This window comes from Oncorhynchus gorbuscha, linkage group LG17, assembly GCF_021184085.1.
Source record: "Oncorhynchus gorbuscha isolate QuinsamMale2020 ecotype Even-year linkage group LG17, OgorEven_v1.0, whole genome shotgun sequence".
NCBI lineage: Eukaryota > Metazoa > Chordata > Actinopteri > Salmoniformes > Salmonidae > Oncorhynchus > Oncorhynchus gorbuscha.
The window spans coordinates 41,482,349-41,626,527 of record NC_060189.1 but is presented as its reverse complement, the minus strand read 5'-3'; the positions used below and the strand labels follow the sequence as shown (position 1 = coordinate 41,626,527).

Here is a 144,179-nt window from a genome sequence, read left to right as displayed (position 1 = left end):
GCACACCGGTTTGCATCAAGAACTGCAATGCTGCTGGGTCTTTCACACTCAACAGATTCCAGTGTGTATCAAGAATGGTCCACCACCCAAAGGACATCCAGCCAACTTGACACAACTGTGGGAAGCATTGGAGTCAACATGGGCCAGCATCCCTGTGGAATGCTTGACATCTTGTAGAGTCCATGCCCTGATGAAAATTAGGAAGGTGTTCCTAATTAGAGGTTACACCAGACTCATCTTGGGAGTTGATAGGCTTGAAGTCATAAACAGAGCAATGCTTGACACACAACAAAGAGCTGCTGGCAAAACGCACGAAAGTACTGTTTGAATGAATGTTTACGCGCCTGCTTCTGCCTACCACCGCTCAGTTACTTGTATGCTCAGTCAGATTATATGCAACGCAGTACACGCTAGATAATATCATCAACCATGTGTAGTTAACTAGTGATTATGATTGATTGTTTTTTATAAGATATGTTTAATGCTAGCTAGCAACTTACCTTGGCATTTGCGTAACAGGCAGTCTCCTTGTGGAGTGCAACGAGAGAGAGGCAGGTCATTATTGCGTTGGACTAGTTAACTTTAAGGTTGCAAGATTGGGTCCCCCAAGCTGACAATGTGAAAATCTGTCGTTCTGCCCCTGAACAAGGCAGTTAACCCACCGTTCCTAGGCAGTCATTGAAAATAAGAATGTGTTCTTAATTGACTTGCCTAGTTAAATAAAAGGTATAAAGTATTATTATTATATATATATATATATATATATATATATATATATATATATATATATATATATATATATATATATATATATATATATATATATTTTAAATCAGCGGCCAAAAATACCGATTTCTAATTGTAATGAAAACTTGAAATCGGCCCTAATTAATCGGCCATTCCGATTAATCGGTCGACCTCTATTCCTAATGTTTGATATTCTCAGTATTAGTTCAGCTACAACTCTCACGCCACTTTCTGTAACCGACGCAGATAACATCCTGGGGTTTGATTATAGATTGTCTGTTTATTATCCATGCATTAGCCTAATGCTTAGTGCAACATTTTTAAAAAGCTTTAAAAAAAGCTTGGTCATCCAAGACAACAAATCAATAGAGCATTCTCTCCTCCTGTTACCCATCTTCTCTGCTATCCTCTCCCTGATGGTTTTGGACCGTGGGGCAAACTAGATCCTTCGCTCATGGTCATCTGGCTTATCATCATCATCATCATCTTCTTCATCACTGTGTTCCTTCAGGTCCTAGTGGTCTGGGGTCCGGGGCTCTCCCAGCCTCTGCCCAGGGAGATGTAGTCCTTCTGGGCTCTGGCCTTCTGACGCTGCCTCCTGGCTGCCTGGATCCTCCTCGCGTCCGGGATCACCACTACACACAACAACACAAGGCATATCATTCAGAACACTGCTTATCTGTGTTGACCAGGGGTGGACCTGGACCTGAGATTACAAGAAATCCTGCTATGTCCTCCGACGAACAATCAAACAGGCAAAGCGTCAATACAGGGCTAAGATTGAATCATACTACACCAACGCTCGTCTTATGTGGCAGGGCTTGCAAACATTTACAGACTACAAAGGGAAGCACAGTCGCGAGCTGCCCAGTGACACGAGCCTACCAGACGAGCTAAATCACTTCTATGCTCGCGTCGTGGCAAGCAACACTGTGTTCTCATTTGGTAAAATAACAGATAAATTGCAGATGACACAACAGTGGTAGGCCTGATCAGCGACAACAACGAGACAGCCTATAGGGAGGAGGTCAGAGACCTGGCCGTGTGGTGCCAGGACAACAACCTCTCCCTCAACGTAACCAAGACTAAGGAGATGATTGTGGACTACAGGAAAAGTAGGACCGAGCACGCCCCCATTCTCATTGACGGGGCTGTAGTGGAGCAGGTTGAGAGCTTCAAGTTCATTGGTGTCCACATCAACAACAAACTAGAATGGTCCAAACACCCAAAGACAGTGGTGAAGAGGGCACGACAAAGCCTATTCCCCCTCAGGAAACAAAAGATTTGGCATGGGTCCTGAGATCCTCAAAAGGTTCTACAGCTACAACATCAAGAGCATCCTGTGACTGGTTGCATCAGGTCTCTGTCTCGTCGTTGTCGGTGATCAGGCCTACCACTGTTGTGTCGTCTGCAAACTTAGTGATGGTGTTGGAGTCGTGCCTGGCCATGCAGTCGTGGGTGAACAGGGAGTGCAGGAGGGGACTGAGCACGTACCCCTGGGGAGCTCCAGTGTTGAGGATCAGCGTGGCAGATGTGTTGCTACCTACCCTCACTACCTGGGGGCGGCCCATCAGGAAGTCCAGGATCCAGTTGCAGAGGGAGGTGTTAGTCCCAGGTTCCTTAGCTTAGTGATGAGATTTGAGGGTACTATGGTGTTGAACGCTGAATAGCATTCTCACATAGGTGTTCCTTTTGTCCAGGTGGGAAAGGGAAGTGTGGAGTGCAATAGAGATGGCATCATCTGTGGATATTTTTGGGCGGTATGCAAATTGGAATGAGTCTAGGGTTTCTGGGATAATGGTGTTGATGTGAGCCATTACTAGCCTTTCAAAGCACTTCATGGCTTGGGACCGCCTGGGATGGATACATTCTGGGGAAAATATTCATTTGAAATTAAATTCATTCTACCCAACCATTATAATGGCATGTCCCTCTACCTACCTAGGTCTTCCTTAACTGCCCGAAGTACAGGTGCAAAGTTGCCGTTAGACAGGTTGTGAAGTTTATTTGAAATGTTTAACCCAGGATAAACAAAATCATTTTTTGTCCAATTTAACAGGAAGTCATTCAAATTGTTTTTGTCACTCAAGCGCCGTAGAGGCATAGCTTCTGATTTATTCAAATGTCCTATGGGGCCAGAGAAATAGCCACATCTCTTAATTAAGTCAGTAAGAATGGGAATAGAGGTTTCTGGATTAGAAATCAATAGCATAATAGTATCCGCATATAGAGATATAATGTGGGTTTGTTTTCCAATCTTGACACATGTAAGACCTTCCTGGCTATGTACAGTGCATTTGGAAAGTATTCAGACCCCTTACAATTTCGCAAATGTCGTTACATTACAGCCTTATTCTAAAATGGATTAAATAATTGTTTCCCCTCATCAATCTACACACAATACCCCATAATGACAAAGCAAAAACAGGTTTAACATTTTTTGCACATTTATAAAAGATTTTAAAAAACAGAAACAACTTATTTACGTAAGAATTTAGACTCTTTGCTATGAGACTCGAAATTGAGCTCAGGTGGATCCTGTTTCCATTGATCATCCTTGAGATGTTTCTACAACTTGATTGGAGTCCACCTGTGATAAATTCAATTGATTGGAAATGATTTTTCAAAAAAAAGGTACACATCGGTCTATATAAGGTCCCCACAGTGGACAGTGCGAGTCACATCAAAAACCAACCCATGAGGTCGAAGGAATTGTCCGTAGACCTCCAAGACAGGATTGTGTCAAGGCACAGATCTGGGGAAGGGTACCAAAACATTTCTGCAGCATAAAAGGTTCCCAAGAACACAGTGGCCATTCTTAAATGGAAGAAGTTTGGAACCACCAAGGCCCTTTTCATAGCTGGCCGCCCGGCCAAACTGAGCAATGAGGGGAGAAGGGCCTTGGTCAGTGAGGTGACCAAGAACGCGATGGGAACTAACAGAGCTTCAGAGTTCCTCTGTGGAGATTGAAGGACAACCATCTCTGCAGCACTCCACCAATCAGGCCTTTATGGTAGAGTTGCCAGACAGAAACCCCTCCTCAGTAAAAGGCACATGACAGCCCGCTTGAAACCAAGATTGAACTCTTTGGCCTGAATGCCAAGCATCACATCTGGAGGAAACGTGGCACCATCCCTACGGTAAAGCATGGTGGTGGCAGCATCATACAATGGGGCTGTTTTTCAGCGGCAGGGACTGGGAGACTAGTCAGGTTGAAGGGAAAGATAAACAGAGCAAAGTACAGAGAGGCCCGTGAGTGAACCTGATCCAACATCTCTGGAGAGACTTGAAAATAGCTGTGCATCGACGCTTCCCATCCAACCTGATGAAGTTTGAGGAAATCTGCAGAGAACAATGGGAGAAACTACCCAAATACAGGTGTACTGAGCGTGTAGCGTCATACTCAAGAAGACTCAAGGCTGTAATTGCTGCCAAAGGGTCTGAATATGTATGTAAATGTGATATTTAAAAACACATAAAAATGACTTCCAAAAATATCTAAACCTTTTTTTGCTTTGTCTTTATGGGGTATTGTCTGTAGATTGAGAGGGGAGGGACAATTTAATCAATTTTAGAATAAAGCTGTAATGTAACAAAACGTGGAAAAAGTCAAAGGGTCTGAATACTTTCCGGGTGCACTATGTGGCTAAGGAGAGGAGTGAATATCAAAATGTATTCTTGATTCCTCATATCCTCCCTAGCCTTCTAAAAAATAATTTTAGGATTAGTTCTGAGGTCCCTCTTATCTTCTCTTCCAATGTGTTTTGAGGAGGCAAGGAAATACAATTGATTCACCACTCCTTGTTAATGTTCTTTCTTCTACCTGCACTATGGAACTGGGCAGGTGAAAGCAACATCCTGGAAGATGTTTTACATATTGCTGCGATCTGTCCTGTGTTTTCAGATAAATACAAAGTAAGGCACAAGGAGGGAAGTCACGTAACAGTACAGTGGGCTTCTTAAGTTAGTGACGTTAGACATGTCTTGGGCCTGTACTTAACCTTTTTAGTCTTTGGGTGACAGTCTATGGTGCTTACATAAAAAAAAAAAAAGTAAAAGCCTACCTTTGTCGTCAGAGAAGCTGAGCACGTTAATTTGATTTCGTCCATCCTTGTTCTCTTTGCTGTGAGGCGATCTCGTAACCGCGATCGATCAATTCTGTGATCTTCCACTACGTCTTCAGCACCACTCGAGTCTGACTTGAAGGGCTTTATGCTATCAGCGGTAAGTTGTGTTTCACCTACAGCATCACCCTCTCCGTTCTTCTGTTCAGCTTCATCGCTCGATTCTCCTTTCTTTTGCCTAAATGTCTTCGTGGTTTTTTGTTGAACATATTTTCTGTATCAGGGTATCGCGATGTAAATAAATCACAATACGGTAAGTCGTAAATAACTTTCAGATGTACATATGTCGCAATCTTCTCGCAATGCATTCGGGGTCTTGTAGTTTGTCAGTGTCGAGGACTCGGTTGTGCTTGGGGTGCATTCACAATCCCAATTTTACCAATATTTGACATGATAGCTTAATGAAAAAAAAAACAATGGGAGTCTGGAAAAACACTGATATTAACTATGTTTTCTTAAAATGGTTTCCTATTCCTTCTTTTTAGCTGATCTAACAAGAGGAATAGAGTACCACAGTATGAGTCATACTAACCAGATGCCTAGTGATCCAACAGGGAAATGGTTCCAATAGTTTTCCCACCATTCATTTTTCCTATATGGGATTTTAGAAACACTTAACATAAGGGCTGTGTTTCATGTAGGCTTACCCTGGCGTGACGTTTTGATAACTGTGTAAATCTCGCTTGGTCAAGGTGACTTTTAGCAATATATTCCCCCCGTATTTACCCCCCAGAAATGAAATTCTAATTAGATTAAAGAACTGCACATGCCATGATGATCTGAAAGAGACTGCTGAATCGAAGCAAAGGTAAGAACCTCTGGATTAACTATCTAATGTTAATAAATTGGCTACATTTCATTAAATGTACAATTCTGTGAACTATCATGGGGAAGTTTTAAATTGACACTACCTGTTAGCAGAGGTGTCAGTTAGAGATGACATGAAGGAGCTTACAGGGATTTGCAGTTTTGCAATGTCTATGTTGATGCTTATTAGCATTTTCGAATAGGAGTAACATTAGATAGTTAATCCAGCGATTATTACCTTTGCCTCGATTCAGCAGTCTCTTTCAGATCATCATGGCATGTGCAGTTCTTTATGATAGCCACATTAGCATCTAATTAGCATTTCATTTCTGGGGGGTAAATACAGGCAAATATATTGATAAAAGTCACATTGTCTTAGAGAAATTTACATGGTTATCAAAACGTCACGCCAGGATAAGCCTACACGAAATACAGCCCTTATTTTAAGTGTTTCTAAAATCCCCTATGGGAAAAATGAATGGTGGGAAAAGGATTGGAACCATTTCCTTGTTTGACCGCTAGGTTTGACGGGTAATTGTGACAGCTCCGCTGTGGTGCTCTAAATCCGTCATTGGAAATGTTCTGTCCTCATTTGGGGTTCCGATCCTCTGTTACCCATGCACTGAAATTCAAAATGGATCAAATAACAGCAACTTCGAGGAGTGAGCCTTGTGGGTGTGTGTGTGGCTGGCTTGGGAGGTCGGTATGCCCGTAGGCATATACATTCTGGATCAGTTTACCCTCTCGCAGTACCCGTCTTAACCGCACAATAGCTGACCGCTGAAACTGACCTTAGATCAGCGTTTAGGGCAAATCCATGCGCGCGCCCCCGACGCTGTCTCTCCACCTCCCAGTCCAGGTCAAACAGAGCCGTTCTCGCGCACCGTCCACCCACACCCGCCTGTCAGCCATGTTGTTCGTGTGACCCAGCTGTCAGCAACAGGTCCAGTTGACTAAACTAGACATTCTTCTTGGAATTACCTCATTTTGCCAATACGCGACGACTGCATAACGCCAGGGAGACTTTCATTGCGGACAGAAAAGTGGAGAAAGTAGTTGTTGTTTTTTGCCGGATGATTGTGAGAGGTAAGCGACGTAACGCGTTAGTCACCCGAAACTGCCAAGCTGCTTTCCTAGCGAATCCATGTTATTGCTTGAACATTGAGCTACTGCTTGGCGTACAATACAATATTGATTGAATGTAGTTAACTACTTAACTAACCACGTTATTACGCTTAGCGAATTTGATATACGTTACATATTTCAGTGTATCAACCACTAGAAGTGTACCGTCACACGAACTTGTTTGAAGTTAGAAGGAAAACGACCTAACCTAAAGTAATGTTAGTTATCGTAGCTAGCTATCTACGTTAGCTCCCTCCGATTTCTCAAACAGAACTTGTTGAACAGGTTACAAATGTGTCGCTCTTGCTTTAGACAAGTAAATGAGATTGCAATAGTACTCACTGTACAATGTAGCACTCTGCGAAGTGGGTCAGATTCTATTGCTACTCCTATTCACGAATTAAACTATCCTCCACTTGAACTCAGGGACTCCACATCAATGTCAATAATTATTATACCAGGTCATTCCAAACAGAATCATTTTTGTTTTCTGGCAGCAAAGCTTGGTGTTGTGATTCTACACTTACCTAAAATCCCGTGCCCGAGGCAGGCTCCTGTTAAAGCTTTCATTAATAGTGGACGTGGTATTAGAATTGTTAGCCTGTACTGTCCTGCCTGTATTCATTTGGGTTGTGCTGAATGGTCCGGACTCACCTGATGTCAGTATACAGATGATGAAGGTTGATTATTTAACACTCAGACTGCAGCCAAACTACTTTCCATAACTTTAGGGCCATCTAACAGGGATCAGCAACAGAACTATAGTGAGTGTCAGGGATAAACAGAGCTGTGTCAGGGCACGGGCTGGTTGGCTGTGGTCCAAGGATCCTTGTGTAAAGTGCCGATTTGCATCCCGGGCTGGGGGACAGTGGTGGTCGCCCTATTGTCATCTCTCTCTCCACTGTCACAATTGATGTGGGATGTGTGCTCCGGCACAAAATGGCTGCCATGGCATGCATCATACCTGATGGGTACTATGCCTACACATAACCCCACAGTGCTCTCCATCATGTGTACAGTTAATAACAGAAAGTACAGTTATTTTAACAGTAACATTCTGTCTTAGGGTATACCATTGGAGAGGCGTGCAAGATATTTGCTGTTTGGTAATGCTTTTCCCAAGCCTGAGTATATCCGTAGTTCGTGGAAGGAATGTGTTTTTTACATCGTCGACCAGTGCCCAGGAAACAATTAAATCCACTTGTTAGATGTTACCACCCTCCTCCAAATCAAAACCAAACATGGATGTCAATGTTGCGCGCATGCGCTTCGTTCTACTTCCTGTGCGGCAGCATGATACCAGGATTGGAAGGCTGATAAGCTAGACAAACCGGAGTGAAACCCTGACAGGTGTGTACGCTAAGCGAGACACCGCATGGAGTACATGGTTTGTTTTAATTTGGAAGGGGGTGGTAGCCTCTAACAACTGAATATCATTATTTATTGGACACTGCTTGGCGACGCAAACAACAAGTTTTCAGTCAGAACCGTCTACCGATTACGTATTTACCTTTTGTCGCGGGAAAAGTGTTGCCAAACAGTCACGGGCCAGCAAATAACTCACAAGGTGGGTGAATGTTATACAGCTAGACCAGAGTTCTACTTTGGTCAAGGAAATAGGCTAGCCTACACATTGGTGGTGTATTGGTTGGTTTCCTGGTGAAAAGCACTGTTTCGGTCATCATTGGTGTTGGAAGTGACCCTCGGTGTCATGGCCGCTAGCCTACCTTTGTGCACAGATATAGCAAACAAATCTGGAAAAAAAAAAAAAACCTTCTGATGACCAGGTGGCGAATCGCATCTCTGCATGTCTGGCAGACATATCAGTGTGGATGACGGATCACCACCTCAAGCTGAACTTCGGCAAGACGGAGCTGCTCTTCCTCCCGGGGAAGGACTGCCCGTTCCATGATCTCGCCATCACGGTTGACAACTCCATTGTGTCCTCCTCCCAGAGCGCTAAGAACCTTGGCGTGATCCTGGACAACACCCTGTCGTTCTCAACTAACATCAAGGCGGTGGCCCGTTCCTGTAGGTTCATGCTCTACAACATCCGCAGAGTACGACCCTGCCTCACACAGGAAGCGGCGCAGGTCCTAATCCAGGCACTTGTCATCTCCCGTCTGGATTACTGCAACTCGCTGTTGGCTGGGCTCCCTGCCTGTGCCATTAAACCCCTACAACTCATCCAGAACGCCGCAGCCCGTCTAGTGTTCAACCTTCCCAAGTTCTCTCACGTCACCCCGCTCCTCCGCTCTCTCCACTGGCTTCCAGTTGAAGCTCGCATCCGCTACAAGACCATGGTGCTTGCCTACGGAGCTGTGAGGGGAACGGCACCTCAGTACCTCCAGGCTCTGATCAGGCCCTACACCCAAATAAGGGCACTGCGTTCATCCACCTCTGGCCTGCTCGCCTCCCTACCACTGAGGAAGTACAGTTCCTGCTCAGCCCAGTCAAAACTGTTAGCTGCTCTGGCTCCCCAATGGTGGAACAAACTCCCTCACGACGCCAGGACAGCGGAGTCAATCACCACCTTCCGGAGACACCTGAAACCCCACCTCTTTAAGGAATACCTAGGATAGGATAAAGTAATCCTTCTCACCCCCCTTAAAATATTTAGATGCACTATTGTAAAGTGGCTGTTCCACTGGATGTCATAAGGTGAATGCACCAATTTGTAAGTCGCTCTGGATAAGAGCGTCTGCTAAATGACTTAAATGTAATGTAAATGTAAATCCATCTGCCTTTTAACACACAGCACAGCAGTTCACAGAAACAACTGTTCTGCCAAAAATGTCACTTTCCTGTTCATGCAGCAACAATGCACATTCCACCAAATAGTTTTATAGTATTTAAAAGAAAAATGGTGTCTCTTGTTAAAGATCGAGCTTTGATGTCCGTTCGAGTACTCTACAACTCAGGCCCGTCCCTACTAGCAATCAGATTTCCAGCTGTGATCAGGAATATTTTTTTGTTAGTTGTTCCACATCCGCTAATCCAGATTAGCCTTAATCCAGATAGTCAATTCAGTTTAGAAGAGTTCAATTGAGCTAATCTTTTCTAGATCTTCCCTCTCTGAGCAGAGGACTTGATCTCCATCCTCTCTCTGTGGCTCGCTGGGGGGGGCGCGGGTCCAATTAGATCAATTCTATGTGGATCCACACAGCTAATGAAATCTTTACAATGTCTGGAGAGGTGTTCAACATGTTTCACGCTATAACGGGAATCTGAGCTGGCCTGTGTAGAATTGGAGCGTGTTGATGGAACCCACCCAAAGGCTCCAGGATGAAGCAATGTAGGTAGAGCTAGGGCGAGACGTGCTTCGAAAGAAAAAAGTAAACATTAATCTAAGCCAGTCGGAGATGTCGCAATATGGACACTGCAGGGCTTAGAGAGTTGAAAGTGAATTTGTCCATCTGTGTTCATTAGAGCTAGTGATATAATTAACTTCCATCACCACGGTGTCTGTTAGGTGAAAGAGCGCAGTAGTTGAAGTGGTGAACCATTCATTTCAAGTACAGGCCATGTTGCAGTGATTCTTTCCAAAGCCCCTATTGTCATTTAAACTCATTATATCACCATGGTGAGATCAGCTTTAGGCCACGTCACTGCTAGACCTGTCCCTCTATATTTACCTTACATCAACTCTGTTCTCCTCTTTCCTTCTCTCAGCCTTCATCCTTTCTCTCCATCTCCCTCTCAGAACTGTCAGTCTGAATTCCTGAGCTGTGACAGGATAACTTGTGTGTGTGTCTGTTGGGGATGGGCATGAGTACTTGAACTGATGCCAAAGCTCATTTTTTTGTTGGTGGAATGTGCTTTGTTGCTGCTGGAACGAGCAAGTTAAATTTTGTCTTGACGACAATGTTATTTTGCATTGACTCTCGTGTTCCATTTGTACAAGTGCATTCCCCGGGCACAACAAAAAAACAAACCAAGCCAAGAATCACACTCTTCTCCCTAAATCCCCTTTCCTTTCTGTGTCTCATTCACTCAAGTGCATTTTGACCGCTCCCTCCACACACGAGTGCGCACACATCCTCCCGTTAGGCCTACAGAATTAAATGCCTAAAAATGTATATAACTGATGGGGTACACAAGCTACATTCCTTGCCAAATGGTGACAGTTTTATCACAAATTCAAAATGGACTGTTTGATTGAAGTAGGAAAATATGTGTTCCAAAAAAACGAGCAGCCATTTTAGAATATTTTCGTCCTGTCTATTTTTCACTTAAGCTACTTTGAGCTGCTAGTGCCATCTAAAGTTGGTTAGCCTAAGCCAGGTATTCCCACCCAGGGGTGTATGCCAATAATACAGATTTTCAAGCAGTCCATTTATATTTTCCGTGGGGCTATACATTTGGGTGCTAAAATTAAACCATCTTGTGTTCAGCGAAATAACAACACAATGTCAAATACAGCCTAGTAGCCTAGTCAAATAATTAACATCCAATCACATTAACTGTTATTCTCTCGCAGCAATTCCACTAACGGTCCGTATGTGGCCAAACGTAGCTGCTGCTCATTTCATTTGCTCAAAAGTAGCTTTAAAAAATGAAGCCCTGCGTCCATAGAGAGACATACCAGCTCTACTGGTAGTACAAGAAGTACTACACCTGCCGACGACAAGTTGTTCTGTTTTCACGAGCACATCCAATGCTGATGCAGTTTCCCTTACCCGGGAAAGCACCGAACAACAGATGGGGACGTTGGACCATCGAAGAGGCGCAAATATGATGAGAACTACATTGATTTGGGGTTCTCTTATATTGGGAGTAGTGCCTTCCTTCAGCCACAGTGTGTTATATGTGGAAAAGTACTCTCTCACAACTCTTGAGAGAGAGTTGCGCAGACATTTAGAAACAAAACATGGCAATTTGAAAAATAATGGCAGGAGATGTTTTGAAACAATTACTGCTTCGTATACAAGCCAGTGAATTCTATGTGTTACAGCTGGATGAGTCAGCCGTGGGCCTGGCACAGCTCCTGGTATATGTAAGTAATGTTTATGGGGGGTCAATTAAGGAAGACATCCTCTGCTGGAAACCAGGACAACAGGAAAGGATATCTTTTAAGTACTGGACAGCTTTGTGACATCAAATGGACTTTGGTGGGCAAGATGTGTTGTTATCTGTACTGATGGCGCAAAAGCCATGACGGAGACATAGTGGAGTGGTAACGCGATTCCACTTGGGTATACTGCAGCATCCACAGAGGCTCTTGTTGCGAAGGGAGTGCCTGATAGCTTGAAAAGATGTTTTGGACACTACAGTGAAAATGGTTAACATTGTTAAAGCAAGGCCCCTGAACTCTTGTGTATTTTCTGCACTATGCAATGATATGGGCAGCGACCATGTAATGCTTTTACAACATACAGAAAGAAGTGTGCTGGTTATCAAGGGGCAAAGCATTGACACATTTTTTAAAAATTGAGAGACAAGCTGAAAGTTTTCTTAACTGACCATAATTTTCACTTGTCTGACCACTTGCCTGATGACTAGTTTCTCACGCGACTGGCCTATCTGGGTGATGTTTTTTCTCGCCTGAATGATCTGAATCTAGGATCACAGGGACTCTCCGCAATTATATTCAATGTGGGGTACAAAATTGAGGCTATGATTAAGAAGTTGGAGCTCTTCTCTCTCTGCATTATCAAGGACAACACACAGGTCTTTCCATGGTTGTATTTATTTTTTGTGTGCAAATAAACTCAAGCTTATGGACAATGTCAAATGTGATATAGCGAAGCACCTGAGTGAGTTTGGTGCACAATTACTTTCCCGAAAAACAGATGTCACAAACAATTGGATTCGTTATCCCTTTCATGCCCTGCCTCCAGTCCACTTACCAATATCTGAACAAGAGAGCCTCGTCAAAATTGTAACAAGCGGTTCTATGAAATTGAATTTAATCAGAAGCCACTGCCAGATTTCTGGATTTGGCTGCGCTCAGTGTATCCTGCATTGGCATATCGCGCTGGTAAGACACTGATGCCCTTTGCAAACACGTACCAACTTGAGAGTGGATTCTCGGCCCTCACTAGCATGAAAACTAAATACAGGCACAGACTCTGTGTGGAAAATGATTTAAGACTGAGACTCTCCAATACAAACCAACATTGCAGAATTATGTGTATCCTTTCAAGCACACCCTTCTCATTAACCTATGTGAGTTATACCCATTTTTTGTTGATCAATTAATGTTTTATATGTAAGATGATTAAATAAAGAGCAAAGTTATTGATTATTACATTATTTGTGCTCCGGTCCTATAAGAGCTGGACAACTCACATTTATTAAACATAAGAATAACTGCATTGTATAGTGTGTGTGTGTGTGTGTGTGTGTGTGTGGCAGGCTTACAATGATGACGAAAAACAAAATTTGAGAGTACACTGACCCTGGTGCTGGAGGGGGTATGCAGCTGGAGGTTGAATATTTGAAGGGGTACTACGGGACTATAAAACATTTGGGAACCACTGGCCTAGGCTATTACCCCCCTCTAAATATAGACGGGTTCCACGCTGAAAATAAACAAAAACATTTGTGTGATATTTTCATCAGAAAAGCATATATACGTACTCACCAAACATGTTGTGTCCAAGGACAGGCAGAATAAACTCAATAAAATGTCTGTATATCGAAAGAATGATTTTGGTTTGTCACCTTGAAAAAAGTTATTAAATCATCCCTTATTGATGTCACTTGTTAAATCCGCTTCAATCAGTGTAGATGAAGGGGAAGAGACAGGTTAAAGAATGATTTCTAATCCTTGACAATTGAGACATGGATTGTGTATTTGTGCCTTTCAGAGGGTGAATGGGCAAGACGAAATATTGAAGTTCCTTTTGGGAACAGGGTATGGTATTAGGCACACTGGTTTGTGTCAAGAACCGCAATAGACACCCAGCCAACTTGATACAACTGTGGTAAACATTGGAGTCAACATGGGCCAGCATCCCTTTCGAACGCTTTTGACACATTGTAGAGTCCCTGCCCCAATGCATTGAGGCTGTTCTGAGGGTAAAAGGGGGGAGAGGGGTGCAACTCAATGTTAGGAAGGTGTTAATGTATTGTACACTCAATGTTGATAAATGCTGAAATTATTTTCCAGCGTGGGCCTTGTTCAGTTTTTTATTTATTTATTAGACTACTCCAAATAAAATGATGTGTGTACTCATCAGTCAAATGCCCATCCCTAGTGGAGGTGTCTGTCTGTGTGAGCTCTGTTTCAGGGAGAGACTCTTAATGCTCAGATGGGAAATCGACCAGTGATGGGTATATGCAGTGACTCTGCATTGTTCCTACTCTCTCTCCTTCCTGTTAACTCTCTGGATCTCAGCCCTGATTGGGTGCCAGGTAAAAAAAAATAAACACTTGTGTCTGACAGAGAGGGGGAGAATAATGACAGGGTTAACTCGTGTGGTGATGATGCCATCTCTACTGGCCCAGAGTTCCCACACTGTCCACACACTGTACCTGTATTTTATCTTTCATTCCCAACGAGGATGTAGTCAGTGTAGAATCATCTGATCTGATGCTTTCTTTATTTTTAACATGGTGTTGTCTGATCTGTCGAGACTCCAGTCTCTACCGTTGTGCTGCTCAGTGTTCACCTTTTTTCAGCTTGACCCGCTCCTGATTTTACCACACGATGCAAAACACATGCAAATAACATCAAGGCAGGGGGCTTGTGTGTGTTTGTACAGACAGAGCAGACTGCTGTATGTGTCAGCAGGCTCCACAGGGATCCCTGGGTGTTTGTTCACTGAAACCAATTTGCATCCTGTATTTCTGTGCAAGGACACCTCTCTCACTGATGCAGACATAGGCAGAAACAACCCCTAACCGCTTCCACCTTAAATCCTAAGTTATTTGGGAGGCCGAAGGAGGGGGACCATGGGTTCAGAAGGAAAGTGATATGAGGAGGGACTAGGGGGACCGAAGAGGGATAAATACCCACAGGAAGATGGGAATAGATGGAGCAGATGGTTAGCACGCTCCCCATTGTGAGGCCATCTTGCTTGACCACATTCTCCTGTACTACCCCCCCCCCCTCCTATCGTCTTCCTCCATCCCTCCCTCTGTCTCTTTGCCCTACACTAATACCACACTTGTGTGCCAGCAGTACACCCATCCAACCCCTTCACATCTGTGTTTGAAATTCACTGCTCGACAGAGGGACCTTACAATTATCTGTATGTGTGGGGTACAGAGATGAGGAAGTCATTCAAAAGTCAAGTTAAACACTATTGCCATGCAGTCCATGCAACTTTAATATTTTTTATTCCTGAACTTATTTAGGCTTGACATAACAAAGAGGTTGAGTACTTATTGACTCAAGACATTTTAGCTTCCAATTTAAAAATAACTTTAACCTTTCCAAAAACATAATTCCACTTTGACATTATGAGATATTGTATGTAGGCCAGTGGCAATCTCAATTTAATCCATTTTAAATTCAGGCTGTAACACAAATATTTTTGTAAGAAGTCAGTGAGTGTGAATACTTTCTGAAGGCACTGTAGAAGGTTCTAGGGCTAATGGTTGATATGGGGACTGGACAGGTCAACTCTAAGGCCTGGACCGCCAGCATCCTGAAGGGCTTCTGTAGAGTACATTTATTTTTTACTGTTTTATGGCTGAGTCATGTAACCGCCACAGAGGGCTGCCACAGGAAGAACTTCAGAGCTGCCAGGGACTTCCTGTCAGCTGACTGGCTGGACAGGAAATGCTGGTATCCGTGTGTGACTGGAAAGGAACAGGAAGGGTATAGTCATTGGAATTCTCCCTTTTCCTTGTATGGCCTCATTGACATGACCTTCCATTTCTCCATACTTTTCTGCTACTTTTCCTTGTGAGCTCTCCTCGGTGTTGCAGTATTGACCACTGTCTGCGGGTTGTGAAGGTGCTTGTGGTGTTTGTACACACCTTCCTTCATACACCTCTCTACCTGCCCTTTACCTGTGGGGACAGACAGACAGACAGACATGCATGCAAGTTACGGGTGTTTTCATTCAGGGGGACAATAAGGGTTTCTTCTAAGAAATAGAAATAGAACACACATATCATGGTTGATCATGGTAGACTGTATACATACTGATCTCCTTCTGACCAGTGTAATCACTATTATGGCTCTTTTGTTGTTTATGTTGTATTTATGTGTTGGCCGCAGTTTTTCTCTTTTACGGGTGTCATGCTTGTGATGTAGCCTTGGTGGGATGTGTGTGTCCACTTGCAAGCAGGATAAAAAGGCAATTGATGGAAGTTTAGGGAACAACGAGAGGAAGCTATGTAGCAGAGTTGGGACGTGGCCCTGGTGTCTCTGTGTTTGACTCCCTGACTGATGAACAGGAGAAACCCTGTTGAAACCTGCTGACCAATGAGAAACGGGGCAGCTGCTACACACTCTCTCTCTCTCTGAGTTGGTGTGAGCAGCGCTCTGCCCTCCCTCCATTATTAATGAGCGGAAGTTTCGCTTGTTTTGTGTGTGTGCAGACACTAATGTGTGTGTTTTGCAGATGACTGCGAGCTAGCCGGCTGAGTAGAAGAACGGGAGTCCCCCCCGCCCCCTCTGCCACCTGCAGCCATGAATGGTAAGACCACGTCTTTATTACTCTGTGTGTGCTGTGACGTTCTCCTGCTCTCTCAAGGGCACATTTAGCTGGGGTTTTTTCCTGTCTTTTTCTGCTGAGCCTCTTTTCTTGTCCTCCGGTGCAGCAGCAGTGTGAAGTGTATCGCTCACAGGGCTGTTCGCTGCAGCAAGACTCTTGTCTGTCTCTGTCCAGCTCCTATATCTGCTGTACCTGATGCTGTAGCAGTGTTGTATCTAACTCTACACCCCTGTTCATAGATCCTATCAAACACTACGCCCGAGTGGCGCAGCGGTCTAAGACACTGCATCTCAGTGCTAGAGGCATCACTACAGATACCCGAATCCAGGCTGTATCACAACCGGCGCATAATTGGCCCAGCGTCGTCCGGGTTTGGCCGGTGTAGGCCGTCATTGTAAATAAGAATTTGTTCTTAACTGACTTGTCTAGTTAAATAAACAGAAATGTATCCTGTCGAAGCCCCTGTTCATAGATCCTGTCTGACTCGACGCCCTGTTCAATCCTGTTCAGTGTAACTTAAATTCATTTCAAATGAACATTTTATTCATGTTTTGTTCTGTTCTGTGCTCTGATTGAAACAGGGAAAAACGGCACCGAGATGACGGATCTAGTTTTAAGTCAGTCGCAATCACAGCAGTGTTTCCCTTCACATTTGGTTTCCAGCAGCGATGGCAGAGTTTTACATTTACATTTTTAGGTGGCAGCCACGATATAGCAGCAGCAGTGCGCCGCTGCTAAATGCATATAGGGGAAACGCTGCACAAACATATTCTACCTACTTGGTCAAAATCAATAGACTGAAACAAAATTGGCCTGAACTGTACTGTAAGACCATGGCCCAATTACAGTGAGCCTACTGTGTTCCATGGTGCAGGGCTGGAATTGATTGTGTCAGGGACAGTCCCCGAGCCTGCCAATGTAGACCGAGATAAGAGTGAACTGGTTCATCTTTATTTATTTATTACCGTATAATCAGTGGTTTTAAACACAGACACTAGAAGTGATGTTAGTAGTATTGATGTGGACAATAAAACAATAAAGAAGCGATAACTCAAACAGGATACGAGATGTGCTTGTTTTAATGTTTGGAATTTCTGTTTATTACTACGGCTCCCCCTTAGGCCTATCAGTGCGTATTTTACAAATGCCGCATCTCTATGGCAAGACTCAGCCCTCAGCTAACTTTCATCAAACTCAGGCTTGTAGTGTTTGAGATGTAACGTACGAACGAACGGAAGGAGACCGATTCATAGTCCCCCTCCGTTTTCATTGTGGGGGACTGTAACAATGTTTGTCCTCCACCTTTTTAAAAGAAGAAACAAACGAAAGATAAAGGGGACTGAGTGGTTCTGTCTTGTATGACTGCTGGGTTTCACTAACCATGAATAAAAAAAGGCAACAGTAAATATAGTACCCCACGAATGATGCAGCGTCCCCCTTGGGCCAATAAGTGTAATTTTGTAAATGAAGGATCTCTATTGCAAGACACATCATTCACCCAAGTTTCGTCCAAAATTGGGCAAGAGCTGTCAGATATATCGCGTGTGCCTAAAGGACGGAGACAGATCCACAGTCCCTTCCCTGATGTCATCGTGGGGGACAATTGAATGTCTAAATTCCATCCCTGTTCTGTCTATTCATACAGTTGCTCTTTGGTCATATTAAGAGGCTTTGCCTGGTGTGTGTTTATTGCGTGTCTTTTAGCTTGAGGTTGTCTCGTGAAACCTCAGCTGTTTCCTGTGTTGGGAGTTGTTGCTCAACCTTTGTGTGTGTGTTGCTAGCATACACCTCTGTTTGCCTTGTACCTATAGATTCGTAGGCCTTTTCCCACAGAGGGCTGAGTTTGGTATCTGAAAATTATTTATCTCTCCTCTCTTTCTCCAGGCGGCCGCAATGTGTGGGCTATCTCTCCAGAGGAGAGGGACAAACATGATAAACAGTTTGACACCCTCTCTCCCGCGACGGGCTTCGTCTCAGGTACCAAGACGATGCTTGCATGCACACCAATATTTTAATCTCTCCCTACTGTAATGTCGCTCTCTCACTCTTCCTCTTGTTTGCACTCCAGGGGAGCAGGCCAGGAAGTTCTTCCTGCAGTCGGGTCTTCCCTCCTCAGTGCTGGCAGAGATATGGTGAGCTTCCTCCTCTGTGCTGGGAGAAATCTTGTAGGCAGCTGCTCTCCAGTCATCCACACTTGATTGTCCTGAGGACGTTATGACCCTCTCTCTACCCCCAGGGCCCTGGCTGACATGAATAAGGATGGGAAGATGGACAGGTTGGAGTTCTCCATCGCTATGAAGCTCATTAAGCTCAAACTTCAGGGCACACCCCTTCCCTCATCTCTACCAATCATCATGAAGCAGCCGCCAGTGCCCGCCCCATCCTCAACAGGCGCCATGTCCTCCTCACGCTATGGTACGTTAACACTTCTATTCTATTTTTATTTTGATGTTTTATCTTATCGTTCTAATAATGTGTGTTTCCTCTGTCTCTCCAGGAATGGGCTCCATGCCAAACCTGTCGCTGATGCCTGGAGCCATCGCCATGCTCACCCCCATCCCCATGACACCCAACTTCACAACCATGACCCCTAACCTCTCAACCATGACCCCTAACCTCTCAACCATGGCCCCTGTGACTGGCCTCACTCCTATGGTCCCAATGGCAACAGGCATGGTCCCCCTGGTTGCCACGTCAACAATGCCCCTGCTGCCGTCCCTGGGCAGCCCCGCTCTCCCCAATGGCACTATGGGTATCCTACAGCAACTTCCACCAGGACACATGGGTAAGAGGAGGACAGGCTCTCTCTTTCTCTATCTTTCTCTCTCTTTCCTTCAACCCCCAACCTCTCTCTCTCTCAATCTGTATGGAAGTGAATAGAGAGTAGAAACTGCTGTGTCACCATTCTCAATAACTGAGTGGATATCATGGTGTATTTGCAATGTAACTAAGTGGGAAATCTCAGTTGAAATTGATAAGGACTTTTATAATGCGTGTGTGTGTGTGTCAAGGCCTGCCTCTCTCTGTGTCCTACACCTCCTCTCCTCTGGGTTTCTCTCCTGGGATGAACAAAGCTACGTCACTGCTGGACCTAGGCTCAAGCAGGTAACACACACACTTTATAGGATCTGACCTACATCTCTACCAATTTAGATGCCAATGGACTGTTTCTACATAGGCTAACTCTATAATATGCTCTCTCTCGCCATCCATCTTTCTCGCTCTCTCTATCCAACTGCGTCTCTCCACTCCAGTTCCAACTCTTCATCCACCACCTCCCTGGCAGGTAGTTCTCCTAAGACGGCGCCCTCTGACTGGGCCGTGCCTCAGGCCTCGCGCCTGAAATACAGACAGCAGTTCAACAGCCTCGACAAACACATGACGGGATACCTCACAGGTGGGTGCTGCTGGGAAATATAGGCAAACAGATGGGCAGCCGTCCGACAGGAGGGTGGCTATGGGTAATGTAGTTTACCTAAGGAACCTCAATGGAATTAAGTAATTGACTTTACTGTGTTATCCATGTCAGTTTTCAAAATGCATGTACTGTGGATAATGCAGCTATATGAGAGATGGGGGTAATGTTCATGTGGTAGTTAGGAAGGGAAGACACGCGAGGCGATTAAGATGCACCTCGTGATGGGTGGAAAGCCTGGCATACCTGTGTGTGTGTCATACTTGAACCGAAGCATTTGTGGAATGCGGGGTGTGGTTGTCGGAATTTGTGTCCACTGGGTTGACGACTTTGCCTTTAACATTCCTAACTTATGCCCTTGTTGCCTTGTTGTGGAAGACTGCTGCTCTACTGGCCGTTTGTGTGTGTTTGTGTGTGTGTGTGTGTGTGTGTGTGTGTGTGTGTGTGTGTGTGTGTGTGTGTGTGTGTGTGTGTGTGTGTGTGTGTGTGTGTGTGTGTGTGTGTGTGTGAGATTGTTCTACACCTTCTCCTTTCCTCTCAGCTACCTCTTGACAGACCTGTTCTGGGGAAACTGCCATTGTATCCTAAGACTCACTGTCGGAAACCAGTGTAGGATCACTTGGCAACTGTTTCTGAATCTTTTTAAATCATTCTTATAATTTGGAGGTTGTCCACAAAGGCTGCAAGTTATAAAACTTGACGTAATCGATTGAGATTGCTTTATTCTGTGTGTGTATTTCAGGTCAGCAGGTGAGGAATGCCATGGCAACCACTCTGCTCACTCAGACACAGCTGGCCACCATCTGGTGAGTACACATTCATCAACTTACAGTTGTACCTGTATAAGAACGTTTGACCTTTGCAGTAACATGCTTCAAAGGAGGAACCTAAGAATGTGTGTGCGCTAATCTCTCGTATCTCTCTCTCTGTCAGGACCCTGGCCGATGTGGATAAGGATGGGAAGCTAAGAGGAGAGGAGTTTATTCTGGCCATGCATCTAGTGGACATGGCCAAGACCGCTCAACCCTTACCTCTCACACTACCCATAGAACTAATACCACCATCACAGAGGTAAACACCCCCCCCCCTAACCCTTACCTCTCACACTACCCATAGAACTAAACACCATCAGAGACACACACACACACCACACACACTACCCATAGAACTAATACCACCATCAGAGACACACACACACACACACACACACACACACACACACACACACACACACACACACACACACACACACACCCTTACCTCTCACACTACCCATAGAACTAATACCACCATCACAGAGGTACACATACACACAAACAAACCCTACCTAACCCTTCCCCTCTCTCTTTCTGGAAGGGGTGCTGTGAATGGGACCAGTTTATCTCTCTATGCTGGCATCACTGAAGAACTGGAGGCTGAGCCACCACAGAAACCCAAAAGCAACTGTATGTACACACACGCACGCCCACTCACTCTTCTCCTGTATGACTACAACACATACATTATGCATCTGTACACATCTAATGACTATTGACTTATGACACTCGTCTCCCTATCCTCTCTCTCCCCACCCATCCCTCCCTCCCTCCTTCAGTATCGTTTGAGGATAAATTCAAGGCCAACCTGGAGCGAGGGAACGCGGAGCTGGAGAAAAGACGACAGGCTCTGCAGGACACACAGAGGAGAGAGGAGGAGAGACGCCAGCAGAAGGAGAGAGAGGAGCGAGAGAGGAGAGAGCGGGAGGCCAGAGAGCAGGAGGAGAGGAGAAGGAAGGAGGAGGAGAGGAGGCTAGAGCGACAGAGGGAGCTGGAGAGACAGAAAGAGGAGGAGAGGCTGAAGGAGATGGAGAGAAAAGAGGTGAAGAGGCATGTTCTATATTGTGCCAGGGCTCTGCGTGTGTGTGTGTCCACGTGTGTGTGTTTGACTGCGTGTGGGTTCCCCAGGCGGCGCAGCGTGAGTTGGAGCGCCAGAGGAAAGAGGAGTGGGAGAGGAGGAGGAGAGGAGAGCTGCTGAGCCAGAAGAGTCAGGAGCAGGAGGACATCGGCAGACTAAAAACCAGGAAGAGGAACCTGGAGATGGAGCTGGAGGCTGTGGTAAGGCTACACTAGGGCTGTTAAGGTGACCGTATTACTGCCACACCGGCAGTCACGAGTCATGACCGCAGTCACGGTAACTAGGCTTCTCCAAGCTCTGAAGCTGCTGATGGTCATTAGTAACTTACCAAACGTGGTAACTGCTTGGTACTCAGCACTCTATTGTCCCTCTAATAACAGAGTTTTAATGGCCTCTTAAAAAGAGGATCCCATCAGAATTCTATAGGCTAGGCCTATTGTATTTATTTCTCAACTCTCCTAATATTAAGCACATTGCTTATATTTACAACAGGAGTATAACCTACATGGCTGGCAAGAAAATGAACCACAGGAAAAGCGTCCTCCATTCATTATTTAAATGCTTAGGTGACATGTATTTTTCCCCCCTGTTCCGAGACAGATAATGGTCCATTATAAATCTAAACTAATTACACACTTTTAAATTATTTCAAATATGTGAAGACAAGATTAAATCAAGAACAGTCTGATGGGTGACAATATTAACCTATCACTTGTGAATGATGCCCAGCTTGTGTGCAGTAATGCAAGAAACAGCGCATGCTTTTTTTTGTGCAACTCTCAAGTCATAGTCTCACACCTCTTGTAGCTTAGCCCATAGGCCTATATGTTTAGATAAGGTTTGTATCACAACTAAAGTGGCCAAATAACTTCTTGAAATTAAGCACATTAATCTGCTTTACAACCGGTGTAGAACCTAACTGGCATAAGTAGGCTGCATGTGAGTTTCAAGTTTAGGAAAGATCACTTTCACCATAAAAATGCACCTTTATAATAAAGCATTTCATGCGAAATCGCATTTGCGGTCACTTTTGAGAATGGTCTTTTCCCGCTAATTGATTGCGTTTTGGAACATTCGTGCTTTTAGCCTACTGCCGTGTGCGCATGGCTGCGCTTATAATGTGACGAAATAGCCTAATAGTTTAGTAACATTTTAAGCTAAACATTCTGATCTGTTGCGTCAGGCTCATTGCTTTCGAAAGGTTTTTTTTCGGTGTGAGTGGTTGTGTTAATTTTGGATCTATCGCATCCCACAACTGTCCCAGACTGTTTGGAATATTTATTTCTCGCACAGAAGGACAAGTTGATCAATAGAATTGGTAAACTTTTGTACTATAGGGGATAGTAGATTGACATAGGCTAGTGCTTTTGCTGTTTGTTAGGGCTACTCATCTTGTTGGCTGATGAAAAGTAAATGTGGATAGTTCTTCTAGCATCTTCAATATGTACCTCAGAATTCAATAAGAAGGACGTGCGCAACTGCGTCCCCGACGTGTCGGTCTTCACCTGTAGCTTACTTTGGAGCTGAGATGGATGCCTGTGAGAAGAACCCGATCACGTGACCAGCATTGGCCAATACGTATTTAGATATCTGAGAGAGCCATGTGAGTGAGAGGTGTTTCGGAACATGCAGCCTGTGATCCGAAGAATTTCATTATTATATTCAGCTCAATATTGGCCTCAAAAGGCATGGATTTTTCAAAAGGGCATTACGGCCATACTAGGGGGATGTCGCCTGGAAATTCAAGGCATTATCAAGTGCTTGTCAAATTGTGAATGAGAGACTGATGAACTTTTTTCAAATCATCATTAGAGTCCCATCATGCAGCCTTAGAATTTATAAACAAATCTAAACATATCGCCCAACTTTTGTTTAGTCCTGTCTAAAATAAATCATGGATTTATTCTGATGGTGTAGGCTATATAAAATGGATTTTCGACTTTTTCAAATGGAGATATTCCAAAGGTCTGCATCAGTGGCTTGTATTCTATGTGTGGAAGCCAGGAGATGCTAAATGTGTTTTGTTAATTAACGGTCAATTATCGTGAGACCGGCAGTTAGTTATTTCCTTGACAATCGACAGCTGACAAGTTCATGACCTCCACAGCCCTAGGCTACACGTGCGCACACGCACGGCTATAGTCAGTCACACTCACTCTTTTCAATCTTTCCCATTTTCACTCACTTAAATTAAAATGAGCTTCATTGGCATACTCAATCACTCTGTTTCTCCATTGGTGTCATAGTTCCTAATCTACCAGAATCCCAACGGTACCTGACCACATCTCTCTCCTAGGGTAACAAACACAGGCAGATCTCTGAGCGGCTGCACGATGCTCAGAGCAAGAGGACGATACAGCGGAGCGAGCTAGAGCTGACCAACCAGAGACGAGACACAAGCAGACTGGACATCAACTCCCTGCAGAGACAACTAGAGGTGTCTGTCTCTGTATTAACTGTATTCTCAGTTACTGTTTTCCTCATTCCTTCATTCGTGTTTTTGGTGTGTCGTTGTCCCCCCCCCCTGATGATGCGTTTGTTCCTGTGCTTAAGGAGTACCAGAGGAAGCTGTCCCAGCTGACTCCAGAACAGCAGAGGCTCAGTGACAAACTGAGGAACATGGCCCTCAACAACCTACCAGGTATGGGCTGGGGTTAGGTTAGGTTAGGTTGAGACTGGGGCTAATTTAGGCTGTGGTGGAGTGCTAGACTAGTGTTTATGGATTGTTTATACAGTAGGACTAGGTTATATGGCTAGACTCGACAAATTTTCCCGTTCAGTCAAACATAACAATCTCACATGACTGAATAGGAACCTATGTTGGAAAACCATAGTGAATTCTACTGAACATTTTCCTCCTGTCATTCTCAACTCTTCTTCTCCAGTCTCCACCATGTCCACGCTGAAGCGCAGCGCCAGTGAGAAGGACGGAGTGTGTCGCAAACTGAAGCAGCAGCTGGATGCTCTGGAGAACGAGACGGCTGCTAAACTGGCCGACATGGACCAGTACCAGAACGACATACAGGTAGGGACATTTAACATTTTAGGTCAGCTGGATGTCTAACACCCACGTCTCGGTGAATATTAACACTCCACTCGCTCAAATGTTATGGCAATATGTTGAAGTATTTATTTCAGCTTTATTTAACCAGGTAGGCAAGTTGAGAACAAGTTCTCATTTACAACTGCGACCTGGCCAAGATAATGCAAAGCAGTTTGACACATACAACAACACAGAGTTACACATGGAATAAACAAATATACAGTCAATAATACAGTAGAAAAATCTATAAACAGCATGTGCAAATGAGGTAGGATAAGAGAGGTAAGGCAATAAATAGGCCATGGTGACAAAGTAATTACAATATATACAATAAGTATAACTTTCGACCTGAAGTGGATATATGATATTAACGTGATTTGATTTGAGACTGGGCTGGAATGATTCAGTATTTGTGTGGCTAATATGATTGATAACCAGTCTGCTCTGCTGCTTCTCTCTGTGTCTAAACTACCACTACAACACTGGCCTTTTTCTCCTCCTTTTCTTCCTCTCTTTCCCTCCCTCCATCCTTTCCTGTCCCCCTTCCCTCTATCTCCTTCTCAACTCTCTCTCTGCCCCCTACATATTCCCTCCTCCCTCTCTCCTGGCCTGTCTTGCTGCAGTATGGGGATGCTGATGACTGCCTGCTTCATGGTCTCCTCTCTCTGGTCAACTGCCTTAGTAACCTCTTCTACCTCCTTAAGGTGCTCTCTCACTCTTTCTTTCTTCTCTCTCTCTCTCTCTCTGTATTTGAGTCTAGACTCTAAACCACTATTCCCTGAGTTATCTAACCCCTCTCACCCCTGTGCTTGCTGTGCCACCTTGTGAGTCTGTAGTTTGTGCTTCATGTCAAATCCTATGCCGTTTACCTCTCCCTCGTCACAGGTCATTGTCGGTCAAAGATCATGTTGTGCCTTTGTTATTCTGAATATGTCCCAACCCGTTTAGTATGTGAAATGTGCCCTCTTATTGATGTTGTGCATATGGTAATATCAGGATCTGAGAGAGAGCCAGCGGAAGCAGCAGTCGGCTCTGGATAAACTACGGAGCATCAAAGAGGACAAACGGAGAGAACTGGAGAGACAGAGGGCGCAGGAGGAGGAGAGGAAGAGGAGGGAGGAGGAGGAGGCCCAAAGGTGACCTGGTCTCTCCTCTACGTACAAATATACACGAACACACACAGTGTATTCAGACCCCTTCACTTTTTCCACATTTTGTTACGTTATAGCCTTATTCTAAAATGTATTCAATAAAACATTGTCCTCATCAATCTACAGACAATTCCTCATAATGACAAAGCGAAAACAGGTTTTTAGACACTTGCAGATAAAAAGTATTCAGACCCTTTGCTTTGAGACTCAATCTGTTTCCATTGATCATTCAATGAGATGTTTCTACAACTTGATGATTTGGAAAGGCACACACCTGTCTATATAATGTCCCACAGTTGACAGTGCATGTCAGAGCAAAAACCAAGCCATGAGTTTGAAGGGATTGTTCGTAGAGCTCAGAGACAGGATTGTGTCGAGGCACAGATCTGGGGAAGGGTACCAAAAAATGTCTGCTGCATTGAAGGCATCCAAAAACAGTGGCCTCCATCGTTCTTAAATGGAAGAAGTTTGGAACCACCAAGACTCTTCCTAGAGCTGGACGCCCGACAAAACTGAACAATCGTGGGAGAAGGGCCTTGGTCTGGGAGGTGGCCCAAGGGCCTTGGTCTGGGAGGTGGCCCAAGGGCCTTGGTCTGGGAGGTGGCCCAAGGGCCTTGGTCTGGGAGGTGGCCCAAGGGCCTTGGTCTGGGAGGTGGCCCAAGGGCCTTGGTCTGGGAGGTGGCCCAAGGGCCTTGGTCTGGGAGGTGGCCCAAGGGCCTTGGCCTGGGAGGTGGCCCAAGGGCCCGATGTTCACTCTGAGAGTGCTCCAGAGTTCCTCTGTGGAAATGGTTTTCCTTCTGGATGTTTAGCCCGTCTCTGCAGCACTCCACCATTTACGCCTTTTTGGTAGAGTGGCCAGACGGAAGCCACTCCTCAGTAAAAGGCACATGACAGCCAAATTGGAGTTTGTCAAAAGGCACCTAAAGACTCTCAGACCATGAGAAACAAGATTCTCTGGTCTGATGAAACCAAGATTGAACTCTTTGGCTGAATACCAAGTGTCACGTCTGGAGGAAACCTGGCACCATCCCTCCTGGGGATGTTTTTCCCTGGGACTGGGACTAGTCAGGATTGAGGGACAGGTGAACGGAGCAAAGTACAGAGTGATCCTTGATGTAAACCTGCTCCAGAGAGCTCAGGACCTCAAACTGAGGCGAAGGTTCAGCTTCCAACAGGACAACGACCCTAAGCACACAGCCAAGACAATGCAGGAGTGGTTTTAGGACAAGTCTCTGAATGTCCTTGAGTGGCCCAGCCAGAGCCTGGACTTGAACTTGATTTGAACATCTCTGGAGAGACCTGAAAACAGCTGTGCAGTGATGCTCCCCATCCAACTCTGCAGATCCTCTTAAGCTCTGTCAGGAAGAATGGGAGAAACTCGTGAAAATACAGATGTGCCAAGCTTGTAGCGTCATACCCAAGAAGACTCGAGGCTGTACTGAGTAAAGGGTCTTAATACTTATGTAAATGTGATATTTCAATTTAATTTGAAATGCATACATTTGCAATCATTTTTGAATAAGGCTGTAATGTAACAAAATGTGGAAGTCTTTCCAAATGCACTGTATACACGCTCAAGCATGATTTGTTTTGACGTTGACCGCTTTCTCCCTCCCTCCCCTGTCTACCCAGGCGCATTAAGCTGGAGAAGGAGCGTCAGTGGCAGAAGAAGCTGCAGAGAGAGGAGGAGGAGAGACAGATGAGGTTGCAGGAAGAGAGGGAGGCCAAACTGAGAGAGGAGGAGGAGAAGGAGGTGCAGGCCCGCCTCTTAGCTGCTAAAGAACAGGCAGAACGGGAACGCAGAGCAGAGGAGAGGAGAGAGCAGGAGAGGAGGATGCAGGAGGAGAGGAGAAGACTGGAGGAAGAGGAGAGGAATATGAGGGAGGAGGAGAGAAGGAAACAGGAGGAGGAGAGGAGAGAGGAAGAGAGGAGGCGGCAGGAGGAGAGGAGGAAGCAAGAAGAGGAGGATTGGCGCAGGAGAGAGGAAGAGAGGAAGAGGTTAGAGGAGGAGATGGAGAGAGAGAAGGAGGAAGAGGAGAAGAGGCGGCAGCGGGCTGCGGACGCAGCAATCCGAGACGCAGAGGAGAGGAAGAGAGTGGAGGAGGAGAGGAGATGGCAGGAAGAGGTGGACAGGAAGAGGCGCGAGGAGGACAGGAAGAGAGTGGAGGAGGAGAGGAAGGAGGAAGAGAGGAGGCGGCAGGAGGAGGAGGAGGAGGAGGAGAGGAAGCTGAAGGAAGAAGCGAAGAGGAAGCTGGAGGAGGAGAAGAGGAAAAGACAGGAGGAGGCATTGCGGCCGAGTGCAGGGAAGACAAACATCCATGACAAACTGTCAGCCCTTCTCAGAGGACTAGAGGAGAGGAAAGGTAACGAGGGACAACTAGACATTCGACTGTTTCATTCCCCTGCATTCATTCATTACCTTTATTAAACCTATATTACGATATCGAAAACAAAAAGGCACATGATTCCTCTGGACAAATGTAGCTTGCAATATAGGTGTAATGAAAGATTAATATATTTTCAAATGTAAACTGAGGTGCTGTTATGTGAATGGCTGTTCCAGGTGGTCTGCAGCCCCAGGCCATGGAGCACAGGAAGTCTGCGGCGCTCACTTCCTTCCGGGCGCTCTACCCTTTCACAGCTCGCAACCAGGACGAACTCAGCTTCGAGGCCGATGAGCTCATCGAGGTTAGAACCATAGAGATGACTAATTCTAAATGTAATTCTACACTCTGTCATAATTTCTGAGTACAGGTTTGTGCTTCTTTGTTGTTTGACCTTTGTGTGCCCTTTCATGTGTGTCTAGGTGGATGAGAGTACGGAGCGGGAGCAGGGTTGGCTGTATGGCTGTCGGCAGGGGAAGATGGGCTGGTTCCCAGAGAGCTACGTGGAGAGACAGGCCAAACCAGAGACACCTGCTGTTATTAATACAACTCCAGCTGCCACTACCACTGCTGTTGCTACTACTGCAGTTTATGCTACTGTTGCTAAACAGGCCCCCAGACCACAACTCTCCACTCCCAAACACACAGGGTAGGGTGGCTACCACACACACACGCACAATTACTACCCATAGGTCCTTTGCCTAGGACTGTGTTACCTTTCCTCAACCCTGATGAGACATTTTATATGGTGATTCATGTAAATACTGTACTACTGACACAAAAGTTCATGACATTTGACCCTTGATGTTTTCTAGGAAACCCGGGGGAGACGCTACCATGCCAACGGGACAGAACTCCGCCTTCACTCCTACACACGCCCCTCACCACGCCCCCTTGGATCAGATACAGGTATAGGAGAGGGGTGGAATGAGCCAATTGGAAGCAAGGGATGAGTTGGTGGCCAATATCGTGATTGGTGATGGATGGCTCCACCTTCTCAGGAGCACAGCACACTGGCACACCTGTTTCAATTAGTCAAAGACTTTATGATTAGTTGACCAATTGAATGAGGTGTGCCAGCTTAGGGTTAAAACTAAAATGTAAAGCGTCTGCCCCGGGGGGGGCCGAAGAAAGGGTTGGGTAACCCTGGTCTGGACTCTAAAGACGGTCTGTCTTAAATCTCTTAACACTGAAGGGATAGGGGCAAGGGGTTGTTATTGCTCCAGGTATTCCACAGTACTGTGCTGCCATAGCCGCCCTCACCGTCGCCTGTACACAATATAACCAGGACGTTGGAGTGGAGGAGCAGGAAGTGTTGGGTGATATTTACACTGTAACACCCCACACAGATCACGTTGCTACGTAGTTAGCTAGAGGACTCATTTTTGTATCTGTTCCACAGGCAGAGCCATTGAGGCCATCTCTGTTTTGAAATGGTCCTGAACCATATCTTGTGTGTCATTCATTTGTTGTGGCCACTAAAGGGCAGGGATATAGTGTAAAGAGATTCCTATTGGTTGGGAGCGCTCAGCCAATGATCAGAGCATTGTCTTCAAATTTGGTTGCCTTGCAGACAAGCAAGCAAATTTAAAGACAATGCTCTGATCATTGGCTGATCGCTCCCAACCAATAGGAATCCCCACCCAGTTGACTACTTTAAAATGGTGAAGCCCTCACTGGCAATATCCCTGCAAAAAATAAACGGTTATATCCGTGATGAGTCCTCTAACTCCGTGTTTACGAACTCGAGTACTCCCAACAGTACACATTTTTATTATAGCCCCAGACAAACGTACCTGATTCAACTTGTCAACTAATCATCAAGGAGGTGTGTTTGTCCCGGGCTAAAAGACATACAGAGCTCCATGTATGCGTGTGTAAATATATGATGCAGGTACTTGAGGACCAGAGTTGGGGAAACACTGCTCTGACTTAACGCTGTGTTGCTACCAGACCGATTATTCCTTATGCCTACTCTGATATACACACAGATTCAGACTGCACTGGTTAAATGGAAGGGACTGGTGTAAGGAATATGACAGAATCTCCCTCCAGCCTGCTTACACCAGTCTAAAACCAGTCAGGAACTTTTAAATTCACAAGGAGTGAAAAAGGAGAGCTAGGGTCTAGCGCACCTAATAATTAGCTGGTTGATGAGCTGAATCGGGTTAGTTACGACTGGGGTTGGATTGAAAACCTGCAGGAGGGTAGCTCTCCAGGAGCAGGGTTGGGAGAGCCCTGAACTACAATCTCCCAATTTGACTTTGACCCCTGTCCTTCGGATCTCTCTCCCCCTCAATCTCTTCCGTCCCTCTGTCCACCCTCTTCCTTCGCTGTCTTTAACTCCCTCCACCCCTTGTTCTTTCCTTCTGTAGGTGGCGGGTAGCCTGCAGGCCCAGGCTCTGTGTTCGTGGACAGCTAAGACAGAGAGCCATCTGAACTTCAGTAAGGACGATGTGATCTGGGTGCTGGAGCAGCAGGACAGCTGGTGGCTGGGGGAGCTCAACGGGGCGCAAGGCTGGTTCCCCAAAACATATGTCACACTCCTGGGAGAGAATGAAGACACCACCAAGTAAATACACGCCACACAGTTTTTCTTTGTTTTTTTCCCTCACACACACAGTTTTGGCAAACAGGCCCTTTTGTTATCAGTGAAGGAATTCAGTCATGTGTGTGTGTTTACTTATGTTATAACCGTTTTCATAATGTATATTTGTCTTGTTCCAGCTCGATAAATTCCCCTCCGGATGGCTCTGAAGCCACAGATGCTGCTCAACAGGAAGGTAGTTTGACGTTTGTGTCTCTGAGAGCTCATGTTTTGTGTCATCCAATCAGAATGTCTCTGAGGTTATGTTTTGTGTCGTACAATCAGAGTACGTGGCGCTGTACACCTATGAGAGCCCAGAGCCTGGCGACCTGACATTTAGGGAGGGTGATGTCATCCTGGTGACCCAGAGAGAGGGAGAGTGGTGGAGCGGAGGCATCGGAGACCGCACCGGGGTGTTCCCTTCTAACTACGTCAAACCCAAAGACACAGACGTAAGACGCATGCAAACACACGCACAGTGTACTGCAACTTGTACCCGGCTTGCTCTTAAGACCTAAGTACGGTAACTTGTTGTTTCAGACATCCAGCAACTCTGGAAAGTCAGGTCAGCCTGGGAAGAAACCAGGTAAGGACATCACACTACATTATTCCCATGCTGGGAAAGTACAGCCTGGCTGCTCCTTTTTCCCTCTCAACGTTCCTCTAAATCTGATGGAACTCCCTACTTGTGCGCGTGCAGAGATAGCCCAGGTGAGCACAACGTACACGGCCACGGGGACAGAGCAGCTCAGCCTGGCGCCAGGACAGCTTATCCTCATCCTCAGCAAGAACCCCACCGGCTGGTGGCTCGGAGAACTGCAGGTTGGCTGACTGACTGGTTTAGACTAGAATGAAATCGGGCAATATGATTTTGATCGATACAATTTGCTTTGAATTGTTGATTGATTCATCTCTAAGGCGCGGGGAAAGAAGCGTCAGAAGGGTTGGTTTCCTGCCTCGCACGTCAAAATGCTGGGATCCAACAGCGGCAAGTCCACGCCAGCACCTCTACCAGGTAAAACACGCACCTATCTCAGGACACACACGTCTTTAGTAGGTAATGGGTGAAGAAGACCGTCCATCCTTTATTTGGAACTTCTATGCCCTCTCACACCTTGCTCTCCTCTCTCTCCCTCTCCTCCAGTGTGTCAGGTCATTGCCATGTACGACTACAAGGCAGCCAACGAGGACGAAATGAGCTTCTCCAAGGGTCAACTGATCAGTGTGTTCGACAAGAACGACCCCGATTGGTGGAAAGGGGAGGTCAACGGGGTCACCGGTCTGTTCCCAACTAATTACGTCAAGATGACCACTGCCGACACCGACCCCAGCCAGCAATGTGAGTACATCACTTTTTTGATGTGCGTTTCCAAAGTTTCTCAATTTGAAGTGTTCACATGACAGGGTGGGCAGATATATGCCTACCAGTACACATGACAGGTAAGATGGTATGTAAGATGTTAGTAGAGCCAGTTAGCATGGTGAGTCAGACTAGTCTAAAGTTTACCCCCCCCCAAACTACACAACTGATTCAAATAATCAAAGCTTGATAATGAGTTGGTTATTTGAATCAGCTGGGTATCGCCAGGGCAAAAACCAAAACGTGCACCAACTTTGGGAAACCCTGGGTAAGAATTTAGCAACAGTGTTATTTATACTCTTGGGCGAAATCTTTCCCTGTTGATTCCTTTCTACCATTTCTTCTAATTGTCACCTGTTCATCAATCCATCCATTCTTCTCACTCATGTTTTCCTTTCCCTTCTCTCCCTCTTTCCCTCCCTTCCTCTTTTCTCTCGCCTCTTCATCTCTTTCTCTCTGTAGGGTTGTAGTGTCTCCTTCTCCTCCTCTCCGTCTGAGACCCACTATCATGCTCTCGACTGTTGGAGGCCCCGCCCCTTTACTAACCTCTGACCTCTAACCTCTGACCTTCTGCCTGTGTCTGTTTTGGAGTGGGTTGACGTTATCCTTGAGCACAAATCTAGGGTCAGACTAGCCAGCCCATAATGCTAACTTGTTAAAGGGATAGTGCAAAATATGGAAATTAAGCCTTTTTCTTACTTACCCAGAGTCAGATGAACTCGTGGAAACCTTTTTTAATTCTGCATGCAGTTTAAAGGTGCAATCATCCATGACTTAATCTGTCATTGGGTAAGTAGACAAATGCTGCAATTGCCATAATCTTGCTCTGTCACTTTAACCACGAGGGGAATGAAATAACATCTGTGCCAGTGGTTAGGGTTTAACTTCTACCTACTCTACCACTGATACAGGGTCTGATAGGTTGTCATCCCTTAGTGCAGCGTTGCCCAAACTCTGTTCTGGTGACCCAAGGGGTGCACGTTTTTGTCCTAGTACTACACAGCTGACTCAAACAATCAAAGTTTGATGATGAGATGATCATTTGAATCAGTGCTAGGGCAAAACCCCTAATGACCACTCCTTGGGCTACCCAGGACTGAGTTTGGGCAACGCTGCCCTAATGATCAGAGTTAGCATTAACGTTAGGTAACCTGATCCTAGATCTGTGGTTCGGGGAAGCTACCTGGAGCATCTGTCCCTTTCCTTCCTGCTTTTTCAAGTCAACTCCCTCCAACTGGCTTTTTTTAACCTGGGACTGAACCAAGAGCTGAGATTTGACCCGTCTGTCTGTATCCCTGCTGTCCTTAATGCATCCAATGACTTTTCTGACCTGATGTAGGACCCCTGGCTGAATCTAAAGAAAAACGTATGCAAGTTGAAACAAACATGCACATTCCTAAACGGTTTTCTATATTAGGACAATGTTTTGGTGTTTGGTGACCCTGAAGTGTAATGACTCTAATGTTGATCTAGTGGGTCTCTCTCTGTGGCTGTCCCCCTTCACCTGCCCCCTCCTTTCCTCCCATTTTCTCTTAGAAGGAGCGACAGATACTTTTATTAGCCCCATTTTTATTTTATTTATCATTTAAGGAAGTTCAGCTCGCAAAGAACCCACTGATTCCTTACTGATTCAATAATGATGAGTCGTTTGCGTTGGCCACACTGTATTTGTTAGAGGATTTGTGACAATCAAAAAGGAGTCCCCTCTGATTCAACTGGAACGCTTCATCATTGACTGAATTCTAACAATTAATTTGCTTGGGCCACTGTGTGTGTTTTTCGAAAGCCGTACCTGATTGTGATGATTCATAGCTCTTTGAATCAACTCTTTGAGCTTTGCAGTGTTCAAGAGCAGAACAAACAACTAGTTAGAATCGCACCTTAATTCCTCTGGCGTTGACTATATTATTCTGATTACTGATGCTGTTTCTCTGCTGTGCCTATTTCCGTTTTAGTGCATGATCAAGCTAGAGTGAAGTAGCTAGCTGCTGTAACACTGAAAAGGAAACGAATCTATGCAAACTAATGGATGTTGTTGGACAACCAAGCACTGTCCAGGGGTTGGATTGCTCTTTCTCTGCATCCTACTACAGCTCCTCCTACTCTCTTCTGCTAAAGGGCTTGTTCCACGTGAGACGATTTTTTGAAAATGTACCTCTGTCTTTGCTTCTATCTGAGTCTTGCCCAACCGGTAGTGTGGAGCCGGCTGCGTAGAGTCCAGTTGGACACCAATGACAAAGGAATAAGGGCGCCGTCTGCCGCCCGGTTTGGGCTTATCTGAATCCATGGTGAAATTAAAGGCTGCTTTTGAAATGTGTGTCGTCATCCCTGGGTGTGAATGTTAGGACAGCACTAACGGTATGTCCGTTTGTCTGTGGAAGAGATCAGTGTGTGTTTACAGTCAACACAACACCATTGCTATCTGAAATAAACACCCACAGTTTCAGAACTGGAACACAGTATCTAGATATTCTGATCTCTGGTTACCGTTTTATTTACCAGGTGTCTTCCCAAGGCAGGGTGACCGTTATCTTGGTCATCTGGAAGTACACACAGTCCTTCTCCTATTTTGGTACAACAGATTTAGCTGCTTGTCTTGCTATGGGCTTAGTGTCTGTGGATGAGAGGGCAGGAGGGATAGAGAGGACAAGGTAAGGGAGAGAGGAGAACACCAGTTAGAGGGTTGGCTAAAGCGAGAGCATCTCATAGCTGGGCAGAGAGAGACAGCAGAGAGAGCATGAGTTTACACAGTGAAGACAAGCTGCAGTTTCTAAGGCTCTGGGGTAAAACAGAAGAGGGGAGGGATACTGGGAAAGAGAAGGAGACCACCTGTATGGGACTCCACGGCTGTCAGAATGGGCACTCTGCACAAGGTAAGAGTGCCCTTGCTTTTGGTGAATGTGTGTGGTTGGTTCTGAGACAGACTATCGATTGATGGGTTTAGGGGAGTGTGTGTGTTTTCAGAGTGACTGTGCGTTACTGTTCTGAGTATATACAGACGTAGGATCCTAATTTGACCATTATTGTCTCAGCAAAATAATCCTGCAGCTACAGGAAAATTCGTAGCAACAAAAAAGTGATCAAATTAAGATCCTGCATCTGTATGATTCCCTCCTCTCACTTGCTCTCTCGCTCTCTCTCTCGCTCTCTCTCTCTCAGGGTGTGCTGACCTGAACAGTCTAGACTCTATGAGTCCCCAGGAGAGGAAGAGACAGGGCTACATCCACGAGCTCCTCCAGACAGAGGAGAGATATGTGGAGGACCTCCAGATAGTCATGGAGGTAACACACCAACATAGACGCTAGAATTATTGCGCACACACACACAGCAAGCACACTTATGTACTCTACTCTGTGTATTCAGGTGTTCCATAAGCCCATGTCTGAGTCGGGCCGTCTGACAGAGGCAGAGATGGCCATGATCTTTGTCAACTGGAAGGAGCTCATCGCCTGCAACACCAAACTGCTAAAGTAGGTATTGACGTGGAGTGGGTTTAGGTGTGTGTGTTCACCAGTATGAGTGTCTCGGGCCAGATGGTAAGAACATGTGGTGTTTGTGTCTAAATGTGTGTGTATGTGCTCGTAGGGCTCTGCGTGTGCGTAAGAAGACAGGGGGTGAGAACATGCCTGTCCAGGTGATCGGGGACATCTTGGCGTCCGAGCTGGCTCACCTCCAGCCTTACATCCGGTTCTGCTCCTGTCAACTCAACGGAGCTGCTCTGCTACAGAGTAGGACTGACAACCAACAGGACTTTAAAGACTTCCTCAAGGTGAGAGGGGGAGACTGGGAGGGAGGGAGCATGAAAGAACATGCAGTGAGTGAAGGAAGACAAGAGTACAGAGAGAGGAATTGAATGAAAAGACAACACATTTAAGTTGGAAGAAGGGGCGGGAGGTAGAATACAGCAGGAGAACGTGGGGTTGAGTGGAGGAGGAGAACGTGAACATTTCTGATGCATACCAACCGGAGAGAGCTGATTATACATGGAAGGTTGTGTGTTCATATTAAATATTGTTTTTTCTCCATCAGAAAATCGCCACAGACTACCGCTGTAAAGGCATGCCCTTATCCAGCTTCCTGCTGAAGCCCATGCAGAGGATCACACGCTACCCTCTACACATCAAAAATGTAAGTGTGCGCGTGCGTCTTTGTCTGCGTGTATAGTACCTGTGTGTGTGTGTGCGCGTGTGTATAAGTCATGTGAGTGTGTGTGTGTGTACTTTTAACCTGTGTGTATTTTCCATCTGTGTTTGCTCTTTGGAAAGCACTTTGACAACTGCTGATGTAAAAAGATTGGTGTGTGTGTGTGTATTTAACCCCTGTCTATTGGTTGTCTCAGATCCTGGAGAGTACCCAGGAGGACCATGCAGACCGCAGGCCTTTGAGAGAGGCTCTGGAGCGGGCTGAGGAGCTCTGTTCTCAGGTCAACGAGGGAGTCAGGGAGAAGGAGAATTCTGACAGGCTGGAGTGGATACAGTCACATGTACAGTGTGAGGGAGTCACAGAGGTAGACACAGACGCGCACACCGTATATACACACACACACACACACACACACACACAGTATCTCAAACACATCTGTAACCCTCCCTCTCTCTCCCTCGCAGAACTTGGTGTTTAACTCTCTGACTAACTGCCTGGGGCCCCGTAAGCTGCTCCACAGTGGGAAGGTGTATAAGATTAAGAGCAATAAGGAGCTGTGGGCTTTCCTCTTTAACGACTTCCTGCTGCTCACCCACGCTGCCAAACAGTTCAGCTCCTCAGGACCGGACAAGCTCTTCAGCACCAAGAACAACACACAGCTCAAGATGTATAAACCGGTGAGAAACAAACGGCATGGACGTGCTCGCACACGCTGGCAATTATTCCAAATGGCTAATTTTGACAAGGTATAGTAAAGGGCACTTCCTATTTGAAAAGTGTCACTCATCGGAGCCCGTTCAAATTGAGAACATCCCCGTATCCAGTTTCTCAATGGTTATGGCATGTATTATGGCACGGTTATGACATCCTTATGAAGTGTCTTATGTTTCCTCCTGTAGCCGGTGTTCCTCAACGAGGTTCTGGTGAAGTTGCCGGACCCCTCCAGTGAAGAGCCCTTCTTCCACATCTCCCACATCGACCGAGTCTACAGCCTCAAAACCGAGAACATCAACGAGAGGTACACACGGGCACAAACACAAATGCAGGTGCACACACACTAAAATGCAGGTGCACACACACTAAAATGCAGGTGCACACACACTAATATGCAGGGACTCCACTCGCATTCCATTACCCTTGCTCATGGTGTGTGTGTGTGTGTTGTGTGTACTTTTCGTTCTGCAGGACGGCCTGGGTGCAGAAGATTAAAGCTGCCTCAGAGGACTTCTTAGAGACTGATAAGAAAAAGAGAGAGAAGGCATACCAAGGTCAGTTTTCTGTTTTTCTCTCTCTCACACGCACACACACACTCCAATAGTTAAAGCAGAAGTCCTAGTAGTGGTGTGACTATTCTCGTGTGTGTGCGCAGCTCGTTCCCTGAAGGCCAGTGGAATCGGCCGGCTGTTAGTCACCATCCTGGAGGCCACTGAACTCAAGTCCTGCAAATCCAACGGTGAGTTTTATAAACATTCATACATAGTGGCAAGAAAAAGTATGTGAACCCTTTGGAAATACCTGGATTTCTACATAAATTGGTCACCAAATTTGGTCGGACCTTCTTCTAGGTCACAACAATAGACAAACTAATAACACACAAAGAATGATGTTTTCATGTCTTTATTGAACACACTATGTAAACATTCACAGTGCAGGGTGGACCATTCCTCTTTACAAAACTGTTTCAGTTCAGCAATATTCTTGGGATGTCTGGTGTGAACTGCTTTCTCGAGGTCATGCCTCAGCATCTCAATCGGGTTGAGGTCAGGACTCTGACTGGGCCACTCCAGAAGGCGTATTTTCTTCTGTTGAAGCCATTCTGTTGTTGATTTACTTCTGTGTTTTGGGTCGTGGTCCTGTTGCATCACCCAACTTCTATTGAGCTTCAACTGGCGAACAGATAGCCTGACATTCTCCTGCAAAATGTCTTGATAAACGTGGGAATTCATTTTTCTGTCGATGGTAGCATGCTGTCCAGGCCCTGAGGTAGCAAAGCAGCCCCAAACCATGATCCTCCCCCACCATCATTTACAGTGGGGATGAGGTTTTGATGCTGGTCTGCTGTGCCTTTTTTTTCTCCACACATAGTGTTATGTTCCTTCCAAACAACTTAACTTCAGTTTAATCTGTACACAGAATATTTTGCCAGTTCCGCTGCAGAACATCCAGGTGCTCTTTTGTGAACTTCAAACATACAGCAATGTTTTTTTTGGACAGCAGTGGCTTCTTCCATAGTGTCTTCCCATGATCACCAATCTTGTTTAGTGTTTTACATATCGCACACTTGTGAACAGAGATGTTAGTATGTTCCAGAGATTTCTGTAAGTCTTCAGCTGACACTCTAGGATTCTTCCTCACCTCATTGAGCATTCTGCGCTGTGCTCTTGCAGTCATCTTTGCAGGACGGCCACTCCTAGGGAGAGTAGCAACAGTGCTGAAATGTCTCCATTTATAGACAATTTGTCTTACCGTGGACTGATGAACATCGAGACTTTTGTAACCCTTTCCAGCTTTATACAAGTCAACAATTCTTAATCTTAGGTCTTCTGAGATCTCTTGTTCGAGGCATGGTTCACATCAGGCAATGCTTCTTGTGAATAACAAACTCACATTTTGTGAGTTTTTTTATAGGGCAAGGCAGCTCTAACCAACATCTCAAATCTTGTCTCATTGATTGGACTCCAGGTTAGCTGACTCCAATGAGCTTTTGGAGAAGTCATTAGCCTAGGGGTTCACATACTTTTTCCAACCTACACTCTGAATGTTTAAATGATGTATTCGATATCAACAAGAAAAATACAATAATTTGTGTGTTATTAATTTAAGCACACTGAGTCTGCCTATTGTTGTGACTTAGATGATCAGATCAAATTTGATGACCAGTTTATGCAGAAATCCAGGTAATTCCAAAGGGTTCATACAGTGCCTTGCGAAAGTATTCGGCCCCCTTGAACTTTGCGACCTTTTGCCACATTTCAGGCTTCAAACATAAAGATATAAAACTGTATTTTTTTTGTGAAGAATCAACAACAAGTGGGACACAATCATGAAGTGGAACGACATTTATTGGATATTTCAAACCTTTTTAACAAATCAAAAACTGAAAAATTGGGCGTGCAAAATTATTAAGCCCCTTTACTTTCAGTGCAGCAAACTCTCTCCAGAAGTTCAGTGAGGATCTCTGAATGATCCAATGTTGACCTAAATGACTAATGATGATAAATACAATCCACCTGTGTGTAATCAAGTCTCCATATAAATGCACCTGCACCTTGATAGTCTCAGAGGTCCGTTAAAAGAACAGAGAGCATCATGAAGAACAAGGAACACACCAGGCAGGTCCAAGATACTGTTGTGAAGAAGTTTAAAGCCGGATTTGGATACAAAAAGATCTCCCAAGCTTTAAACATCCCAAGGAGCACTGTGCAAGCGATAATATTGAAATGGAAGGAATATCAGACCACTGCAAATCTACCAAGACCTGGCCGTCCCTCTAAACTTTCAGCTCATACAAGGAGAAGACTGATCAGAGATGCAGCCAAGAGGCCCATGATCACTCTGGATGAACTGCTGAGGTGGGACACTCTGTCCATAGGACGAACAATCAGTCGTATATTGCACAAATCTGGCCTTTTATGGAAGAGTGACAAGAAGAAAGCCATTTCTTAAAGATATCCATAAAAAGTGTTGTTTAAAGTTTGCCACAACCACCTGGGAGACACACCAAACATCTGGAAGAAGGTGCTCTGGTCAGATAAAACCAAAATGGAATTTTTTGGCAACAATGAAAAACATTATGTTTGATGTAAAAGCAACACAGCTCATCACCCTGAACACTATCCCCACTGTCAAACATGGTGGTGGCAGCATCATGGTTTGGGCCTGCTTTTCTTCAGCAGGGACAGGGAAGATGGTTAAAATTGATGGGAAGATGGAGCCAAATACAGGACCATTCTGGAAGAAAACATACAGTTTTATATCTTTATGTTTGAAGCCTGAAATGTGGCAAAAGGTCGCAAAGTTCAAGGGGGCCGAATACTTTCGCAAGGCACTGTATATACTTTTTCTTGCCACTGTAGTTTATCTACACAGCAGACATGGACTAGTACCACTTATTACAATGGGGAAGGTTCACTTAAGCAGTAAAGCCCGGGCGGGGGGGGGGGGCATATACCACAAACCCCCGATAGGTGCCTTATTGCTAATATAAACTGGTTACCAGTGTAATTAAAGCAGTAAAAATAAATGTTTTGTCATACCCATGGTATACGGTCTGATATACCACGGCTGTCAGCCAATCAGCATTCAGGGCTCGAACCACCCAGTTTATAAACGTAAACATGGCACTTGTACAGACTGTATTCGTGACTTGAGCACTGGTATGTATTAAAACCTTCCCCCCCCCCTCATCCTCTCTCCTTGTCATCCCGCTCCTCCTCTTCCTCTCCCAGGTAAGAGTAACCCTTATTGTGAGGTAACCATGGGGGCTCAGATCTACACCTCTAGGACCCTCAGTGACACGGTCAACCCCAAGTGGAACTTCAACTGTCAGTTCAACATCAGAGATTTGTACCAGGACGTCCTTTGCATCACCATCTTCGAGAGGGACCAGTTCTCCCCTGACGGTCAGCACGCACACACATATCCAGACACTCTGGCCGCGCTGGCCAGGCAGACTCAATTCAGACGCGTGCCAGGTCTCAAATAGTTGTTGAACATATCAGCTCACCACGTCAAATGATAGAGCAATCGCATGCCCGACTGTGCAGTTGGTGTAGTTACGGTTTATGTATCGCAGCGTCTGCAATGTAGTCGGCCTGGAACGCAACCTCTATGTCTAATGTGTCGGACTGCTAACCAGTCTCTCCTCTCTGCCGTTTCCCAGACTTCCTGGGTCGCACGGAGGTTCCCGTGGCGACCATAAAGAAGGAGTTGGAGAACAAGGGTCCAGCGACACGCCGTCTGCTCCTCCACGAGGTCCCCACTGGAGAGGTGTGGGTCCGCCTCGACCTGCAGCTCTTTCAAAACAGAGCATCCAAATAAGGACCTCTGGGCCAACACTGGACATCCAAATAAAGACGTCCTGCAACTCTTCCAAACGAAGGACGCCAAAATAAGGACATCCTGGTCTGCCGCCACGCTGGAGGTTCTTGGTAGAAATTGTATGTAACTGCTGGTCCTAATGGTTAAGTTTGGGGTTGCCGGATCCTAGATCTGTGGTTAAGCCAGGGCTAACTTTTACCTGGAGCTGCCATGGGTAACACTAACCACCTGATGAGCTAATGGGAATCCTCCCCTCCCTCATCGGAGATCAGACGTTCAGTCCTAAGCACTGATCTGAAGACAGTTTCTAGCCTTTGAGGTTTGACTGGGGATAGGCAGGGTTGGGTTAGTGTAAAGCTGATCCTAGATCTGTGTTTAGGAGCAGCTTCTAGCAGTAGTGGTTCTTCTTGAACCAGCACAAACACTTATGGCCTATGCACTCCTCTGCTACTGACTCTCACTCTGCCAAGTATGCTTGTTGTAAACTCAACCCAGGCCAATGTTTGTTGAAACTGTATTTATTTCATTACAGATAGTCTTAAATAAATAAGTAAATATTTGTTAAAGCTAAGATGTTGTTTGGGAAAGTAATATGAGGTCAAATGGAGAGCGGTTGGAAAAGTGTGGTCCTTCTTGCCACAATAGTTTACCACTGGACATGAGACTAATCTCAGGATTGAAGTCTTCTTCCTTTTGCTGCCAGTCTATATTACTGTATCAAAACCTGCTTCTTTTATTTTGTCTCAATCCGTTCATTTTTCTCTCTTATTAGTATAGTAACATTAAAGATACATGTGCAGAGGATTTTTAAGATACTGTGGCGACACTGAGATCTGACTGAGTTTTAAAAGGACCGGTCTGTCTGACTCCCTTTAATGCTTGTTATACTAGACAACATACTTCTGCCATGTGCTCCCTCTCCAATATATGGGTGTTTCAATGGTATAGTTTATTTTGTCTTTGATCTCTTATAAATGTTGGGGAGGTCTTGTTCTTTAATTGTGGTTTAGTTGCCTCAAATCCTAAAAGGGAAAAGTCTCTTTTTGTTTCTTCCACTCCCGGGCCCATATTCAGAGGTTCAGAGTAGGAGTGCAGACATAGGATCAGTTTTTCCTTTTAGATCATGATGATATGGATAGAGGGGACCTGATCCTTGATTAGCACTAGCCTGGTTCCAGATCTGTTTGTGCTTTTGCCTACTCCATTGTCAAGCCAAACATGTTCTGCATGATGATTCGGTTAGGAGTAGGCAAGAGAGCAGAAACAGACTATGACACCCAGGCTAGATCAGCACTCCTACTCTGGGATACTCAGTGAATATGGGCCCAGATGCCTCCAGTGGCTCTATAACCATTAAGTGGTGTGGCCGCAGATGACTGGTGAGCCAGAGCGGCTCTTATTGATTTTAATTTATGCAACTATCCAGAGATTTTGATCATCAAAGCATTGTATTCAGTGTCTGAAAAATCTTTCAGTAGCCTTTCATATTTTACAAAGGATTTCCAAGAATAGTCTTTGAAGGATAACATCCCATTTGAACTATATTATGTAAGTCTTAAGTTTGTAAGACAGGAAGTGATTAGCTGGACAGCCAAGTAAAGTACCGATCTATCAGACTCTCGCTGCCCTTTTCTCCTAATTTTATACTGAACAAAAATGTAAACAAACAATTTCAGTGATTTTACTGAGTTACAGTTCATATCAGGAAATCAGTCAATTGAATCAATTCTTTAGGCCCTAATCCATGGATTTCACAAAACTGGGCAGGGGCGCAGCTGTGGGTGGGCCTGGGAAGAAATAGGCCCACCCACTTGAGGTTTCCCCCACAAAAGGGCTTTATTGCAGACAGAAATACTCCTCAGTTTCATCAGCTGTCTGGTTGGCTGGTCTCAGACGATCCCGCATGTGAAGAAGTCTGATTTGGAGGTGCTGGGCTGGCGTGGTTACATGTGGACTGTGAGGCCGGTTGGACATACTGTAAAATTCTCTAAAACTAAGTTGGAGGCGGTTTATGGTAAAGAAATTAACTTTAAATTCTGACAACCGCTCTGGTGGACATTCCTGCAGTCTGCATGTGTGACAAAACGGCACATTTTAGAGTGGCCTTTTATTGTCCCCAGCACAAGGTACACCTGTGTAATGATCATGCTGTTTAATTAGCTTCTTGATATGCCACACCTGTCAGGTGGATGGATTATCTTGGCAAAGGAGAAATGCTCACTAACAGGGATGTAAACAAATGTGTGCACCATATTTGAGAGAAATAAGCTTTTTGTGCATATGGAACATTCCTGGGATCTTTTATTTCAGCTCATGAAACATGGGACCAAAACTTTACATGTTGTGTTTATATTTTTGTTCAGTATAATTTGAGTCTTCTATTGGGTTTTATTCATTTGAGGTTTAACTTTAAATCATGTTTTTTTTGTGTCAATGATTCTATGTAATGATTACAGTGCTAACAGTGTGGATTCTACATTGCTACCTAACATGCAGTGTGTTCACAATGGGCACAGCATGGCACTCACTGAATCATGGCTCTTTTAACGATAATAAAAGGTATTGAAAACAAACTGTCCAAGATATCTAAACTGAGATTGCCCCTATAGTCATTGGTTTGTATAGACCTCACTCATGTTTCCTGTTCTGAACTTTTAATGCTAGTGGGGCAGGTGTGGCTTCCTGACAAGGATTGCAAGAACAGCTGCTCACCAATTTGATGGCTCCAATGCATTTCTGTTTCCGACACCGCCAAAACATCAGCCGTGCGGGTGTCTGTGGTCGCAGTTAAAGCTTGACCAGATTGAATCTTGGCCAAGGTCAACAGGCTTATGAGATCTTACACATTTTGTTCTATGAGATAACATCAGTTAACATGACCTTGATGAATTATAAAGCCATTGTGTGCCTTGTTTAATGACATAAATCCTTCAAAATTCACAAGAAGTGAGGTTGGCTGATGAAGATTACCTCATAGAACAAAATGTATAAGATCTCCTAAGCCTGTGTTTACCACAGACCTTATTTTTTTGCTTTTATCCAAAAACAAATTTTCCCCATAGGCTTTGTTCAACGAAACATGGCGGAGTTAGTGCCTGCACAAAGATACCAGTACTATAATTGCTCTCTATTGTCTACTCTGGGTGGTTGCCATGGCAACATAAAGCATTGTCTTTTACACCTGAATGTGTATGTTGTATTACAGTACCAGTCAAATGTTTGGACACATCTACTCATTCAAGGGGTTTTATTTTTACTATTTTCTACATTGTAGAATAATAGTGAAGACATGACAACTAAGAAATAACACACATGGAATCATGTAGTAACTAAAAAAAAGTGTTAATCAAATCAAAATAGATTCTTCAAAGTAGCCACCCTTTGCCTTGGTGACAGCTGTACACACTGTTGGCATTCTCTCAACCAGCTTCACCTGTAATGCTTTTCCAACAGTCTTGAAAGCGTTCCCACATATGCTGAGCACTTGTTGGCTGCTTTTCCTTTACTCTGCGGTCCAACTGGGTTGAGGTCGAGTGATTGTGGCGGCCAGGTCATCTGATGCAGCCCTCCATCACTCTCCTTGGCTATTACACAGCCTGGAGGTGTGTTGGGTCATTGTCCTGTTGAAAAACGATTGATTGTCCTATGTGCAAACTAGATGGGATGGCGTATCACTGCAGAATGCTGTGGGTAGCCATGCTGGTTAAGTGTGCTTTGAATTCTAAATAAATCACTGACAGTTTCACCAGGAAAGCACCATCACACCACCACTTCCATGCTTCACGGTGGGAAATACACATGCAGAGATCATCCGTTTACCTACTCTGCGTCTCACAAAGACACTGCAGTTGGAACCAAAAATCTCAAATTTGGACTCAACAGACCAAAGGACAGATTTCCACTGGTCTAATGTCCATTGCTTGTATTTATTGGCCCAAGCAAGTCTCTTCTTATTATTGGTGTCCTTTAGTAGTGGTTTCTTTTCAGCAATTCGACCATGAAGGCCTGATTCATGCAGTCTTCTCTGAACAGTTCATGTTGAGACGTGTCTGTTACTTGAACTCCGTGAAGCATTTATTTGGGTTGTAATTTCTGAGGCTGGTAACTCTAATGAACTTATCCTTTGCAGCAGAGGTAACTGGGTCTTCCTTTCCTGTGGCTGTCCTCATGAGAGCCAGTTTCATCATAGCGCTTGATGGTTTTTGTGACTGCACTTGAAGAAACTTTCAAAGTTCTTGAAATTTTCAAGAAAGTCTGACTTTCATGTCTTAAAATAATGATGGACTGTCGTTTCTCTTTGCTTATTTGAGCTGTTCCTTCCATAATATGGAGTTGGGTCTTTTAACAAATAGGGCTATCTAATGTGTGCCACCCCTACCTTGTACACAACTGATTGGCTCAAACACATTAAGAAGGAAAGAAATTCCACAAATGAACTTTTAACAAGGCACACCTGTTAATTGAAATGCATTCCAGGTGAAGCTGGTTGAGAGAATGCCAAGAGGGTATAAAGCTGTCATCAAGGCAAAAGGTGGCTACTTTGAAGAACCTCAAATATAAAATATAACACTTTTTTGGTAACTACATGATTCCATATGTGTTATTGCATAGTTTTGATGTCTTCACTATTATTCTACAATGTAGAAAATAGTCAAAATAAAGAAAAACCCTTGAATGAGTAGGTCTTTCTAAAACTTTTGACTGGTACTGTATGTACCAGCCGCTTTCACTCGGGTCTAAACATCTTTGAAAAGTTTGAGGGCTTGAGAGAAACAGTTTATCCCTGGTGTTAATTTGTGTAATATACATTTTAAAGCATTAATCTTTGTGTATTAGTAGAGTGAATTGTTTGACAGGGGCAACATAAGCCTGTTCAATGTTTTTCTCTGCCTCCTGTGAAGTGCCAACTGACAAATCGTAAGAAACAATGTTCTGTTACATAATCTATAATAATAGAAACCTTTAATTATAGCAGTGGCAGATGATAATGCATTGCCAGAAGGATGCAAGCCCCTCCAGAAAAGGGGCCTACACTGCTGACATAATGTGCAATATGATCCTAACCTAAAATTGACGTTGAAACACGCAAAGAGCCAGTCAATTCAAATGTCTATCTCCACATTGGTTATACAATCCCTTTCATTCTCATAAAATCCTAACACATTGCTCTGTTCACATTATATCAACACACTGTTAGGGATTTCTTGCATCGTTTCAAGTAGGGCACAGGGACTGTAACAGAGAGAGAGATGGGAAGACGATATTATGAACGCTTTCTGAGGTTGCTTTTGATGTAAAACAAGGCTCCAAACCCTGCACTCAACCCTGCGTTGTCGTGACTCTGGAGTCCCCTGATTTAAAGTGTCAAACTTCCCAGACAGAAATTCGAAGAAGATCAATGGGAGAGAGGAAAAAAAGAAAAGGTCTTTTGATGTCCTGCATCATCCATTATTCAGGTGTGTGGTGACTCCATGTTCCAGACTACCCACACATACATCAGGTATCCAGCTACAAAAAAACAGCTGTCTGATTAGCAATTCAGAGCCACATGTACATTAAGTTCTACCTTCAAAAGACGAGAAGTGGAGCGCTGAGATATGAACAGAATTTATAAGTAAATTGTATTTATTCCTGCATACTTTAATTGATTTCAGTTTTTCCTGAAACATTGCAAATGTCTCCTTTCTAACTCTATTAAAAGGGGTGCATGGTAAGTTTGAAATTAGTATGTGCAATTTCAAGTAATAGATTTCAGTCTTCTTTCAATTTTTCTTTTTCTTAAAAACCAAAGAGAGGAAGAAGTAGTACTCTGTTACAGATAAATGACAGCTAGCACTTTTAGAATCAATCAAATGTATCAGTACAGTGTTTTCCTTGTAGTTTATAACATTTTTGGAACAGTATTTACAATATAGTGTGATATCTTGATGATTTTTTTATGGCAGAGTGAAGGGGAGTTCCTCAATCAAGATCTTTATGAATTGGACAATTGATTTAAATTTCTGAGCACCTATTCAAGCATAAAAGCATGATATGTCTCCTACAAAACAACACCATAGCTGTCAATAACAAATACTGTACACGTGTCAAGGGAAAGGCAAGCATGATCGTGGACAAGACCGTTTGGCGTCATAACCCCTAACATCATCACAATGGCTGATGTGTCACGGTCACTGAACATTCTGGGACAAAATGGCTGCCATGCATAACGAAGAGTGCCACACCTTGCTGATAAACGATGAGTCATTCTCATGCTATGTAAAAGCTCTGATGAGGTCTGCTCTTTGAGGCTCCATAGGATGTTTTCTGATATTCTCATTGTAGTTGTTTTCTCTACAGTGTACAGAGTCTCTATGGACCACGTTCAATGGGCTACAGCAAATGGTTCCATTCCAAAACCTTTTCCAACTGTGACCTATGTAAAACTTTTGGACCCGACCCAAACCAGTTCTTGGGAATCCCTTCTTCAGTGAGCACCTGCTGTCCACTTTGTCTCTCGAATCACATGGTTTTGAGAGATGTAGTATCTGTTTTGATCATTCTCTGTATGGTGTGCAGTAAGCCTACATAATGACTGTAATATTCAGTCATCTATCCACACTGGTCTCAGCCAGCATGTTGTTCATGATGCCCAGTGCCCCTACTCCCCCAGAGAAACCATTCTGTCTGTTTTGGTTGGAGACGGAAGGCCGAGGGATCCCATTGGTTGCTGCCTCCGACAGCTGCTTCTGCATCAGGTCCAGGTTCACCTGGAGAGGCGAGGAGAGGTTCACACTATACTTTCATAACTAGACAAAAGATAAGACATTATAAAGGCTCCTACATGTTCATAACAAGATTTAAAGCATGCCTGCAGGCAAGACTTTGCTCTCACACATTGTCACACAGAGCACGTACAGATGTGCGCGTTATGCTGCTACAACGTGGCAAAAGAAGTTTAGCCTGGCGCTTCAACGCTTCTTAGGGCTCGGTTCAATCCGTAGCACAGGAGATCTGTTTTGTAGCCCGGTTGCCATTTAAAGGTCATTGTGTTTACTTCGTGCATGCAACTTCATCTCACTGAGTGTACCTTTAAGTGATACCAAACTTTACTGTCCCTTTGTAACGGTTACATTTGTGCAGGGTTTGCATCTCCAATACACATAAATATATTTCCAACAATAAAGACAATATATCACACATTCCATATTGCATGACAGCACTAACTAACATAGATCAGGTGCAGTCTGAAACATTGATTTAAATTGGGCCCTAGCCCTATTGGCCATTTCGGGTACTATATACAGTCAAAACATGCCAAAGACCCATGTCCTCAAATTATGAAGTGCAGGGGCAACACTTTTGATTAGGGATGAAAGTAACAGAGGGAACTTTTAATGTTCTTTTTACCCGGTGACCCTCTCACCTTATTGGCTGCCAGGAAGTCCCTAATGGAGATCATCTCCCCTGACATCCGCCGTCCTCCGTCCGTCTCACTCTCGTTCAACGCGTCCGTTTCTATAGAGACAGTTCGCCGTGCCCGAGAGTGTCCATGTCCATTGCCGCTGGGCATCACGGCATTCCGGCGCGGGGGCAATCTCTTCGTGATCCCGGCGAGGCAGCAGTGGCAGCAACCTCGGTAGGAGAAGATGTCCAGCTTTCTCAGCAGCCAGTTGAGTGTCTGCTTGAGTTTTGGGAAAATGTATTGTTTTTATGAAACTTTGAAATTCTGTAACATTGCTAATGATAGTGCTCTGGTAAAACGCCCACATACCTAGAGAAAGAGGCTGGTGTGTGTGTGTGTGAGAGAGAGAGAGAAAGAAAGAGAGGAGGAAGAGCAAGAGAGGGATAGCCAATAGGAAAGGACAGAGAGTGAATGCACGCCATCTCCCACAATGTGTGTGTCTGTGCATGCGTGCAACCCCAACTGCTCATAAAACAAACATAAATGAAACAAAAAATCCTCACCTGCTTGATGACAATGGATATGACGTTGAACAGCGAGTAGATACAGCAGACACCCATCAATATAAACAGGAAGTTCCCCAGTCTGTAGGCTGTCTGGTTCCCGTCGTACGTAACCCTCTGGCTGCTTACCATGTCCCCGAACCCGATGGTGCTGAACGCCACAAAACAGAAGTACAGCGAGTCCAGATAGCCCCACCCCTCCACCGCTGAGTACATGGCCGAGGCACAGCAGGATATCACCACAGCAGCTACACAAAGAATCAGCATCACGTAGTACACAGAAGGCTTCCATCCAGCCAGACTGTCCCTGCCTCTATCTCTGGGTCCTGGCGGTGGCGCCCCCCTGGGGCCATCGTGGGGCATGATGCCCTGGCGCCGGCGCTTCAGATCGTGGCATGACTTGAGCACGAATGCGAGCACGGTGATGATGCGCTCCAGGAAGAGGTTGAAGAATAGGATGGTGGAGGCGCAGCCGATCAGGCCATAGAAGATGAGGAAGACTTTGCCACTGACCGTGGTTGGGGTGGTCATGCCAAATCCTGACCAGAGACAGGGGGAGGGGTGGAGGAGAAGAGAGAGGTTTAGAAAGGGGAGGTTTGAAGGGAAGGTGAGATGGAGAGAGAGAGGGAGAGAGAGAGGGAGAGAGGGTAGATGTTCAGGAGAGAAATTAAAATGGTGAAATTCCATTCATTATAATTACCTTACCCCCCCTCCCTGTCTGTTCCTAAAGTGCCCCCCCCCCCCCCTCATCCCTCATCCACTTCTAAGCAGAAGAAAGTAAACCCGGTTGCCGTAGGTGGCGATGTCTCATAATACCTTTTCTTGGCATATCGCTCTCTCATCCATCGCTATACTCCTCCATCCCATTGAGTTCAATGCTAATTTAGCAACTGGGGGTTTTAATTACCATTCTCACAAATGTGCTCCTCAGAGATGAAAGATCCATCCCTAAAAACTCATTATTTAAAAAAATAAAGAGAGTCAGGGCTGAAGAACAGGCTTGAGACTATTGGAGGAGAGGGAAATGAGATGCTAGCAATAAAGCACGGCCTTTATTGGCTTCTGTTAGTGTGTCCAACGTATCATTCTCTCATTGACATTGACGGAGGTATATCCTATTGCCTATACCCTATATTATAACCTTTAAAAAAAATGATTTAACCAGGTAGGCCAGTTGAGAACAAGTTCTCATTTACAACTGCGACCTGGCCAAGATAAAGCAAAGCGGTGCGACAATAAACAACAACACAGAGTTACACATGGGATAAACAAAAGTACAGTCAATAACACAGTGGAAAGTCTGTATACAATATGTGCAATATGTGCAAATGGAGGTAAATGGAGGTAATATGTGCAAAAGAGGGTAAGGCAATAGATAGGTCATAGTAGTGAAGTAATTACAATTTAGCAAATGAATACTGGAGTGATAGATGTGCAGATGATGATGTGCAAGTAGAAATACTGGTATGCAAAAGAACAACAAATAAGTTTATAAAAACAATATGGAATAAGCTGGGTAGTTGGATGGACTATTTACAGATGAGCTTTGTACAGCTGCAGTGATTGGTAAGCTGCTCAGATAGCTGATGCTTAAAGTTAGTGAGGGAGATATAAGTCTCCAACTTCAGCGATTTTTGCAATTCATTCCAGTCATTGGCAGCAGAGAACTGGAAGGAAAGGCGGCCAAAGGAGGTGTTGGCTTTGGGGTTGACCAGTGAGATATACCTGCTGGAGCGCGTGCTACGGGTGGGTATTGTTATGGTAACCAGTCAGCTGAGATAAGGCAGTTTTACCTAGCAAAGACTTATAGATGACCTGGAGCCAGTGGGTCTGGCGACGAATATGTAGCGAGGGCCAGCATACAGGTCGCAGTGGTGGGTGGTATAAGGGGCTTTGGTAACAAAACTGAAGGCACTGTGATAGACTGCATCCAGTTTGCTGAGTAGAGTGTTGGAGGCTATTTTGTAAATGACATCGCCGAAGTCAATGATCGGTAGGATACTTAATTTTACGAGGGTATGTTTGGCAGCGTGAGTGAGGGAGGCTTTGTTGCGAAATAGGAAGCAGATTCTAGATTTAATTTTGGATTGGAGATGCTTAATATTTGTCTGGAAGGAGAGTTTACAGTCTAGCCAGACACCTAGGTATTTGTAGTTGTCCACATATTCTAAGTCAGAACCGTTCAGAGTAGTGATGCTAGTCGGGCGGGCGGGTGAGAGCAGCGATCGGTTGAAGAGCATGCATTTAGTTTTACTACCTTTACCCAAAACCGTTTCAAATAGCCTGTGGTCCCTGACAAATACATTTTCAAACCAGTAACATAATATTCTCCCTCCACTCCAAAACAAACATGTCATTGATATACAGTTGAGATAAAATTGAGGGCGAAAGGTAGCCTATCGGTTCGAGAGTTGAGCCAGTAGCCAAAAGGTCGCTGGTTCGAATACACAAGCCGACAAAGTGAGAAATCTGTGAAGGTGCCGTTGAGCAAGGCACTTAACCCTAATTTGCTCCAGGCCGCCGTACCACTATGGCTGACCCTGTAAAACAACACATTTCACTGCATAAAACATCTTTATTATTTTTGGTTTTACATTGTTTTGCCAGGTCTCCGAAACCAAAGAAGTGTTTTTTTGCGGCGCTAGAAAATTGACTGTTATTGACTTATCTAATTACTAAGATAGAATATGACAAGCCCACCGCACCACAGTATGATGTTTCTTTCAGCCTTGACCATGAGGATAGAGAGAAGACACTTGTTGTCATTCTCACTAAAACTCAGTGTTCAGAAAAGACTGGTTTCCCTTGAAACATATCATTAAGAATGCATGAGGTGTCTGTCTGCATAGTGGGGCTAGCCTGGGGGGTCACCCCATACTGCGCAAACAGCCGTTGAGCATCATCATGTTTTATATGAGCATTGTGCACTCAACTTCTAACCTCTGGCTGTGTCGTCCGCTGCTTGTAGGTGATATACTTCATTTGTGTTACACACTCTCAGTAAAGGATATATGGACGCGGAGGAGGGAGGCAAAGTGCTCAACTGTATCTGACTTGTGATGGTTGACAGCATACTGGAAACAAGAACAAGAATATGTAGGTGAGAGCAGCAAAGAAACAGGGTTCACGGGAAGACAGAAAGGATACAAGCTCAATTAGATAGAGCAAGAACTCCATCATGTAGGAACTTCCTTCCTTTATGTGTAATCAGTGAAAGTATTACCATGTTTTATCTCTCAATACCATAAGAACGACACGAGCGAAGTTTAGTCTAGTGCTGTAGGTTGGTCTGAGCAATGTGAGCACGTCCACGCACCAAATAATATAAATATGGTTTGAATATGATTTGTGGTTTCAGAATTGTTCTCTTAACTGTTTTGTTTTTGACTCTTTGACTCTTTCTGACAAATAGGATTCACCAGAGTTTCTTACGCCAATTTGTCCAGAGGCAACAAGGTGAAAATGTACAACTTATTAAATTCTCAGTTGGTAAACTCTACATTAACATTCCGAAATACTTAAATTCTACTCTCACAGCTGTAATACGCTGACTGTGCAAGCGGCAGGACTTCCTGTTTCACATTTTCCTGAATAAAATATCAACTTTTTACTACAATGAGACCAAATAATAGGGCAACAATGGGTGATTATACAGATATACTAATCACAATATTTCAGTAAGAAAATATTTAAAATATATGTATCTATTTAAAAGAATGTATATTTACAAGAAGGAGAGGGATATGTAGCATTGGAAATGATGCAGATAATTACATTGACAATAATGAAGTATGAAAGTATGAAATAATAAAGCTGATCTACCCCCTAATTAAAAATAAATTAAAATAAATCACGACATTTCACATTGTTTGTCTGCATAATATAAATCTGACATTCATTTGCATGAGACAAAGTCCACTTGATCAATAGTTGTCTGCACCAGACCATTTGTTGGCACTATAGATACTAGAGCAATAACTGTTGATCAAGAGGACTTTGTCTCATGCAAATTCATGTTATATTTACATTATGCAGATGAACAATGCGAAATATCATATTTTTTATATTTTTAATTAGGGGGTAGATCAGCTTTATTATTGCAGTGACTTTATATTCACACAGCTTCTAAGGACATATGCATAAGGTTTACATACCAAATTTTATGGCCCCTTGTTCATCGATTCAGTTCTTATAGCCCTGGTGTGATATGGTGCCATCTAGTGGTGTAGCTTGGTCGACTTTGAATGCAGCAAATACTCATTCTCAAATGTATTAGAGGCTACTTTATTGAGTCTACATACTAAATCTGCAGTCAATATGATTTGTAGTTCATGAGAAGAAGTTCATTAAAGCCTTTTTAGCATATGTAAGCATACAGGGCATTCGGGAAAGTATTCAGACCCCTTGACTTTTTCCACATTTTGTTAGGTTACAGCCTTATTCTACAATGTATTAACTCGGTTTTTTCCTTCATCAATCTACACACAATACCCCATAATGACAAAGAAAAAAATGGGTTTTTAGATATTTTTGCAAATGTATTAAAAATAAAAACTGAAATATTACATTTACATAAGTATTCAGACCCTTTACTCAGCACTTTGTTGAAGCACCTTTGGCAGCTATTACAGTCTTGAGTCTTCTTAGGCATGATGTTACAAGCTTGGCACATCTGTACATGGGGAGTTTCTCCCATTATTCTCTGCAAATCCTCTCAAGCTCTTTCAGGTGTCAGGTCTCTCCAGAGGTGTTCAATCGATCAACGCTCCCCATCCAAAATTGAAAGCTTTTACCGGAGAGTCAAGTCTAGGAGCAAAAGGCTCCTTAACAGCTTCTATCCCAAGCCAAAAGACTGCTGAACAATTAATCAAATGGCCACTCAGTGAATTTACATTGACGCCCCTTTGTTTGTACACTGCTGCTACTGGCCGTTTATTATCTATGCATAGTCACTTAAGAAATTACATGTACCGCAACCCTGTATATAGCCTCGTATATTTTTTTATGTTACTTCTTTTTCTCTTTTTCTTTTGTACATATTTTCTTAGCTCCATTTCTTGAACTGCACTGTTGGTTAAAGGCCTGTAAGTAAGCATTTCACAGTAATAGCTACACTTTCCATTCTATTCGGCGCATGTGACAAATAAAGTTTGATTTGATTTGACTTTTAATCCATGAGAAGATTTTTAAAGATTATTATAATATTTTTTTAAGTGTAACTGTATAGCTTCCGTCCCTCTCCTCGCCCCTACCTGGGATTGAACAAGGGGAACAACCACTTCAAGTTCTCAGAGCGAGTGACGTCACCGATTGAAACTCTATTAGCGCGCACCACCGCTAACTAGCTAGCCATTTTACATCGGTTACATAAGCATTAGTGTTACACTGTAAAAAAGTTAATTGTTAATAGTTCCCTTATTTTTTAAGATACACTGTACATTAACATGGTTCATCAAGGTAATATCTGATGACCCTGAAAACTAAAGATGATAGGCCATTGTGGAGTGGATTGGAGTTACAAAGGATTTAAATGTAAAATCACATATCGGATTTCCTGATTTATCAATAACTCAGTCATCTCTTAACCAATCCCTTAGCTGTTTTCAAACTAAGTTAAGAGTAGCATCATGGGTATGAGGGTTTAATTGAGACTGCTTATAACGGTTCCCCCAATCTGTGCCACTCTTTTTGACCAAACCAAATCAAATGTCTTGCTTGGGCGGAGCTCAAAAACCGTGAGTGAAGAAGGCCAGGAAATCGCTGTCATTTGGTTCATGAAAGGATTTTAAAATTATTTTTAGCATATATTTAGTATGTGCTAATATGCATCTACTGGTATAGTAGATGGGCTCCCAAGAGGCGCAGCAGTCTAAGGCACTGCATCTCAGTGCTAGAGGCATCACTACAGACCCCGGTTTGATTCCAGGCTCTATCACAACCGGCCATGATTGGGAGTCCCATACGGCGGTTCACAATTGCCCCAGCGTCGTCCGGGTTTGTGTTACATGGTCAAAAAAGTGAATTGTTAATAGTTTCCTTATTTTTAAGATATCAATGTCAAACTCAACATGGTTCAATCATGGTTATGTCTTTGATAACCCTTACAAGTGTCAAGTTGATTGGCCATTGTGGAGTGGATTTCCAAAGGACACTTACAATTGTATTTCCTGATTTATCAATAATTTAGCCATCTTTGTGGCCAATCACTGAGCTTTTCTGAAACTAAGGGCTTGTTTTTGCATATTTTTGCATAATAGCGTGTGTGCTAATATGCATCTACTGGTATAGTGTGGCCATACATCAATCTAATTTTCTCAAATTCTTTATGAGTGATGTGTTCAAAGACCAAATTTGGAGTTGCAAATGACTTTTTCCCCCCATTTTGATGTTTTTCAAAGGTTTTCCACAATTTCCATGATGGATGAAAATCTATCCTGATGGACCTTATGGGTCCTTGAGGTAAATTTGTTCAGCATGAGGAAATATACCTACGTACATACAAAGTTTCAAGTCTATGTCAAACGGGGCAACATATATGAGGGTTTAAGTGAGACTGCTATAGGCCAATAAGTACCTTTAAAAAATAAAATAAAAACTATCAAATGCGTTGCTTGGGCAGTGCTCAAAGGTGCCCACTAGTGGCTTATTCGTGCCATTCTATTTGACCAAGTTACTCATGGCCTCTCGTTTCTGTGTGCCAAATTAGACATTTTTATAATAGGTGTTCACAGAAAATAAATATCTGCAATGAAAATAAATAACCTGAATGATTAATAGCCATATCATTTTTGGCAAAACTGATGTCATCACTCATGTCATCATTAATTTGATGTTCATTTTCCTTCTAGCCTTAAAGCTCACAATGATTGGGCGAAATAAGAGCTGCCAATTAACGGAACAATGATTTCTAAGACTGGGTCAACTTCATCTTCCTGAGAAGGGCCAACGTTAAAGCTCTTTGTCACATGGAGAAAAGTATATTTAATGTCTCCAATATGTAATTAGTTTCTGTCTCCTTTATCTGCATGGTGATCTACAGTAGACTAAAGGAGAGTATTTCCAGTACCAAAATGCCTACATGTTTATCTACCGTGATTGTATCCTGCTATATCTATTAAATCGCAGACCTGCCTATATATTTTTCCGGCATAAATTCAGTATTAATTTCTCTCTCTCATTGATAGGGATGAAGATATATGGGTTATTCAGTTAATCAGTTTGTCAAGGTGTCACAGTGTCCTATCTTTTGAAGTGCAATTCATGTCCTGAATTATATAAAAAAACATTTTTGAAAGGTATGCAACATAAAAACATGATTTTCTTGAAATTTGGTGCATGGCACATATTCTAAATTATTCAATTGGTGCATTTTGATTAAAAGTGAATTTCTTTGCAATACACTTTTATATATTCTTTTTTATACAATACATTTTTTTACTGAACCTTCTGGCTTTGTTTCTGAGTTTACCTATGGTCGACACCACGGTCCCAACAAAGTAAAAGGCGCCGGTAAAATCCCAGCGCGGTCTCAGTGTATCCACGCGGATACCGGCGATGTTCGCCTCCTCATAGAACCGGAGAAATGTCTCCAAGTCGGTCCGGTTAAGGCTGTGCTTCTGGGTGAATCTCTCGAAGCGCTGCGCCCACTGCTCGTTTGCCTGTAGCTCCTTCGGCTGCTCCAACGCAGAGAACACCGCAGCACCGCACAGCAGATACAGCACGATCAGCACCGCCAGCATCAGAAACCGCGCGTTATCCTCGTTCACCACACGGCAGCAGCAGCCTCTCCTGCACGCCATTACGGCGGCAGCGAGGACACCGAGGACCCTCGGAGAAGGAGCCTCCGCATCGTGTCAGATGAAGGCACATGAAAGCCTTCCTAATATGTCAGTATGTGGGTTGTTCCACCAATTCGGTGCATTTTGAGAAGTGTAACTTGGTAAAAAAAAAAAGAGTTTTGATTTCACTTCATTTTAACATTCTGTCATAAAGAGCACATGTTCAACTTCATAAAAAACATGTCTTCCAATCTCAAGTGGTAAAACAATGAATATACAGTACCAGTCAAAAGTTTGGACACACCTACTCATTCAAGGGTTTTTCTTTATTTGTACTATTTTCTACATTGTAGAATAATAGTGAAGACATTAAAACTATGAAATAACACATATGGAATCATGTTGTAACCAAAAATACGGTAGACCATTCCATTCTTGTGGGTCGGCTAAGGAGTATTGGTGTCTCTGAGGGGTCTTTGTCCTGGTTTGCTAACTACCTCTCTCAAATGGTGCAGTGTATAAAGTCAGACAATCTGCTGTCTCAGCCACTGCCTGTCACCAAGGGAGCACCCCAAGACTCAATCCTAGACCCCACGTTCTTTTCAATTTACATCAACAACATAGCTCAGGCAGTAGGAAGCTCTCGCATCCATTTATATGCAGTTGATAGTCTTATACTCAGCTGGCCCCTCCCCGGATTTAGAGTTAAATGCTCTACAACAAAGCTTTCTCAGTGTCCAACAAGCTTTCTCTACCCTTAACCTTGTTCTGAACACCTCCAAAACAAAGGTCATGTGGTTTGGTAAGATGAATGCCCCTCTCCCCACAGGTGTGATTACTGCCTCTGAGGCTTTAGAGCTTGAGGTAGTCACCTCATACAAGTTCTTGGGAGTATGGCTAGATGGTACACTGTCCTTCTCTCAGCACATATCAAGGCTGCAGGCAAAAGTCACATCTAGACTTGGTTTCCTCTATTGTAATCGCTCCTCTTCCTCTATCGTAACCCTAGCTGCCAAACTAACCCTGATTCAGATGACCATCCTACCCATGCTAGATTCAAATCAAATCAAATGTTATTTGTCACTTACACATGGTTAGCAGATGTTAATTCGAGTGTAGCGAAATGCTTGTGCTTCTAGTTCCGACAATGCAGTAATAACCAACAAGTAATCTAACTAACAATTCCAAAACTACTGTCTTATACACAGTGTAAGGGGATAAAGAATATGTACATAAGGATATATGAATGAGTGATGGTACAGGGCAGCATACAGTAGATGGTATCGAGTACAGTATATACAAATGAGATGAGTATGTAGACAAAGTAAACAAAGTGGCATAGTTAAAGTGGCTAGTGATACATGTATTACATAAGGATGCAGTCGATGATATAGAGTACAGTATATACGTATGCATATGAGATGAATAATGTAGGGTAAGTAACATTATATAAGGTAGCATTGTTTAAAGTGGCTAGTGATATATTTACATAATTTCCCATCAATTCCCATTATTAAAGTGGCTGGAGTTGGGTCAGTGTCAATGTCAGTGTGTTGGCAGCAGCCACTCAATGTTAGTGGTGGCTGTTTAACAGTCTGATGGCCTTGAGATAGAAGCTGTTTTTCAGTCTCTCGGTCCCAGCTTTGATGCACCTGTACTGACCTCGCCTTCTGGATGATAGCGGGGTGAACAGGCAGTGGCTCGGGTGGTTGATGTCCTTGATGATCTTTATGGCCTTCCTGTAACATCGGGTGGTGTAGGTGTCCTGGAGGGCAGGTAGTTTGCCCCCGGTGATGCGTTGTGCAGACCTCACTACCCTCTGGAGAGCCTTACGGTTGAGGGCGGAGCAGTTGCCGTACCAGGCGGTGATACAGCCCGCCAGGATGCTCTCGATTGTGCATCTGTAGAAGTTTGTGAGTGCTTTTGGTGACAAGCCAAATTTCTTCAGCCTCCTGAGGTTGAAGAGGCGCTGCTGCGCCTTCTTCACGACGCTGTCTGTGTGAGTGGACCAATTCAGTTTGTCTGTGATGTGTATGCCGAGGAACTTAAAACTTGCTACCCTCTCCACTACTGTTCCATCGATGTGGATAGGGGAGTGTTCCCTCTGCTGTTTCTTGAAGTCAACAATCATCTCCTTAGTTTTGTTGACGTTGAGTGTGAGGTTATTTTCCTGACACCACACTCCGAGGGCCCTCACCTCCTCCTGTAGGCAGACTGGTATAGGGATTGATTGAATATGTCCGTAAACAAACACGACGAGTTGAGTTTTTACCAAAAAGTTATATTTTGGTTTCATCTGACCATATGACATTCTCCCAATCTTCTTCTGGATCATCCAAATGCTCTCTAGCAAACTTCAGACGGGCCTGGACATGTACTGGCTTAAGCAGGGGGACATGTCTGGCACTGCAGTCCCTGGCGGCGTAGTGTGTTACTGGTGGTAGGCTTTGTTACTTTGGTCCCAGCTCTCTGCAGGTCATTTACTAGGTCCTCCCGTGTGGTTCTGGGATTTTTGCTCACCGTTCTTGTGATCATTTTGACCCCACGGGGTGAGATCTTGCGTGGAGCCCCAGATCGAGGGAGATTATCAGTGGTCTTGTATGTCTTCCATTTCCTAATAATTGCTCCCACAGTTGATTTCTTCAAACCAAGCTGCTTACCTATTGCAGATTCAGTCTTCCCAACCTGGTACAGGTCTACAATCTTGTTTCTGGTGTCCTTTGACAGCTCTTTGGTCTTGGCCATAGTGGAGTTTGGAGTGTGACTGTTTGAGGTTGTGGACAGGTGTCTTTTATACTCATAACAAGTTCAAACAGGTGCCACTAATACAGGTAACAAGTGGAGGACAGAGGAGCCTCTTAAATAATAAGTTACAGGTCTGTGAGAGCCAGAGATCTTGCTTGTTTGTAGGTGACCAAATACTTATTTTCCACCATAATTTGCAAATAAACTCATAAAAAATCCTACAATGTGATTTTCTGGATTTTTTTTCTCAATTTGTCTGTCAACACTGTCTGGTACACTGTTGAAGTGTACCTATGATGAAAATTACAGGCCTCTCATCTTTTTAAGTGGGAGAACTTGCACAATTGGTGGCTGACTAAATACTTTTTTTGCCCCACTGTAAATACATTTGATTTGATTTGGATATTAGACCGGTGGAAATGAGTCTAAATTTGAGATTTTTGGTTCCAACCACTGTGTTTTTGTGAGACGCAGAGTAGGTGAACAGATGATCTCCACATGTTTAGTTTCCACTGTGAAGCATGGAGGAGTTGTGATGGTATGGGGGTGCTTTGCATATTTAGAACTCAAGTAACACTTAATCAGAATGGCTACCACAGCATTCTGCAGTGATACACCATCCCATCTGGTTTGCGCTTAGTGGGACAATAATTTGTTTTTCAACAGGACAATGACCAAACACACCTCCAGGCTGTGTAAAGGCTATTTGACCAAGGAGAGTTGATGGAGTGCTGCATCGCATCGGTTGTGGCTACGCAAGACTAAATATGAGTAACAGGGTTGAGATAATGCCAAGTGGTATGCTCAACCCTAAAATATATTTTGATTTGTTGCTCCGTTACTACATGATTTTATTTCATAGTTTTTACATTTACATTTAAGTCATTTAGCAGACGCTCTTATCCAGAGCGACTTACAAATTGTTTTCTCCCACAATACACAGCAAATAACCAAAAAGAGTAGAACCAGCTTACCTGCTTATACACTGATTTCACTATTAGACATTCAATGTTTCTTTAAAAAAAAAAATATATATATATATTTTTTTAAAGGAATAATTTCTCCATATTAAAACAAGAGTTCAGTTCACGTAAAATCAGGGACAGACAAAAAAATCCCTAATCACATGAAATAAATAATAATCTTCAGGAATGACTTTGTCAAATAAACTAAATAACTAGGGCTTTACAATGATGGTGAAAACATGGAGAAATGTTGGGGTTAAATGGGTTAATCACAGAGGGTGATTATTTATTTATTCATATTAAAAATCTGATTAATAAAATTCCCCATGTGGTCTATATTAAAGAGCACTTCCTTTGATAGAACAGGCTTTTACATGCAATACTGGATGCAAAAGGCACTCATTTCATGGGACAGCCCATGTATAGTTTGATATTCTGGCAGAAGTCCCATAACTGTTGGGAATGTTTCCTTTAAAAAGATACCCAATTACCTCGACTCTCACCTTATCATCCACAGGAAATGTTTAAAAAAAATCAATGTTAAATAATCATATTGAAGTTAGACTCAGCGATAAATAGATGCAGAAAGTAAACAGAATAGTGGGTCAATTTCTGCAACTAAGAGAGTTGAAGTGCAAGGCCCAACTTCTCCTCAGTTTTGGTCCCGTGGCTGTAACAGCGTGAAGCGAACCGGTGTATTTGCACAGCTACTGTGTGTAACTGTGTCATCTCAATGGGCGCGTTCGAGCAAGTCACTATTGCCAAGTCGGTGACCGTCGTAGGTTAGCGCCTTTCAAAGTGTGTTGCATCATGTGATCAAAGGTCATTACGTTTTTACTGCAAGTTTCTGCAGTTGCTCTTCACCAACCATCGCCTGCATCGTGGGAGGCTCTATTGTTAGTGTGTTTTTGTTAGACCCAGGAGAACTTGACCAAAGTCCTGACTGAAACAGGAACCAACTTTGTTGCAATTCATATACAGTGGATATGTGCAAATTAATATATTTGAGTCTCTCTCTCACACCAATTGATTGTACAATGTGCACACATACACTGAGTGTACAAAACATTAAAAACACCTTCCTAATATTGAGTTGCACCCCTCTTTTGCCCTCAGAACAGCCTAAATTCGTTGAAGCATGGAATCTACAAGGTGTCAAAAGCGTTCCTCAGGGATGCTGGCCCATGTTGACTCCAATGCTTCCCACAGTTGTGTCAAGTTGGCTGGATGTCCTTTTGGTGGTGGACCATACTTGAAAAACGCGGGAATCGGTTGAGTGTGAAAAACTCTGCAGCGTTGCAGTTCTTGACACAAGAATGCCTGGCACCTACTACCATACCCTGTTCAAAGGAACTTAAATATTTTGTCTTGCCCATTCACCCTCTGAATGGCACACATACACAATCGATGTCTCAATTGTCTCAAGGATTAAAAATCCTTCTTTATCCTGTCTCTTGCCCTTCATCTACTGTGTATAATATGTATTTGTGAATGGGAGATACTGCGTTTGGAGACATTTATTTTAACGTTATAAAGAAACACTTTTACAAACAAACAATGAAATCGCTGTCATGTTGCACGGAGCCTTGCTGTTGGCGTTGCAGATGCACCTCCCCGACTTCCTTTCGACTTATCACTCAAACACGCGCAATATCTGCCAACTTCATATTGCTGAGTCTAACTTTACAGTTGCATTGTTTGTCAGATTTCCTTAGAGGTGCCGAAACCCCTTGTGCGAACTGTATTTGATTAATTCTGGCATGGGTAATGCAAAAAAATTACAGAGAAACATCCACAAATAGTCTGGAATGGCCTATATCATTATGTTCTTATTCTCTCAATGCAGTTCAAATTTGCGAAATTGGGTGAGGTCAGCTTCACAGTGCAAACGACATGGGACCTTTAAAAGTAGCTTCACGACTACTGATTATTAAACCTTTATTTAACTAGGCAAGTCAACTAAGAACAAATTCTTATTTACAATGACGGCCTACCCCGGCCAATTATGCGCTGCCCTATGGGACTCCTAATCACATCCGGATGTGATGAAGCCTGGATTCGATCCAGGTACTGCAGTGATGCCTCTTGCACTAACCTTTATTTAACCAGGCAAGTCAGTTAAGAACACATTCTTATTTTCAATGACGGCCTGGGAACAGTGGGTTAACTGCCTGTTCAGGGGCAGAACGACAGATTTGTACCTTGTCAGCTCGGGGATTTGAACTCGCAACCTTCCGGTTACTAGTCCAACGCTCTAACCACTAGGCTACCCTGCCGCCCCATGAAGTGTCTTAGACCACTGCACCACTCAGTAGCCCATCTGTTAGCCCTTAGCTGGTAGCCTACTGTAATGCCTCAATCACACCTACAGGGTCTTGCACCTTGGTACACCAGAAGTAGCCAACATTCATTTCCAACGGAACGCTGCGTTTGCCTTGCAGCATTGTGTTGCAGAGGCAGTTGCAGTGCGTTCTGTATGGTGCCGATGTTGTGATTGATCAAACGTATGCATCAAATTGTATGCGTAAACGGCTTAACAGAAATGGTAGCAGAAGGTGAACATTGAACTTTTGTTGCACACATATCCAGATGCTGCTGCTGACCATTTGGTGCAATGCCGCTATAGGCGTGTTCAAGGCGCAAGTGATCATCAGGCAGAAAACTGCCTTGGCAAGAGAGACACGTGATGCCGCGGAGCTGAGCAGACGTTGACAAACCGAGCTCTCCAAAGTTATTCTATTTTTACCTAAATAACAACGTTGAAACAATATTCTAACATCGGCTGATAAATTGTCAACCTTCCCAAAGTTCCCAAAGAGCCATGGACCGCCGACCGAGAGGCAAGAAGGATGTCAAAAACGTCGTTGATTCCCAAGATAACGATAACGCTACAGCCAGCAAGATTAGCATTAGCCCTCATAACTCAGACGACAGTTCCAGACTGTTGCTCTCAGCAGCCTCTCGCGAGCCTGCCGACATGCTGGCTACTCTCCTCCGGGAAATTCAGGATGGTAACAGAGGTCTTTCTCTGAAAATCAATAAAAAATCGGCTGAACTCCATTCCTTGAATGATCTCCTTTTGAGAACGACTGAGGCAGAGCTGCGCATTAGCACAGTTGAAGATGCCATCGCTAGACATGACCAGGTCTTGACACAACTGCAAAGGGACAATGCCTACCTCAATAACAAAGTAGATCAGATGGAGAACCAGAGTAGACGTAGTAATATCCTTGTGTTTGGATTGAAAGAGGACAGCGAGGGCCGTGACCCGGTCCGTTTCTTCACTCAATGGATCGCGGAGGTCCTAGGCATAACCAACTTCACCAGGCCGCTGGAAATCGAACGCGCCCACAGAACATCAGCGCCGAAACCCCGGCCAGATGAGCCCCCACGAGCCATTCTGATCAGGTTCCTCCGTTTCCAAGACAGAGAGAGGATACTGCAACTCGCAAGAGCCAAAGGGACATCGCCATCGATGGGAAGAGGGTCAGCCTTTTCCCGGATATGAGAGTGGACCTCGCCAGACGCCGCAAGCAGTTCAGACCTGCCGCCAAAGCACTGAAGGAGAAGAACATCACCGGCTACCTCATCCACCCTGCGCGGATGAAAGTTCAGTACAAAGGCCGAAGCCATCTCTTCAACACACCGGGAGAAGTGCACACTTTTCTCAAAGAACTGAGCAACATCTGAGTCTGAGCCAGGACGGTCTCTCTGGGGGATAAAATGCAGTTTGTTTGTTTTCTCTTATCCGGATCGAACTGCTGGTATCTCCCGGTCACTTTAATTGATTTGTACATTTTCAACTAACCATATCTTCTCGGGGTGAGTTCTATTACATTTACAGGAGAGTATATTTTGGTTTAGTCCATATCTACTGGGCGAAGCAATAAGTGGGTTTAGGCCCACTGCTTTCCCCCTCATTTATGTTAATCTTTCGTAAAGAGACTCAAGCAGCCCTTACCGTGGGCAGTAAATATTCAGCCATAAATATCTATTCACAATGTTTGTTTTCAATTTAGAGAGCTTGCAGGTTTTAGTTTACGCCAAGGTTTAGCTAGTAAGAGCAAGATGGAAAGCGATGGAACGTATCTCTACAAGTGTATTCATGTTTGATTGTTGGGACTGTTGTTCTAGTCTGACAATCGGGGTGGGTGGGATTTTTATTATTTTTTTCTTCCTTTTTTCTATTTTTATTGTTTCCCTCCTAAAGAGACACACAGGTCACTTTTGTGCTCAAACCAAAGTTGAAACATTTCCCAATTATCTGCATATGATAGATTTCTATTCAGTTACATATTTGAAACCCAACCTATGCTTAATCCACTAAAATATGTCACATTCAACGTAAAAGGTCTTAACAGCCCGATTAAAAGGAAAAGAGTCTATACATACCTTAAGAAATGAAAGGCTGACATTGTGTTTTTACAAGAAACACATCTTACAGCCAGTGAACACAAAAAATTGAAGAGGGAATGGGTAGAACAAGTTTTTGCATCCTCTTTTAACTCCAAAGCAAGAGGAACTGCAATTTTGATAAGTAGACACATCCCCTTCTGCGTCAACAACACCATCTCTGATCCCTCTTGCAGGTTTGTTTTGGTGCAGGGGCATATGTTTTCAGAGTCTTGGACCCTATTGAATATTTATGCTCCTAACTTCGATTACCATATGTTTATTCAGAATGTCTTCCTTCAGGTTGCTCAAGCACCACCAGGATGGCTACTGGTTGGAGGAGATTTTAATTTTTGCTTAGATACAGTTCCTGATAGGTCTTCTGATAAACCCTCACTTTTTACCAAAGCCGGCAAGCTCACCATGTCATTCATGAAAGATCTCAATTTACTAGACATCTGGAGACAGTTGCACCCACAGGATAGGGACTACTCGTTTTATTCACACCCACACAAGACACACACACGCATAGATAACTTTTTACTTTCGACACAACTGTTTCATAGAGTGTTAGATGTCGAGTATCTCCCCAGATTGCTTAGTGACCATTCTCCTCTGGTATTATCAATCTCCATTCCTACCAAGGTAAATGGAGCATATAGATGGAGACTAAATTATACACTTCTAAAGCAACCTGAATTTTGTGTATTCATCAAAGAGCAGATCAATATTTTTACTTTGACAAACAAACCCTCTGCTCCTGACAGCTTCATTCTTTGGGACACATTGAAGGCCTATCTGAGGGGACTGATCATTTCCTATACTAAAGGGCTGAAGAAAAAACACGGTGCGGAACTGAGTGCCCTTGAATCTGAAATCTCCAAGCTAGAGAACCTACCAAAGAGGCCCGACTAAAGATCTCAACAGGCTTTTGGTAAATAAAAAACTTAAATATAATATTCTGAACACATATCAAGCTGAGAGGGCCATCACTAAATCAAAACAGCGTTATTATGAGTTTGGAGAAAGCTCACAAGGTATTGGCATGGCAACTGAAAGCAGAGGAAAGTATGAGGACAATTAATGCCATAGAAACTCTCACTAAAGAGATATCTTTCGACCCTACTGAAATTAATAATACTTTTAAGAAATACTATGAAGACCTCTACACTTCCCAATCAAGCGATTATCAATCAGAGATAGACTCCTTTATCTCCTCTCTCAACCTCCTATGCCTGTCAGGGGAAGACAGCGAGCGCCTGAGTGAACACTTCTCAGTCCCTGAATTGTTGGAGGCCATTAAATCCTTACCTTCTAATAAATCTCCTGGGGAGGATGGCTTCCCTCCAGAGTTCTATAAAGAATTTAGGGAGCTGTTGGTCCCCTACCTTATGTAGGTACTTAAACAAGCCAGAGAAGACAACTGCTTTCCAGAGTCCTTCTCTCAAGCAGTGATTACTGTAATCCACAAGAAAGGGAAAAACCCGCTAAAGTGCGCCTCCTATAGACCAATCTCTCTCCTTAACACAGATTGTAAACTGGTCACCAAGATGCTATCTAAGAGACTGGAGTCATGTCTTCCCCTGTTGGTCAACCCAGATCAGACTGGCTTCATAATTAATAGATTGTCCTCCAATAATCTCAGAAGGCTCTTTGATAGAATTCACCTTGCTAACAAAAACAAAATACCTGGTGTCACAGTCTCCCTCGACGCTGAAAAGGCCTTTGATAGGGTTGAATGGCCATACCTCTTTCGCGTCTTGGAAAAGTTCGGTTTAGGTACCGTGTTTGTAAATTTGATAAAATCACTCTACAAATCTCCTAAAGCTAGGATTGCTACCAATGGGATTACTTCCTCCTCTTTCCCTCTTTATAGGGGGAACAGACAAGGTTGCCCAATTAGCCCCCACCTCTTTGCCCTCGCCATCGAACCGTTGGCTGAGGCTATTAGAACGTGCCCTGACATACATGGCTTTGAGGTGGGCCCCCATACCCATAAATTATCACTCTTTGCGGACGACCTTATCTTATTCCTAACAAACCCAGAAAACTCCCTCTCTCACTTGCAGATCCTACTACAGTGTTATAGTTCTTTCTCTGGATATAAGGTCAATCTTGATAAAAGCGAAATCTTACCGTTGTCTGTCTTTGACCATCATACCATCAAGCACAAGTTTCCTTTTAGATGGTCGCCTATGGGCTTCACATATTTGGGCATAATGGTGGATGGTAATCTGAACAACCTCTAAACTCAATCTGGCCAGTTTGTTGCAAAAGGTGGAGGCTGACCTTTGTAAATGGATGGACTTACCTCTCACTCTACTGGGTAGAATCAATGTAATTAAAATGAATGTCCTGCCCAGGATTCTATATCTGTTTCAATCTCTCCCTATCCCTGTTCCCGCAGCATTTTTTTCCTCTCTCGACAAGCTGACCAGGCGGTTTATCTGGCACGGCAAAACCCCTAGGGTTGGCCTGGATAAACTGACCCTTGATTACAGTCAAGGGGGCTTAAACCTCCCCAATTTTAGAATGTACTACTGGGCTGCACAGTCTAGGTTTCTGGTTCAGAGGTTTGACAATGGTCCCTCTCCCTCATGGTTGAACATTGAAAAGCTTGAGGTAAATGATGACACTGGGGCAGATTTGTTTTACAAATGGGACAGAAAATCTATAAAAACCATCACAGACAACCCTTTAATCATACATTCTGTCCTGGCATGGTGCAAACTGCATGAGCTGTTCGGACGAGGGGGATTCCTTTCCCCTAAAACCCCTTTATGGAACAATAGATTGATGCCTATGTTTTTCCAGAATAGTAACTTTAGACCATGGTCTGATAAGGGGATCACTCTTCTGGAACATTGTTACGGGGAGGGAGTTCTTATGTCTTTTGATCAGCTGAAACAGAAATACCACTTGCCTAACAGGGACTTCTTTAGCTACCTACAACTACGAAACTTTATTAGGGTGACTCTCAAGGGACAATGGAACCTACCTAAGATGTCACCTATTGAACAACTCTGCCACGCAGACCAACCACTGTTCAAGACCATTTCCCGTGTTTACAATGCTCTTATGTCAGGACTAACACTGCCTGGGCTAGATAAACCCCGACTTAGATGGGAGAAAGATCTGGGTATTGATCTTGATGAGGATCTATGGAGTGACCTATGCAGGGATGGGGTTACATCCACATTGAACTCCAGATACAGACTGATCCAGTTTAATTTCCTCCATCAGCTCTATATCACCCCATCTAGACTGCACAAGTTCAACCCAGATATCTCCTCCCTATGTTTTAGATGTGGCTCAGATGAAGGAACATTCCTCCATTCCACTTGGCAGTGTTCAAAACTACACGGTTTCTGGCAGGGGGTATGCGATACCATATCCTCAATTCACGGGGTTGCATTCCCTTTAGACCCGGAGGTCTGTCTACTGGGTAACTTTACTAACACCAATCTTAGGCAAAGCCATATTATAAAGCTAACAGAAATATTGCTAGCGATTGCCAAGAAATGTATTGCCTTGAAATGGAAATTGGATTCCTCCCTGCCAGTTGCAATGTGGCTTTCGGAAGTTAATAGTTGTATCCCTTTGGAGAAAATCACTTACTGCTTGAGGAATAAGTTAAAGACATTTTACAGAATTTGGCAACCTTTTATTGACTATATGGAGAATCTCCCCCCACATCTCATTGATTGAATCTATATATAATCCTCACATAATGTTTCACACGTAACGTATAATATGTAGCCTACGGCAGGTGATCCAATGTCTCGTTATTTTTTTTTACATTTTTATTATTGTATGTTTGTTTATATAACTATAATTATAATTTATTTTTGTTACGTTTGTCTGTTACTGTCACTTTGTCCTATCGTTGTCTAATATCTTTTCACTTTTGTTTTGAATGTTCTTAATTGGAAAATGCAAAAAAAGAAGAAATTAAAAAAATAAGAAAACTGCCTTGGCACCTATCCCGCTCTCCAGCCCAGTCCCTCCTGTAATGCTGACTGACACGTCCTGCGTAGGCTACTTCCTGGTCTCTGATATCTCTCGCCAAACAGGACAAAACAAGTCTCCTGTGAGTGGTATACAGGGCTACAAAGGGACACTTTAGCAGGGGACAGAGGAGCGATTCGGAGCAGTGCAGGAGAGGATTGAGAAACTGAAAGGTGCACATTTGCTGCGTTCAGTGATGGAGAGGATGAAAGTAGTAAGCTTCAATGTTGAGTATTGTCGCTCAGTTTTTTTGACAGCCATAAATAATGAAAACAACACATTGTTGGAGCAATGGGGAACCAATGGCCATGGCGATAAAAGGTAGCTTCTATCACAGTTGCTAAGCAGCAGTTGATTAAAATTTGAACATCCCCCCCAAAAAATCCAAGGCTAGATGAGTAGGCCTAGGCTACAAACACCACAGACAACCTGCAGCAATCATCACATATTCTCCATTTAAGCTCAACGTTTCTGTCCAATTACACAATTGCAAACAGAGTTCTCTGCTTCTACTCCAAGGCTCTGCCAATCATTGCTGACTGACTGATACAGCTGCATTGTTGTGATGGTCTGGAAGCTTGTTTATCAGAGATGTATAGAATGTACAGTTGAAGTCGGAAGTTTACATACACCTTAGCCAAATACATTTAAACTCAGTTTTTCACAATTCCTGACATTTAATCCTAGTAAAAATTCCCTGTTTTAGGTCAGTTAGGATCACCACTTTATTTTAAGGATGTGAAATGTCAGAATAATTGTAGAGAGAATTATTTATTTCAGCTGTTATTTCTTTCATCACATTCACAGTGGGTCAGAAGTTTACATACACCCATTTAGTATCTGGTAGCATTGCCTTAACTGTTTAACTTGGGTCTAATGTTTTGGTGGTTATGGTTCCACAAGCTTCCCACAATAAGTTGGGTGAATTTTGGTCCATTCCTCCTGACATAGCTGGTGTAACTGAGTCAGGTTTGTAGGCCTTTTGGAAAACACTTTTTCAGTTCTGCCCACACATTTTCTATAGAATTGAGGTCAGGGCTTAGTGATGACCACTCCTATACCTTGACTTTGTTATCCGTAAGCCATTTTGCCACAACTTCGTATGCTTGGGGGTCATTGTCCATTTGGAAGACCCATTTGTGACCAAGCTGTAACTTGAGATGTTGCTTCAATATATCCACGTAATTTTTCTCATGATACCATCTATTTTGTGAAGTGCACCAGTCCCTCCTGCAGCAAAGCACCCCCACATCATGATGCTGCCAACCCGTGCTTCACGGTTGGGATGGTGTTCTTCGGCTTGCAAGCCCCCCTTTTCTTCCTAACATAACAATGGTCATTATGGCCAAACAGTTCTATTTTTGTTTAATCAGACCAGAGGACATGCAGTTGAAAACAGTAGTCTGGCTTTTTTATGGTGGTTTTGGAGCAGTGGCTTCTTCCTTGTTAAGCGGCATTTCAGGTTATGTTAATATAGGACTCGTTTTACTGTGGATATAGATACTTTTGTACCCGTTTCCTCCAGCATCTTCACAATGTCCTTTGCTGTTGGTCTGGGATTGATTTGCACTTTTCGCACCAAAGTACATTCATCTCTACCAATCATTCCTGAGTGGTATGACGCCTGCGTGGTCCCATGGTGTTTATACTGGCATACTATTGTTTGTACAGATGAACGTGGTACCTTCAGGCGTTTGGAAATTGCTCCCAAGGATGAGGTCTACAACTTTTTTTCTGAGGTCTTGGCTGATTTCCTTTCATTTTCCCATGATGTCAAGCAAAGAGGCACTGAGTTTGAAGGTAGGCCTTGAAATACAGCCACAGGTACACCTCTCATTGACTCAAATGATGTCAATTAGCCTATAAGAAGCTTCTAAAGCCATGACATCATTTTCTGGAATTTTCCAAACTGTTGAGAAGGCACAGTCAATTTAGTGTATGTAAAACTTCTGACCCACTGGAATTGTGATACAGTGAATTATAAGTTAAATAATCTGCCTGTAAACAATTGTTGGAAAAATTACTTGTGTCATGCACAAAGTAGATGTCCTAACAGACTTGCCAAAACTAGATTGTTAACAAGAAATTTGTGGATTGGTTGAAAAACATGTTTTAATGACTCCAACATAAGTGTATGTACAGTATATATATATATATATATATATATATATATATATATATATATATATATATACATACATACATACATACATACATACATACATACATACACACACACACACACACACATACATATGAGTAGATTTTTATCCCCTAAAATAAAATGTTCTTCATTTTCTACATTATGCACATAATTGAGATTCATCATACTAGGGATTTGTACAATTATTTTTAATAACAAACATGGTGAGTGATTTATTTTGCACATATTAAAAAGGAAACTTACAGTACATGATTAAATGAATAGCTACAATAACAAAAGAATGTAATAACAACGTGTTTGAGTGGGGCTGGAACAAAAGTCTGCAAACAAAATAGTTCTGCAGGAGGTTTGGCCAGCCACTAGAGTGAGGCCAGTATACAAAAGCGAGAGAGGAGGTCATCTCCTCACTTTAGCACCAGGTAATGGAAAGTAAGAGATGCCTTTGGGTCAGAGTTACTGAAGACAAGTGAGAGACAGACAGTATGAAAAAAAGGAGGGAGGAAGGGTAGGGAGAAGGTTGACACGAATGAGAGATGACAGACAGTTATAATTGTACTAAGGAGACAAGAGTTGGACTGGACAGGTAGTGAGAAGGGGAGACAGAGAGAGAGAGAAGAGAGAGTAACAGTGTCTCGTCCTCTATTCCATTTGATTTAGCCTGTCTGTGCACCATAGGAGCAGAATGTGGAAGGTCTGGCAAGGGGTCCGGGTAACTGGATGTTTAAGGGAACGTGTGTGTGTGTGTGTGTCTGGCGTGGTGGTTCAGGAGGGGACCCAGATGTTACCGTGTGTGTCTGGAGCCTGGGTGTAGGGAATGTTCCACATCCATGGCTGATCTGAGGAAAAACACAGAAACACACACATTAAAAGGTATCTATAATTTCTCAGCATTTCTCCCCTATTTGGAAGATAGGTGAATTGCCGCGGCACTATCAATCAATCAAATGTATTTATAAAGTTATGTTTTGGATAGCGTCGAACAACAACATTGATGTATATGCTGATTCGGTGAGCGAGTTTATTAGCAAGTGCATCGATGATGTTGTACCCACGGCGAATATTAAAACCTTCCGCAACCAGACACTGTGGATTGATGGCAGCATTTGTGCAAAACTGAAAGCGCAAACCTCTGCTTTTAATCAGGGCAAGGTGACCGGAAACATGACTGAATACAAACAGTGTAGCTATTCCCGCCGCAAGGAAATCAAACAAGCTAAGCGTCAGTATAGAGACAAAGTAGAGTCGTAATTCAACGGTTCAGACACGAGAGGTATGTGGCAGGATCTACAGTCAATCACGGACTACAAAAAGAAAACCAGTCCCGTCGGGGACCCCGATGTCTTGCTCCCAGACAAACTAAACTTCTTTGCTCGCTTTGAGGACAATACAGTGCCACCGAAACGGCCCGCAACCAAAACCTGCGGGTTCTCCTTCACCGCAGCCAACGTGAGTAAAACATTTAAACGTGTTAACCCTCGCAAGGCTGCCGGCCCAGACGACATCCCTAGCCGTGTTCTCAGAGCATGTGCAGACCAGTTGGCTGGTGTGTTTACGGACATATTCCATCAATCCTTATCCCAGTCTGCTGTTCCCACATGCTTCAAGAGGGCCACCATTGTTCCTGTTCCCAAGAAAGCTAAGGTAACTGAGCTAAACGACTATCGCCCCATAGCACTCACTTCCGCCATCATGAAGTGCTTTGAGAGACTAGTCAAGGATCATATCACGTCCACCCTACCGGACACCCTAGACCCACTACAATTTGCTTACTGCCCCAATAGGTCGACAGACGACGCAATAACATTGCACACTGCCCTAACCCATCTGGACAAGAGGAAACCTATGTAAGAATGCTGTTCATCGACTACAGCTCAGCATTTAACACCATAGTACCCTCCAAACTCGTGCCCTGTGCAACTTGGTCCTTGACTTTCTGACGGGACGCCCCCAGGTGGTGAGGGTAGGAAACAACATCTCCACTTCGCTGATCCTCAACACTAGGGTCCCACAAGGGTGCGTTCTCAGCCCTCTCCTGTACTCCCTGTTCACCCATGACTGCGTAGCCATGCAGGCATCCAACTCAATCATCAAGTTTGCAGACGACACTACAGTGGTATGCTTGATTACCAACAACGACGAGACGGCCTACAGGGAGGAGGTGAGGGCCCTTGGACTGTGGTGTTCAGGGAAAATAACCTCACACTCAACAAAACAAAGGAGATGATTGTGGACTTCAGGAAACAGCAGAGGGAACACCCCCCTATCCACATCGACGGGACAGTAGTGGAGAAGGTGGAAAGTTTTAAGTTCCACGGCGTACACATCACGGACAAAACCACCACACAGATAGCGTGGTGAAGAAGGCACAACAGTGCCTCTTCAACCTCAGGAGGCTGAAGAAATTTGGCTTGTCACCAAAAACACTCACAAACTTTTACAAATGCACAATCGAGAGCATCCTGTTGGGCTGTATCACCACCTGGTACGGCAACTGCTCCGTCCACAACCGTAAGGCTCTCCAGAGGGTAGTGAGGTCTGCATAACGCATCACCGGGGACAAACTACCTGCCCCCCAGGACACCTACACCCCCTGATGTCACAGGAAGGCCAAAAAGATCATCAAGGACAAAAACCACCCGAGCCACTGCCTGTTCACCCCGCTATTATCCAGAAGGCGAGGTCAGTACAGGTGCATCAAAGCTGGGACTTAGAGACTGATAAACAGCTTCCTTCTCAAGGCCATCAGACAGTTAAACAGCCATCACTAACATTGAGTGGCTGCTGCCAACACACTGACTCAAATCTCCAATTTAATTATTAAAAATGGGATGTAATGCATGTATCACTAGTCACATTAAACAATGCCACTTTATATAATGTTTACATACCCTACATTACTCATCTCATATGTATATACTGTACTCTATACCATCTACTGCATCTTGCCTATGCCGTTCTGCCATCGCTCATCCATATATTTATATGTACATATTCTTATTCATTCCTTTGTTGTTGTGAACTTGTTAGATCACTTGTGAGATATTACTGCATGGTTGGACTAGAAGCACAAGCATTTCGCTACACTCGCATTACCATCTGCTAACCATGTGTATGTGACCAATACAATTTGATGTCTTGAGATGTTGCTTCAATATATCCACATAATTGTGCTTCCTCATGAAGCCACCTATTTTGTGAAATGCACTAGTCCCTCCTGCAGCAAAGCACCCCCACAACATGATGCTGCCACCCCCATGCTTCACGGTTGGGATGGTGTTCGTTGGCTTGCAAGCCCCCTCCCCCATTTTCCTCCAAACATAACAATGGTCATTATGGCCAAACAGTTCTATTTGTGTTTCATCAGAGAAGAGGATATTTCTCCAAAAAGTAAGATCTTTGAACCCATGTGCAGTTGCAAACCGTAGTCTGCCTTTTCTATGGTGGTTTTGGAGCAGTGGCTTCTTCCTTGCTCAGCGGCCTTTCATGTTATGTCGATATTGGACTCGTTTTACTGTGGATATTGATACTTTTGTACCCGTTTCTTCACAAGGTCAGTTGTTGTTCTGGGATTGATTTGCACTTTTCGCACCAAAGTACCTTCATCTCTAGGAGACACAACGCATCTCCTTCCTGAGTGGTATGACGACTGCGTGGTCCCATGGTGTTTATATACGTACATAGTATTGTTTGTACAGATGAACGCGGTACCTTCAGTCGTTTGGAAATTGCTTTCAAGGATGAACCAGACTTGTGGAGGTCTACAACTTTTTTTCTGAGGACTTGGCTGATCCTTTTTGATTTTCCCATGATGTCAAGCAAAGAGGCACTGAGTTTGAAGGTAGGCCTTGAAATACATCCACAGGTACACCTCCAATTGACTCAAATTATGTAAATTAGTCAGACAGAAGCTTCTAAAGCCATGACATATTTTCTGGAATTTTCCAAGCTGTTAGTCCATTGCGTAAGCAGGTTTTCATCAAGGATATCTGTACTTTCCTCCGATCATCTTTCCCTCAATCCTGTCTCCCAGTCCCTGCCACTGAAAAATATCACCACAGCATTTTGCCACCACCATGCTTCACCGTAGGGATGGTGCAAGGTTTCCTCCAGACGTGAAGCTTGGCAATCAGGCCAAAGTGTTCAGTCTTGGTTTCATCAGACCAGAGAATCTTGTTTCTCATGGTCTGAGAGTCCTTAGGTGCCTTTGGCAAACTCCAAGCGGGCTGTCATTTGCCTTTTACTGAGGAGTGGCTTCCGCCTGGCCACTCTACCACAAAGGCCTGATTTGTGAAGTGCTGCAAAGATGTTTGCCCTTCTGGAAGGTTCTCCCATCTCCACAGAGGAACTCTGGAGCTCTGTCAGAATGACCATTGGGTTCTTGGTCACCTCCCTGACCAAGGCACTTCTCCCCCGATTGTTCAGTTTGGCCGGGCAGCCAGCTCTAGGAAGGGCCTTGGTGGTTCCAAACTTCTTCCATTTAAGAATGATGGAGTCCACTGTGTTCTGGAGACATTTTTTGGTACCCTTCCCCAGATCTGTGCCTCAACACAATCCTGTCTCAGAGCTCTACGGACAACTCCTTCGACATCATGGCTTGGTTTTTGCTCTAACATGCACTGTCAACTGTGGGACCTTATATAGACAGGCCTTTTCAAATCAATTTTTCAGCTCAATTTTGAGTCTCATAGGAAAGGGTCTGAATATTTATGTATATGTTGTATTTCTATGTAAATGTCATAAAAACCTGTTTTTGCTTTGTCATTTTTGGGAATTGTGTATAGATCAATTTTTTATTGAATTCATTTTAGAATAAGGCTGTAACGTAACAACATGTGGAAAAGGTAAGTGGTCTGAATACTTTCCGAATGCACTGTAGGTAGCATCAGTTATCCCCAGTAAACATGTTTCAGATGAATACAAAACATGGATAGTATAGTATTATTCTGTCACACATTCAATAGTCAGTCCTTTGGATACTGTAACAGAGATGTATTTTGTCCCCTCAGAGGGGGAAGGGTTAACTAGTCCTTGGGCATGGTCCTGTGTGCTTTCCTTGTGTTCCTGGACCATTTGCATGCAGCTCCTGGTTAGCACATAAATTAGGGCCGGACCTACAATATGACAGTTTACCTCAACCCATTGGTCCAGCAGGCAGAGTTCAATAAATACAGGCAGATGTGAGATACAGAAAGATGGAACCCTTCTCATACCACTCTTTAGCTACTGACCAGGCTTCCACCAGGAGGAAGCTTTGAAGCACTCACTAGCCGACAGAGGAAGATAAGTGAAATTGCTTATGTAGATATTCTAAACAAAGTGTTTTGATACATTTCAAGTGTAACAGATAGATGTAGAATTTTAAAAAAGCGGTGTTCTGCAAATATAGCAATCTGGCAAATATTACACTTGTCTCTCATCTTCTATTGTCATTCACAGCCGATACAGATACTGTACCTATCAGCATTTTGTCTGGTGGCACATGTTAGCCGTCATCCCTTCATACTGTGTTCAATATAAGACTGTGTTCCATAAAAGACCCTGACATGTTTAAAGAATACACAGGGTCCTTCCTCCCACCGTTCAATTAAAAAATAACAAAAGACAATGAAAAGTAATAGATCTTGTATAATTTTAATGTCGGGCGCAAGGACTCTCCCAGTTCAGAGATCTGTATCAACCTCTTTTAGTCAGGGGACTCCATGATAAACTCTCTCTCCTGTCCATCTGTAGAAAAACAAGTTACAGTTGATACAGACAGCACTGCTTACATTACCAATGGTTGATAGGCGAGTTCCAGGACAGACAAGTGATAGTATTTTGACCTATGACCAGATCAAATCTGCCCAACATGAAGTGGGTGCCTGTCCACGTACTGCCTCAGCCTTCTGGTCCTGATATTGAGGAAAGGGGGATACCTAGTCAGTTGTACTACAATGCATTCAACTGAAATGGGTCTTCCGCATTTAACCCAACCTCTCTGAATAAGAGGTGCAGGGGGGCTGCCATAATCGACATCCCCACATCTTCGGCGCCCAGGGAATAGTGCCTTATTGCCTTGCTCAGGGGCAGAACAGACTTTTTACCTCGTCAGCTCGGGGATTCGATCCAGCAACCTTTTGGTTACTGGCCCAAAGCTCAGCTACCTGCCGCCCGACGACACTTCTGAACAACAAGTCCACCAGGTTTTATAATATGTGAATGAAATAAAATATCACTTAGTAAACATATAGCGAGAAAAAAAATGTTTCTAGTTTGGAGGTAATTATACTAATACAGTGACTAAGTACAGACTAGATTCAGGCCAGTGACGCGGACGCCTTTACCATGTTACTGAATGCTTGCAGACACATATTTGTAGCATGTTAGTTAAAAAGATTGGTACTCAGGCTAGACAAGTACCATCCTTCATTTATTTTTGCCCTACAGTAGAAGATACAAAATAGACTTTTATGAGAACAGGCGTGTTGTTTTAGCACTATAGCAGACAAAGTCCCTGAATGCTAGCTAGCTAGTTGTAACCTAGCCCTTGATCATGACTTCCAGTTCCAGAATGCTGACAGGTACCGGAGTTATCAAGAGCAAGTGCCTGTTCTCATAAGAGTAGCTAGCTACCAAACTTGCAAATCAGAGTTAGTTATCACTATCTTTGTCCGAGTTTAACCTCTAGCGACGAGCAATCCCGTATCCGGGCGCGTAATCATAGCCTCAAGCACATTACCATAACGCAACGTTTCCTATTCATGAAAATCGCAAATTAAGTGAATTAAATATATTCAAACACAAGCTTAGCCTTCTGTTAACAACACTGTCATCTCAGATTTTCAAAATATGCATTACAGCCAATGCTAGACAAGCATTTGTGTAAGTTTAGCATGGCATAATGCTATACTAAACTTACACAAATGCTTGTCTAGCGTTGGCTGTAACGCATATTTTGAGAAATGGCTGAGAAATCGACAAAAAAACAACAACTATAAAGCATTAGCATAACGCAACTTTTTCTATTCCTGAAAATCGCAAATTAAATGAAATAAATATATTGGCTCACAAGCTTAGCCTTTTGTTAACTTCTTCGAGATAGGGGGCGCCCTTTTAATTTTTGGATAAAAAACGTTCCCGTTTTAAACAAGATATTTTGTCACGAAAAGATGCTCGACTATGCATGTAATTGACACTGAAGTTTCCAAAACTGCAAAGATATGATCTGTGAGTGCCACAGAACTGATGCTACAGGCGAAACCAAGATGAAACTTCAAACAGGAAGTGAGCAAAATTTTTGAGGCGCTGTTTTCCATTGTGTCCTTATATGGCTGTGAATGCGCCCTGAACGAGCCTACACTTTCTGCCGTTTCCCCACGGTGTCTGCAGCATTGTGACGTATTTGTAGGCATATCATTGGAAGATTGGCCATAAGAGACTACATTTACCAGGTGTCTGCCCGGTGTCCTCGAAATTGGTGCGCAATCTTCAGCTGCAAGCATTCTTCCATGTGATTCAGAGGAGAAAGCAGACTTCCAAGAAAGATATATCAACGAAGAGATATGTGAAAAACACCTTGAGGATTGATTCTAAACCATGTTTGCCATGTTTCAGTCGATATTATGGAGTTAATTTGGAAAAAAGTTTGGCGTTTTGATGACAGAATTGTAAAAAAAAATTGGTAGCCAAACGTGATGAACAAAACGGAGCGATTTCTCCTACACAAAGAATATTTTTGGAAAAACTGAACATTTGCTATCTAACTGAGAGTCTCCTCATTGAAAACATCTGAAGTTCTTCAAAGGTAAATTATTTTATTTGAATGCTTTTCTTGTTTTTGTGAAAATGTTGCCCGCTGAATGCTACGCTAAATGCTACGCTAGCTATCAATACTGTTACACAAATGCTTGTTTTACTATGGTTGAAAAGCATATTTTTAAAATCTGAGATGACAGTGTTGTTAACAAAAGCTAAGCTTGAGAGCTAGCATATTGATTTCATTTCATTTGCGATTTTCATGAATAGTTAACGTTGCGTTATGCTAATGAGCTTGTGGAGATAATTACACTCCTGTATACAGGTTTTTTTTTGTAGCCAAACGTGATGAACAAAACAGAGCGATTTGTCCTACACAAATAATATTTTTGGAAAAACTGAACATTTGCTATCAAACTGAGAGTCTCCTCATTGAAAACATCCAAGTTCTTCAAAGGTAAATGATTTTATTTGAATGCTTTTCTTGATTTTGTGAAAATGTTGCCCGCTGAATGCTACAATTTCAAAACAATTGTTCATGTTCAACATCCTTCCTCCCAATGAAGTATTAATGTGAGAATTGCCAGAACAATCTGAGATATTAAAAGGCAGAAGCTGACGCACACCCAAACATTATTTGTAGAGGTGCTGACTAACTATAAAAAAGAAAGGAAGTCGCACACTAATTTTGCTCTAATGTTTGGGAGCAAAATTAAAGTGTGTTACTTTATTTTTATAGAACAATCTGAGATACCAGAATTGCCCCATAGTCAAAAGTAGTGCATTACATAGGGAATAAGGTGAGATTTGGGACGCAGCCACAAACTGACAACCAGGCTCATGTAAAAACTAATTGATCACTTCTCACACTGTCTCCCATACACACTTTTCACTACGGTATCACCAGTCCTGGCCAAGTCACTATGGGCCAGCATTACAACAGTGGTGACCATGGTTACCAGCAGAGGAAAATTGGGTTAAAGTGAATGAAAGTTCAGTTCCCTGAACAGTCCCAGCAGTGCTTTCTCTCCCAAACGCAGCAGCCATGCAGTGTGCGCTGTACAGATAATGAGCCGTCCTTTATTCCAGAGAACAATAAGTTCTTTCAATAGTGACATGTAAATGGATGATATTGAGTAAAGGTCTACACACTCAAAGGCCCTCAGGATTCGACAACATGTTGACATGTTTAATTAAAAGGAGTATCTTGTTAAGTGTGTACTATATGGTTTAGATAAGATTCAATCTGTGTGTGTGAGATCTTCAGCGAAGAGTGTGTATAGAAGCCTGGTGCACCGTGCTTACACCATGTCGACGAATGAACTAGCACGGCTCAAGGACAGTACAATTTCACAGCCAATTTCTCATTCACACACAAAGACGAACACACCACTTGTAGACGTGTGCGAGCCGGCTCTGGACAGACGCAGCTGACCATCCCGGACACAGTCTCCATCTCAGCACTCCACTCTCTCACTCCCACCTCTCATCCTTGGCGCTCACACAATATCGCTGTCCTCACATGCGCTTCTCTCCACCTCAGTCTCTCTCATCTTCTTATCCACCTCTTTTCTCACCAGTCTCTCTCCTCTCATTCCTGTCCTCACAAACACTCTCTCCTCTCGCTCTCATAATTGTGTCTTCTCCACCGCTCTCCTCTCATCAGTCTCTCCCCACATCTGTCCTTTCATCCCCACCACCAACACCACCGTACACAAGAACATACAGAGCCCTTCGTAATTGGGACAGTGAAGCATTTTCGTCTTTTGGCACTATACTTCAAAAGTAAAAGTATCTTAATTAAAACAATTACTTTGGATGTTAAAGTGCAAACTTTCAGCTTTAATATGAGGGTATTTTCATCCCATATCAGGTGAACCATTTCAAAATTACAGCACTTTTTGTACATAGTCCCCACATTTTAGGAGGGCAAAAGTACTGGGACAAATTCACTTAAATGTGTATTAAAGTAGTAAAATATTGAGTATTTGGTCTCATAATCATAACATGCAATGACTACAGTACATCAAGCTTGTGACTCTACAAATTTGTTGGATGCGTTTGATGTTTGTTTCAGACTATAGAAATGAATGGTAAATAATGTAGTGCGTCATTTTGGAGTCACTATTTATTGTAAATGTTTCTAAACACTTCTACATGAATGTTGGATTCTACCAGGACAATCCTGAATAAATTGTGAATAATGAGTGAGGAAGTAATAGATGCACAAAAATCATACCTCCCCAAAAATGCGAACCTTCCCTGAAATTGTAATGGTGAGAGGGTAGCATCTCTTGGGTATATGATATAAAATGCTAACCTTCCCTGTTATTGTAATGGTGCGAGGGTAGCATCTCTTGGGGATATGATATAAAATGCTAACTTTCCCTGTTATTGTAATGGTGAGAGGGTAGCATCTCTTGGGGATATGATATAAAATGCTAACCTTCCCCGTTATTGTAATGGTGAGAGGGTAGCATCTCTTGGGGATATGATACAAAATGCTAACCTTCCCTGTTATTGTAATGGTGAGAGGGTAGCATCTCTTGGGGATATGATATAAAATGCTAACCTTCCCTGTTATTGTAATGGTGCGAGGGTAGCATCTCTTGGGGATATGATATAAAATGCTAACCTTCCCTGTTATTGCAATGGTGAGAGGGTAGCACCTCTTGGGGATATGATATAAAATGCTAACCTTCCCTGTTATTGTAATGGTGAGAGATTAGCATGTCTTGGTGGTATGATATAAAATGCTAACGTTCCCTGTTATTGTAATGGTGAGAGGTTAGCATGTATTGAGGGTATGATATTTGTGCTTCTATTACTCTCTCACGAATTATTGACAATTCATTCAGGATTATCCGTAATCATGGTAGCATCCACATGTAGAAGTGCGTAAAAAGATATTCTAGTCTTCTTTTACTAAGAATTTAATAAAAATTACTCCAAAATGACAATACATTATTTACCATTCATTTCTATTGGGCACAAAATTATATTTTTACTACTTTAATACACTTAAGTGAATTTGTCCCAATACTTTTGCTCCCCTAAAATGTGGGGACTATGTACAAAAAGTGTAATTTTGAAATGGTTCACCCGGTACAGATGAAAATACACACTCAAATTAAAGCTGACAGCCTGCACTGTAAACTCATAGTCATTGTTCGTTTTAGAGCAAAAAGAAGAAGAAAAATGTCCTGTCCCAATAATTACAGAGGGCACTGTATCTACAGAAGCTACCTCAGAACAGAAGGGTCACTTTATGCAACTACACTAAATGACCAAAAGGTATGTGGACACCTGCTCGTCGAACATCTCATACGCATTAATATGGAGGTGGTCGCCCCTTTGCTGCTATAAAAGCCTCCACTCTTCTGGAAAGGCTTTCCACTAGATGTTGGAACATTGCTGGAACTTGCTTCCATTCAGCCACAAGAGCATTAGTGAGGTTGGGCACTGATGTTGGGCGATTAGGCCTGGCTCATAGTCAGTGTTCCAATTTATCCCAAAGGTGTTCGATGGGGTTGAGGTTAGGGCTCTGTGCAGGCCAGTCAAGTTCTTCCACAAGAGGTCGACAAACCATTTCTGTATGGACCTCGCTTTGTGCACGGGGGCATTGTCATGCTGAAACAGGAAAAAGCCTTCCCCAAACTGTTGCCACAAAGGTGGAAGCACAGAAATGTCTAGAATGTCATTGTATGCTGTAGTGTTAAGATTTGCCTTCACTGGAACTAAGGGGCCTAGCCCGAACTATGAAAAACAGCCCCAGATCATTATTCCTCCACCACCAACCACAGTTGGCACTATGCAATGGGGCAGGTAGCGTTCTCCTGGCATTAGCTAAACCCAGATTCGGACTGCCAGATGGTAACGTTTGATTCATCACTCCAGAGAACGCCACTGCTCCAGAGTCCAATGGCGGCGATCTTTACGCCACTCCAGCCAATGCTTGGCATTGCGCTTGGTGATCTTAGGCTTGTGTGCGGGTGCTCGGCCATGGAAACCCTTTTCATGAAGCTCCCGACGAACAGTTATTGTGCTGAAGTTGCTTCCAGTGGCAGTTTGGAACTTGTTAGTGAGTGTTGCAACTGGGGACAGACAATTTTTATAGACAAGCTCTATTCCGTTTATTTTTTATGAAAAACTACCCAGTCCTTAACGATTACAAGCATAAACATAACATGATGCAGCCACAACTATGCTTCAAAATATGGAGAGTGGTACTCCGTAATGCATCATTATTTCAGTGTCTTGTTGCAAACAGTTTTGGAATATTTTTATTCTGAATAGGCTTCTTTCTTTTCGCTCTGTCAATTAGGTTAGTATTGTGGAGTAACTACAATGTTGTTGATCCATCCTGTTTCCTCCCATTACAGCCATGATACTGTAACTGTTTAAAAAGTCACCATTGGCGTCATGGTGAAATTCCAGAGCGGTTTCCTTCCTCTCTGGCAACTGAGTTAGGAAGGATGCCTGTATCTTTGTTGTGACTGGGTTTATTAAGACACCATCCCAAGTGTAATTAATAACTCCACCATGCTCAAAGGGATATTCAACGTCTACCAATAGGTGCCCTTCTTTGCGAGGCATTGGAAAACCTAACTACCGAGATTTGTGTGTATTGTTGTGAAATTGTTAGGTATTACTACACTGTTGGAGCTAGAAACATAAGCATTTCACTATACCCGCAATAACATCTGCTAAACATGTAGCAGGTTCAAGGGTGTGGGGTTTCCACGTCACCAAGTTCAATAACAAAACGCGCACAAGGAGCTAAAACTAGAATGCAAATGTGGAGTTTATTAGGGTGCACGTTCTCCTTGTCCGTTCTGTTCTCCAGGGGTAATCCTAAAACTTGGGTTCTCAGCCAAACACAGTGGGGGTAATCAGACAGTCCAGGTCACAACGTGTAATCACACAGATGTTTCTCTTTTCTCACACTCTTCATAACATACAACTCTCCGTTCTCTGCCCCTTTGTGCAGGCCGCTTCCTCTTTTATCCCCAAGCACTCCCTGGCTTAATGATCCAACGGCTCGCCTCGTTGGGGCAGGAAGTCCATATAAGTCTCAGGGGTGGAGCCAGCGGGCTACAAGGTATCACCCTTCAAACACCACTCCCTGCCGTCTGCCACAACATGTTATGTGACCAATCTTTTAATTTAAATGTTTTTTTAAATCTTTATGTTTGAATCTGTGTTTGAAATTCACTGCTCGACTGAGGGACCTTAGATAATTGTAGATGTGGTGTACAGAGGTGAGGTAGTCATTCAGAAATCCTGTTAAACACTATTATTGCACACAGAGCGACTTGGTATGTGCCGTGTAAAGCACATTTTTACTCCTGAATTTATTTAGGCTTACCATAACAAAGATGTTGAATTATTAACTCAAGACATTTCAGCTTTTCATTAATTTGTCTAAATTAAATGTGATATGGGGTATTGTATGTAGGCCAGTGCCAAAAAAAAGTGAATACTTTCTGCAGGCACTGTATATTGTGAAGTGCTTTCTGTCTTTGCCATAGGTGCTTTTAAAAGGAGCTGTGTCTCAGAGACCTGCACAACTCCTTGAGAGAATACAGTACATTCCTCCCCTGAAGCTGTAGGCTCTTCTGTTCTGACTTCATCTTTCCCTTCTCTGCTCTCTCTCTCCTCTCCATTTTGTACTACCTCTCTCCCAATGTCCTCTTTTCTCTGTTCCAGCTCGCCTCTCCTTCTGCCCGCTACTCTCCTTCTCTCATCTTCAGTCCTCTCCTCTCTTGCCCGAGGTTTTGATTTGCAATGTTTGAGCACTAGGAGTGTGTGTGTGTGCGCGCGTCGAGAAGATTGTCATGCGATTGCCTCAAATTACTTACAGTCTGTGCAGGTTGAATTTAAATTCCAACCTTAGACATTAAAATAGCTTAATGTCAAAATTATAACATATTACGTTTGTATATGAGACCTGCATTTTCACTACCATACCATTAGCATCACAGCAACCCATTTCCAGGGAGACGGGCATGGTTTCTGCTCCAGTTCAGAAGTTGATGACACCCTAGGTAACTATTGCTGCATGTTAACCGTTGCCGACAGCGATGGTGGTGATGAGTAGTGATTAAATGCCAGAGAGGTGGCGATTGACAAAGTGACGTAGCCATGTAATGATTAGCCATGCTCTCCTCCTCACCCAGCAATTAGACCGACGCAATCACAGTGTGTGACATGCGAGCACGCAAAAGGTACACGCGCACCACAAGGACATACACGAGAGGGAGTTGACTGTGTACATATCCAATCAGTGCCTGAGCGTGTGATGGACACAAACTCACTGACCCTCTACTTTTTCCCTCATCTTCCCCAGCCTGAACATCTGTCTCCAGCCTTCGGAGTCTAGTTGTTCCTCTCAAGGTTTATTCCTTCTAGCGAGCTTTTTCTTGCAAAAGTGCCAAAACCTGCTCTTGAAGGAATTACTATAAAAGCACTTTCTAAAAATTGCTATACAGTTTTTTTTTTACTTGGACGATACATTGAAGATAATATAAGACAAGTACTGGAAACAATAGAACACTATGAAATATCGGGGACACCAAGCCTGGTTTTCATAGCTGATTTTGAAAAGTATTTTGATAAAGTACGACTGGAGTTTATATATAATTTAATTTTACCTTTATTTAACCAGGCAAGTCAGTTAAGAACAAATTCTTATTTTCAATGACGGCCTGGGAACAGTGGGTTAACTGCCTGTTCAGGGGCAGAACGACAGATTTGTACCTTGTCAGCTGGGGGGTTTGAACTATCAACCTTCCGGTTACTAGTCCAATGCTCTAACCACTAGGCTACCCTGCCTAGAATATTTCAATTTTGGGGAATCTCTTATAAAATGGGTTAAGGTTATGTATAGTAACCCTAGGTGTGAAATAATAAATAATGTCTACATCTCAGAAAGTTTTAAACTATCTAGAGGAGTAAAACAAGGTTGTCCACTATCGGCATATCTATTTATTATTGCCATCGAAATGTTAGCTGCAAAGATTAGATCAAACAATAATATTAAAGGATTAGAAATCCGTGGCCTAAGATCTAAGGTGTCATTGTACGCTGATGATTCATGTTTTCTTTTAAAACCACAATTGGAGTCTCTCCACGGCCTCTTAGAGGATCTAGATACTTTTGCTATCCTCTCTGGAATAAAACCAAATTATGATAAATGTACCATATTACATATTGGATCACTAAAAAATGCACATTTTACATTACCATGTAGTTTACCAATTAAATGGTCTGACTGAGATGTAGACATACTCGGTATACAAATCCCAAAGGAAAGAAATGATCTCACTCCAATACATTTTTATAGAAAGTTAGCAAAAATAGATAAGATCTTGCTATCATGGAAAGGAAAATACCTGTCTATTTGTGGAAAAACCACCCTGATTAACTCTTTAGTTATATCACAGTTTACCTATTTGCTTATGGTTTTGCCTACACCTAGTGATCTGGTTTTAAATTATATGAACAAAAAATATTCCATTTTATTTGGAACGGCAAACCAGATAAAATTAAAAGGGCCTATTTATATAACGAATATGAATTCGGTGGGCAGAAATGATTAAATATTAATGCATTAGACCTCTCACTAAAGGCATCAGTCATACAAAAGTTATACTTAAATCCAAACTGGTTCTCTAGTCAATTGGTACGAATGTCTCATCCTATATTCAGGAAGGGCCTTTTCCCCTTTATTCAGATTACACCTGCTCACTTTCGGTTGTTTGAAAAGGAAATAATCTCCAAAATATCTTTCTTTTTTAAACAAGCCATAGATAGTTGGTTTAAATTTCAGTTTAATCCACCTGAAAGGACGGAACAAATAGTAGAAGGGGGAAAAAAGTAAGGAACTTGTATGTTGGCCCTGTATTAAAGAACATAAATGGTTAAAGAAAAGTGTGATAAATAAGAACATATACCAATTTCATTTAAAGGACCAAAAAACTGACAGCTGTGCCATATAAATGGCAAAATACTTGGGGAGAGATTTTCGATGTACCCATTCCATGGCACATGGTTTATGAATTGATTCGCAAAACAACACCGGATTCAAAACTTCTAATTTTTCAATGTAAATTACTATACAAAATTCTTGCAACTAATAGAATGTTATATATATGGGGGATACAATCTTCCCAGCTCTGCAGATTCTGCTGTGAGGAGGCAGAGTCATTAGATCATTTATTTTGGTATTGTCCATATGTAGCTCATTTTTGGTCATAGGTCCAGGAATGGCTGAAGAATTGCAACATTTGCTTAGAAACAACACTACAGATAGCAATACTGGGTGATTTGAAAAGCCACAGTCAATCAATCAATAATATAATAATTATTTTAACAAAAAAATATATTTTAAATTTACAATCTGTAGAAGCTATGAGAATAGGAAGGTTAAATTATTTTGTGAAGCATCACAGCACAGTTGAAACATATATGGCAAGTAGAAATCCGAAATGGATGATGTTGAGAGACAGATGGGAGGGGTTGAGTGGAGCTGAAGGGTGGGACTAAATAACAAGAGAAACAATGTAGGGCATAAGGGATCTGTAGAATGTATATAGGTTCAGAGCTTTTGTGAAAGAGCATAGTTACAAATAGAAATCATCAAACTGAATGGACATCAGAAATAGAGGAAGGACTAAGAACAAACGAGAGAACTATTGTAAAGTAGACTGTGTCTGTAGAGTGTGTATAAGATGTATGGATTGAAGGTAGAAGCAGAAGCAGAAGTGTTTATTAGTTTACTCCAATTGGGGGATCGGCGGAAGGGTTTGCGGGGAATAATAATAAAGGTATATTCTTTTAAAAAGTATGTATGTCTAAATAGGTATGTGTATGTATATATATATTTACCCAAAAAATATATGGGATTGGAAATGATGCAGACAATTACATTAGAAGAAATATTCTTTCTGCAATATTAAGCTGATCCACCCTCAGAAAAAAAAGAAAAAAGAAAGGGCTATATAAAATAGAGTTTGGTTGACTGAATAATTCATAACTACTTAACCAAGAGTCATCATGGCAGGAATGACAGCGTGTTATTGTTAAGTCACCATCTCCTTAGCTTCTGTAATGTGAGCTGTAATTTAAACTAGCTAGGGCCGAGTCACCTGGTCACAGTTAAATACCATTGCCTCCCTCACCCAACCACTCAGAACAATAATGGGATGCTTCATCTGCTACTGATGGTCACTGACTAGTTGTTCAAGGTTTTCAGTTCCACTGGCATTAAAGGCTCTAGCCTAACAAAAGCTCAGCAAAACCCCAAGTTAGAAAGGGAATAGAAATTTATTTCTGGTGTGTGTGATGTTTCTGCAGAAGACACAGAGCTTTCAGAGATGGGGAAGAGGTGGAGAGTGAACATGTGAGTCACTGTGACAGTGTTTCTTATTGGTGTGTGTTTGTAAATTTGAGTTGGAAATTAGGGCTATTTGGAAAAACCCTTTCCTTAGTAGCATCAATGATACAGTGTGATAGCTAGTCAGGGATAGCTTTACAAGTTGCCTACCAGTGACTGATTCCTCTATACCTCAATCTCTTCAGGGTGTGTATTCATAAACAGGGCTAAAAAAAGGATAATATTGACTGAGCTTACCTGAATGGACAAGTAATGAAAATCTCACAAAAATGTTGATTTCTAACAATTAATCAATTGGATCAAAGTTTCCTAAGGATGCGATGTGTTGTGCACTGTCAACTCCCAATCTCTGCAGGGAGACACTTGTGTCTATCAGTGTGTAGGCTGCAAGTAGCGTACGGAGTTTGGGCAAAATTAATTGAGCTGCGAGTTGGACTGACTCGTCTTAAGTCTCTTTAGTCCCGTGGCCCACTGTATTTTTTACCTCAGTTGTCAAATGTGTGTATCCTACTCTCTTGTTAGTGTTATCTCTGGGAGATGGCGGTCTAATAAACATTTTCTACAAGCACCGAAAGCTGGCCAGGCACCAGAAAAGCACCCCATCCGTCCACCACCACTACCAAACCTTGGACCAGCTGCTAAAAATGGCAGCATACAAGGCGAGAAGGATAAGAAAACTCATTCCGATTTGGAAAGAGGAGTTCCCATGGTTTTGACATGACACAGAGGGAGATGTCATGTACTGCATGACATGTCAGGATTTCCCCGGGATTGCAGACATGTAAACTTAATCAATATAGTTTTAACTGTTCTAGCGAATGTTCATTTTGGCAACCCGATACCGACTGACAGGTTCAAGTTGGATAGCTATAAGTTATCTAGCTAGCTAAAGTTAGCATAGAAGGCAGGCTAATGTTACTTGCCAGTCAATTAGCCACCAACAGGTTACATTGATCAGCTAATGCTAGCTACAGGGATAGTTTGGGATTTTGTCAATTAAGCCCTTTATCTACTTCCCCAGTAAGATGAACTCATGGATAACATGTTTATGTCTGCATGCAGCTTGAAGATTGAAGACTAGGGTTAGCGCAATTGCTAAGAAGCATTAATGCGCTAAAGTTAGTTAGCATTGGCTTGCGAAACTACGTCTCTAGACTAGAATAACCAAATGTGACAAAGAGGTAGGCCTACATATTTTTTTAGCAGCTATTTGCTAAACTTGGGCCTGGAATTTCAATGGGTTCCCCTGACAAACTAATTGTATCAAACAAATTAAGTGGTTATATAATGCAACCTTTTAGTGTCAATTAAGGAACTTCTAAACTATGAGAATTAGCTTTTTTTAAATTATTTTGTGTTGGGACAGCCTACAGAACATAGAATAGAATATGAACAACACACAGCCAGCTTTAAGGGAATAACACTTTTTCCAAGTGGGGTCCCCTGCATTTTCCATTGTAAATTTGGGGTGTTGCAGAAAACATTTGAGGACAATCGGGTTATACTAATACATTCCATCTTATTTCCATTTCAGGACCTCCTCCTCGTACAAAGGAACAAGTGCTTTCAGGTACAACACTCATCTCACGCCACCCCCAAGCGCCACCAATCAACAAAGGCTGCAGCGTTGGCGAGATGGAGGGATACCCCACTACCACCTGTCCTCCGAGGGGTCCAGCCGATGGAGGAGACAATGTTGGTCAATTTGACCAAAGACGAGCACCCGTTCACAAATCTTCATGGCTTCATCCACAGGACTGGAGGGAAGCTTCCTGAATGCTACAACTCTGACGAGGCTTGTACAGAGTATGATTTTACAAAACATTCCTTTATCTGCAGCCATAATCAAGAGCAAGCAAAGATGCACTGGTTTAGGTGTTTTTTGTTGTTGTTTCTATCCATCACCTGACTTCCAAAACACCAAAAATAACTAATTTAGTTTTATCCCCCCCCCCAAGGATCAGCTTTATTGTGGAAATCTATGATACGGAGAGGGAGAAGCTCATGGAAAAGATTACTCAAGCTAGATATTTCTCAATAATGATTGATGGGGCAACAGACACAGCAACGCTCGGAAATTAGCATGTGCATGTCCGCTTCGTGGCCAAGTGTGTGAATGTGGTTTCTCAAGGATGAAAAGGATCAAAATTGTGTCTACCGCACAACTGCAGAGGCTCATGTTCCTGTCGGTTGAGAGTCCTCCCTTGGAAGACATTGATGCTCCCTGCAGCTGCCCGAAGGCGGTGGTCTTCAAGTCTGAGAACACGTAGACCAGGGTTCAGCAACAGAGGGGAAACGACAAGTTGTAGTGTAAAGAGCGAGATGATCACATACACCCACGTGTCTGTGTATCTCTATCTACATGTCTGCCTGCCTGCTAGGATGATATACAGGAAAGTCTAACTTATTTAAAGCAGTAAGTAGGTATACACAATGTCTGACTTCTTTAGTAAGTCCGATAAGTACTGTAAATACATATAAACTCATATAAACATAATAACTTCACAGATCTTCATTGTAAAGGGTTTAAACACTGTTTCCAAATGCTTGTTCAATGAACCATAAACAATTAATGAACATGCACCTGCAGAACGGTCATCAAGACACTAACAGCTTACAGACGGTAGGCAATTAAGGTCACAGTTAGGACACTAAAGAGGCCTCTCTGAAAAACATCAAAAGAGAGATGGGTCCAGGGTCCCTGCTCATCTGCGTGAATGTGCCTAAGGCATGCTGCGAGGAGGCATGAGGACTGCAGATGTGGCCAGGGCAATAAATTGCAAAGTCCGTACTGTGAGACGCCTAAGACAGCGCTACAGGGAGACAGGCCGGACAGCTGATCATCCTCGCAGTGGCAGATCACGTGTAACAACACCTGCACAGGATTGGTACATCCAAACATCACACCTGCGGGACAGGTACAGGATGGCAACTACAACTGTCCAAGTTACACCAGGAACGCACAATCCCTCCATCAGTGCTCAGACTCTCCGCAATAGGCTTGTAGGCCTGTTGTAAGGCAGGTCCTCACCAGACATCACCGGCAACAAGGTCACATGTGGGCATAAATTCACCGTCGCTGGACCAGACAGGACTGGCAAAAAGTGTTCTTCTCTGACGAGTCGCAGTTTTGTTTCACCAGGGGTGATGGTCGGATTCACGTTTATCGTTGAAAGATTGAGCGTTACACCGAGGCATGTACTCTGGAGCGGGGTGGAGGGTCCGTCATGGTCTGGGGCGGTGTGTCACAGCATCATCGGACTAAGCTTGTTGTCAATGCAGGCAATCTCAACACTGTGCGTTACAGGGAAGACTTCCTCCTCTCTCATGTGGTACCCTTCCTGCAGGCTCATCCTGACATGACCCTCCAGCATGACAATTCCACCAGCCATACTGCTCGTTCTGTGCGTGATTTACTGTAAGACAGGAATGTCAGGGTTCTGCCATGGCCAGCGTAGAGCCCGGATCTCAATCCCATTGAGCACGTCTGGGACCTGTTGGATCGGAGGGTGAGGGCAAGGGCCATTCCCCCCAGAAATGTCCGGGAACATGCAGGTGCCTTGGTGGAAGTGTGGGGTAACATCTCACAGCAAGAACTGGCAAATCTGGTACAGTCCATGAGGAGGAGATACCCCGTAATGAAAGTGAAAACAGGTTTTTAGAATTCTTTGCAAATGTATAAAACAAACATTTTATTTACATAACTTTTCAGACCCTTTGCTATGAGACTCGCCCAGGTGCATCCTGTTTCCATTCAAATTCTCCTTGAGATGTTTCCACAACTTCACTGGAGTCCACCTGTGGTAAATTCAATTGATTGGACATGATTTGGAAAGGCACACCTCCATATAAGGTCCCACAAGTTGACAGAGCATGTCAGAGCAAAGACCAAGCCGTGAGGTCATAGGAATTTCTCCGAGCTCCGAGACAAGATCGTGTCGAGGCACAGATCTGGGGAAGGGTACCAAAACATTTCTGCAGCATTGAAGGTCCCCAGGAACACAGTGACCTCCATCATTCTTAAATGGAGTAAGTTTAGAACCACCAAGACTCTTCTGAGAGCTGGCCACCTGGCCAAACTGAGCAATCGGGGGAGAAGGGCCTTGGTCAGGGAGGTGACCAAGAACCCGATGGTCACTCTGATAGAGCTCCGGAGTTCCTCTCTAGAGATGGGAGAACTTTCCAGAATGACAACCATCTCCGCACCATTCCACCAATCAGGCATTTATGGTAGAGTGGCAAGATGGAAGCCACTCCTCAGTAAAAGGCACATGACAGCCCGCTTGGAGTTTGCCAAAGGCACCTAAAGGATTCTCAGACCATGAGAAACAAGATTCTCTGGTGTGATGAAACCAAGATTGCACCCTTTGGCCTGAATGTCAAGCATCACGTCTGGAGGAAACCGTGTACCTTCCCTACGGTGAAGCATGGTGGTGGCAGCATCATGCAATAGGGATGTTGTTCAGCGGTGGGGACTGGGAGACTGGTCCGGATCAAGGCAAAGATGAACGGAGCAAAGTACAGAGAGACCCTTGATGAAAACCTGTTCCAGAGCACCCAGGACCTAAGACTGGGCCAAGGTTCACCATCCAACAGGACAACGGCCCTAAGCACACAGCCAAGACAACACAGGAGTGGCTTCGGAACAAGTCTCTGAATGTCCTTGAGTGGCTCAGCCAGAGCTCGTACTTGAATTCGATTAAACATATCTGGAGAGACCTGAAAATAGCTGTGCAGCGACACTCTCAATCCAACCTGACAGAGCTTGAGAGGATCTGCGGAGAAACTCCTCAAATACAGGTTTGCCAAGCTTGTAGAGTCATACCCAAGAAGACTCAAGGCTGTAATCATGCTTCAACAAAGTACTGAGTAAAGGGTCTGTATACTTATGTAAATGTGATCAGTTTGTATTTGTATATTTTTTTTTATATATATATTTGCGAAAAATTATAAAAACGGTATTTGCTTTGTCACTATGTGTGTAGTTTGATGAGGGAAAAAAGATTTCATCCCTTTTAGAATAAGGCTGTAACCTAACAAAATGTGGGGGAAAAAAATCTAGGGTTCTGAATACTTTCCGAATTCACTGTATATGGAAAAATGTTTTTTTTTTTTTTATGTAACCAACCGATATGTCGAAAGAACAGACGATTCTCGGTATTATACCATAATCAATCAATTCTGCCCCACAAAGGGAAATCTGAATGAATTCACTGAAATCACTGATTAACTTTATTGTGTGTAGATTTAAGTTTGTTATAGTTTCCATATTGTTGGAGAGTCGGGGTTGTCCACTGTTATTAAAATAAAAATTGAATCGTATCTGTCAATAGTAAAAAAAAATTAACTACAGAATTTTCAGTATTTTTGATATTGGACTTATTATCAGTACTCCTTCACTGCCGACTAAACCACATTGGATTTCTGGCTGAGTGTTACGAAGGAGACTCTCTCTCAACATATTATTCCAGCGACATCATTCAATCTCTTAATTCAAAGACTTAATCATGGACACTCTTACTGACAGTTGTGGCTGCTTTGCGTGATGTATTGTTGTCTCTACCTTCTTTCCCTTTGTGCTGTTGTCTGTGCCCAACAATGTTTGTACCCTGTTTTGTGCTGCTACCACGTTGTGCTGCTGCCATGTTGTGTTGCTACAATGTTGTTGTCATGTTGTGTTGCTACCATGCTGCCTTGTCATGTGTTGCTACCATGCTATGTTGTCATCTTAGGTCTCTCGTCGTGATGTGTGTTTTGTTCTATATTTTATTTATTTTTAATCCCAGCCCCCATCCCCGCAGGAGGCCTTTTGCCTTTAGGTAGGCCGTCATTGTAAATAAGAATTTGTTCTTAACTGACTTGCCTAGTTAAATAAAGCTTACATAATAAAAAAATATTGGCAGAAGTCTCAACACTTACCTTCTACATGCTTCTCTGATCTTAGCCTTTCATGTGCTGCTCCCACTGTAAATGTTAGCCAATCAACATTTGGCTCAGGACAGTTTGAGGCAGCAGATCTGATCTAGCCCAAGGAAATTATTATCAAATGAATCAGAGTAGAGGATTCGCACACCTCCACTTTCACTGATAAAAAGTCCTCGTAGAGAAAAATACATTGAGATTGGCCCACACACAGATATTGACACACAGTCACGCACATTAGGGTTGAGCGGTATCCATATGGTCATACAGTCTCTGTACCATAATGGGGTATACAGTATCACCGGCAGTGCACACAAGGGGCACCATTTATTTCCATAAAAAAAAAATATATAGATATATATATGCTAACAAAGAACTAGCAAATTCCCATAGCATTCGCTAGCTAAATGCTAACAAGAGTATGTGAACGTAAACAAATTGCAAGGACAGACACCACAGCTCATAAAGTTTTACAACTATCTCAAAAGGTTTGCTGCGGTATTGAAAATCATACCGTGGGTATTACAAATACCTTGATATACTGTAGATCAACCAAGCCTAACAGTCACACACACACAGTGACAGACACACAAAGTCACACACATACACACACAAAGTCACACACATCAGTGTGTAGTGGAGGAACAAGGAAGTACAAGTACCTTTACTCGAGTAGCGTTTGGGTGGCAGGTCGAAGGGCACAGGAAATGAGGTAGAGGGAGTGGTGGCAGGAAACACGTCCATCTGGACGGGAAAGGTACTCATGCTCTGAGAGGAGAAAAATTACAGAACCAAAATCATTATTTAGTATTTAACTAGATTAACCTTTATTTCAACACATGGGTAGGAAAGGACAAAAAAAAGAAAAGCTAGTTAGATGGAACACTATTCCGACCAATCCATTATCATCATCAAGCTCAGTAAAATCTCATTGGAATGAGCGCACCTCTCTCCCTCTCCTGTCACATAGAACAGCTAGGTCAATAAGTTTCCCTGTCTCCTTTGCATCATAGCCGCTGATTTGTACAATTAGTAGATGACATCGCATTCACCTTCTGACTACAGCAGGGCTAGAGAACATGTTATGTGTTGGAACTGCAACTATAAATCATTCACATACTGTGTTGCTGGCCCATGACCCATATCAAGCTAGGACAGAAGGAAATTAAGGAAAGGAGACAAGGGAACATAACGGACACTAATAGAATGTAGTCTAACTCTCTGTCAGTGTCTAAACGTGGTCCAGCAGAGACAAAAATAAGACCCTGGCATGAATTACCCGCAGAGACATTTATCTGTGTGCTACACACTGCTCCCTCCAGCTGCCACGGCAACATGATTTCGCAAATGAGGCAGGACCTCATTGGCTCATAACTACAGTGAAGCTGAGAAAGTCTCAGCTTGGGCAAGAGTCTCCTTGGGCAGGACAGAGATGGGTTTTCAGGGGAGAATTACCCTTCAAGTTATTCGGGACGCAGTATGGCTGCTACAGACAGCAGGGGTTAATGGGGGCATATCTGTCCACTGCAGATGACAATTAAATAAGGTAAAGCTGTCACTGTTATGGCAAAACAAATGGTTTCTGTCAAATGAGACAACGTGAAGAGGATGTAAATAGTCAAATTGATTGATTGTTCACACTTAAAATTGTGTTCAAAATCTTTTCTTTATAGAGTGATGGTCAAGAGAGTCCATATTAGGCCTCCCGAGTGACACAGTGGTCTAAAGCACTGCATTGCAGTGTTAGCTGTGCCACTAGAGATTCTGGGTACGAGTCCAGGCTCTGTCACAGAAGGCCGCAACTGGGAGACCCATGGGGTGATGCACAATTGGCCCAGCATTGTCTAGGTTAGGGGGAGGTTTTGGCCGGCAAGGATGTCCTTGTCCCATCTCACTCTAGCGACTCCTGTGGCGGGCCGGGCGCAGTGCACGCTGACACGGTCGCCCTGTGCACAGTGTTTCCTGGGCATTCTGTCAAGAAGCAGTGCGACTTGGTTGGGTTGTGTTTTGGGGGACGCATGGCTCTCGACCTTCGCCTCTCCCGAATCCATACGGGAGTTGCAGCTATGAGACAAGATTGTAACTACCAATTGTATACCATGAAATAGGGAGGAAAAGGGGTAAAAAAAAAAAAAAAAGTCCATATTTTGAAAGAGGAAGTAAAGTACTTTAGCATTAGTTTTCATTTCAGTCTCCACTAACCCAAGCTAATTGTATGTTTTTCCCTCCTATCAATAATGTCAAATGAACAGCTGTACAGAAAGACTCATGTGAAGGACAAATTACAGAGGAACTTCTTGATGATTTTTTATTAAAGCCTTTAAGTCTTACTACATTTGCACACACTGTATATAGATGTATCTATTGTGTTATTGACTGTACGTTTGTTTATCCCATGTGCAACTCTGTGTTGTTGGGGTCACACTGCTTTGCTTGATCTTGGCCAGGTCGCAGTTGTAAATGAGAACTTGTCTACCTGGTTAAATAAAGGTGAAATATATATATTTTTTTAAACGTCCAGGACGTTAGGGCTGGATGGCCCTTTTTTTTATATACTCAGAGGACCGTTATTAGCATGTTTAAACCACTCCTACGTAAATGGTAGATTATCAGACACTCAACAAAGTCTGATTTCATTATTAGTGAAACAGATTCCAAGTGGTAAATAAAGACCCAGTCCATCTAAAAAAAAAAAAAAAAATGGAGGCCTCTTACACTTCACTGTTGTGATGCAAAAAATTATAGCAAAATGCTTAGCGCATAGAATTTTTAAAAAGGTATTGTCGGATATTATTCATCCTAAATCAGACAGTTTTTTTTTACATGGACGATATATTGGAGATAATATGTACTGGAAACAATAGAACACTATGAAATATCTGGGAAACCAGGCCTGGTATTCGTAGCTGACTTTCAAAAAGGCCTTTGATAAAGTATGACTGGAGTTTATATATGAAAGCCTGGAATAATTCAATTTTGGAGAATCTCTTACAAAATGGGTTAAATACTCAGCGTAAAATAGTGTAAAATAGTCAATAATGGCTACTACTCAGAGAGTTGTAAACTGTCAAGAGGAGTAAAACAAGGTTGTCCACTATTGGCATATCTATTTATTATTGCCATAGAAATTTTAGCTATTAAAATCAGATCAAACAATAATATTAAGGGATTTGAAATCCAGGGATTTTAAATTCAGAGCTTAAAAACAATGGTGTCATTGTACGCTGATAATTGTTTGGTTTTAAATCCACAATTAGGATCCCCCCACAGCATTATTAAGAATCTAGATACTTTTTCTAAACTCTCTAGATTAAAACCAAATTATGAGAAGTGTACTATATTACGTATTGGATCACAAAAACAAAAAAACTTTTACATTACCGTGTAGTTTACCAATAAAATGGTCTGACGGGGATGTGGACATACTCGGTATACAAATCCCGAAAGAAAGAAATGATCTCACTCCAATACATTTTTATAGAAAGGTAGTAAAAGTATATAAGGTGTTTTTTCCTTTCCATGGTAGCAACATGTCTATTTGTGGAAAAATCACCCTGATTAACTCTTCAGTCATATGGCAGTATACCTATTTGCTTATAGCGACCTGTTTTTTAAAATTATATAAGCAAAAAATGTTTTGGATTTGGAACGTCAAACCAGACACAATTAAAAGGGCCTATTTATATAATGAATATGACAGAGGGCAGAAATGAATACATTTAAAAGCATTGGACCTCTCACTAAAGGCACCAGTCATACAAAAGTTAATACTTAAATCCGAACTTGTTCTCTAGCAAATTAGTAAGAATGTCTCACCCCATGTTCAAGAATGGCCTTTGTCCTTTTATTAAGATTACAACCTCTCACTTTCGGTAATTTGAAAACAAAATCTCCCCAAAATATATATATTTTTAAACAAGCCATAGAAAGTTGGTTGCAATTTCAGTTTAATCGACCTGAAAAGACAGAGCAAATAATACAACAAATAGTGGTTAAACTCAAATATACAGTGGGGAGAACAAGTATTGGATACACTGCCGATTTAGAAGGTTTTCCTACTTACAAAGCATGAAGAGGTCTGTAATTTTTTACCATTATCACTTCAACTGTGAGAGACTGAATCTAAAACAAAAATCCAGAAAATCTTATCCGTAAGAAGCATCTCAAGGTCCTGTGGCGGCCTAACCAGTCTCCAGACCTGAACCAAATAGAACATTTTTTGAGGGAGCTGAAAGTCCGTATTGTCCAACGACAGCCCCGAAACCTGAAGGATCTGGAAATGGTATGTATGGAGGAGTGGGCCAAAATCCCTGCTGCAGTGTGTGCAAACCTGGTCAAGAACTACAGGAAACGTATGATCTCTGTAATTGCAAACACAGGTCTCTGTACCAAATATTAAGTTCTGCTTTTCTGATGTATCAAATACTTATGTCATGCAATAAAATGCAAAGTAATTACTTAAAAATCATACAATGTGATTTTCTGGATTTTTGTTTTAGATTCCGTCTCTCACAGTTGAAGTGTACCTATGATAAAAATTAGACCTCTACATGCATTGTAAGTAGGAAAACCTGCAAAATCGGCAGTGTATCAAATACTTATTCTCCCCACTGTACTAATTGATTAAAAAATATATATCTTTTGATAACGTTTAAAAAAGTTATATTTGTAAAATATATCATAAATAGGACTGGTGGAGTCATGTAGGTGTGGCAGGTAGCCTAGTGGTTAGATCGTTGGACTAGTAACCGAAAGGTTGCAAGATCGAATCCCCAAGCTGAACAAGGCAGCCCTTGAATAAGGTAGTTAACCCACTGTTCCTATGCCTTCATTGTAAATAAGAATTTGTTCTTAACTGACTTGCCTAGTTAAATAAAAGGTAAAATAAAATGTCACACATGCAGCTAACACAAATATATGGAAATGTCTGCTCTACCCAAAATTACAACCAACTAATTGCAGCATTGCCGTAAAAAATAGTAAAAGGCAAGTGGAAGGGGGAACAAGTAAGGAACTTGTCTGTCGGCCCTGCATTAAAAGACCAAAATTGGTCAAAGAAAATAATGATAAATAAAAAATGTAAACAAGTTTGGGAAGAGATTTTCCATGTACCGATTCCATGGCACATGATTTATGAATTGACATTCAAAACAAAGCCGGATTTAAATTATACAAAATTCTTGCAACCAATAGAATATTATTTATATGGGGGATACAACCTTCCCATCTCTGCAGATTTTGCTGTGAAGAGGTAGTCATTAGATACCTTTTTTGGTACTGTCCATATGAAGCTCGTTTTTGGTCACAGGTCCATGAATGGCTGAAGAATTGCAACATTTACCTGGAACTAACTCTGCAGATAGCAATACTAGGTTTTTGAAAAGTCAGTCAATCGATCAAAAATATGTATGCAAAAACTTCTTTAATTAACAATCTGTAGAAACTATGAGAATAGAAAGGTTCAGAATAGTTGTGAAGCATCACAGCACTGTTGAAAAATATATGGCAAATATTAATCCAATATGGATGGTGTTAATTAACCTCTTAAGGTTTAGCCCCTTTAAAAAAAAATGTTCCCCTAAAATGTCATACCCAAATCTCACTGCCTGTAGCTCAGGTCCTGAAGCAAGAATATGCATATTTTTGGTACCACTTGAAAGGAAACACATTTTTTATTTATGTTTTATTTCACCTTTATTTAACCAGGTAGGCAAGTTGAGAACAAGTTCTCATTTACAATTGCAACCTGGCCAAGATAAAGCAAAGCAGTTCGACAGATACAACGACACAGAGTTACACATGGAGTAAAACATACATACATTCAATAATACAGTATAAACAAGTCTATATACAATGTGAGCAAATTAGGTGAGAAGGGAGGTAAAGGCAAAAAAGGCCATGGTGGCAAAGTAAATACAATATAGCAAGTAAAACACTGGAATGGTAGTTTTGCAATGGAAGAATGTGCAAAGTAGAAATAAAAATAATGGAGGAGCAAAATAAATAAATAAATTAAATAGTTGGGAAAGAGGTAGTTGTTTGGGCTAAATTATAGGTGGGCTACGTACAGGTGCAGTAATCTGTAAGATGCTCTGACAGTTGGTGCTTAAAGCTAGTGAGGGAGATAAGTGTTTCCAGTTTCAGAGATTTTTGTAGTTCGTTCCAGTCATTGGCAGCAGAGAACTGGAAGGAGAGGCGGCCAAAGAAAGAATTGGTTTTGGGGGTGACTAGAGAGATATACCTGCTGGAGTGTGTGCTACAGGTGGGAGATGCTATGGTGACCAGCGAGCTGAGATAAGGGGGGACTTTACCTAGCAGGGTCTTGTAGATGACATGGAGCCAGTGGGTTTGGCGACGAGTATGAAGCGAGGGCCAGCCAACGAGAGCGTACAGGTCGCAATGGGTAGTATATGGGGCTTTGGTGACAAAATGGATTGCACTGTGATAGACTGCATCCAATTTGTTGAGTAGGGTATTGGAGGCTATTTTGTAAATGACATCGCCAAAGTCGAGGATTGGTAGGATGGTCAGTTTTACAAGGGTATGTTTGGCAGCATGAGTGAAGGATGCTTTGTTGCGAAATAGGAAGCCAATTCTAGATTTAACTTTGGATTGGAGATGTTTGATATGGGACTGGAAGGAGAGTTTACAGTCTAACCAGACACCTAAGTATTTGTAGTTGTCCACGTATTCTAAGTCAGAGCCGTCCAGAGTAGTGATGTTGGACAGGCGGGTAGGTGCAGGTAGCGATCGGTTGAAGAGCATGCATTTAGTTTTACTTGTATTTAAGAGCAATTGGAGGCCACGGAATGAGAGTTGTATGGCATTGAAGCTTGCCTGGAGGGTTGTTAACAGTGTCCAAAGAAGGGCCGGAAATATACAGAATGGTGTCGGCTGCGTAGAGGTGGATCAGGGACTCACCAGCAGCAAGAGCGACCTCATTGATGTATACAGAGAAGAGAGTCGGTCCAAGAATTGAACCCTGTGGCACCCCCATAGAGACTGCCAGAGGTCCGGACAGCAGACCCTCCGATTTGACACACTGAACTCTATCAGAGAAGTAGTTGGTGAACCAGGCGAGGCAATCATTTGAGAAACCAAGGCTGTCGAGTCTGCCGATGAGGATGTGGTGGTTGACAGAGTCGAAAGCCTTGGCCAGATCAATGAATACGGCTGCACAGTAATGTTTCTTATCGATGGCGGTTAAGATATTGTTTAGGACCTTGAGCGTGGCTGAGGTGCACCCATGACCAGCTCTGAAACCAGATTGCATAGCAGAGAAGGTACGGTGAGATTCGAAATGGTCAGTCACCTGTTTGTTGACTTGGCTTTCGAAGACCTTAGATAGGCAGGGCAGGATGGATATAGGTCTGTAACAGTTTGGGTCCAGGGTGTCACTCCCTTTGAAGAGGGGGATGACTGCGGCAGCTTTCCAGTCCTTGGGGATCTCAGACGATATGAAAGAGAGGTTGAACAGGCTGGTAATAGGGGTTGCGACAATGGCGGCGGATAGTTTCAGAAATAGAGCGTCCAGATTGTCAAGCCCAGCTGATTTATACGGGTCCAGGTTTTGCAGCTCTTTCAGAACATCTGCTATCTGGATTTGGGTAAAGGAGAACCTGGAGAGGCTTGGGCGAGGAGCTACGGGGGGGGGGGGGGGGCTGTTGGCCGAGGTAGGAGTAGCCAGGCATGGCCAGCCGTTGAGAAATGCTTGTTGAAGTTTTCGATAATCATGGATTTGTCGGTGGTGACCGTGTTCCCTAGCCTCAGTGCAGTGGGCAGCTGGGAGGAGGTGCTCTTGTTCTCCATGGACTTCACAGTGTCCCAGAACTTTTTTGGAGTTGGAGCTACAGGATGCAAACTTCTGCCTGAAGAAGCTGGCCTTAGCTTTCCTGACTGACGGCGTGTATTGGTTCCTGACTTCCCTGAACAGTTGCATATCGCGGGGACTGTTCGATGCTATTGCAGTCCGCCACAGGATGTTTTTGTGCTGGTCGAGGGCAGTCAGGTCTGGAGTGAACCAAGGGCTGTATCTGTTCTTAGTTCTGCATTTTTTGAACGGAGCATGCTTATCTAAAATGGTGAGGAAGTTACTCTTAAAGAATGACCAGGCATCCTCAACTGACGGGATGAGGTCAATGTCCTTCCAGGATACCCGGGCCAGGTCGATTAGAAAGGCCTGCTCACAGAAGTGTTTTAGGGAGCGTTTGACAGTGATGAGGGGTGGTCGTTTGACTGCGGCACCGTAGCGTTTACAGGCAATGAGGCAGTGGTCGCTGAGATCCTGGTTGAAGACAGCGGAGGTGTATTTGGAGGGCCAGTTGGTCAGGATGACGTCTATGAGGGTGCCCTTGCTTACAGAGTTAGGGTTGTACCTGGTGGGTTCCTTGATGATTTGTGTGAGATTGAGGGCATCTAGCTTAGATTGTAGGACTGCCGGGGTGTTAAGCATATCCCAGTTTAGGTCACCTAGCAGAACATACTCTGAAGCTAGATGGGGGGCAATCAATTCACAAATGGTGTCCAGGGCACAACTGGGAGCTGAGGGGGGTCGGTAGCAGGCGGCAACAGTGAGAGACTTATTTCTGGAGAGAGTGATTTTCAGAATTAGTAGTTCGAACTGTTTGGGTATGGACCTGGAAAGTATGACATTACTTTGCAGGCTATCTCTGCAGTAGACTGCAACTCCTCCCCCTTTAGCAGTTCTATCTTGACGGAAGATGTTATAGTTGGGTATGGAATTCTCAGAATTTTTGGTGGCCTTCCTGAGCCAGGATTCAGACACGGCAAGGACATCAGGGTTAGCAGAGTGCGCTAAAGCAGTGAGTAAAACAAACTTAGGGAGGGGGGCTTCTGATGTTGACATGCATGAAACCAAGGATTTTTCGATCACAGAAGTCAAAAAATGAGGGTGCCTGGGGACATGCAGGGCCAGAGTTTACCTCCACATCACCCGCGGAACAGAGAAGGAGTAGTATGAGGGTGCGGCTAAGGGCTATCAAAACTGGTCACCTAGAGCGTTGGGGACAGAGAATTAGAGGAGCAGGTTTCTGGGCATGGTAGAATATATTCAGGGCATAATGCGCAGACAGGGGTATGGTGGGGTGCGGGTATGGCGGAGGTAAGCCCAGGCACTGGGTGATGATGAGAGAGGTTTTATCTCTGGACATGCTGGTGGTAATGGGTGAGGTCACCGCATATGTTGGAGGAGGGACAAAGGAGGTATCAGGGGTATGAGGAGTGGGGCTAGGGGCTCCATAGTGAACTAAAACAATGATAACTAACCTGAGCAACAGTATACAAGGCATATTGATATTTGGGAGAGACATACAGCGAGGCATACAGTAATCACAGGTGTTGAATTGGGAAAGCTAGCTAAAACAGTGGGTGAGACAACAGCTAATCGGCTAGCATAACAACAGCAGGTAAAATGGCATTGACTAGGCAACGGGGCCGACAGATAAAACAAACAAGCAGAATGCATTAGCCTACGTCAAATGCATTAGCCTACGTCAGCTCAACCGTCCAGTGGAAGGGACACCGATCCCCGAAGAAGTAGATGGGAGTGGTTGAATGGAGCTGAATGGTGGGACTACTAACAACAAGATAACCAACGTAAAATATACTGTGTCTGTAAAATGTATATAGGTTCAAAATGTTTGTGAAATAGCACAGTTAAAAATATATGGCAAATAGAAATCAAACTGGATGGATATCAGAAATAGATGGGAGAGTTGGAACTTAGAGGAAGGCCAGGACTAAAAACAAACAAAATATAACGAATGTAAATTAGATTGTGTCCGTAAAATGTATATAGTATGTATAAGCTGGAAGTAGAAGCCTAAGTGTTGTCGTTTATTAGTTTACTCCAATTAGGTGACGGGTTGTAGGGTTGAGGAAAATGATAAAGGAAAATTTTATTTAAAAAATATACACATACATAAACTCAACAAAAAAAAGAAACATCCCTTTTCAGGACCCGGTCTTTCAAAGATAAAAAATCAGAATAACTTCACAGATCTTCATTGTAAAGGGTCTAAACACTGTTTCCATGCTTGTTCAATGAACCATAAACAATTAATGAACATGCACCTGTGGAACAGTCATCAAGACACTAACAGCTTACAGACGGTAGGCAATTAAGGTCACAGATATGAAAAACTTAGGACACTAGAGGCATTTCTACTGACTCTGAAAAACCCCAAAAGAAAGAATCCCAGGTTCCCTGCTCATCTGCGTGAACGTGCCTTAGGCATGCTGCAAGGAGGCATGAGGATTACAGATGTGGCCAGGGCAATAAATTGCAATGTCCGTATTGTGAGACGCCATAAACAGCGCTACAGGGAGACAGGACGGACAGCTGATCGTCCTCGCAGTGGCAGACCAAGTGTAACAACACCTGCACAGGATCGGTACATAAGAACATCACACCTGCGGGACAGGTACAGGATGACAACAACTGCCCGAGTTACACCAGGAACGCACAATCCCTCCATCAGTGCTCAGACTGTCCGGAATAGGCTGAGAGAGGCTGGACTGAGGGCTTGTAGGCCTGTTGTAGTAAGGCAGGTCCTCACCAGACATCACTGGCAACAACATTGCCTATGGGCACAAACCCGTCGCTGATCCAGACAGGACTGGCAAAAAGTGCTCTTCTCTGACAAGTCACAGTTTTGTCTCACCAGGGGTGATGGTCGGATTCGCGCTTATCGTCGAATGAGCGTTACACCGAGGCATGTCCTCTGGAGCAGGTGGAGGGTCCGTCATGATCTGGGGCGTTGTGTCACAGCATCATCGGACTGAGCTTGTTGTCATTGTAGGCAATCTCAACACTGTACGTTACAGGGAAGACATCCTCCTCCCTCATGTGGTACCCTTCCTGCAGGCTCATCCTGACATGACCCTCCAGCATAACAACGCCACCAGCCATACTGCTTGTTTTGTGCGTGATTTTCTGTAAGACAGGAATGTCAGTGTTCTGCCATGGCCAGCGTAGAGCCCGGATCTCAATCCCATTGAGCACGTCTGGGACCCGTTGGATCAGAGGGTGAGGGCAAGGGCCATTCCCCCCAGAAATGTCCGGGAACCTGCAGGTGCCTTTGTGAGATGTTACCCCACTCTTCCACCGCAACAACTGGCAAATCTGGTGCAGTCCACGAGGAGGAGATGCACTGCAGTACTTAATGCAGCTGGTGGCCACACCATACTGTTACTTTTGCCCCCCCTTTGTTCAGGGACACATTATTCCAATTCTGTTAGTCAGATGTCTGTGGAACTTGTTCAGTTTAAGTCTCAGTTGTTGAATCTTATGTTCATTCAAATATTTACAGATGTTCAAGTTTGCTGAAAATAAACACAGTTGACAGTGAGAGGACATTTCTTTTTTGCTGAGTATATATACACACACAGACACACACTACCGTTCAAAGGTTTGGGGTCACTTAGGAATGTCCTGGTTTTTTAAAGAAAAGCACATTTCTTTGTCCATTAAAATAAAATAGATCAGAAATACAGTGTAGACATTGTTAATGTTGTAAATGACTAGTGTAGCTGGAAATGGCGGATTTTAATGGAATATCTACATAGGCGTACAGAGGCCCATTATCAGCAACCATCACTCCTGTGCTCCAATGGCACGTTGTGTTAGCTAATCCAAGTTTATCATTTTAAAAGGCTAATTGATCATTAGAAAACCCTTTTGCAATTATGTTAGAACAGCTGAAAACGGTTCTCCTCATTAAAGAAGCAATAAAACTGTCCTTCTTTAGACTAGTTGAGTATCTGGAGCATCAGCATTTGTGGGTTCGATTACAGGCTCAAAATGGCCAGAAACCAAGACATTTCTGAGAATTGAAGGCTATTCCATGCGAGAAATTGAAAGAAAGAAACTGAAGATCTCGTACAACGCTGTGAACTATTCCCTTCACAGAGCAGCGCAAACTTGCAGACAGTAACATTGATGGAAGCTACAATCTAGCTGCCATATTAAAGCTGATCTACCCCCTAAAAAAAAAGAGCTCTCTCCATTCTGTCCGTCCATCCACCCGTGAAGACAAACAGGCAGGCAGGCAGACAGACACCCTCAAACCCACACAAGTTGTGCTGTGATGTACATCAAATCAAGGACAGGTACAGTCGGCTTTTGTCCCAGAGAACAGAACAACCTCATCGGGAGAAAGACGAACAGAATAGTCACAAAGACCAAGGGAGAAAAAATAAAGAGAAGAACACAGCGCCAAGTGAAGGATGTCATGGTTACACTAACCTGCCTAGCGTCTTATTAAATGGACCTCGTTCTTTTAAATAGAAAAATACACAAACTTGTCTTTTCAAGCAAGAAGTCTTTGTGCGACTGTCCCTACTCGAGTTACATCAGAGGTCTGAGGTGTTCCTCTCAATGGTGTCCCTGAATGTCAGAAAGTTGTGATGACTAGCTATATTCTTTCATAAATGCTTTCATTTCTTTCTAGGGGAAAACCAGGAAGTCTTCCAATAGTGGGGGCTAGGCGCTTCGTTCTGGTCAGGTCAATGTTGAAGCTCTGGCCCTCTAAACCAATGTCACCTCCACAACCATCATGTTGCTTAGCAACTGTTGAGGTAATTCTAAGGCAAGGGACAAATTACACGGTGTGTGTGTGTGTGGTGTGTTGGAAGCCCCCTCTGTCTACATATGGAGGATAGTGGAGAGACATTCATTATTACATGTACATAAATGGAGTATGTTTACCGAGCCCTAGAATCTAGTATCCTAATTTATGATCCATGTGCATAACTCGAAAGCACATCTCCCTTGGACATCAATGTGTGTGTGCGAGTGTGTGTCACTTACGAAGGCAGAGGGCACATAGAGGACTCCCAGTTCGTATGACCGGACCATCACCTGAGTGTTGTTCTTCTCCAGAGCCCCCCACGCTGCTTTGGACAAGTTAGCACTGGGGAAAGGAGAACACACACATAATATTGAAAGTAGATTGGAAAATATGACAACAACTACCACATACATGCATCCCCCCCCGCCGCATGAAATGATTAGTTGACGTAGTCCCGACGTATTGAAAGGTCAGCGGGTCGTCTCCACATACAACACATTGGCTAATTGACACCAGAAGTAAAATGTCCCCTTAATGGGAAACCCTGTTGCGATTACGTCACCAAAGCCAAGTATTGACCCAAATCTACTGTAGAACTGTACTCAACTCAGATGAGTAGTATTTTTGTCAGAAATGACAAAGTTCATCTGGTCACACTTTCTGTGGTTAAGAAGATACAGTATCACTGTGGTTCTAGGGACTTTGGATAATACATGATAATATGTTACTAAATTGCAACACCCACATCAGATCATAAAGAAAAGAGCCTTCATATGCTTTATTGACAGTGGTGTACAGTGCATTCGGAAAGTATTCAGACCCCTTGACTTTTCCCATATTTTGTTACATTTCAGATTTATTCTAAAATGGATTAAATAAACATGTCCTCAATTGACACACAATACCCCATAATGACAAAGTGGAAACAGGTTTAGACATTTTTACAAAAGTATTAAAAAAACGGGGAAAAAAAAATTAAATACCTTATTTACATAAGTATTCAGACCCTTTGCTATGGTGTATCCTGTTTCCATTGATCATCCTAGAGATGTTTCTATAACTTGGAGTCCACCCGTTATAAATTCAATTGATTGACCATGATTTGGAAAGGCACACACCTGTCTATTGTGATGGAAAATGTTGTTTGTGTAAATCAATTAATAAATAAATCTCTATAAAAAAATATTCATAAAATTGAACAATAAAAAGGTACACATAGAAGGTGAGAAGGCTATTCACGAATTGTATGGTGAGAAGACTAGGTGTCTATGCTGCTTAACAGGACACTATCATCTGATGTGTCTGAAGTATGATTCTGTATACACATGGTCTAATCAAGACTTCCTACCAAAGAGCAGTAACCTCGATTAAGAATTTTTAGGACCGATTAAAATGTAGCATAGTGAAAACTAAGTGTTTATTTTCTTTCTTCCAGGACTGGTGGAATGTCTGCTACCAAATATTTTTTAGACATGTTTACCAATGACTGTGCATCTCTCCCATTGAAAGGCTTCTTGCGGCAGGGGCCTTAGTAGAGAAGTTATTGAGACTGTGTACTATACTGTATAAAGGTACCCAGATGCCACTGTTAAGGGAGCTCCCAAATTAAATAAGGCCTGGCCATTTCTTTTGTTTTTACCCTACACACTCCAGCACCCACACACAACCCACCTGTTATTGAATATTTGTTAGTGGTGTTAATACTGTGTTTTATTTATTGTGTGAAGTCTTTTGATTTTGGGTTTTAGTGGATTTTTACCAGGTTAGAAAGGATGCCCCTTAAAGGGCACACAAATAAAACTATTTTGAAGTATCTATTGTTCGAGATTTGGTTGCACACGTGAATTCTCTTGATAAGAAATGTCTAAATAATGTCTGAGGTTTTCATCAAAGATCTCTGTATTTTGCTCCGTTCATCTTTCCCTCGATCCTGACTAGTCTCTCAGTCTCTGCCGCTGAAAAACATCCTCACAGCTTGATGCTGCCGCCACCATGCTTCATCGTATGGATGGTACCAGGTTTCCTCCAGACATGACGCTTGACATTCAGTTCAATCTTGGTTTCACCAGACCAGAGAATGTTGTTTCTCATGTTCTGAGAGTCTTTAGGTGCCTTTTGGGAAACTCCAAGCGGGCTGTCATGTGCATTTTTCTGAGGAGTGGATTCCGTCTGGCCACTCTACCGTAAAGGCCTGATCGGTGGAATGGTGCGGAGATGGTTGTCCTTCAGAAAGGTTCTCCCATCTCCACAGGGATGTGTGTAGATATGATGAGAGGAAAAAAACAATTTAAATCAATTTTAGTATAAGGCTGTAATGTAACAAAATGTTGAAAAAGTCACAGGATCTGAATACTTTCCGAATGCACTGTATATGCAACTTTTAGGAAGCTCAAATTCTGAGCTAGCCATTAAAGTATGGTCCACAGATCTAAGAGAATCTTAACAAGCCTTTTAAAAGGTGCAATATTCTGAAATTGCGCTGCCATTTCCTGGTTCCTAAAATTCTAAAAGTTCAGTTTATGTGACAAAACAAGTGTAGATAAATCATTGTACCATCTAACCAGCTGTGAAATATATTTTCAATAATCAAAAATTGTATTTTCAGCTGTTTGAAGCTGGTGTACAAAACCTAAAGTAAGATGCAAAAACTAAACTTAAGAACGGGAAGCATAGACACAACGCACATAGAACATATTAGAGGTCGACCGATTAATTGGAATGGCCAATTAATTAGGGCCGATTTCAAGTTTTCATAACAATCAAATTTTTAGACACCGATTTTGCCTATTTAAAAAAATATATTTAACAAGGCAAGTCAGTTAATAACACATTCTTATTTTCAATGACGGCCTAGGAAAGGTGGGTTAACTGCCTCGTTCAGGGGCAGAACGACAGATTTTCACCTTGTCAGCTCGGGGGATTCAATCTTGCAACCTTATAGTTAACTAGTCCAACGCTCTAACCACCTGCCTCTCATTGCACTCCACGAGGAGACTGCCTGTTACGTGAATGCAGTAAGCCAAGGTAAGTTGCTAGCTAGCATTAAACTTACCTTATAAAAAACAATCAATCAATCATAATCACTAGTTAACTACACATTATTGATGATATTACTAGTTTATCTAGCGTGTCCTGTGTTGCATATAATTGATGGGGTCCGTATCGTTGCTCCAATGTGTACCTAACCATGAACATCAATGCCTTTCTTAAAAGGAAGGCGTCGCTATCTGCCACGTGGCTGGTTTTCCCTTTGTAATCCATGATTAGAACCTGCCACATATGTCTCATGTCTGAGCCCTTGATTTGTGACTCCATTTTGTCTCATTTTAAATGGTGGACATCTTGAAGCAAGTGGAGACAGCAGACGGGGATAGGGAGAGATTGAATATGTCCGTAAACATTCCAGGCAGCTTGACTGTTCATCATCTGAGGACGCGGCTAGGGATGCCATCCGGGTGGCACTGTGTTATCCTCAAAGCGGGTGAAGAAGGTGTTTAGCTTGTCCGGAAGCAAGACGTCGGTGTCCACGACGTGGCTGGTTTTCCCTTTGTAGTCCGTGATTGTCTGTAGACCCTGCCACATACGTCTCGTGTCTGAGCCGTTGTCTCTGTACAGACATTTTGCGCGAATGCTGCCATCTATCCACGGATACGGTGACTGATGAACCCCGTCCCTGTATCTGTGTATTCGTCGATGTTATTCTCAGAGGCTACCCGGAACATATCCCAGTACGCGTGATCAAAACAATCTTGAAGCATGGATTCCGATTGGTCAGACCAATGTGGAGTAGACCTTAGCACAGGTACTTTCTGTTTGAGTTACTGCCTATAGGAACGGAGGAGTCGTGATCAGATTTGCCGAAGGGAGGGCCTTATAGGCATTTTGAAGAGTTGAGTAGCAGTGATCCAATGTTCTCCTAGCGCGAGTACAACAGTCAATGTGTTGGTAGAACTTCAGTAGCGTTTTTCTCAGATTTGCCTTGTTAAAATACCCAGCTACAACAAATGCCACAATAACCTGTGGTTTCCAGTTTGCATGAAGTCCAATGTAGTTCTTTGAGGGCCGTAGTGGTATCGGCTTGAGGGGGAATATACACGACTGTGACTATAATCGAAGAGAATTCTCTTGGGAGGTAATATGATCGGCATTTGATTGTGAGGTATTCTAGGTCGGGTGGACAAAAGGACTAGAGTTTCTGTATGTTATCACAATCACACCATGAGTAGTTAATCATGAAACTGTAACTCTGTAAAATAGTTTAAATTTTAGCATGTTTCATATATATTTTTGTTTAGTATATTATTTTAAATCATGTTTGAGATAAATCCAACATTTTCTAATTGATCAAGTATCCCTTGTGTCAAACTGACAGGGCTGACGATAACAGGGTTGAGGTTTTAGGTGAAGCCCGGCCATTAGTCCTCATATGCTGACTAGCATGTGACGCATGGTGTTCATAAAAATGGTAATTATATACATATGTTCCACACATAATGAAAGTGTAATCAAATTAAAGTTATCCAAACAGGGTTGACGTGTTAAGCTCAACCACCTCAGCCAAAGATGATAAAACAACTATAAATAGAGAGAAGTTACTTCCATTCCCACCATGCTGTTCAGATGATCCAAATGTTGTCATCTGATGTGAATCATTTAACTGATTATTATAATAGGTAAATTGTTTGCATAAAAGGGTTGGCCTTAAAATGAGGGACAGACGTAAATGCTTTACTAATAAGAAAAATGTCAATAAAAACCTTCAGAAATGACTGTCAAAGGAGCAAAATAACAATGATGGTGAAACTTTTGATACATTTTTTGGATTAAGTTTGTAGGAAAATGTATTTAATTCTCCATGTGATTTATATTAAAGTACACTTCATTTAATATAACAAGCTTTAACATTTAAATATAATGGGATAATTTCTAGTTAAATTATCAAAAGGGACGCAAAAGGCACCCATTTCGTGGAACGTCCCACAAAGCAAAAATGGGTGTAACATTAAGCTTCATTAAGCTTCACTACTTGCTAATACTATCAGTAGTATTTAGATTAACAATTTTCTTACATTAAGTTATAAATATTGAAAATATATTTTTTCTGACTTGGCTAATTTGTCAACATTTTGTTGAACATAATATATTCCATGTGCATATCAAAGATCCAGAGTGGAATCTCTGCTACATTTAGATTTATAATCCAATTTGTAAGAATTACTCACAGAGTGAATGTGAAAATGGTCACCCTCGGTTGGTGATTTGCATGCTCTGCTTGGCTGTACAGCATTTACTGCGATGCTGCCTCCGCAGAAGTCAGAGCATTCAGACTTCTTGCGCTTATATTTTCTATATTCATGTTTATATTTTTATATATAATTTTTTAAAGAAAATTGTCATTGAAATCAAAATACTAGTCATATTAAAAGAGGAAGCGGTAAAGCTTCGTGGAGTCTTAAAGGAGGCCTGGGTACGGCCAAAAGGTTACAAATGCTACAACTTCAAATCATTATTTCTCAATTATGCTCAAAGATACAAATGTCAAATATATGTCAACAATCCTTCCCCCAGATAACCTTTCTATGGATTAAATGTTGTGAAAATCCCCAAAATCATTGTCATTTTTGTTCTACTTTCGTGAGGAATCACAGAGTAAGGTTACCATTTAGCTGCTAGGCAACCAGGTCTAAAATGACAGGGAACTATGGCCTATAGCGATAAGGTACCACAGACAGAGTATGATGGGTAAATATACAGGCTTGTTTGTAATGGTGCTATCAGTAATAATATAATAATAATATATGCCATTTAGCAGACGCTTTTATCCAAAGCGACTTACAAGTTAAGTGCAGATAGCAGAGTACATAAACAGACCACTCCTCTCTAGACTGCTAGAATCTATTGGCAGAACTGAGAGGGAGAGGAGTTTTTCAGGAGAAGGATCAGAGCGGTGTGATCATAAATAACTGACGAATAAAAACAGAGTGAGCGAGTGGTGGTGCTGATCATTAAGTTTTAAAAAAAACCATGATGAGGTGTTGACGTTAGCCATTTTCCTTCAAGTTGTTTCCTGCCTTTTCATAGTGAAAACATCAGGGTCATCCCCAAAACATCAAAACACCAACAGCCCTTTGGGGAAACAATACTCTTAACTGGTCATCCGTTTAAAGAGGGTGTGGTGTGTGTGTGTGTGTGTGTGTGTGTGTGTGTGTGTGTGTGTGTGTGTGTGTGTGTGTGTGTGTGTGTGTGTGTGTGTGTGTGTGTGTGTGTGTGTGTGTGTGTGTGTGTGTGTGTGTGTGTGTGTGTGTGTGCGTCTGGTTAAACAATAGCACCGTGACTAAGACACAAGTTGTTCCCCGTTCAGCTGGTAAGGGGTGTTCCTAGGCAACTGCCTGTCTTGAGTTTGAAGTCATATTGTGGACTCTTGAGACGTTTCACGTGCAAAAGCAGGCCTCTAACCTTGTGACAAGGAACCAGGCTAGTTGTGTGAAGTCTGCCGAAGCCCTCATGTAGGTCTTGATGTGTGGCATGGCGTGACTCCTCCCCGTCGTCTCAGCTTGCCAGCGACTAGACACACAAAAAAACTTAAGTACATAATTTGCTGTGGGTAGAAGTATACCGTGACTTATTCCACATTTTGTTGAGTTAAAGCCTAAATTCAAAATGGATTAAATAAATACAAATCTCACCCATCTACACACAATAACCCATAATGACAAAGTAAAAACATGTTTTTAGAAATTAATCCTAATTTATTGAGAATGAAACAGAAATATCAAATGTACATAAGTATTCACACACCCGAGTCAATAGTTTGTACAAGCACCTTCAGCAGTGATTACAGCTGTGAGTCTTTCTGGGTAAGTCCCAAAGAGCTTTCCAGAACTGGAATGTGCACATTTGCCCATTATTACTTTCAAAAGTCTTCAAGCTCTGTGAAATTGGTTGTTGATCATTGCGAGACAACCATTTTCAGGTCTTGTCATAGATTTTAAAGTAAATTTAAGTCAAAACTGTAACTAGGCCAATCATGAACATTCACTGTCTTCTTGGTAAGCAAATCAGTATAGATTTGGCCTTGTGTTTTTGATTACTGTCCTGCGGAAAGGTGAATTCATCTCCCAGTGTCTGGTAGAAAGCAGACAACCAGGTTTTCCTCTAAACTTTTGCCTTTGCTTCAATCCATTTAGTTTATTTTTTATCCTGAAAAGCTCCCCAGTTCTCAACAATTACAAACATACATGATGCAGCCACCACTACGCTTTAAAATATGAAGAGTGGTACTCCGTAACGTGTTGTATGGGATATGCCTCAAACACAACACTTTGTTATGACAAATATTTTTGAAGTATGACTTTAGTGCCTTGTTGCAAAACGGATGCATTTAAATAATATATTTTTATTCTGCACAGGCTTTTTTTCCTTTTCACTCTCAATTAGGTTAGTATTGTGGAGTACAATGTGGGGTAACATTGTAGTTACCCCACAACACTAACCTCCCATACTCAGTTCTCCTATCACAGCCTTTAAAGTGTTTTAAAGTCCCCATTGGCCTCATGGTGAAATCCCTGAGAGGTTTCCTTCCTCTCTCAACTGAGTTAGGAAGGATGACTGTCTTTGTAGTGACTGGGTATATTGACACACCATCCAAAGTGTAATTAAGAACTTCACCATGCTCAAAGGGATATTCAAAGTCTGCTATTTTAAAATGGACTGGAAAACCTTCCTGGTCTTTGTGGTTGAATCTGTGTTTGAAATTCCCAGCTCAACTGAGGGCCCTTTCAGATAATTGTATGTGTAGGGTACAGAGATATAGTTATTAAAAAATAATGTTTAACACTATTATTGCACACAGAGTGAGTCCATGCTATTAATTATATGACTTGTTAAACACATTTTTACTGATGAAATTATTTAAGCTTGCCATAACAAAGGGGTTGAATATTTAGAGACAACTCAGCTTTAGACATTTTTTATTTATTTATATAAAATCGGGAAACATTTCTAAAAACATAACTATTGGGTAATTACATCTCTTAATTCAGTCTGTAAAACAACAAAAATGTGGAAAAAGTCCAGAGGTGTGAATACTTTCTGAACACGCTGTAGTATCAGCTTACACCAGGGTTCCAGACTGCGACCATTTAGTCGCATTTCGCAACCCTTTTGACTTGGCTGTGCAATTCAATTTTTAATTGGTCGCGTCTGTGAGAGTCTCAAATTCTAGCTGGTCAACTCAATCAAAAAACGTCTTATTTTTTGGCTGGCTAAAACCATAATTGACAATTGTCAACATGGTCAAACAGTATCGCTAAATTAAAGTGCATTGATTCCTGCCATGAAAGTGCCTGCTCTGCCCATGACAGTGCCCGTTTCGCCGGGGCTGGCTGCGCTGATGAGCAAGCAAACATTTTTGCAAACATTTCAAAATGCATTAGTGGGAAAAAGACCATTTTGAAAATAAGTAGGCTGCTGTTAATTGAAATGAGGATGGTCTTAGTTTTCTGGGGGCATGACATTTATTTAAACTCTCAATATTGAGTGATTGACACAGTTTTAAAAACAAAGTTTACGGTATGTCTGAGATGCTGGGTCTGCCGTGTCTTTGTGAGACGCAGAGTAGGTGAACAGATTATCTCTGCACATGTGGTTCCCACCGTGAAGCATGGAGGTGGTGGTGTAATGGTGCTTTGCTGGTGACACTGTCAGTGATTTATTTAGAATTCAAGGCACACTTAACCAGCCTGGCTACCGCAGCATTCTGCAGCGATACTCCATCTGGTTTGCGATTAGTGGGACTATCATTTGTTTATCAACAGGACCCGAAATACACCTCCAGGCTGTGTAAGGGCTATTTGACCAAGAATGAGGGTGATGGAGTGCTGCATCAGATGACCTGGCCTCCACAATCGCCCGACCTCAACCCAATTGAGATGGTTTGAGATGAGTTGGACCGCAGAGTGAAGGAAAAGCAGGCAAGTAATGTGCAGCATAAGTATTCCTCGTGAATCTGGTTTGAAAGAATGGCAAGAGTGTGCAAAGCTGTCATCAAGGCAAAGGGTGGCTACTTTTTTGGGTTACTACATGATTCCATGTGTGTTATTTCATAGTTTTGATGAATTGTAGAAAAATAGTCAAAATAATGAAAAACCCTTGAATGAGTAGGTCTGTCCAAACATTTGACTGGTACTGTACATCTGGTGAAACATCTGGCTCCTTGTTCTATCTGTGGTAATAGTATTGGGCAGAGTAGAGGAGTTTGACTTACTGGAAGTAGCTGTGGAGCCAGATTTGTTTCTGGGCAGTCTGGATGCTGTAGGGTAGAGAGCCACCGGCTGGAACGACAATTACACTGTTAGTTCAGTGTAACCTTCGTAACAACGTCATAGAGCTTTCAGAATAACATCAGAAATCTTCCATGATGCTGTCAAGCACTACAATACTACATTAAAGCCTTTGTGAAACCTTCATATAGCATTCATAACAATGTCATAAGACCACAATCCTGTCTGCACCTGGTTTCTGATAACTACAGTAATGCTTACTCACAACACCACTGTAAGCTTGGACTTTGAGACAAGAGGAGAGGAACAGGAGAAAGTGAGTCAGTGTTGCCAGACCGGAATGTGGCTGAATCTTTACCTGGATACCCCTCCAGACTGGTCCTCACATCGTCCACTGACGGGTAGATCTGCGGAAGATGGAACACATGTTGACACACCATGTATCAAATACCTGGCTGGGGAACACACATGTAAATCAAAATGAGACCACAACCTCCTCATCCACCAGGAAAGCAGCCAAGTTTTGAGCTTCACTAATGAGCACCCGACATAGAGCAGACTGTATGACCAGATGAATACAGCCTGTTTGGGGGGGGGGGGGGGTCTCTCTTCACAACAAACCTCACAGTTAAGAGTGAGTCTCACGCACACACGCACACACACGCACGCACGCACACACACACGCACACACACACACACACACACACACACACACACACACACACACACACACACACACACACACACACACACACACACACACACACACACACACACACACACACACACACACACACACACACACACACACACACACACACACACACACACACACACACAGGAGCTTGCACTCCCACGCACGTACACACACTAGGGAATAAACAGGCAAGGTTGAGCTAGGTCTGTCTATCTAGGCCTATTCTTACACGGCCAAATGTCTCTGTCTATCCGTCTGTCAGAAACAGTCACAGGGGGTGAGATTCAGTGTGGAGCCATGACTTTCAGCTGACATTTGATGAAAGATCCATAAGGAACACTAATCAATGGGACACAGTCCATCAAAGGGACAAATTCTCTAAAAATCCATAGGAAGACATTTTTATTGAACTGATGCAAGGAAGTGATATAACATAGTGCCCTCAGAAAGTATTCACACCACTTGACCTTACAAAGTGGGATTAAAATGGATTTGTCTTTTTTTTCTACGACCTACACAAAACACTCTGTTAAAGTGGAAGAAATATATATAATCACACACACACACACACACACACACACACACACACACACACACACACACACACACACACACACACACACACACACACACACACACACACACACACACACACACACACACACACACACACACACACACAAGTTCACATACACTTAGGTTGGAGTCATTAAAACTCGTTTTTCAACCACTCCACAAATTTCTTGTTAACAAACTATAGGTTTTGGCAAGTAGGTTATGACATCTACTTTGCGCATGACACAAGTAATGTTTCCAACACTTGTTTACAGAGATTATTTCACTTACAATTCACTGTATCCCAATTCCAGTGGATCAGAAGTTTACATACACCAAGTTGACTGTGCCTATAAACAGCTTGGAAAATTCCAGAAAATTATGTCATGGCTTTAGAAGCTTCTGATAGGCTAATTGACATCATTTGAGTCAATTGGAGGTGTACATGTGGATGTATTTCAAGGCCAACCTTCACACTCAGTGCCACTTTGCTTGACATCATGGGAAAATCTATAGAAATCAGCCAAGACCTCAGAAACCAATTGTAGACCTCCACAAGTCTGGTTCATCCTTGAGAGCAATTTCCAAACGCCTGAAGGTACCGCGTTCATCTGTACAAACAATAGTACACAAGTATAAACACCATGGGACCACGCAGTCGTCATATCTCTCAGGAAGGAGACGCGTTCTGTCTCCTAGAGATGAACATACTTTTGTGTGTAACGTGCGAATCAATCCCAGAACAACAGCAAAAGGACCTTGTGAAGATGCTGGAGGAAACAGGTATCTATATCCACAGTAAAACTAGTCCTATAAATCGACATAACCTGAAAGGCCGCTCAGCAAGGAAGAAGCCACTTCTCCAAAACCACCATAAAAAAGCCAGACTATGGTTTGCAAATGCACATGGGGACAAAGATCATACTTTTTGGAGAAATGTCCTCTGGTCTGATGAAACAAAAATATAACTGTTTGTCCATAATGACCATCATTATGTTTGGAGGAAAAAAGGGGGAGGCTTGCAAGCCGAAAAACACCATCCCAACCGTGAAGCACGGACTGGTGCACTTCACAAAATAGATGGCATTGACGGGAGGGAAATTATGTGGATAAATTGAAGCAACAAATGCGTCTTCCAAATGGACAATGACCCCAAGCATACTTCCAAAGTTGTGGCAAAATGGATTAAGTACAACAAAGTCAAGGTATTGGAGTGGCCATCACAAAGCCCTGACCTCAAACCCATAGAAAATTTGTGGGCAGAACTGAAAAAGCGTGTGAGAACAAGGAGACCTACAAACCTGGACTCAGTTACACCAGCTCTGTCAAGAGGAACGGGCCAAAATTCACTTGTGGAAGGCTACCCGAAAAGTTTGAACCAAGTTAAACAATTTAAAGGAAATGCTACCAAATACTAACTGAGTGTATGTAAACTTCTAACCCACTGGGAATGTGATGAAAGACAGAAAAGCTGAAGTAAATAATTATCTACTATTATTCCAACATTTCACATTCTTAAAGTAAAATGGTGATCCTAACTGACCTAAAACAGGGAATTTTTACTAGGATTAAATGTCAGGAATTGTGAAAAACGGAGTTTAAATGTATTTGGTTATGGTGAATGTAAACTTCCGACCTCAAGTGTGTGTGTGTGTGTGTGTGTGTGTGTGTGTGTGTGTGTGTGTGTGTGTGTGTGTGTGTGTGTGTGTGTGTGTGTGTGTGTGTGTGTGTGTGTGTGTGTGTGTGTGTGTGTGTGTATATAGAGATAGTTGCTTCTCCCCTGTTGATGTTGAGACTGGTGTTTTGCGTGTACTATTTAATGAAGCTGCAAGTTGAGGACTTGTAAGGCGTATGTTTCTCAAACTAGGCACTAATGTACTTGTCCTCTTGCTCAGTTGTGCACCCGGGGCCTCCCTCTCCCCTTTATATTCTAGTTGGTTCCATGAAGGGAGTAGTATACAGCATTGTACGCGATCTTCAGGTTCTTAGACATTTCTTGCATGGAATAGCCTTCATTTCATAGAACAAGAATAGACGGACGAGTTTCAGAAGAACGTTCTTTGCTTCTAGCCATTTTGAGCGTGAAATGCTCCAGATGCTCAACTAGTCTAAAGGCCTGTTTTATTGCTGATTTAAAATCAGCACAACAGTTTACAGCTGTGCTAACATAATTGCAAAAGGGTTCTCTAATGATCAATTAGCATTTTAAACTGATAAACTTGGAACACAGGAGTGATGGTTTCTGATAATGGGCCTCTGTACATTTATGTAGATAGTCCATTCAAAACCAGCCGTTTATAGCTACAATAGTCATTTAAAACAATAAATGTCTACACTGTATTTCTGATCAATTGATCTTATTTTAAATGAACAAAAAAAAGTGCTTTTCTTTAGAAAACAAGGACACTTCTAAGTGATCCCAAACTCTTGAACAGTAGTGCATAGTCAGAAAACTTGACATGTGTTAATATCTGTATGAACATAAGATTCAACAACTTAGTAATAAACTGAAAAAGTTCCACAGAGATGTGACTAACAGAAATGGAATAATGTGTCCCCGTAACAGTCAGTATCTGGTGTGGCCACCAGCTGCATTAAGTACTGCAGTGCATCTCCACTTGTACCAGATTTGCCAGTTCTTGCTGTGAGATGTTACCCCACTCTGCCACCAAGGCACCTGCAATTTCCCAGACATTTCTTGTGGGAATTTTTATTTATTTATTTAACCTTTATTTAACCAGGAAGGGCTCATTGAGATTTGAAATCTATTTTTCAAGAGCATCCTGGCCAAAATAGGCAGCACCAAATCATTACAAAAATTACAGACAAACAACATAAAGACTACAAGTAATCTAGTAAAAACCATAGAATTCACAGGAGCATAACAAAATCAAAAACAGCTAATTAAAAATGTCGAAAGGTCAGGGAACCAGTCTCAAGATCATTCAACAGTGATTTAAAAATACCAAGTTCTTCCAGTTTAAAAGTATTTTGTAAGGCGTTCCAAGACGATGGCGCAGAGTACATAAAAGCCCTTTTACCAAATTCAGTTCTCACATTTGGAACAGTTAGCAGGATAAAGTCCAGCGAACGAAGAGAGTACTCACCACATTTCTGAACAATAAAAATTCCCAAATAAAAAAAGGTAGTAAACCCAAAATGGCTTTGTAAATAAAAGTATGCCAGTGCCTGAGCCTACGAGTGACTAAAGAAGGCCAGCCAACCCTGGTATACAAAGTGAAGTGGTGCGTAAGGGTTTTGCAGTTTAAAATAATTCTCAAAGTGCCATGGTAAAAAAGGGTGTCAATTGATCTCAAACACTTTACAAGACTATCCCCATAGTCTAGTAAAGGCATAAATGTAGTCGATACTAGCCTCCTTCTGGCGTCAAAAGAAAAACAGGCCTTATTCCTCAAATAAAATCCCAATTTCAGCTTCAATTTTTTTGTAAGTTGTTGAATATGCAATTTAAAAAGAGGCCGCCATCAATTAAAATTCCAAGATATTTATATGAGGTTACAACCTCAATCTCCTTGCCCTGACAGGTGGTAATAAGTGAAAGTTTCAGAGGTCTATTTCTTGCTTTAGAAAACACCATTAGTTTTGTCAGTATTGAGGATAAGCTTCAATTGACACAAGGTATGTTGAACAGAATAAAAAGCAGTTTGCAATTTCTGGAAAGCTTTTGTAAGAGGCACAGTATCATCAGCATAAAAATGAAGTTGTGCATTTTTGTCTAAATCATGGCCCTAGCCCTCACCCTCTGAGCCAACAGGTCCCAGATGTTTTTTTTTCACCTTTATTTAACCAGGTAGGCAAGTTGAGAACAAGTTCTCATTTACAATTGCGCCCTGGCCAAGATAAAGCAAAGCAGTTCGACAGATACAACGACACGGAGTTACACATGGAGTAAAACAAACATACAGTCAATAATACAGTATAAACAAGTCTATATACAATGTGAGCAAATTAGGTGAGAAGGGAGGTAAAGGCAAAAAGGCCATGGTGGCAAAGTAAATACAATATAGCAAGTAAAACACTGGAATGGTAGTTTTGCAATGGAAGAATGTGCAAAGTAGAAATAAAAATAATGGGGTGCAAAGGAGCAAAATAAATAAATAAATTAAATACAGTTGGGAAAGAGGTAGTTGTTTGGGCTAAATTATAGGTGAGCTATGTACAGGTGCAGTAATCTGTAAGATGCTCTGACAGTTGGTGCTTAAAGCTAGTGAGGGAGATAAGTGTTTCCAGTTTCAGAGATTTTTGTAGTTCGTTCCAGTCATTGGCAGCAGAGAACTGGAAGGAGAGGCAGCCAAAGAAAGAATTGGTTTTGGGGGTGACTAGAGAGATATACCTGCTGGAGCGTGTGCTACAGGTGGGAGATGCTATGGTGACCAGCGAGCTGAGATAAGGGGGGGACATTATGTAGCAGGGTCTTGTAGATGACATGGAGCCAGTGGGTTTGGCGACGAGTATGAAGCGAGGGCCAGCCAACGAGAGCGTACAGGTCGCAATGGTGGGTAGTATATGGGGCTTTGGTGACAAAACGGATTGCACTGTGATAGACTGCATCCAATTTGTTGAGGAGGGTATTGGAGGCTATTTTGTAAATGACATCGCCAAAGTCGAGGATTGGTAGGATGGTCAGTTTTACAAGGGTATGTTTGGCAGCATGAGTGAAGGATGCTTTGTTGCGAAATAGGAAGCCAATTCTAGATTTAACTTTGGATTGGAGATGTTTGATATGGTCCTGTGGTCCTTCTGTAGCTCAGTTGGTAGAGCATGGCGCTTGTAACGCCAGGGTAGTGGGTTCGATCCCCGGGACCACCCATACGTAGAATGTATGCACACATGACTGTAAGTCGCTTTGGATAAAAGCGTCTGCTAAATGGCATATTATTTATTATTTTATTTTATATGGGACTGGAAGGCAGGCGAGTTTACAGTCTAACCAGACACCTAAGTATTTGTAGTTGTCCACGTATTCCAAGTCAGAGCCGTCCAGAGTAGTGATGTTGGACAGGCGGGTAGGTGCAGGTAGCGATCGGTTGAAGAGCACGCATTTAGTTTTACTTGTATTTAAGAGCAATTGGAGGCCACGGAAGGAGAGTTGTATGTGCTCAATGGGATTGAGATCTGGGCTCTTCGCTGGCCATGGCAGAACACTGACATTCCTGTCTTGCAGTAAATCACACACAGAATGAGCAGTATGGCTGGTAACATTGTCATGCTGGAGGGTGATGTCAGGATGAGCCTGTAGGAAGGGTACCACATGAGGGAGGAGGATATCTTCCCTGTAACACACAGCGTTGAGATTGCCTACAATGACAACAAGCTCAGACTGATTACGCTGTGATACACCGCCCCAGACCATGACGAACCCTCCACCTCCAAATCAGAGTCAGTAGATATTTTAGACACTAAAGAGGCCTAACTGTGATCTTAATTGCCTACTGTCTATAAGCTGTGTCTTAACGACCGTTCCACAGGTGCATTGTCATTAATTGTTTATGGTTCATTGAACAAGCATGGGAAACAGTGTTTAAACCCTTTTCAATGAAGATCTGTGAAGTTATTTGGATTTTTAAAAATTATCTTTGAATGACAGGGTCCTGAAAAAGGGATGTTTCTTTTTTTGCTGAGTTTATATGAAAAATAAAACACTATTATATCTTCATTAAATAGTATTCATCCCCTGAGTTAGAATCACCTTTGGCAGAGACTACAGCTGTGAGCCTTTCTGAGTAAGTCTCTCAGAGCTTTGTACACCTGGATTGTACAATATTTGCACATTATTATTTTAAAAATTCTTCCAGCTCAGTCAAATTGGTTGTTGATCATTGCTAGACAGCCATTTTCAAGTCTTGTCATATATTTCCAAGATGATGTCAGAACTGTGACTAGGTCATTCAAAAACATTCAATGTTGTTTTGGTAAGTAACTCCAGTTTATACTTGGCCTTGTGTTTTAGGTTATTGTTTTGCTGAAAGGTGAATTTTTGTCTCCCAGTGTCTGTTGGAAAGCAGACAACCAGGTTTTCCTCTAGGATTTTGCCTGTGCTTAGCTTCTCCGTTTCTTTTAATCATAAACTCCCTAGTCCTTGCCGATGACAAGCATACCGATAACATGATGCAGCCACCACCATGGTTGAAAATATGAAGAGTGGTACTCAGTGATGGGTTAGATTTGCCCCAAACACTGTATTCAGGACAACGTTAAGTTCACTTCTTTGCCAAATTATTAGCAGTTTTACTTTAGTGCCTTATTGCAAACAGAATGCATGTTTTGGAATGTGTGTATTCTGTACAGGCTTCCTTCTTTTCACTCTGCTAATTAGGTTAGTATTGTGGAGTAACTACAATGTTGTTGTCGTTGTTTTCTACCATCACAGCCAATTAAGTGTTTTTAAAGTCACCATTGGCCTCATGGTGAAATCCCTGAGTGGTTTCCTTCCTCTCTGGCAACTGAGTTAGGAAGTACGCCTGTATCTTCGTAGTGACTGGGTGTATTGACACACCATCCACAGTGTAATTAATAACTCAATCATGCTCAAAGGGATATTAAATGTCAGCTTTTTTTTACCCATTACCAATAGGGGCACTTCTTTGCATACCATTGGTTTTTGTGGTTAAATCTGTGTTTGAAATTCACTACTCGATTTGAGGGACCTTACAGATAATTGTATGTTTGGGGTACAGAGATGAAGTAGTCATTGAAAAATCATGTTAAACACTATTATACGCACAGAGTGAATCCATGCAACTTATGTGACTTAAGCACATTTCTACTGCTGAACGTATTTAAGCTTGCCATAACAAACAGGATGAATACTTAACTACTTAAAGCATTTCAGCTTTTCATTTTGTATTAATTTGTGAAAAAATAAAAACAGTTCCACTTTGACATTACGGGGTATTGTGTGTATGCCCGTGAAAGAAAACCTCAATTTAAAATTCAGGCTTCAACACAACAAAAAGTCAGGGGGTGTGAATACTTTCTGAAGGCACTGTATACAGCAATATTATAAAACTGGACATACCCTGATAACACAATGGTAATGTTTCGACATGATCATTTCAGTTATTTCCGAATCATGGTCGTGAATACTTTGATGCTACTGAACACTACAGTACAAAACCATACAATAGGAGCATAACGATACGGAACATTGTGTTGTTGATGCATTTGCAGTAAGTAGGTTACAGCAGTCACTTGTTTGCTTTCAATTTCATGTCCTTACATTTTTGTGTTTAGAAGACTAGGACTGTTGTGCTTCGCATAATAACTAGTAAGCAACAATATGTAGAATAGAGATGAAATAAGAGGATATATTTCTGTCAGGTAATGTGGTGGGTTGGACAACAGGGGAAATGTCCTCGCACACACACGCAGGCTGAACGCACACACACAAATTGTGCCCGAGCTAGCACAAACAAAGAGACAGACATACAGCACGCGCACACCAAAAACCACACATCCAAATGATTACACCCAGGCCTAACACACACACACACACACACACACACACACACACACACACACACACACACACACACACACACACACACACACACACACACACACACACACACACACACACACACACACACACACACACACACACACACACACACACACACACACACACCTCGTTTTAATGAAACCAGCGGGGATCCCCCGAGTTAAAGTCCAGGAGCATCATTTAAAAACGGTTGCATTAATTTTACACTAAATTTCTACATGTACCATTACTGAAAAGACTGCGCAACACAAAAAAGATCTTGATTCATAAACTTGGTGCGTGCCATACATAGACATGTCTCCCGTTATAAATCAGACATGTCGTAAAACGGTGCGTAGGGGAAAGAGCATTATAACGCCACCATTAAAACATGCATCATTCACCTTTTACGGTGACAATAACGCCTTTATTTGCCGTATACTTTGGAAATATTGGAATTAGGCCAAGACAGTATCTAAAGGATATAGCCATGGTGAACTTAATACTTAAATGAACTAATAGGTATATGTATTTGTATATACTCATTAAGTATGTAGAATACAGTATGTTTGTATGGGTAATTGAAACATAGCTCTAGACAACCAGGTGAGGGGAGTTCCTTACTAATCAGTGACCTTAATTCATCAATCAAGTACAAGAAAGGAACAGTGCCCAATATCAGTCATCTAGTGTATATATAAATCATTGAATGCCACCAGGGCCAGCTCTAGCCTTTTGGGGGCCTGAAGCAATATTTGGTTGGGGGGGGCACATCGCTGGCAAAAGAGTGGCCCCCCTCTTAACAGAGGAGAGAAAATGTTGCAGTTTAAAGGCAAATTCTGTAATTCTACACATTTTGCCAAAGGGCAGAAAGAACACAAACTGTATAATTAACATCATGCAAATCTACACATTTTGCAATGGGGTAGAGATATTTTTGCAGTTTAAAAGCTAATTTCCTACATTTTTCCATGACTTATACCATGTTAATATGATATCTGAGTGCGAGTGACTAACAAAATCAAAAATGGGGGCCCCCTGGAGGTCAGGGCCCCTGGGCACATGCCCTGCGTGTCCGATTGATAATTTGGCCATAATTACAACAAGATTTAGATAGCTGGCTATACTAATTTACCAATCTAAAAAATGTTTGCTGACATGGGCTAATTGAGTCACTGTCATTGAGTGACTGTGAGTGACTAACATAACTAACCAAATTTCGAACCCTTGTGTATTCAGGGCCGGTGCTGATTGCCACCCTCACTAGGGTGGCCAGTTAGAGACGATAGAGTTACAGTGGCAGGTTTTTGGAACGTACCAACTAAATATATACAGAGGGGGACAAGTACAATATGGGTGTTTTACAGAACGTACCAAGTGCATGGGGGGATCTGGGCGAAGAGACGATTTGCCCAGGGTGGTCAGAGTGCGCTGGAACTCGCCTGCCAGCCACTTGGTCTTGTCCAACCCCATGGAGCCAATGCTGGAGAACTGACCAATGACAGGCCACTTCTCTTCGTTAGGGATGGGCCGTGTGTGGTCACGCAACAGCTATACAAGAAAGAGACACAGAGACAGTGTCAGAACTGAGGAAAACACAGGTTAGTGCTTGGCTGGAAACAAAATGCAGCTATCCAACCACGATATAGAGCATTCGAAAATGTCACAACTACTTCATCTGAGAATGTACAAGATAGAAGCAAGAGAAGAACTCTTACTTTTCTCAACCTCAGGTGACCCCACCTCTCCATGTCTGAGCCCAAGTACCTCCCTGGTGTGGAACCTATCAGATACACCCTGAGGAGACGAGAGGAGGAGCTGTCAACATCTCAAATGGGTCCAGTTCAGTTGGCATGAACTGGGGAACCCCCCCCCCCCAAAATAAGTTATTATGGACACGGTAGTACCTAATGTGTGTCAAATGTTTTCAGCTGTGTCGTTCCAATTGAACATGATCATCGTTCAACATCGTCTCACCTGGTCTCAGACAGGTCATGCTCTCTGATCCTCTGAATCCAGTCGGTGATTTCGGGGGCACGATAGGCCCCCAGGTACTCCAGGAGGTCCCGCTTGAAAAGGGTGGGAGACTCCCCCGCTGTCTCTGGACTCCCCTTGGGTAACCGTAAATACAGAGGACTCATCCACAACCTGAGAGAGACACACACACACAGAAAGATACACAATACAACATCTGATAAATATTACTGCACACATTACAATAATACAACCCCTAGTCATCAGTGTTCTGATGAATCCCCATGAGCCTGCATTTCCCCTCAGGGGATCAATGACGTGTATTTCATTCATCATTCGAGACAAAATAAACACAGCGAGACAATCTCACAACATCAACACACCCTGCATACTATTCCTGTAGTCATCCACAGCATGACAAGAGGCTGAAAGCCAAGGTGGGGTGACAGACATTGCAGTCGTGTGCGATATGACTAGGGATGCACGATATATATCGGTAAGCATATCGGAATCGGACGATATCAGGTAAAAACTGCTAACATCGGCCTGATGTGTAGTTTAACGCCGATGTCAAAGCTGACGTGCATATCTATATAACGTAGGTCGATGACCTAAAGATGGCACGACAAATACAGCTCTACACGTGCAACACAGCATTCCTAACCTAACCCACAATGTCTGAGGACATAAGTAAATGCCAAGAAAATTACTTTGGTCAGTGTGTGTTTCAACTATTTAACTGTACTAGTACGCTCAAAAGGCCGCTATTTAAAATAATATATATCGGTTATTGGTATTGGGTTTTTTGGCAAGGCAAAGGCACAAGGCACCTTGTGGGGCATCAATGATCATGAGGAAGGTGAGGGATCAGCCCAGAACTACACGGCAGGACCTGGTCAATGACCTGAAGAGAGCTGGGACCACAGTCTCAAAGAAAACCATTAGTAACACTATGCAGTCATGGATTAAAATCCTACAGCGCACGCAAGGTCCCCCTGCTCCAGCCAGCGCATGTCCAGGCCAGTCTGAAGTTTGCCAATGTCCATGTGGATGATCCAGAGGAGGAATGGGAGAAGGTCATGTGGTCTGATGAGACAAAAATAGAGCTATTTGGTCTAAACTCCACTCGCTGTGTTTGGAGGAAGAAGAAGGATGAGTACAACCCCAAGAACACCATCCCAACCGGAATGGGAGAAGGTCATGTGAGGCATGAAGGTGGAAACATTCTTTGGGGATGCTTTTCTGCAAAAGCAGAAAACACAGGTTTCTGTACCAAATATTAAGTTCTGCTTTTCTGATGTATCAAATACTTATGTCATGCAATGATATGCAAGGTAATTACTTAAAAATCATACAATGTGATTTTCTGGATTTTTGTTTTAGATTCCGTCTCTCACAGTTGAAGTGTACCTATGATAAAAAATTACAGACCTCTACATGCTTTGTAAGTAGGAAAACCTGCAAAATCGGCAATGTATCAAATACTTGTTCTCACCACTTCTTCAACAAGATGATCAGATAGAGATTTTACAGATAGATAGAGTAAAAAAGGAATGTGATTTTGAGAGTCTCTCTGTGTGTGTGTGGAGTGACAGGGAGAGAAGAGAGAGTGAGAAACCGTATTTAAGTAAGGGAGGAGTTAGGCGGAGGAGAAGCCAAACTATAGTTCTTTAAATGCGGCTCTCTCTGTTAGTCTCTTTAATGGAGCTGGTTTCAATGGTTAGGGAGAGGCGGAGTAGAAAGTAAATGATCTGAGGGAATCACCTGAATGACAAAATAAAACAAAAATGGGATGATCACATCTCTACTGTTTGTGTAAGAGAGAGATGAACTGCAGAGATATTGAATAGGCCAATGTGTTTCTGTAAAATAATCAGTGCAGGTTCCTTCCTATGAAAGGTTCTGGCCCCAAAAAATGAAAAACGTGTCCCGTTACCATTTGGGTATGAAATGCGCCTCATTTCAGCCTGCTGAGTGAGTTGTCATGGAAACCAAGAGAAAATGTGTTATTAACGTGGGAATGAATAGACATCACGACGACAGCTATTCAACTCAGATATGAGACTGATGTTGTTGTTATTTAAACCACAAACTAACAACTTTAAAGGCACCTGGTTCTCCGGCAATGCAAGAAACCTGGGCAAAAACAGGAAATCAATAACCTAATCATTAACAGAATTATGAAGTTGAAGTTCACCTTATCTCAACTGAGAGTGTCGAAACTGTCACCTAGCATAGCAATCAGTCTATAGAAATGGTAGTCTTCAAACATGGCCACGGTCACAGACTCACCCCTGTGTTTTCTGGTACCAGTCTGCTCTGATCATGTTGGAGGTAAGGATGACCACTCTGAAGCCTTCCTCGTACCACAGCAACATCATCTTCCTGACAACACAAGATGGAGGACACAATTGACGAGCATGCAGATGCACCATACACATACAAACACACAGGCAACATACAACAACTGAACCACAACAACATTCAACTTCAAGAGACTTTGCAGATTTGTATTCTGTATTTATCCAGTGAATCTGATTAAGATTCAACACCATCTTCACTGCTCTGTTTAGTATAATGTATCTCATGTATTATCAAACTCCTGAAATCTTACCTAACCTCAGCTGGTGAATCTACCATACCTTTCCAGGGTCATTCATACAATCTATCCTGGAGCATTAATACAAAGTAATAGCCCTTATAGAACGAAGAGAGTACATAATTCCACCACATCAGTATTCTGAGGGAGATAAACACTAAGTGCATTTTAGCTACTAGAGCAATTTCACGCCAGGAAGGCTCAAAGATATTTATGATGTTTAGGATTTTCCTGAAATAAAATAAATAAATGTCCTTGGGAGGAAGAATGTTTGGCTTCAAAGTCTGTATTCAACATTATTATTGAGAAACAATTGATTCAAGTTTAAGAAAACGTCATTTTGGCCTTAAATAACAATGTGTCTGTCGATGCTACAAAGCCAGTCTTGGTGTCATTTGAAACCACACTGTGTGCTCTGAAATATGAGTAGTGTTTAAAATAACATTTCTTTACGGACAATTAAAAATATAAACGTAAATCTCTCAAAAGTACCTTTTTTGACAATATATTGTACAAGCACATCTCATTTCGAGAGTGGGCTCTCTTAATACATATCATTTGGAATTAAAATGCATTCAGGAAAGTATTCAGACCCCTTGATTTTTCCACATTTTGTTAAGTTACAGCCTGATTCTAAAATTGATTAAATAGTTTTCCCCACCTCAATCTACACTCAATACCCCATAATTACAAAGCAAAAACAGGTTGACATTTTTGCAAATTTATTAAAAATAACTGAAATACCACATTTACATAAGTATTCAGAACAATTACTCAGTACTTTGTTGAAGCACCTTTGGCAACTACAAAAGCCTCGAGTCTTCTTGGATATGATGCTACAAGCTTGGCACACCTATTTTTGGGTAGTTTCTCCCATTCCTCTCTGCAGATCCTCTCAAGCTCTGTCAGGTTGGATGGGGAGCTTCGCTGCACAGCTATTTTCAGGTCTCTCCAGAGATGTTAGATCAGGTTCATGTTCGGGCTCTGGCTGGGCCAGTAAAGCACATTCAGAGACTTGTCCCGAAGCCACTCCTGCGTTGTCTTGGCTGTGTGCTTAGGGTCGTTGTCCTGTTGGAAGGTGAACCTTCGCCCCAGTCTGAGGTCCTGAGTGCTCTGGAGCAGGTTTTCAACAAGGATCTCTCTGTACTTTGCTATGTTCATCTTTGCCTCGATTCTGAATTGTCTCCCAGTCCCTGCCGCTGAAGAACATCCCAACAGCATGATGCTGCCACTGCCATGATTCACCATAGGGATGGTGCCAGGTTTCCTCCAGACCTGACGCTTGGCATTCAGGCCAAAGAGTTCAATCGTGGTTTCGTCAGACCAGACAATCTTGTTTCTCAAGCAGAGATGTTGTCCTTCTGGAACATTCTCCAATCTCCACAGAGTACCCGAGAGCTCTGTCAGAGTCACATCGGGTTCTTGGTCACCTCCCTGACCAAGGCCCTTCTCCCCTGATTGCTCAGTTTGGCCAGGCGGCCAGCTCCAAGAAGGGTCTTGGTTTTTCCAATCTTCTTCCATTTAAGAATGATGAAGGCCACTGTGCTCTTGGGGATCTTCAATGCTACAGAAATGTTTTGGTACCCTTCCCAAGATCTGTGCCTCGACACAATCCTGTCTCGGAGCTCTACGGCCTTCGACCTCACGGCTTGGTTTTTGCTCTGACATGCACTGTCAAATGTGGGAACTTACATAGACAAGTGTGAGCCTTTCCAAATCTAGTCCAATCAAGTTGTAGAAACATCAAGGATTATCAATGGAAACAGGATGCACCGGAGCTATATTTCTAGTCTCATAGCAAAGTGTCTAGTGTAAATAAGGTATTTTTGTTTTTTAACATTTGGAAAAATGTATAAAAACCTGTTTTTGCATTGTCATTATGGGGTATTGTGTGTAGACTGCTGAGGAAAAAAACAACATTTAATCCATTTTAGAATAAGGCTGAAAAGTAACAAAATGGAAAAATTCAAGGGGTCTGAATACTTTCCGAAGGCACTGTATCAACCTTAACCCAATCACAGCCCTCCTTTAATATTGCACATTCAGCGAATGACCATTTCCTTTGAATCTATTTTTCCATTCATTGTGTTGGTGGTGCGCATAAAATGTATGATAACTTATTTGCCATTCTGGCACGGAAATGCCCAGCAGTTTAATGTGTTAAAACTCTATTGAACTGGAAGAGCTGAAGGTAACGAACACTGAAGTTACACAGACATTTGTTTGGTGTTTTCCAAAGTTTTAAAAATATACCATTAGATGCCTTTTAGAAACTCCAGGCAGAGAAAAATATGAATGTCAAACACTCCTATGGAGACTAAATTGAGACCCTGTGTTAGGAGGATTTGAAAAATCCTTTCTATTAATCTCTTGGAGGAAAACCTCTTCATGATTCAATGAGACGAGAGGAGAGAGGAGAGCGTTCCTCCGATTGCTCATCTTGTTGTGTTTGTGACTGTGTGTATGTACCTCTCTGTGTAGGTGTAGCCTATGTGTGTGTGCCTAATATTGTGTAAGTAACTGTGCGTGTGTCTTCAGCCCGAGGTCGAACTAATCACGGAGCAGCAAAGTGCAACCCACCAGAGCAGACACGGGTGTTAGACGAGGATTATCTAGGCATCAATATTTTATTTACCCGCTACAGAAATCTCTCAAACAGGGAGAGATCACCCCCGAGGCATCCAACCTCAGTCTCCGAGTACCTGAATAAACCATAAGAATCATTCAACCCAGCGATAGGGGAGCAGGGAGAAATCAAACGTATAAGTATGCAACAATGGAAACAGAGACTGGCTCTCCTGTTTAACACTTAGAATAAAACAGAATAGTTAAGATGAAGACTTAAGCAGTGTTGCGCAGACAGATCGGATGAAAGTAGCGTACAAAGTAGTTTCCCACTAATCAGTTATCATCTCATGTAACAGACAACCTGGCTTTCCAGTTTGTTCTCAAGTTGACATTTAGAGTAGTTACTGAGTGTTATAATGGCAGTGGAAAGGCGATAGTACAGAATACTGATCCAGGCTCCCTTTGCTTGTTGAGTGGGGGTATGATAGGTGACTTTTGCACGCTGCCTTCAATTTCAGATCCTTCCTCTCGGGTTAACAATGTGCATTAAAAAGGTACACTTAGCTAAAGCATCGTTTGTTTGGGCTCCAGCTCCACAGCACTTTGAATTGAAAAACAAAGAGAACCCTGGTCCTGACTCTGTGAGCTCGTTCTTCAGAGACCAACTGAACACATTTACCTACGAAACCATATTCCGCTCAGGCCTTATGCGTCTCCACCGTTTGATGTAGAAAATAAGCATAGCCAACTCAGTGAGACAATTCTTCAAAACTCCCGAACCAAATTACAAAAAGGTACATGGATGAGATATGGTGCAAGAGGAGAAAAAGAACACGTACGTGTGGTGTGTTCCAAAAGCAATATCCAGTTTGGCCTGTTAGGAGACAAACAGAAGATCCAAATGAACACAGATGAGGCACTGGGATGGCTCATTAGGATATTACAGTTGGCTGGCTAGCAGACTGCTTTTTGGCAATTAGGTAAATGACTTAACTTCAATTTTTTTTTTTTTTACAGAAGACTGTGATTCAAATAATACCTCAAAATAGGTCAGGGGTGAAAGAATAGGAGAATGGAGCAGAAGAAATAGGCTAAGTCGATTTGAATCGTTTGAGTTTTGGTAGTGAGTCAATGTCTCTTGTCAATGTCTCCCTCTGGTGGGCTACGGTGTAAAATACAATGTGACACAATGTGAATATTTCTGTGGGAAACAAAGGCAAGAGGAGAGTGAGAGGAAGGTGGAGGAGAACTAGGCGTGAGGGAAGTAAATTGAGATAAGAGGGGAAGCCCGGAAGAAGGGCAAGTAAAAAAAGAGAGGTTGCAGAGGAGAGGAGAAAAAGAGAAGAAGGTTAGAGATGTGCTACCTGGCAGAATCGGACTTGACTGTAGGGCTGGGCTTGCTGGAGCAGACGGGCCTTGGCCTCTCTCTTGTCTCCGTGGACAATCAGTACAGGCTTGTCTCTGTAGAACAGACAGGCCAGGGCGTCACGTTCACCAGTAGTAATAGTAGCAGGGTTTAAATGCAACAAATTACATTTTATTGGTCGAGTACACATACTTTGCAGATGTTACCACGGGTGTAGCGAAATGCTGTTGTTACTAGCTCCAACAGTGCAGTAATACCTAACAATACACGCAAATCCCCAAAAAAGAAAAGGAATTAAGAAATATAGAAATACTAGAACAAGCAATGTCAGTCTGAGAAATAAATATATACACTACCGTTCAAAAGGTTATGGTCATTTAGAAATATATATTTTGAAAGAAAAGCACATTTTTTGTCCATTAAAATAACATCAAATTTATCAGAAACAGTGTAGACATTGTTAATGTTTTAAATGACTATTGTAGATGGCAACAGATTTGTAATGGATTATTTACAAAGGTCAGAGGCCAATTATCTGCAACCATCACTTCTGTGTTACAATGGCACGTCGTGTTAGCTAATCCAAGTTTATCATTTTAAAAGGCTCATTAGAAAACCATTTGGCAATTATGTTAGCACAGCTGAAAACTGTTGTGCTGATTTAAAGAAGCAATAAAACTGGCCTTCTTTAGACTAGTTGAGTATCTGGAGCATCAGTATTTGTGGGTTCGATTACAGACTTAAAATGGCCAGAAATAAAGACTTTCTTCTGAAACTCGCTGTGTAATACACCTCACAAGTCCTCAATTGGCAGCTTCATTAAATAATACCCGCAAAACACCAGTCTCAACATCAACAGTGTAGAGGCGACTCTGGGATGCTGGCCTTCTAGGAAGAGTTCCTCTGTCCAGTGTCTGTTCTTTTCCCCATCTTAATCTTTTATTGGTCAGTCTGAGATATGGCTTTTTCTTTGCAACTCTTCCTAGAAGGCCAGCATCCCAGGGTCGCCTCTTCACTGTTGATGTTGAGACTGGTGTTTTGCGGGTACTATTTAATGAAGCTGCCAGTTGAGGAATTGTGAGGCGTCTGGTTCTTAAACTGGACACTAATGCACTTGTCCTCTTGCTCAGTTGTGCACCGGGGCCTCCCACTCCTCTTTCTATTCTGGGTAGAGCCAGTTTGCGCTGTTCCATGAAGGGAGTAGTACACAGCATTGTACGAGATCTTCAGGTTTCTTGGAAATTTCTCGTATGGAATAGCCTTAATTTCTCAGAACAACAATAGACTGATGAGTTTCAGAAGAAAGTCTTTGTTTCTGGCCATTTCAAGCCTGTAATCGTTTCCCACAAATACTGATGCTCCAGATACTAAAGTAGGCCAGTTTTATTGCTTCTTTAAATCAGAACAGTATTCAGCTGTGCTAACGTAATTGCAAAAGGGTTTTCTAATGATCAATTAGCCTTTTAAAAGTATAAACTTGGATTAGCTAACACAACATGCCATTGGAAGACAGGAGTGATGGTTGTAGATAATGGGCCTCTGTACGCCTATGTAGATATTCCATTTTTAAAAAGAATCTTCCATTTCCAGCTACAATGGTTATTTACAACATTAACAATGTCTACACTGTATTTCTGATCAATTTGATGTTAATTTAATGGTATTGTTTTGTTGCTTTTCTTTCAAAAACAAGGACATTTCTAAGTGACCCCAAACTTTTGAAATCGTGTATAAAGCTCATCTGGTAGACTCATGTCACGGTGAGGTGATTTTTAAAAGCACATACTGTTTTGATGATAAGTTTGATGTGATTTTTGAGAGCATTTGCATTGATGTCAGAGTGGTTCGAGGGACAACAGAGACCTGAGTACCAGGCCATTAGTGACCTGATGAGCATTAGCAAGTTGGGTACTACCAACACATGTCCAGAGTGCATAAGAAAATATTTCCGTGACTCAATTGTCACCTAGGATTTTACTGCGGTCATGACTAATGACTGCCGGTGTGGTGGTAATACGGTCATGGCAACAGCTCTAATCTGGACTTGGAAGAGTTCCAGTGTTGGATAGCCAAGGCAACATGGCATCCCTATGTTTGAGCCAGGTGTTTGAGTAGGTTAAACTAACTAGCTGCATTAGCTATCTAAGTGAATGTGAAAGTGACAAAAAACGAAATAGAGCTAGCTCTCTCTCGCTACTCATAAAAATTTTTTTTAAAGAAATTAATTTGTTAAAATGTTCAACTATTCTCTTTCTGTGTCAAATACTCACCACATTGTATGCATTGCAGTGCTGGCTAGCTGTAGCTTATGTTTTCAGTACTACATTCATTCTCTGATCCTTTGATTGGGTGGACAACATGTCAGTCAAGAACTGATAGGTTGGAGAACGTCCCCCGGAACATGTCATAATTACTGTGTAAGTCTATGGAGGACGAAAATGAACTGTCCTCCGGCTACACCATTGTGCTACCCTACAGAATGCCATTGAGGCTATTGTAAAACAGTGTGTTTTAATAAATTATTTGCTGAAGTGAATATATTTAGTATAGTTTTATTTAAAAAGGATAACTTTAATGTTTTACTATTTTAAACATTCTGAAATTCACTGGAGGAGGATGGTGGTCCCTTTCCTCTGACGAGCCGCCACAGGTTGCAGGACATTGGTTGAAAATTTCTCCTGGAGAATTTTATGTTCCGTCGGTTCGGCGTCCTTTTACACTAGAAAATCATGAGCCGATCACCAGAGTGTGTTCCCAAACCGTATCGTTGGTTGTGTGGTCCTCCCACTACAGATTAAATAAATGATGAACTTCACAGGGTGGTGAAAGTGCAAGTTGAGGAGCTTGATGTCCCTTTCCAATAAATATTCAGGGTCTTATTCTGGTGAAATGATCATCGATGCTTGGCTGCCGTTTGACAAATGAAAATAATCTCGCTCTTTAGTACACAATAATCTCATGTAGGCTATAAGCGCACGTGCCAATACCAGAGTGGGCACACTCACTATATAACACAACATTTTTTGTCTTTTTATGTGCACTACGTCATCACACACATTCTTTTATCTGCAACAAGTCAATTTGATGGAAACATCTCTGGTAGGAAAAGGTCCATATTGTTTTCTTGCGGGTTTTAGAATATTCGAATGAAATATGTCGCCAATTGGATGGAAACCTAGCTATAGCCTATGTTACAATAATATTAGGCCTAATATATCTAAATGATAGATTAATATGAATGAAAGTCTAATGAACACATCTCCATCTGGCTTTCTGGGGTCACCATTTGAATTGCAGGTTGGGTCATGGGGTGTTTCCTTTCGGTTCTGGGCATGTTGGAAACGAATCTGATGGTTGTCAGCTGTATATAGTTTGAGCTTAACAAAGAGTAGGGTATTACCTGAACTCAGGTGGGTACTGCTGCAACATCCAGGCAATGTCAAAGCAGTAGTTGAACTACAAACGAAAGGACAGATAACAAAACTAAAATAGGCAAACTGTCTTTCATCTCCTTGAGTCAACCGAGCAACATATTTCAGTACTAGTGCATCTCAATGATCTCATACCTGCACAGATTCCTTCAGTGTTCCGAACAAAGGAGAGAGGATTTCTGAAATAAGGACACAGAACCATTGATGATTACCTGGGGAGTCATACAAGTCTCTACTGTCAACACAGACATTAGAGCAGAGATAGTATTCATTCACCTTTGATGTGCAGAGCCCCAGTGTTGTACCTCTTCTCCAGCCCTGTGACCTTGTTGAGGTAGAACCTGTATGTGTCATTGACAGGAGGCACGCTAGTCTCAAAGAAGTCATCTGGTTCGTCTATGTAGTAGGTTCTGCCATGGGGGCTGGGAGGCCTTTCCTCCACCTTTGCCTTCTTCAGTTTGGGGTTCGACCTCTTGGGTGGCGGGTCTTTCTGTCCTGAACTTTGACCTTTATCCTTATCATCATCATCACTGTCTGAGAGAGCCCAGCCGGAAATTGAATCATCATCCTTCTTCCTCTTACCAGCCAGAAAGGCGCTGGATTGTTTGGATTCATACTTTACTGGCTTCAATTGGCTGGACTGGGCTGCATGTCTGGCCTCAGAGCCAATAGAGAGGGGGGGGGCAGCAGTCACTGTGTCAAATTTAGGTTCAGGTTTCACCTCTATGGAAGGTGGAGGATCAGGATCATGTTTGGGTTGGTGGAAGTTGGAGCCTATCTTGGGGGAATTGTGGTTAGATTCTGAAGATGTGTGTTGGTCAGGCGGGGGGCTGCCAAACAACAGAGGGCTGTTGTTGTTTGAGGCAGAAGGGAGAGGGTCATCGTTGTCGTCATCGCTGCTGGAGAGTGTCCATTTTCCGTGCTGACTCGCCTGTGACATTTCTGATCTGCGAGAGGTGAGAGAAAGGGTGAGAGGTCAATGTTGATTGGTCATGGTCAGAAGTTAGCAACAGGAGGCCCATGGTTGTCAGCTTCACAATCAAAGGAACAACTGGTCACTGATCTAAAGTCAGTTTTGTCCACCCCCTGAGTGAATTATATTATGTTTAGGATTGAGATGAAAGGCTGATCCTAGAACTGTGGTTCGGGGCCACATATATAGGGCAAGTATATGTTATCGACATAACCTGGCCTTTACCATCACTGGTATACATACTACAGCAGGGTATGACTATGATAGCCACTACACTAGTCATGGGGAAGATATCCCCAGAGGTGGACTGGATATTCTCCAATAATTCAGCCTCTAGTTATTAGAAGGGAATACTGTAACGTTACTATAACTGCTACATTGAAAGAGATTGCACTGTACAGCAAAGTGTCAGTGCCACACAGGCTTTAATAAAACACATATTATAACTCACAACTACATTTAACTGTTTTGTAAACCGTACATGCCCGCTTAGTTTCTAGGCACCTGCTTGCAAAAAAGATGAGAAAATAGCTTTCACAGTCAAACTACATCAAAACTACATGCAAGACTAATTGCAAGTAATGATTTAACTAACCAGTCATCAAGAATGTCATTTTAAAAAATCTATGATGTGGTGGCGCGAAATACTCACTGCCAGGAGTTGAATTGTTGAAGTTGCGGGCGAGACAATTTTCTAAAATATTGCTACAACAATGCATAAACCTTTGATCTAATACCAGGAACGAGAATATTTCCGACGTAAGTGGCTTATTGCATAACCCAGTCTGATAGCCATGTAATATATTATTGAATGATAAATGTTTTGCTTTTTAGAAGGGTCTCGTTGTCATGTTTTGCTGAACGGTGTACTGAAACGTCCATCCCCAGCGAAACATGAAGTAAGTAATATTTGTTCCTATCTCGCAACCCGAGCTGACTTTTTGTCCAATTGCTTTTCACGACACTGTGAAAGGCTACATGGTCAATCTGACATCTGCAGCGGCAGTACAAGGATCTGCAGGTGAATCCGATTAATGCAGTGGCCCCACAGCATTCACTTGCGTTTTGTTTTTCCGGATGTCTAACCCACATTTTCAGTACTCGAGGCGAAGGGAGAGGCATAACTGGGGCCAAAATACTGTCTTCTCCAGCAGGTGGCGTTCTTTCCGCTCATCAAAAGCGAGGAGTTTTTGTATGGAGGTCAGTAATACCACGTTTCCATCCACATTTTTTATGCAAGTAATAACATATCTAAAAAATCACAACAGCTGTGATGGAAACAGGTAGTTTCGGAACAATTTTATAAATGCCGACAGATAATTTGTTTGTTCGACATGGTGGGATCTTTGTGTCAGTAAAATTAATTATGCGAGAAAATAAATCGCGGTGGAAACGCCTTCATGTGCCAATATTGATATAGCCTAAAAACCAAAATATTTAAGTAAACTTGGGAGTCCCGTTATGACTCAGGAAACCATGCCGTTTTAGGCTACAGAATAAATAATGTACTTCACAGGGTGGTGAAAGTGCAAGGATATAAGTTTATGTAAAACTTTTTTTTTTTTAAGTATTTGGATCTACTTCATTAAATGTTGGGCAGTAGTTACATCTAACACTATTAGAAATTATTGTCAGTGACCAAATGTAGGCCTATTTAAGTATTCATGTTTCTAACAACTTGGGTCAAATGCCTCAAATTAATAAATTACTCCGTTTAAATAAATATCAAGGGTCTTATTATGGTGACATGATGATCAATGCTTGGCTGTCCTTTGCAAATACAAATAATAATCTTTTGTCCATAAATCTCATTAGACTCATATAGTAGACTACCCACACTGTATCTGCAAACTGTTGGCAAGAGCCTACATGCCATGATCAGAGTGAGCACTATTGCTATATAACCAGTGGTGTGTATTCATAGATGCCAAGGGAAGCCAGAACCCCCCCCCCCATTTTATTTTAAACAAGTAATTAAAAACATTAAAAAATGTATCTTCCGTGTTATGCGGAGCGACATGGGACCCCAAGAGCAGACAGGGATGAATGAACCAGGGAGATATGGAGTGCAGCTTTGGGGAAGCTTGGATGAGTTGAAAACTTGTTGTGGAGACTGAGGTTGGAGTGAGCTGGGTAGAACCAGGTAAATAGGTCCAGAGGGGAATCCAATGTAGTGGTGGTGAGCTAAATCCAGAACATGGTAGTAGGGTGGTAAGATGTGGAACAGAAGACAGGTGCCAGAGACAGAGAGGTAAACTGCAATGAGAGGATAAACAGTGCCAGGCAGGGAAACAGGCACAGCAGCGTAAGAGGATCTTGAATAATCATACATAGCTAGAACCATGAACTGACTGAGCAGAGATTACAATCTGGCAGAGTGGAAGTGGCAGGACTGAGTATTTGTACGGGTCTTTATTATGGAACAAGTTGCAGCTGGTAGGGATCTGCTCTGACTCCAGCACACCTGTCTCCAACCACACAGAGAGGGAGAGAGAGTGAGTGTACTGGGGGAGTAACAGCAGGTCAAGAAGACACCGGATGAACACAAGAGGCCGTAGTAGGAGCAGATGTGACATTTCATCTCTCTGTGTTTCATCATTTTCCTTCAATTCACAAGAGGCTGAACGTATCTCACAGGAGAATGCATCCGAGTGAGCATACAGTGCCCCTCTGTCGCTCTATGTGTATGCCATCTATCTGATGCTGTCTGGTCCAAAAGAGTATGACATTGTTGTTGCCCGTAGTATTGAATGCAAGGGAAGCCAGATAGGATTTGGCCTCCCTCGATAAAACATTTTTTAAATAAAATAATAGTGAGTGAGGTCAAGTGTGAATGGTCCTGGCACACCAAAAAGAGGTGTCAAGAGAAGCCAGTTTGGATTTGGTGTCACTCCTATCAAATTGCATCAAGAGCATACATCATTTACAGAAACAACTTGAATTGTTGCATCTTGTGTGTGTGCGCATGCAGGAATGCGCACACACACACTGAAATCAGAAACATGGAAAGACATCATATTTAGCTTACAGTGATTGGACTAAATTGTTATTGGGATATTTTAGTTGTCACTGTATTAGACTAAGCCCCTGTTGGAGCGTATTTTTACCTATTCAAAAAAATAAGAGGTAGGCCTACCTGTTTGACAGAATCAATTATGCTATCCATAGATTTGTCAGTATAGTCAAATCCTCCAATACTGTCACCATACACTCCTTATATACCGGCGTATTTCAAATCAAATTCTATTAGTCACATGCGCCGAATACAACAGGTATTCCTTTCACCTTACAGTGAAATTCTTACTTACAAGACTCTAATCAACAATGCAGTTTAAAAAATATGAATAAGAAATAAAAGGAACAAGTAATTAAAGAGCAGCAGTAAAGAGCAGCAATAAAATAACAATAGCGAGACTATATACAGGGGGTACCGGTACAGAGTCAAAGTGTGGGGGCACCGGTAGTCGAGATAAGAGGTAATATGTACATGTAGGCAGTGTTATTAAAGTGACTCTGCATAGATAATAACCTAGGAGTAGCAGCGGCATAAAAGGGGTGGGGGGCAATGCAAATAGTCTGGGTAGCCATTTGATTAGATGTTCAGGAGTCTTATGGCTTGGGGGTAGAAGCTGTTTAGAAGCCTCTTGGACCTAGACTTGGCGCTACGGTACCGCTTGCCGTGTGGTTACCGAGAGAACAGACAATTTTTAGGGCCTTCTTCTAACACCGCCTGGTATAGAGGTCCACGATGGGTGAAAGCTTGGCCCCAGTGATGTACTGGGTCGTACGCACTACCCTCTGTAGTGCCTTGCGGTTGGGAGGCCGAGCAGTTGTCATACCAGGCAGTGATGCAACCAGCCAGGATGCTCTCGATAGTGCAGCTGTAGAACCTTTTGAGGATCTGAGGACCCATGCCAAACCTTTTCAGTCTCCTGAGGGGGAATAGGTTTTGTCGTGCCCTCTTCACAACTGTCTTGGTATGCTTGGACCATGTTAGTTTGTTGGTGATGGGGACACTAAGGAACCCAAACCTCTCAACCTGCACCACTACAGCCCCGTCGATGAGTATGGAGGCATGCTCGGTCCTCCTTTTCCTGTAGTCCACAATCATTTCCTTTGTCTTGATCACGTTGAGGGAGAGGTTGTTGTCCTGGCACCACACGGCCAGGTCTCTGACCTCCTCCCTATAGGCTGTCTAGTCGTTGTTGGTGATCAGGCTGTTGTGCCATCGGCAAACTTAATGATGGTGTTGGACTCATGCCTGGCCTGTGCAGCCATGAGTGAACAGGGAGTACAGAAGGGGACTGAGCACACACCCAAGAGGCCCCTGTGTTGAGGATTGGTGTGGCGGATGTGTTGTTACCTATCCTTACCACCTGTGGGCGGCCTGTCAGGAAGTCCAGAATCCAGTTGCAGAGGGCTTGGTGTGTTTGGTTAAAACTGGGGCTCAAATTGAGTGAGGGTATGCCATACCCTTTCGTAAAAAGGGGGAAAATAATTGTTAGCTTTATATTTTGAAATACATTTTTAAAAGTATCCAGATAAGTATTGTTATGGAAAGCTTTATGGAAAGCTTCATATTATCTCTGTGATGCCTTATGCTAGAAACAAAGTTTAAAATGCCCACAAAGTAAGTGACTTATGCATATGGGTATACAGGGTATATGCCTCTTTGTTACGTTAGCCTTATTCTAAAATTGATTAAATAAAAACATTTCCTCAGCAATCTACACACAATTCTCCATAATGACGAAGCGAAAACAGATTTGGACACTTTAGCAAATGTATTAAAAATAAAACAGAAATACCTTATTTACATAAGTATTCAGACTTACTGCTATGAGAATTGAAATTGAGCTCAGGTGCATCCTGTTTTCATTGATCATCCTTGATGTTTCTTCAACTTTATTGGAGTCCACCTGTAAATTAATTTAATTGTACATGATTTGGAAAGGCACACATCTGTCAACATTGACAGTGCACGTCATAGCAAAAACCAAGCCATGAGGTCGAAGGAATTGTCCGTAGAGCTCTGAGACAGGATTGTGTCGATGCAGAGATCTGGGTAAACTGAGCATTCGGAGGAGGAGAGTCTTAGTCAGGGAGGTGACAAAGAACCTGATAGTCACTCTTACAGCTCTAGAGTTCCTCTTTGTAGAAACTTCCAGAAGGACAACCATCTCTGCAGCGCTCCACCAATCAGGCCTTTATGGTAGAGTGGACAGACAGAAGCCACTCCTCAGTAAAAGGCACATGACAGTCCGCTTGAAGTTTGCCAAAAGGCACCCAAAGACTCTCAGAACATGAGAAACAAGATTCTCTGGTCTGATGAAACCAAGATTGAACTCTTTGGCCTGAATGCCAAGCGTCACATCTGGAGGAAACCTGGAAACCAGAGCTTGAGAGGATCTTCAGAGAAGAATGGGAGAAACTCCCCAAATACAGGTGAGCGAGCTTGTTGTGTCATGCCAAAGGTGCTTCAACAAAGTACTGAGTAAAAGGTCTGAATACTTATGTAAATGTGATATCAGTTTGTTTGTTTTTTATTAGAAATTTGAAAAATGTCTAATCCTGATTTTGCTTTGTCATTATGCGGTATTGTGTGTAGATTGGGGGGGGGACTATTATTACATTTTAAAATAAGGCTGTAACCTAACAATATGTGGAAAAAGTCAAGGGGTCTGAATACCTTCCAAAGGCACTGTATTGATTCCTCTGACATTCTGAAGCTGAGCTGCGGCCTTCAATATTTGAGGAGTCAAAAAATGTACTTTGCTATTCTGTCTCTATTAATTGAGCTTTTCATTTTCTGAATATAGGATGTTTAAACCCAGGCAGTTTTTATAGAAGCACTTCTGTTGGGTTAAGCAACAGATGAGTAGCCATGGGTTGAAGCTTACATTTTTTCTGCCTCAGTCGAGCCTCTGTATGCGTGGATAGGTAACTTGGAAGTGCCATACTTAGATTCATACGGATGTCTAATATTTGATCATTTGCAAACAGAAACCTTTTAGTTTCAAACAAGACATTGTGGTTTGACATTGGAGAAATATGGTAAGAATGCCTATTTCTCTGTCCATTCTTCCCTGAAACTATCCACCTTACCTTTGATACTTTTTCATGGTGACATTTTCTCTTGGTTGCAAGCTGTCTTCCCAC

At 42.7% G+C, this 144,179-nt stretch overlaps 3 protein-coding genes and 1 long non-coding RNA gene across 13 annotated transcripts in view; 1 reads left to right on the top strand and 3 right to left on the bottom strand.

The window, feature by feature from the left end:
• LOC124002157 overlaps nucleotides 1-5,458 on the bottom strand; it is a 7,860-nt gene extending 2,402 nt beyond the window's left edge. For 2 of the 8 annotated variants that reach the window (XR_006832923.1, XR_006832926.1), the window contains exons 1-2: nucleotides 4,812-5,364; nucleotides 1,138-1,382 (exon numbers count right to left, since the gene is read on the bottom strand). This is a non-coding gene — a long non-coding RNA (uncharacterized LOC124002157). Of the gene's footprint in view, nucleotides 1-1,137; nucleotides 1,383-4,811; nucleotides 5,367-5,403 lie in introns of those variants that run through there. The other 6 variants (XR_006832925.1, XR_006832921.1, XR_006832924.1 and 3 more) reach the window with 6 other exon arrangements.
• A 1,056-nt stretch (nucleotides 5,459-6,514) lies between these two features.
• Nucleotides 6,515-42,237, top strand: LOC124002199 (intersectin-2-like). The gene is made up of 40 exons (XM_046309540.1): nucleotides 6,515-6,764; nucleotides 16,325-16,399; nucleotides 18,302-18,394; nucleotides 18,486-18,549; nucleotides 18,654-18,832; nucleotides 18,915-19,202; nucleotides 19,429-19,522; nucleotides 19,672-19,814; nucleotides 20,575-20,638; nucleotides 20,766-20,903; nucleotides 21,189-21,277; nucleotides 21,427-21,689; nucleotides 21,776-21,925; nucleotides 24,022-24,162; nucleotides 24,279-24,366; nucleotides 24,611-24,750; nucleotides 25,392-25,472; nucleotides 25,765-25,904; nucleotides 27,552-27,672; nucleotides 28,494-28,607; nucleotides 28,726-28,952; nucleotides 29,119-29,212; nucleotides 30,679-30,875; nucleotides 31,031-31,086; nucleotides 31,176-31,342; nucleotides 31,431-31,476; nucleotides 31,591-31,712; nucleotides 31,809-31,905; nucleotides 32,035-32,229; nucleotides 35,410-35,531; nucleotides 35,614-35,720; nucleotides 35,836-36,019; nucleotides 36,280-36,378; nucleotides 36,590-36,757; nucleotides 36,858-37,070; nucleotides 37,293-37,411; nucleotides 37,579-37,661; nucleotides 37,763-37,846; nucleotides 40,842-41,015; nucleotides 41,276-42,237. The coding sequence occupies exons 2-40, from the start codon at nucleotides 16,393-16,395 to the stop codon at nucleotides 41,431-41,433; spliced, it is 5,109 nt and encodes a 1,702-aa protein (XP_046165496.1). The 5' UTR covers nucleotides 6,515-6,764; nucleotides 16,325-16,392; the 3' UTR covers nucleotides 41,434-42,237.
• Nucleotides 42,238-47,115: 4,878 nt separating this feature from the next.
• Nucleotides 47,116-57,179, bottom strand: kcnk13a (potassium channel, subfamily K, member 13a). The gene is made up of 4 exons (XM_046309149.1): nucleotides 56,849-57,179; nucleotides 49,381-49,919; nucleotides 48,839-49,093; nucleotides 47,116-48,182 (listed from the first exon to the last, which is right to left on the bottom strand). Exons 1-4 carry the CDS (start codon nucleotides 57,177-57,179, stop codon nucleotides 48,021-48,023), a joined length of 1,287 nt encoding a protein of 428 aa, XP_046165105.1. The 3' UTR covers nucleotides 47,116-48,020.
• Nucleotides 57,180-71,583: 14,404 nt separating this feature from the next.
• tdp1 (tyrosyl-DNA phosphodiesterase 1) lies at nucleotides 71,584-139,116 on the bottom strand. Of its 3 annotated transcripts, none has more exons than XR_006832890.1 (17): nucleotides 138,673-139,116; nucleotides 137,324-137,994; nucleotides 137,183-137,226; nucleotides 137,017-137,072; nucleotides 133,615-133,711; nucleotides 133,090-133,124; nucleotides 129,376-129,468; nucleotides 127,087-127,257; nucleotides 126,828-126,906; nucleotides 126,484-126,660; nucleotides 116,715-116,763; nucleotides 116,341-116,407; nucleotides 113,532-113,639; nucleotides 107,315-107,417; nucleotides 95,148-95,253; nucleotides 94,483-94,580; nucleotides 71,584-72,268 (listed from the first exon to the last, which is right to left on the bottom strand). XR_006832890.1 is itself a non-coding variant. In XM_046309148.1 (16 exons), the coding sequence occupies exons 2-16, from the start codon at nucleotides 137,985-137,987 to the stop codon at nucleotides 72,195-72,197; spliced, it is 1,923 nt and encodes a 640-aa protein (XP_046165104.1). In that variant the 5' UTR covers nucleotides 137,988-137,994; nucleotides 138,673-139,115; the 3' UTR covers nucleotides 71,585-72,194. The 3 variants fall into 3 exon arrangements, 1 of the variants encoding a protein (XP_046165104.1); XR_006832891.1 differs by having other exon boundaries at nucleotides 94,483-94,585; nucleotides 138,673-139,115; XM_046309148.1 differs by lacking the exon at nucleotides 94,483-94,580 and having other exon boundaries at nucleotides 71,585-72,268; nucleotides 138,673-139,115.
• Between the last annotated feature and the right edge of the window lie 5,063 nt (nucleotides 139,117-144,179).

What these genes read in the sequence shown, in the direction of transcription:
- LOC124002199 (XM_046309540.1), top strand. An exon ending in GAGAATGAAGACACCACCAA is followed by an intron (nt 30,876 to 31,030) that starts GTAAATACACGC and finishes GTCTTGTTCCAG; the next exon opens with CTCGATAAATTCCCCTCCGG. An exon ending in TCAGCCTGGGAAGAAACCAG is followed by an intron (nt 31,477 to 31,590) that starts GTAAGGACATCA and finishes GTGCGCGTGCAG; the next exon opens with AGATAGCCCAGGTGAGCACA.
- kcnk13a (XM_046309149.1), bottom strand. Translation starts at nt 57,179, where the DNA reads ATGGCGTGCAGGAGAGGCTGCTGCTGCCGTGTGGTGAACGAGGATAAC. An exon ending in GACCGTGGTGTCGACCATAG is followed by an intron (nt 49,920 to 56,848) that starts GTAAACTCAGAA and finishes GTCTCTGGTCAG; the next exon opens with GATTTGGCATGACCACCCCA. An exon ending in TATCCATTGTCATCAAGCAG is followed by an intron (nt 49,094 to 49,380) that starts GTGAGGATTTTT and finishes AAACTCAAGCAG; the next exon opens with ACACTCAACTGGCTGCTGAG.
- tdp1 (XM_046309148.1), bottom strand. Translation starts at nt 137,987, where the DNA reads ATGTCACAGGCGAGTCAGCACGGAAAATGGACACTCTCCAGCAGCGAT. An exon ending in CAGTACCCACCTGAGTTCAG is followed by an intron (nt 133,712 to 137,016) that starts GTAATACCCTAC and finishes TCTGTTCTACAG; the next exon opens with AGACAAGCCTGTACTGATTG. An exon ending in GTCAAGTCCGATTCTGCCAG is followed by an intron (nt 133,125 to 133,614) that starts GTAGCACATCTC and finishes GTCTCCTAACAG; the next exon opens with GCCAAACTGGATATTGCTTT.